A 144179-nucleotide genomic window follows, 5' to 3' on the forward strand; every position below is an offset into this window, starting at 1 on the left:
ACTGAGAGTTTTAACTGCACTACGTGTCGTTTTACGAGGCGGCGTAGCTAAAGCTCTCTTTTGGCAATCTGGAAAGTCCTCTGAAAGTAAGCCCTGACCCGGGCCCTCACGCCCATAGAGTCATCTCGCAACGCTTGTAGATAATTACCCGTGTCGAATGACTGCATGCTGCCCCCGCTTCTTTGACTCTGTACTATATAAGGTATCTGTCGTGAGGACAAGCCTGTTTCATGTATCGCTTGCACACAGAGCTGCATGCCGGCATGGTTACACATGATACCACGCCCGATGACTCGCGTACACGAATTGCGAAATGGTTAGGCGTGCAGAGTTTCCTGCCAGTGTGCACATTCGTGAAGAGTGCCCAACCATGCAGCGCAAAGGTAGTCTGGACAGCGTCGCTGGCGTTGATCTACATCACAGGTCACGAACTGAGAGCTTTTTTTTGTGGGCCTTCTGGGCAGTGATAGGAGAATAAGAATAATTTCATGCACTGCGAGACACTGATAAAACAAATGACGACAATATATGGGGACACTTAAGATCCGCTGTAAGGGCACCACGCTTTAAAAAAAAGGTAGTAGAAGGGTAGTAAGTCACAGCAGTTACTAACTCCTACTTCGTTTTACTATTTTTTACTAACTATTTACTATCCTTTTCAATTAAGGTATAGTTAATAAAAGTATAGCCTTTGCTATCTTTTCATTATGGTCGCTAGTTAGTACCTGGTTAGTAACAGTTGCTTTAACCCTAAAATAAAGTCAGAACGTAACTGACACAGACCGTTGTGTGAAGAAATTGGTTCTGTAATTTCGAACCCGACCGTGGCGGCTGCGTATTTATGGAGGCAAAACGCTAAGGCGCCCGTGTGCACGTTAAAGATCTCCAGGTGGTCGAAATTATTCCGGAGCCCTAGTCCCCTACGGCCCCCCCTTTCTTCCTTCCTTCTTTCACTCCCACCTTTATCCCTGCCCTTACGGCGCGGTTCAGGTGTCCAACGATATATGAGATAGATACTGCGCCATTTCCTTTCCCCAAAAACCAATTATTATTATTATTAAGTAAAAATTTCTGCAGGGGCGTGCGGCTAGGTAGACTAAGCTTTTTCTACAATCGCAACTTCATAAGAACGATGATATCTTAGCTCAACAGCTAACAGCTACTGGCCCGTAACTGAGAGCTGGAGTATATAAGACAAAGATTTACCTTTGCATGTGCAGTGCGCGTGTGTGACTCTTTCGGGTTTGTGCTTTTCTTGTATTCTGGACCTTTGTGTGTGCACAGTTAGGTTGTTTAGTGCCATCACCTCGCAAAATTTGTACATGTAAAGCTCAATATGTCTAAGCGTGCTATCTACGGCCAGCACGCTCTGGTAGCTATGACTGCAATCGGGAATTGATCAAATTGACCATGTAAGTTTTCTGTTTTACATTATGTACAAATTTAACAAGCCACACCAGCACACAGTACAATGAACCTACCAACATATGCGAAAAGTTCCTACCCATTATTTTTAGTAAATACAAGCATTTCGTTTGCGACTATAGTGCTCTTCCCTATAGCTTCATGAGGTATAACTTCCACTAATTCTAATTTGACTACCTCCATTTACTAAGAAGGTAGTAATCTGTGTGACAAGTGGCCAGTAGTTAATTAGTGAATTCTCAGACCTTTTTCCTAAGAGTGATGATGCGATAGCGCTGCGGGTTAATGTCCATGTGTGTGGAATTGGTCATTCTCTGCTTTTTATACATAGTCCGCATACAATCCCATACCCAAAAATTCTGGACAAATGCATTTTTGAACCGCCGCTAGTCTATAAACGTAATTTTTTTCATTTATTTTAAAATATCACTATAACAATCAATATATCCGCAGACCTTCCGTCGGCAGCCTTAACTTTTTTTCCTATTGCCGTTTTAACGTCGTTATAAGCGTTCCCCATTGGTTTTCTATGGCAGTCTTAACTGCTCGATGCGAGTGACGGAAAACACTCTTAAAAAAAAAAAGAGTTTGCTACACATCGGAAGAATGGACCCTTACTTTCAATATTTCCGTAACAATACCTGACAATATTTAAATATTCAAAATTTTTGTCCAGGAATGCTGGACACGTGGCGAAGTAGTGCAGTGGTTAAGCGATGCGCCACTGCCACAGCAGGCGGCTGTTTAAAACACTGCCACCGGTGGGGCTTGACACCCAGGTTGCTCTTACCGAACTACGTCTCGCGACTAAACATTAATTTCACTTCCACCTGCCACAGTGGACAGGTTGTGATGACGTAACAAGGACACGTGACCCCGGTGGCAGGTGAGCCACCTGCAGAACGCGAGCCTTAACACTGTCGTGTTGTAACTATTTAATGGTGAGGTCGTCTGCATCTTATCTGTAAAAGTGACAGCACTCTAAGAGGCTGTTGTCTTCAAGTGGAAAATGGCGCATATTCACTGTTGGGGATTGGCCTTGGTACATGAGAGGGCTGCCGGGTTATTTTAAAATACTTTGTAATTAAATGGTTTGGTATGGTTTATTGGGTTTAACGTCCAAAGCGACTCAGGCTATGAGGGACGCCGTAGTGAAGGACTCCGGGAATTTCAGCCTCCTGGGGTTCTTTAACGTGCACTGACATCGCACAGTACACGGGCCTCTAGAATATCGCCTCTATCGAAACTCGACCGTCGCGACCGGGATCGAACCCGCGTCTTTCGGGTCAGCAGCAGAGCGCCATAACCCCTGAGCCACCGCGGCGGCCTTTGTAATTAAACACTCGAGAGCAAGATGATGATGATGATAGATTTTTATGGCTCAAGGGCATCTATGGCCAAAGAGCGCCATGGCACAAGGTATTTTAAAATTCTCAAGGTGGGGCCGAGGACCCATTTCCCAAGCATTTCACCCTAAATAAGCCGAGCACCAGACCATGGGAAAGCTTGTACCCATTGTATCACCGGTGAGTACCCGGCGGCACTGGGGATCGAACCCCGCACCTCCCACATGCGAGGCGGATGCTTAACCACCGCTGCGGTCGAGAGCAAGAGACTGACTCAAGTAACTAACTGGTTTCTGTGAGATCTATTCGGGATGAGCTCGACGTGCAAGAAGTAGGAATGTTTGAATAAGAATAAAATACGGGCACAGCTAAAAAAGAAATAGGTATGAAGAAAACTTTCATAAAGGGAGCCGTTTTGATTCTAAAATTTTGTTTGACGGAATACACATTCCTCTTGCTCTGTCCGAGAATAAACTGCATGCTCGAACTAAGCTTACTGTTGCCATTTATTTCTTTCTTAATCACTTATGTTCCGCACAAATTGTGGGCCGCTAGTAATCTGTTTGGAGATAAAGAAGTGAAGTTCTTTGATTACAAAAATGTTTCTTTCAAAGAAAGAAAAAGAGGCGAAACAATAATGCTCAAGGAAATTGCGTGGATACTGGATTGTATTGCAAGTGAAAGAGAAACCCTTGAACGCGTAAGTGTGACTGTATTAGCGCAGCCCTGTTTTCTTTAATGAGAATAAAAACGAGGAAGCTGCAAATAAACTACTATAGACGTTGTGTTCGTGAATGTCTGTGTTCTGAATTTCTCGCTATTGGTTTGGCCCTTCAAAAACGACCCCGATATATTGCTCATGTAATCACTCTCGGCGGAGTGCCTCTCAGTCTTGGCAGCGCTTGAAAGCTCGACGACTAGTCTCTTGCACCGATCCGTTATGTTCTTGGCGCCCCTACATGTGCTTTTTTTTAATTGGTTTTTGGAGAAAGGAAATGGCGCAGTATCTGTCTCATATATCGTTGGACACCTGAACCGCGCCGTAAGGGAAGGGATAAAGGAGGGGGTGAAAGAAGAAAGGAAGGAAGAGATGCCGTAGCGGAGGGCTCCGGAATAGTTTCGACCACCTGGGGATCTTTGACGTGCACTTACATCGCACAGCACACGGGCGCCTTAGCGTTTTGCCCCCATAAAAACGCAGCCGCCGCGGTCGGGTTCGAACCCGGGTACTCGAACCCGACCGCGGCGGCCGCGTTTTTATGGACGCAGAGATGCGTTTTCAGTGAATTTCAGGGCACTGTCGCATTACTGAAATTCTGTCGTGTCAAGGGAACGGCGCGGCTCAGGAGCAGAGACAGACAAGCCAGTTGACAGATCAGGGGCAAAGAACCGATGTCTTTACTTCCCCCTTCCTTATATATCAGCGCGTGATAAGCTTGCAACGAGCGCCGCCTTATCACGGTTGCGCATAACCTCGTGCGCACTAGTCAGTATGACACTACATCCCCGTTTTTCCCACAAAAGCAATAGCAAAAAAAGCACTACAAAGAACAGAGGAAAGAGAGAAACAGATAAAGACAATGCAAACCATACACCGCAAAGGCCAGGATAGTACAGCGCAGCTAGTCTGTCATGTTCGATAGATACACCAGCATGTGTAGAAGCAGGTTTCATTGCGGGTTATATGATGCATAACGTTGCGGCTTCTTTACTTCGCGGCCATAACGGGTGACATAAGCCCCAGACGTTCTTCTATTGTCCGGTGCAGTTGGAGCATCAGTAGAAGGGAGGGGGGGTAAAAGAGTGGGGATTGAATGTTTCGGCCCGGAAGTTTCCCCCTGACACTCGGCTTACTCCCGGGGCTCTACAGCTTGCCGCGTTCCTGGAACCTCAGGGATATCACCCTAGGGGTCGTAGCTCTCCTCTGGTTTGGACCTATACAGGATCAGTGCACGCCGGTTCCTCTCCAGTTCCAGTCCCGCGTCCGTACTGACAACCTAGGACCGCGGCAGAGAAGCCCGCCTGAAAAACAGTTGCACTATCCCTATTATCTTTGACCCACACTTGATTTCCGACTTGAAACTGTTTAAGCTGTCTAGCCGCGTGATGGCTGTCGAAGTTGCGCCGCTGCTTTTAGCTGAACGCTTCATCTCCTTACAGAATTTTAGGTTTCTCTGTTTTGAAGGCTTCAACCGGCTGGGATGCAGCGGCAACGGATGCAGCGGCAGGTGGTGGTGGTGTAAACTTTATTACATACAGGGGAGTTTAGGACGCAAATGTCCTTGGGCCCCCGCACGGCCCCACTGCACTCAAACGTTCATGTCCCGGAGGCTCATGACGCTGGCAGCCCGGCCTGTGGCGATGGCTTGCTTGGCCGGGTCCTCGGAGCGCAGTAGGGTCTCCCAAGCCTCCCAAGCGGCAGGGCTTTTGCCCAAGGGACCTGGAGTGCTCCTGTATGCGAACAGCGCCAAGAATGGATCTGCGGACCTTTGTAGCAATTGTTTTGACCCGCGCGGCTGGCAGTGAGCGTGATGCCGAAAAGGACGAAGTGTCCCCAGCACGCACTGGAGAACGCTTACTGCGGTATTTTACAAAATGAAGCAGCAGACTTTTTGGCAAAATCAGCTCTAAATGCATCTGTTGCCTGCAGCGTCCCTAATCTTGTTCACTTCGGAATGACTTGATTTCAGCGTTTTCAGTTTATAACCGCCACGTGCAACGATTCCTTACTCTCTACTGTTGACTACCAACATCTCATGTACCGATGGAAGGCTCGTGCGTGTAAAACTCGGCAGTGTGAGGTAGCGATGACACTCATGCGGTGCAGGATTCCCCGTTTAAATCTTTACTTATGTAGATGAGCGTTCAGTCCCACAAACCTTTGTGCGGCTTGTGGTGAAGTCGAGACATTGGAGCATTTCCTACTCTCTTGCCGGAGGTTTGCACATCAGAGGAGAACACACCTAGAAATTCCCATTACAAAGTTGGGACTCACTTTGTCGGTTCCCCTCCTCCTCTCTTTCGGCGCGAGCGCCAGGGGTTTCGCATTGCATCAAGTTTGCGAATACCTCCACAATTACATAACAGCTACCGGCAGATTCCCTTGCTAATTGTTTAAAAATTTCCGCATTTAAAAGAGCGTTTGGATATTTTCATCTATTCAATTCTCAGATATTCTCTCCCGACATTTTGATTTGTCTCCTTTTCTTTTAAATTACTCTGAAATTTCACCCAAAGCACAACCATTAGCTTGGCGCCAGTTCACCCTCTTCTTTGGGCTCTCCTCACTGAACCCCTGCAAATCCTCCGTCATGATATGTGCCATGTCACGAAGGCAACAACAACAACGATCGGGACCTTGGTCAGGGCCGGACGCTGCGGCCGCCGCTCCGCTGCTATCTTTTCTCCGGCAACCCTCAATAAATGCGGCCGCGGTCGCCTTCCTGGGCGACCTCCACATTGTGGTGACCCGTGGAGCCACACCTTCTGCCTCAGCTGCGTTCCTGGATGGCGGGCCGGCAGGATCCACCCTTCGACCCGCCGCATCCGGCGTTCCGGGCTCAAGGCGTCGGCGGGGGGTTCGCTCAGTTCGAGGCTGCTCTGTACCTGAACGGCATCACCATCCAGCCATTCAAACACGCAGTCCTCTGCGATATCATACCGCCCGACCTGCTGGGCCGAATCGCCTGCCCTGCCTTGGGCAGCCGGCCGTACGACAAGCTGCGCGCTGCCATTCTGGCGGACTTTGGCGTCTCCTACTGGCCTCTGCCACTACGACGCTGCAGACCCGCTTTCGCCACCGCCAGCAGCTGGCCCAGCACCAGCCTCGCTCTCGCCCTCGCAGCCTTCGTCGGAACCCTGCCCACCTCGGCAACCCCTGGCCGCCTCGGCCACTCCAGCCCAGCGTCTCCGGTCCCGCCATCCATCTCCACGACACACGCGGTAGGCTCAGCAACAGCTTTTCCGCAAATCCTGCTCCCACAACTGCCTTCTCCGCGTCTTTGGACACGCCTCATTGCAACAGTTCCCACCCAGAGACACATTCGGCCCAGTCCCCACCTCCTCGCCCACCACTGCCGTTATCGCCACAGCCTCCTGACAAGGAGGAACGCTCTGTGACCGTATGCGTGTCGCGTTTTTCGGAATTTCCGTCTGCCTCGCCACACCAGCCAAGAGCTCAACAGGCCTCTGCAGCGCTGTCGAAGCCGCGGCAAGCTGTTCCTAACACTCTCTCGGCAAAGCCACAGCCTGCCAACCCCACCCTCAGCCCCTCCAAAGGTCCGCACCGCAATAAAATTCCCACAACGCAGGTTATAGAAGCGCTACCCGGTGACAGCAGTACCAATTATCACCCGCTCTACTTTGCCTGCAACGGACCCTGAACCGGCGCCAGCGCCTGTCCTCAAGCCAACCCAGGCCACTGCTGTGGGCTCTTCTTGCTCCCCAGCCGTGTTCGCACTTTCAAAGATGCCTGACACCTCTGGCTCGGCCACCGCCAAACGCAAGTTCGACAGAAGACCACCGCCCATACCCTCTCGGCCACAGCAGATTCCGGTTCTAACCATGCTGCAGCTTCATTAGCCGCCGTCTCGCAAGCTGCCTAGGCTGACCAGGCCAGCGGACGTCCCTCTGGTTGCTATCGCGGTGCTGAGGGTGCCTCCGATTGCCGCTACTTCGCCAGCGTCCCACTTCATGATCTCCTCTGCGCCAGTTACAAGGTCGCCGCTCGTGCGTCCGCCCGCTGCGTTCATCTAAGTTCATCTAAGCCCTTCCCCTGCCTCGCACCTCGGTGAGCCTCCCGTAGCTGCCTACCTATGTACCGGGCCGCTCCGCCCGGCAGCAGTTACGGAATATCGGTACAGCAGCACGCCTAGCTGTCCTCGACAGTCACTACGCATCCCTCACGCCCTCCGAAAGCTAGGCCACAGCGCCACAGCCAGGATCACCCGCCTGAGCCGTGCCTTCGGACCCCGGACGCCCTGCACGATTATCTGACGACTTGAAAAGCACTTTGTTACCACCGCTTTGTGCATCACATACCTGCTCCTTCATGTACCGACTGATCATCTAGGGGGGGGGGGGGGGGGGAGAGCCCTGTAGTGACCCACGTGGCTGGCAGTGCGCGTGATGCCGAAAATGACAGTGTCCCCAGTACACGCTGGAGAACGCTCGGGACCTTGGCCAGGGCCGGACGCTGCCGCCGCCGCTCCGCTGCTCTTTTCTCCGGCAGCCCTCAATAAATGTGGCCGCGATCGCCTTCCTGGGCGGCCTCCACACAATCATTTGATGGTTTGGAATGTGCGCTCTGCTGCACCGTTAGATTGCGGATACCTGGGGTTTGCCGTAACATGTGTAAACCCGTATGATTTTTGAAATTTCTTGAATTCCTGTGACGATTATCAGTCATCAATTTTCCCGGTATGCCATGCCTAGCAAAAAACTTTTCAGCTTTGTTATAACAACAGTAGAATTGGACGACCGTAACAAAGCAACCTCCGGAAAGCGCGAAAAGTAGTCCACAACTGCAACATAATGCCTCTGCTTGAAATAAAACAGGTCCGCTCCTAGTTTCTGCCAGGGAAAAGGAGGCTAATTCGACGGCATTATTGGTTCTACCATTTGTACCTTAATATGGCGCACACTAAGCAGTTACTCACCGTAGAAACCAACTCTGAACTAGTCCCCGGCCACCAGACAGATTCGTGAGTTCGGGCGCAACACCTTACGATTCTTTGATGGCCTTGATGCAACGCTGCCAGGACTTCAGCTCTCATCCCCTGAGGGATGACTAGGAGGTGATCATACATTAGCACCCCGTCACCGTCACATTCTATAGGGTATGCTCGGTGGGACCAAAAAGGCCTGAACGAACTGTTGACATGTGCGAAAAGCGGAAAACCATTCCGGCAGTAGAACAAGAGCTATTGGCATGTAGCATCGCCTTGTTGACAAAGCCGCACCTTATTTAGACGGGCTGATGACGTAACTTCGCTGAAGGAGCCTTGAACAAAACTTGAGACCTCATCAGGTGATAACCGGCCTCACATGTACCGGACTGACTTCTTTACAAGGTGCCCGAGAAAGGGCATCAGCAGTGACAATTTGTCTACCAGGGACATAGATAGGGACATAGAGGGGTGAAAGAAATCCTCATAAGCCTCATACGAAATGTTTGAGTTCTCGGCGGTAACACGTCGATTGGCGATTTTCTTAGAACAGTAACGAGGGACCGGTGAGCGGTTTCAAACTGGAAGTCAAGCCCTCTTAAGTAACATTCTAGGCGTTCGGGCGTCCAGGTGAGAGCCAGTGCTTTTTCAATTTACGCGTACCTTTGGTCAGTTGGCGTCAAGGCACAGGCGATAAAAGCAACAGCCCGTTTTTGCCCATCTGCCTGAACTTGAAACAACACTGATCCGATGCCTTAACGAAGATGCGTCAGCGATGTGACCGTGGAAAGCGTCGGATCGAACTTTGCAACACAATTTGCTGACGACAACAGCTGTTTCAAAGCAGCAAATACTCTCTGCTGCGGTTGGCCCCAATTCCACTCTTTGCCCTTCAAAAGCAGTTCACAGAGCCGCGCAGATAGTTCAACTATGTTTGGAAGAAGCCTTCCCAAATAACTGACCATGCCCAGAAACCTGCGCACGTCCGGTACCGCTGCAGGCGAATCCATTTCTTTGATTGCTTGAACTTTTTCAAGGTCCGGTTTGATGCCAGTTGAATCAACAACGTACCCCAAAAAAGATACTTCGCGAACGCCAAAAGAACATTCAGCCCGATTGAGTGAGATGGCGGCTGTAACAAGCTTCCTTAGCATGCAACCTTTCATCGTGTTCGGTCATTGATTAACCAAAAACCAATATGTCGTCTATGAGGTTTATTCCCCCAGCAGACCATCAAAGATTTCGCCCATGCGAAAGATCAATGCGTACTAATGAGGCGAGACCTGAGCTTTTTTTTTTTCGCCCATGCGCTTCTGAAAATACTTCGGGGCAGAAGTTGTCCGAAATGGTAGCCGGCAGAAACAGTAGCGGCCGAAAGGCGCGATGAAAGTGACACGCCTCTGCCAGTTATTTTTAATGGAATCCCAAGTTAGCGTCCAACTTCGAAAAACATGATGCTCCCTCAAGTACGCCCAACACCTCAACTTTGGCAACACGAAACGCTCCCGCAACACACTTTGTCTAGCTGGGTTAAATCTACGCAGATGAGCACTGTGCCTGGCGCCTCGAGCACTGGCACGGTGACCGCACACCACTCGATTGGATTGTCAACCTTTCTAATTACTCCTCCTCGTTCCATTTTGAGCAGTTCGGCTTTCACAGCTTCCCTTAGTGGAATTGGAACACGACGAGGTGTGCTTATGTGCTTATGGCAAAAGGTGCAGCACTCGCCTTCAACCGAATCGTGAATGCGCCGGAAATTGTGCCAAGACCAGATAACAATTAGGGGTACATGATTTCAAATTCTTTATCCTATAGGACATCGACAAATTTCACCACACCAAGGGCCTCAATGGATGGTAGCCTCAAGAGGACAGTATGCACAGTCTATCACATACAGCGTCTGTTGTATGACTTGCTGCTTCCAGACGACTTCTGCCTCAAAAGTCCCCTTCATGGGGATGCGTTGACCTCCTGCCCCAGTTAATACCGCACGTGACGGCTGTAATCGCGAAGGCACTCCGGGGAATAGGAGCGGAACGACCGTGACTTCCGCCCCGGAATCGACCTCAGCACAAACCGGCACTCCGTTTATTGTTACCTGAACAAACCTAGCCTTTGAACCACTACGCATTCCTACAAAGTAGCTTTCTGGCTCTGACTGTAGAGCGGAAACACCTACCTCATGGTCGGAAGGGTTGCTCATGCAGACCACAGAAAAATATCAGACCTGTGGCGTATCGGCAGTCGTCGAACTCCTGAACGCATTCTGGCCACTCCGATGTCCGGTCAAAGTTGAAGTTCCCCGGCGGTAGAATTGCCAGCGTGGCGGCCGTATAACCGGGTGTTCACGTGGGGGTGTCCATTGCACAATCCGCTGTCAGTCGAGCACCGTGGCAACACCGCTACGAAATGAATCACATTTCTGACACCATGTTGTGTCAGGGGAACGGCGTGGCTTAGAAGCAGACACAGAGAAGCCATTTGACAGATGAGGGGCAAAGAACTCAGGCCTTTATTTCCCGCTTCCTAATATCGTCATTCGGTGATAAGCTTTCAACGTGCGCCGCCTTATCACGGTTGCGTATAACCATGTGCGCGCTGGTCCGGGTGACACCTCAAATTCAATGGACGATTTCCTAGCGAATTCAGCCATCAATGGGCCTCTCGCCCACGTCATTCCAAAACTTTCCCTGCTGACTGTGTCCCGTTTTGAAGGTTTCCAACTACATCACAATCTGAGCCATGAGCCCATCCTTGCTAAAGCGGACTACGAACTTGATCTTTATTTACCAGAAAGGCTGGTGGGTCACCTGGGCTAAAAGCTGTAATCAAAAAGCTTGACGAGGCCCAGGCAACCCTTACAAGGCAGCATAGACGAGGCCACTAAATAATAACAATACTAACGACGAAAAAAAGGGTTAACATGAAATATTCAGCTTTACAAAAAATAAGAAACACAAGCAAGTCAAAAGCAAATGTGTACATAAACACTGCATTTTTTTGTTACAGACTGACACAAATCGGATGAATAATGAGAAGGCATCTTCGTGAGCAATTGGAAGGAAACTGTGAAAAAATAACTAGAAAAGACTGCAGCGAAAAACTGCATTACAAATTGGAAAAAAGCTGTAGCAATTGAACAGGTGTTAAACATTTGATGTGTTGATATTTGTTTAATATGGACGGAAAATTGTGGCGCAAATACTGGAGCTTGTAATCGGTGCGGAAAAAGGGTACGAGCCGTGTGTCTTCACTGCGTGTGTTTAGGATGTTAGTGTGATGCTGCATTAGACCAGTAATTGCTAAATGTGTCCGAAAGCTGACAGGTGAAAAGTAATGTGAGCGCAAGAGTCTGTATTCATACATGTAGTTTACATTAAGAATTTTGTACTGCTGGAAAAAATGTAGGGTGGAAGATAGATAATCTAGACAAAACATATGACGAATAGCCTTTTTTTGTAGCACGAGAATTTTGTTTAGGTTTAGTTGTTGCTAGCCACACCAAGATGCAGTAATTATTTTGTGAGGCAAACAAAGCGTAATATATTTGAAGTTTTATTTTTACCGGAAGAATGGTGCGTGTACGTGATATTGCCAAAGTTGCAGAAGAAAGCTTCTTACATATTTTCTCAACATGTAAATCCCATGTTAAATATGAGGAGAATGTAACCCCAAGAATCTTGTGGTGCTCAACCAGTTCTATATCCTGTCCATCAAATTTAATTGGCTGATCTAAAACGAATACCTTATTTCGAGCCCAGAAAAGCATGACCTTGGTTTTTTTAGGATTGATTTTAAGCTTATTTTATTGTGACCAATGACCAATTTTTCCAAAGAAACGATTACATCTGATCACTAAATTATTTGCATCAGTACCTGAAATGAGAATATTGCAATCATCAGCATATATAACGAAATTAACTATCGTGTCGACACAAACTATGTGGTTAATGAATAGATTAAATAAAAGAGGACCTAACACGCTCTCTTGCGGGACGCCATTTAATATCTGTGATGGGGATGATATTCGATTGTTAATACATACGCCTTGTGATCTGTTTTCCAAATATGACTAGAATAGCTGAAGAGGTTTACCACGAACACCATTTATTAAGAGTTTTCCAGTTAAAATATCATGATGAAGAGAGTCAAAAGCCTTGCTAAAGTTTATAAACAACCAAAGGGTAATTTGTCGGTTTTCAGCATTTTGGATAATGTGTTCTTTTAGCGTCAGGAGTGCTGACTTTGTTGACCTTCCCTTTCTGAAACCATACTGCGCATCCGAAATAAGGCCTATCCTATTGAAAAAGTTATTTAATCTCATGTATAAAATTTTCTTAAAGTCCTTCGAGAACACGGGCAGGACAGATATAGGTCGATAGTTTGTGGGTTCTTTCGTACCACCGCCTTTATACAGCACCAACACTCAAGATCTTTTCATGGCACTGGGAAATTCGCCAACGTCAATGAAAAGGTTAAATATATAACTAAGTACTGGAGCAATGATCTGAATGACTTCTTTTATTGGCTTGATTTGCAAATTGTCTATATCCAATGATCTACTGTGTTTTAGTGACATGAATGCTATATATACTTCTAGCTCATCTGTGGGAGTAAGAAATAGGCTATCAACGGAATTTGAAGCCGACTTATTATGCAGTGAAAGCGAGGAATTGTTTGGCTTAGCTGTATTAACAAAATATTTGTTCAAAAAATCCGCCAGCTCTACACTGGAAAGTACTCGTTCATTGTGTTTAATGTAATCAGGTAGAGCGTCTTTCCCTTTATCCCGGCACAGTAGATATTTTACAAATTTCCAGGCAGCTTCACGGTGTTTTATATGCACATTAAAAATAATTTCTCCAGGCAATTTTTCTTAGAGCTCCGTAGTTCGAAATTTAGCTTATTTCGGAAAGCCTTAAATTCCCTTAATGCTGCTTCGGTTCCAGTGCTAAGAAAAATATGAAAAAGTCTGTTTTTTGTTTCAATCATCTCAGCGTGAGCAAGTGTTACCCAGGGTTTCCGGACTTTTTTTGATGGTCTCATTGTATTTATGGGAAAATCTTTTTTATAAAGTTGCAAAAATACTTGCATAAATTTCTGATATGCGGCATTAACATTGCATGCATCCCGAACAAATGACCAGTAACATGCCTCGATGTCATGCCTGAAGGCAGATATTGCCACATCTGAAACACACTGCACTGTAACCATTTTATCTGCACAAGTATTAGTGTGGTCAAGAGGATAATAAAGCATGAATATAAAGTAGTGGTCACTGATATCACATGCGATTGAACCGACATCGGAGATTACAGTTTCAGCGTTAGTTATCAGGAGATCTAAAGCAGATGATGTTGACTGTGTGACACGAGTGGGTGTTGTGATTATATTACTGAAACCTGATGAATAGAGCCTTGAGGTGAAGTCACGTGTGATCGATGTATCTTGTAGAACGTTAATGTTTAAATCACCTCCGCATAATAAACGAAAGTTATTGGTGCGTACATAATCTAAAAACATTTAAAAAAAAAGTCAAGGAAAGACGACAAGTTTACACTTGGAGGTCGGTATACAACCGAAGCTATTTTGTTTCTATATTTAAGTGTCAAAATTTCACATTCATCATTTGATATAGAAAAATTGGAAAGTAATTCGCAATCATGACCAGTTTCGACATAGAAAGCGACGCCACCTCCTCGGCGGCCCGCACGATTTACAAAGAATTTCCTATATCCTTGTGGGCTAAAAATATCTGAGTTATCGCAATAAGAAGTCTCGGTTAACATTATTAGGCCTGGTTTAAAAGAAAGTTGGCCAAAAAAACACTCCAGATCTTCTGTTTTGCCTACCGCAGAACGAACATTAAGATGCAAAACAGAATGCACTGCGGGCGACGGAAGGAAGATATTCTGGGCTACAACGAAGTTATGATAGTTCATGACTATCGACGGAAAACAAGTACGGATAACAGTACCGTTCATTGTATTTTCTGAAGGTCTTGCTCACGAGTTATCTCTACCGAGCATGAATCGTCACTTTGCTTAGCGAAGACTCTGCAGTTGTAGATCCAGACCGACTTCCACTTATACAAATATTTTCGTTTTACAACCATGTCGATCAATTTATTCAAAGCAGGGCAGAGGTGCTCGTTTACGTAGAACGCTACTGAACTGTCAATTCCAATGTCTTGGTTTGTGAGTGGCAACTTTTTTGTCTTTCTCAGCACTGTGTCACGCTTTGCTCTGGACCTGAACCGAACAATAATGTTAAATTTCTCAGAGTCCCGAGGGGGGACACGATGACAAGACTTGATCTCGCCTTCGGCGATTGGCTCATGTATGGCTATCCCGATTTCCGACAAAACTTTACCAACATCTTCACCTTCTTCCTTAACGCCTTGTATCTCCATGTTTGTATTCCTTGAGTATAGCTAACGTTGGACTACTCGCTTTTCAAGATCTGCATTTTCTGCAGCCAAGGCCACACATTTAGCCTCCACCGGTGCCTTTTCATCTGTCAATTTTGCATTTTTTGCAATCTCTGCACCCAGGTATTTTTTGCAGTTCTTCAATAGTTTCATGTGCGTTTTCAAGGCTCTTAATGAGTTCTATCTGTTCGCCTTTAAGGTCTCGAACCTCGTTTCGCAGTTCTCTTTCAAGTGATTCACGCGTGACCTTAATTTCTTGCCTAAGCTCCTCTTTAAGTTTCGATAAATCATTTCTTATCTCTTCTCTAACTTTTGCCACGTCTTTAGCCATGAAGGAAAAAATCACTAGGCTGTTTTATCAAAAATACAAACAAGTGCACAGAAACAGCTCTGCAGAAAGAAAAATCGGCGGATCAATTGGCAGAACAAATGGCAGCGAACAATTAAAATTTCCATGCAGCGTCCGTTCATGTGCTTGAAAGCAGTGTGAGGTTTCCATGATGCTATTGCGCTGCAGGAGTCCTCGTGTCTGTGTTTGTTTATGTCGTTCTGGGTTCACGCCCTCGAATCTTTGTGTGTCATGCGGGGACCTTAAATCCTTAGATCATTACATCCGCTCCTGCCGGCGGCTTGCACGGCAGAAAATTAAGTATTTGCAAATTCCCCTCGCTCAATTGGGGCTGCCGTTTACTATTCCCGCCCTCCTCGCCTTCAGTGAAACTGTCGAAGCGCATGCCCTCATCATTTTTACTTTTAAATCATATATTTTAACACCCACCTCTTTGTTTCCTCGATATTAATTCATATCTCATCAAAATCTCTCTAAATTCACTATTCGCTTTCCCAGATTTCTCAGTTTTTATATATGAACCATTTGAGATGAGTCTGGATGAACTTTTGTCCTGTTTGGACCTGCACCAAACTCTGTCCAATCCCGCTATACCATTGCTTCAGAGCCAACGACGACGCTGTGTTAGAGTGCTGCGGATTAATTTGTCTAGATCACACAGGGCTCTTGCACTGAGACCACACTAAATATTCTCACACAAAAGTGATTACAGACGGGGTCAACATACCGCAGCGCCGAAGCAGAAGCTGAAAGTCTGTGGCAACGACTTCTGTAAACTGGGGATTTTCACCCGCTTACGAAGCGACCATGCAAAACTGACGGCTTGTTCAGAAGGATAGCGGATCGGGCAAGTTTGTGCATGTACGTCATTTTCGGAAGCTCTGCAAATCAACACGGACACAGAGCGCGTGTTGTACTGCAGAGCCACGAATCTGTCTGAGCCAGACGCTCGGCTACTGATCCGGAGTTCCCGGGTTCGACCGCGACCGCGGCGGCTGCGTTTTTATGGAGGAAAAACGCTAAGGCGCCCGTGTGCTGTGCTATGTCAGTGCACGTTCAAGATCCCCAGGTGGTCGAAATTATTCCGGAGCCTTCCACTACGGCACATCTCTTTTCCTTTCTCCTTTCACTCCCTCCTTTATCCCTTCCCTTACGGCGCGGTTCAGGTGTCCAACGATACATGAGACAGATACTGCGCCATTTCCCTTCCCCAAACCAATTATTATTATTATTATTATTATTATTATTATTATTATTATTATTATTATTATTATTATTATTTCTCTGAGCATGCCTGCTCTTCGTTAGGTCTTCTAACAAAAAGAACAATTCGGGCTAGCGTTGAAGATTGGTGTTGGTTTCTTGAATTTAATATCCCAAAGCGCCACATGGGCTATGGGGATTCCGTAGTGGGGAGCTTCGGATTAATTTCGACCGCTTGAGGTCCTTTACACTGCCCTGATCAGATCGCAGAGTAAACGGGCGCTTTGCATTTCGCTTCCATCGAAATGCGGCCGCAGTGGCCAGGAATCAGTCCCGCGCCCCACTGAAGAAGATAAGGCTGAATTTATACTTTTGGCGCATCTCACAGGTACTTGAATTTTTTTCGCTTTTGTTTTGTCTTGCAGTGAAACATTTGAAACATACTTTTGGCGCTTCTCCAACGGCAGTAGCATTCCGAACTGAACAGTTATAGAATCAACAAAATAGGGTAAGACGTGGTTCTCGGTGTTTACACAAATACATTATTTACTGCTGTACTCGAGCATCGAGGCGCTAAGAGCACTAGGTCTACACACAGCCGTAGGGTTAGAGAGACAACGCCGTTGTTATTGGTGTCCTGTCAGCAATGGTGGACGCAGGCGCTGCTCACAAAGACACAAGTCTGGCTCAGCATGTGACCTCCAGGAAATGAAAGGCTTTCGAGTGATAATCTGTTTGTGAGCTAACAGGTCACACCACATACGCGTGGCGATAAAAGGTTATCAGTGGCGTGTCAATAAAGAGGAAGTAGTGGACGCTACCACATGACAAGGTCACCCATATGACAGTTCAACCCCCTCTTTCACAACACATGTGCGCAAAAACATCACGTGAACTGGACACTATGCATATTGTTCGAAGATTGAGCCTTTTTGCGAGATCTGTACCACGCTGGAAATTAGTTGGCAGCCATCCTCAACCTAAACATAATAAGACAATAAATATGTAGGCCGGAAGATTTCAGTAAGCTACTCAAAATAGGTAATCGTAATTGATACTGGGAACTCGCTGGGTTGGTATCTGTAGACTGTGTTGCCCGATGCGGCCACATGTGTCGAGCCGACAATGTAATTGATTTTGGATTCGTGAGGCTGGAAGGTTTCAAGGTCTCTTCAAGTATCCGTAAGCCATTACAGACAGGTATCCGTAATTGTTATTGTGAGCTCACTGGGCTGGTATGTGCAGACAGTGCCATAGGTGCGGTTACATATGTATCGAGCCGCCATTGTAATTGGAAATAAATTCATCATGCAATGTCAAAGGACGAAGCAAAGGAGAAGTACGTATATAAATTCGGCAGGTTGCATCCGCCGGTACGAACAAATAGAACCATGTAATGAGTCTGCTTTCTATATCGCTAGGGTATTTTAAATCGCGACGATACGTCGCGTTTGAGTATTTGACAGTGCGTCGATGACGTTACTCGTGCGCGACAAAATACAACCCGAAGACCCAAATATGGCGGAATTCTAGCTGTGCGGTGCCCAGACTCATGCTTCATTTATTTTCACTTGCGCATCACGGAGTGTATACGCCTGCTTCAAAGTACCTGCGCGTTGGCATAACGTTAAACCGAGTTCGTTCACAAGCTTGCCAGCGTACCGAAGGAGGCGGGGGAAACAGGTACAGCACGGACACGCATAATATACACAGAGCACCTGAGTCGCCAGTAAGAGTAAGACGAAGGATATCTCGAGGATCTTGGGAACGGCAGTCACATGGCGTCACAAATCTCGCGCGAGACACTAACAATTAACTACGTAAGGAACAGTTGTGTCCTAATCCCAGTGCGGTATCAAAGGAATAGTGCAGGCGACCTCCATTGGATTGGAAGGCACTTGTTGACGCGTCTTCGGGAAGGGCGCCTCAGAAGTCCCGGAACACGAACGCGATGAGCAGTGCCTTGGCTGGCTCGACGACGAAGCACGTGAGCGCGCCGGCGGCGGCCAGCGTGAGCAGCCAGCTAAGGCAGGTGCCGACGTCGTAGCAGGCCGCGCAGACGCACACGAGTGGCGTGGAGACGAGCATGCTGGTGCCGACCAGCGTCCAGGGCAGCAGGCACGCGGGCCACGAAGGTGGGTAGCACCGCCTCAGCCGCAGGCCGTCGGCGTGCGCCATAAAGGCGGCCGCGTCGATGGTCGGCTGCGGCGACAGGTTAGTGGTCCTCGAACAGAGGGACGCCGCGTCCGAGTGGACCTGTTGGTAGGGACGAGCACCCACATCAGGACTAGGCCGCCGCGGTGGTTCAGTGGTTATGGCGCTCGCCTGCTGGCCCGAAACACGTGGGGCCGCGGCGGTCGAATTTCGATGAAGACGAAATTCCAGAGGCCCGTGTACTGTGCGAATGTCAGTGCACGTTAAAGAACCCCAGGTGGTCGAAATTTCCGGAGCCCTTAACTACGGCGTCCCTCATAGCCCGAGTCGCTTTGGGACGTTAAACCCCCATAAACCAAACAAACCATCCGAGGACTTGAACGCGCGCGGGTTCGGACAACCAAGTACACTTGGATATGCTGGAGTTTTGAAAACCTGTTAACGTAAAGAAGCAACTAAGCCAGTTGGACTGGATGGGTATACACTCGAGTGAAGAGTTAAGATAAGCTGTCCGGATATCTCTGCGAGGAAGCTCTAGTTAAAGTGCAATCAACTTTTTCTAATCGCACATGATAAAGGTGCAGCAAACAGAAGCTAGAGAAGTGGCTGAGGAATGTAGTGGTCATATAGGCCAGCTGTGGCCGCTAGTGCGAAAAGAACGCCCGCCCAGCGTTAGAGAACACCCGCCCAGGGCATTGTCTAAGGCAGCCGCTGAGGTACATAAGAACGCTGAAGCGGCTGGAGTTGGCCGGTCTGGAGTACGTCTTGGTAGAAATTATATGGATCATAATGAAATGCAGCAGTTAGGGCAGGGCTCCAGTAAACCAGGTGTAGGAAAACTGCTATGACACAAAAGAAAAAAAAACATGCAAGGAGGCGGCTAAGGCAGGTCGAATCTAGCATCGCAAGTGCCTGGAATTTTGCGCTTTCTGTAAGAATGAGTCACCCGTCCTCGTGCGATGTGCGACGCCAAGAGACAGCCAAGAGGCTGCGGCGAACATTTCTTACCGTCTTGCCATCTACTCGCCCTACGCCTACACGGACCGGACAAGATCTAGCAGCACAAAACTCGCAGCACAGGCCACTTTACTGTTAGGCACAGCACACTGGGGGGCACACTGGCATCCAGGGTCTCGACTACGTACCACGGTCCGCAATGCGGTGCAAGTTGCCTTGTGAAGGTTATGCAGTTAAGTGGATCAGTTCACGCAAGGGCGTGCACGTACCCCGATGTCCTGGTTGCGGACGTAGCGGAATGAGGGGTCCCTTGTGGAATCGGCGCGCGGTGTGCCGCCGCGAGTGCTCTTGGATGTCTTGCAGAAGCGGTCAATGTCCGCGGGCCGAGTCCACTGGTCCCGGTCGACATCCTGGTAGCAGAACCTGAGGGTACGGGTCGACCTTACCGCAGAGAACGACCGACTTTCGAAGTCCTTTATTTTGGAATGCTGCCATTACCAATGAAGATGTTTGCAGCAAGGTGGCAGCCCGCTACTATACACGGGACACTTTCAGCAAAAGGGGAAGAAGTTTCAAGGAAAATAAATTGCGAAAAGTGATGTCTTATCTTGATACGGGAATAGATTTGGCTGCGTTCACTGACTGAAGCTGTATTCCTCAAACAACACATCTTGAGGAGCGGCATGTATTTCAACTTCTTATGCACCTGATGCGAAAGAATAACCGGCATAGTCTTCGGTGATTTGTGTCACCACTGAACTATCACAATTCGTTTTTTCATTTCCCTGCGCCGTGACCTTTCAGCTGGCCTGGCACTGTGGCTTAGTATCTATCACGTTCGGCTACTGAGCACGACGCAGCAATGAACGCCCATTGGGACGGAGTCTATATACACGTAAAAGCACTGGGGTACTGAGATTTCTTTAAAGGACCCCAGATGGCCTGAATTCATCCGAAGTTTTTTTCTACGACGTATTTCATATTCCATTAACCCGCACAATTTTCCTCCAGGTATAGTGTAGTCTAACACCCTTAAAACCATGCTGTAAGCTTTAGCTGTGCGACAGAAAGGTAATCGGTCCTGCGTTGGCGCACTGTACGGTGCTACCAAATGGGAGTGGCGGTGAAAAGGGTCACTGCTTTGTACTGAAAAAAAAAAGCGATTTCTTCTTTGTTTAAATGGCCTTGTTTAAATGTAGAAATGGTCTCATGCGCCGTCGCAAACAAAAGAGTTCTTGGCGGCCACGCATGGTAAAGCCATGGGAATCTTCTCAGGATTGAGGAAGGTGGCCTACCAGCTCGCCGGTGGTGTATCAAAGCGCATGAACGATGCGATGGCGATTGGCTGATTGTGGAAATGGGCATGCGTGTATTGACGAAGATGCAGCTAAATGTAGGTGCCATTGTTCAGCCGCCTCTTTGCTAGAGGTCAGCACAAGGACAGATATTTTCGTAATAAGCATAGCGTGTGCTTTCACTGGCGCCTGATAACTTATGCTCTTATATATTTGTTATCACGCAGGGTGTTAGCACCACGCTATGTCTACAGCGAATTGTGTAACGATGGTGGCGCATCATCCTGTTAACGGCGATAACTCTGCTTTGCACGCACTAATTGTGTGTAGACGCAGCATTCGGGTGTAATATAGCTGCGCGCCCATGCCAAGCAACATTTTTTTTAAAGGGTGTTTTCGGTTGTTGAAACATGGCATAGTGTTACCTTTCTAATGCGCATATGTTGTTGGGCTCGTATCGTTTGGAACGTAACGCCAACCTTGTACAACTACAGCAGTACATTCTGGCCTTTTGAATAGATCATGACTATAGTGCCACATTAGTGCGCCGTGCTTTAGACACTGACCGCTGACAATTACAGAGCTCGTTTCGTTAATGACAATGCATGTGTCGTAACGAAATAATTTCTTGTAGGTCTGCATTATCAAAACTAAACACAAAACAACGTTATGAATGACGCCATAAAATTTTTTCCCGAAGGCATGATCGTTTATTTTATAACGTTATTTGTTGCCTCAGGGCATAAATGCAGTTTGGAAGGTAGAAAGAAAAAAAGGGGGTGTTCCATTCTGCAGTGATGGCCAATTCCTACTCATGGCACTAGCTGCTATATCTCTAAAAGTGTTGTCATGCTTTTCAGAGCTTTTTCTGCAAAAAAAAAAAAAAACGTGGTGAAAGTTTTTGTACCATGGCGAACAAAAGTCTGCCGAGGACACCTGAGCGAAAAACGATGTTCTGTTGTTCTGTTCCTAGTAGGTGGCTCAAGGCCCTTCTTGTGACAATACAAATCGGACTGATTTGCGATAAGGTGTGCTAGTGTAATGAGGTGATTGTTCGTAGAAATGGCACCTGCTCGCCTAAATCGCAATTCGCGCGTTCCTGAGATTTTATTCTTCGATAGTACAACCACATTTGCTCCTGTAGTACTCCTCAAAACGACATACTGAGCTTGCTGCGTTGGAAAGAGGACTCGGCATAGTAAGCACTACCGGAAACATCGTCAGAAGAAAATTTCCGATCAAAAGACCGGATAGCAGCCACATGGACGCTTACTCGAAGGCGAACGTGATGAGTAGCGTGCAGGCGAAGACGATGGCGGTGAGGTAGACGCTGGAGTGGAGAACAGCGACGAGATTAACGCCGGAACCGCCGTTCTCGGGACACCAGTCGTGCAGGGCGCAGTCGACCAGCATAGCGTCCACGCCGATGGCCATAACTGAGGCCAACCGCTGCACCCGACTGTACCGGGACCCGTAGGGAAAGTCCACGACACTCAGCGGCAGGTGGAACAGCCGCAGCGTCCTTTTGAACAGGCGCCGAGATTGAGAGAAGGAGAAGAGCTTCAGACAATGTATTCCGAGCTCAAGAATCGCTGGTTGTCAACCACCTCGTCCTTTATCAATCAATCAATCAACCAATCAATCAACCAACCAACCAATCAATCAATCAATCAATCAATCAATCAATCAATCAATCAATCAATCAATCAATCAATCAACCAATCGATCAATCAATCAACCAACCAATCAATCAATCAATTAATCAATGAAAAATAATTATTTGATCAATTAATCAAAACTACAGATGGACGCAAAAGCGCGTTCAACGCCTCACAGGTTCTTCAAGGCCTGTCAAGTACTTGACTGTTTTAAAGGGGTTCTCATAAGGCCTCATGAAAAGCTGAATTTGCGAGTTCTACCTTGAACGATTAATAACTGGACGCCCCACTCCAGTTGTAACCAACACAGTGCTGTGCGCGTGTGTGATTTAATTCCTCTAAAATGAACTAATCACGCGCACAACCTGGACACACTTCTTATTGGGTAAATAGTTTGTACATATTACTTCTCCCCCTATCCTCTCTTCCTGTCCCCTCACCTCTTTCATTTCATTTCTCCATTCTGCCTGCTATCCTTTATTTCCGCTACCCCAGCTCAGGTGCTTCAGTATCGATGGCAGATGCCGGGGCTAGCAAAAATCTTTTCCATACTTTTTACTATTATTTTTTTAATAAAGCCACTACCACCGCCATATTTTTTGTTAAAATTACAGAGAATCATCTTTACCTTGGGAGGTAACAAGTGCAGTCGAATCAGATCAGACTTTCCCCAAGCAAAACAGAAAACTAGCAAGGACACATGCAAGAAAAGCGCGGGACGCAACGGGTGTTGGAAAGAAAATTCGATGAGTTAGGCTGGGTTTAACCATGGTTAAGTTAGGCTGGGTTTAACCATGGTTACTCCCGAAAGTTGAGTTATAGCTCTAGCATGGCTAGACAGACGGTCCCGACTCTCTTCTGACTAATGAGGCAAGCGCGGCTATGCGGCGCTTATATACGTGCCATAAGTTGGCGTTGCGTCACATGACCTGAAAGAAACGCCCCCTAGATGAAACTCATTTAAGGTGATATGTCCAAGGTCAAAGAGCAAGCCGCAACGGTAGACATGAGGCACCATGGGGTACCTCTGATAGATAAGGTACACCATAGGGTTCTAACTTGGTTAAGCCGATTATAATGCGAAAGCATTTAAAAACCGACAAGGTCAAATTTTGCAATGGCCCGGGCCAGATTTGGAGTTCGCTGCGTGCAGTCGTACACGAGGGAAGACAGGTGGACGGCCTCTCGTTCAGGGCGCCCAGCTCAACTCATGCGGAGGAGGTAGCGATCGCCCTCGCAGCCTCCCATCCCGACTCTAAATTCATCCTCACAGACTCTCGCGGAGCCTGTCGTAACTTTGAGTTCGGTTGGATCACTCCACTTGCTCACCAAATTCTTCATCACAGTACTCGCGACTGCGATCCAACTCGCCGCTCAATCATATGGGTCCCCGGCCACCAAGGCATGCCAGGTAACGAAGCCGCCCATGAGGCAGCCCGCGCACTCACTTACCGGGCACCAGGCATTCTTTGGCAGGACCTTAACCCGGATCAAATCCCTCTTCTTTCTTTTAAAGATATCACAGAGCACTATCGTGCCGAACACTGGCGCCACCCGGTTCCTATGAAGGGACTAGGTAAAGCTGGCGAACGAACTCTCCTTAGGCTCTTTACAAACACCCTGCTGTGCCCGGCGGTTCTCAGGCACTTTGACTCTTCTTTTGACGGCCGCTGCTCATTCTGTGGGGAGATGGCAGACACCTTTCACATGGTTTGGGCATGCAGGCAAAATCCTTTTCTTCCCCCCCTTCACCACTTCCCCTACAAGAGAGGACTGGGAGGCGGCTCTGCTCGGCTGCCAGGAACTATCGGCCCAACAGGCCCTGGTTCGGCGGACCTGCGCAGCGGTCAGGACCAACGGTGTCCCGGAATGAGGGACTCCGCCTTCTATTGTAAGGGGCGATGCCCACTAGGGGCCTCTCCCCGAGCAACTCTCTGTACATATAGCCTAATAAATGCTTTTCACCACCACCACCATCGTGTCGGGCATGCTCTATTATGGTTGGACATCAATTTTTGCCCAAATCGGCCAAGGCCAAATTTCGGGAGTTGCCCTGGCCAAATTTTTGGAAATGACCCGGGCCATATTTGGAGGTTGTCATCGTGTCGGACGCGGTCGACTATGGTTGTATGTCTGACGTTTATTTCAAGGCTGCTGCTAAGCGGCTTATCAAGGTCAGTTAAGGTTAACGGTCGCATCGACACGGTGATCTACGTTTGCATCTAGTAGAGCTAGCGCTTTAAAATACCTCATGTGAGGAAAATGTATAGCCTGCTTTTTTAATAAAAAGGAAAGTAGAATGCAATGAGCAAAAGCAGAGTATTCAGAAAAATACAGCAAAAACAAGTTCACAAGGCTTTCGTAGAAAGTCTCACAAAGCACAAGGTGTCCTCGCAGAACTAATGGGCCATTCAGCGATGCACCGACAGTGGGCAAAACGGCTAGCACGCACCTGGCGAAGCGCACAGAAACCGGCACCTCGGTGAAGTTCTGGCCGTGGCTGCCAACGGGCGAGACGCGTTCGCTGAGCCTCTGGGAGAACAACACCACGCGGTCGATGACAAACACGTAGTGCCTGGCATGCACCTCGTCCCACAGGTCCACGCGGTCCACTTTCCTGGCAAAAGGTGGCGCCGCGAACGGCCTTATTTCGGGCGTTAGAAAGGGAAAAAGTGACCTACTCTGACTGAAAAACACATCTCGAGATCCTGCGAGCCCCGCCGCCGTGGCTCAGTGGTTAGGGCGCTCGACTACTGATCCGGAGTTCCCGGGTTCGAACCCGACTGCGGCGGCTGCGTTTTTATGGAGGAAAAACGCTAAGGCGCCTGTGTGCTTTGCGATGTCAGTGCACGTTAAAGATCCCCAGGTGGTCGAAATTATTCCGGAGCCCTCCACTACGGCACCTGTCTCTTCCTTTCATCTTTCACTCCCTCCTTTATCCCTTCCCTTACGGCGCGGTTCAGGTGTCCGCCGATATATGAGACAGACACTACGCCATTTCCTTTCCCCCAAAACCAATTATTATTATTATTATTATTATTATTATTATTATTATTATTATTATTATTATTATTATTATTATCCTGTGACTCTAGAGATCCTGTGACTCTAGAGACCTTGAGATCCTGTGCAAGCACGAGCAACACGAAAGGGGACTGAAAGTTCCCATTCAACAACCAATAATTTCTTTTATCGAACATTAAAAAAAATGAAAAGTCGGCAGCGACACTTAAGAATGCTTACTTGTGAGAAGGCGTAAACCCGCTCAGGATCACGCCAGCACATTAGGGCAATGTTCGCCCGCAAACTTTGCTTAGAAAACAAAAAGCAGATATATTGTTCACACTCTATAATTACTGGTTGCGTGCTAGTCAGATGTTTCCTAGGATATTTTGCTGTCACCCCTTTTATCCATGCTCAATGGTAGGAATGCGCACACAGTGCCGAGTATCGTGTCTATAAAGCGCGTGGTAACATGGTGCTCAGGCAGGACGCATTTGCCACTTCTCTATCTATTCGGCGTACTGTCGCGGTCACAGAGCCACGGGTCCCATTGAATGGGCCTGGCTACTCCGTTGTCTTGAGTACACGTCCGCGAGCAGTGCAATACCAGTTGGAGCGCGGGAAGCGCGGGTCGACCTCGAAGACGATGGCCTGCACGCGGCCGACGTCGAAGCAGGAAGTGATGCAGATGCCGATGCGCGAGCCCGTTGTCAGCAGGTACTGCTCCAGGCCGTGCCGCAGCATGTAGGTGAGCGTGGACGCCGCGTCGCCCACGATGCGCAGCGCCACCGTGGAACACGTGCCGGACTCCTGCAGTCATTGCGTGTGCCCACACGAGAGGGCGCGACAATTCAGCTTTCGCTGCGCCATGTGCTGTGGAAAGTCGGGATGCTGGTTGTGCTAAAAATTTCCTCAATGCGTATTTAGCATCAGGACGTAAACAATTCGGCGCGTTGCTTTCTTTTGTATGTATCCCTGGTACTGCCGCTCTCTTGGAAGGTTATTATAAGCCGATCGAGAGAACAAACAAACAAACAAACAAACAAACAAACAAACAAACAAACAAACAAACAAACAAACAAACAAACAAACAAACGAAAATTGGAGGGGACGGTTAACCTTCGCCTCAAGGGTATGACGCTATAGTGTTAAAGGGGCTGTGAAAATGCTCTAATAAAGTTCCGGCATGCCTGGGATATTAAAGAACGCCGCTTCACAAATAGTGTCCAGCAAGAATTTTTTAAATGCGCTTTGTAGAAGCTGAGTTATCTGCAGTCAAAATTTGAATTGCAGCGTCTTCGCGCCTTTCCTTCTCCTCTCGTCACTTTTTGCGCGCTGGAAGGTAGGCGCTCCTCCGCTGAACCCCCCCCCCCCCCCCGCCCCCCCCCCTCCCTCTGGGAGCGAAGCTTCCCGACCCGGCGGAGCTAAGCGGCTTATTGGCAGCGGCCACGGTAGCTGCCTGACGTCTGAAAGAATTTCAGCAATGGCCACCTCTCACCTTGTGTACGCAGATGCAGTGGACGGAGGAGGGTTCGAGAATGAAAAAATCGCCGGGAAGGGCACGCCAACTTTCGCGCGTGATTGCGGATCGTCTGCTGCGTGTAAAAGATCATTATTTGGCTCTGGTTTTCATGGCAGCACTGTGCAGTGAGTGATTAAGCGAGTTAATGTGCTCTCCTCAGAAGGCGTTTCAGAGCCCCTTTAAGGGTATCGCGATAGTGACGCGATAGTGCCCATATATGCGCAATTCGTCATTCTCGACTTTAGATTCATGGACCCCTGGAAGCTTTAAAGCTATAGCATAAATAAATAAATAAATAAATAAATAAATAAATAAATAAATAAATAAATAAATAAATAAATAAATAAATAAATAAATAAATAAATAAATAAATAAATAAATAAATAAATAAATATAGACCCCTGCATTGGCGCATTCAGCTGAATTTCCCGATAGAAGAAAGAAGGCGGCTAGATGGTCCTTACCGGTTCGTAGCCAGTTTGAATGATTACGTTGTAGATGAACTCGTCGCTGAGAAAGTTCTCCTCGGAGTAAAATCTCGCCCCCTGCAGTCAAAACAAAAGGCAAAAAAAAAGCAAGAAGGTAGGGTATGGTATGGTAAGGTATGAAGGTGTGGTATAGTAATGCATGGTATGGCAAGGTAAGGATGGAATGGGTTTGATATGGTACGGTACGTTAGTTGCGGAGGTATGGCATTGTATGGTAGGGTACGGTATGGGGGTTTACCGTACCGAAGCTACACGTGTGCTATGAGAGACGCCGTTGTGTAGAGCTCCGGTGCGTACCAATAACTTTGGATTGACTTGGCAGCCATTCCTAAATATACACACCGGCTGTTTGCGAACTAAAGCTAGTTTTCACTGTTCGGGGCTACTGTTAGCGAAAGCAAAACTACTGGTTGGTACGAAGGCCTTCTTAAGATTTCGCTGCTGTTTTCTCTAGAGGGCAAGAGCAAGATGTGGTTTGTTACACATCTTGTGATACAAGAAGAAAATAGAGCGAAACAAACAGGCACGAACACATCCGACAAGTCACTGTCAATTCGTTTCTCATCCTTTTTTTCGTAGCATGAACCTGCACTAGGTTTCCTAGTTGACAGCCTTGCTAAGTGTTACCTAGCAGGTGGCGAGATGACAGCACTGGAACCATATAGCTGGACGTATAGACATTAACCACGCCTAGTTTGTCCCACTTTTACAGGAAAGTAATCTGTGTGACAGGGAATCGCTGCCGGTCTGGAACTATTTAGCACCCGTTTTGCCACGAACAAGCGCCCGATGTGGCCATTTGCATGGTTGTGCACACAGATGCGAATACTCGCCTCTCTATTACCCGCTGGCACCGATTTTCAACGGAGACTTGTGTAAATGCCAATGCGCGCTCTGTGTTAATGTTATCGCATTACATAAGCGTGCTCATCGGATACACCTCGGCAAGATGAGTTACAAACTAAGCGACCGCATCTGACAGGGTGGCGGCGAAATTCTCTACAGCCAGCTGGTTACGTAATCCTGTTCGAGAAGACACATGATGCCTCTGGTTTTTGGTTTATAATTAATATATTATCGCGTACCGAAGAAATGCTATCAGGCTTAATAGGGTAGAAAGTTGGGCCAGTGGGTGTATCGACGTTATTAAAAACTTTGCGCAGAATAACACAGGACGGGAGGGAGAAACACGCACACACACACACGAGCGCAAACTTGCAACTGTATTTTCAGAAAAGATACACCGCCTTAAGAAACAGAGAGGGTGCAAGCGTACAAAATTCAGAACATCACGTGTGGGAAGAAAAGAGCACGCTCATAGATACAGTAAAAATTGCATCAAGAATAGGCACATGCAGAATCTTATCAGAACTAATCGGATTTGAACAACAAAAGCAGGCTATCCATTGCGGAGAATCTATTGCGGAAGGCTTTCCATTGCGGAGGCCCGTCATAGTGCAAGCTGTACATTAATTTTGGCCACCTGGAATTCTTCGAAGTGTTAGCACGATCACGCACTGTTCTCAATAAATACCCATGCGGCTGGTCACATTACCTTGAGCGTGTCCTCTTTATAGCAGCGCTGCGCCTTCTTGATGAAGTACAAGAACACCACCCAGGTGCAGGCGATGCCCACCGGGATGATGTAGCCGCCGACGTACGGCATCTGGGATTCGTCGTCCATTCGCCCTGACCCGATTAGGGCTTTCCCCTGAACCGTGACCGTGATTCACAAGCGAGATGGCCCGTGGCCGTGTGCTGCTTCTACCCTCTTCTTCTTCTGCACGTGCATCTGTCGCGTGCCGCACGTGCAGATCCACGCTGTTTCAAGAGAGCTCACTTCGTAGCATTATTATGAATACGTGCCATAGCCACAAAAACGAAATCAAGGAGGATATACGCGCTTGCAACTGCCGTCCGAGGACGCAGGCATTGGTATGATACGAGCGGAGGTAGAAAGGATGCCGTAAAAATTCGAAGGGAAAGAAGAAGAAAACAAAAGGCGAAAAAGAAGTAGGCACAGAAACGAATAAGGAAGCTAAAAGAGCAATACTAGGATACAATAACATAAATATCGGTGCAAAATTACCAAGGATCACGAAGTTTTACAGATCGTAAACGCTCCTGAAGATTTTTCATGTCCCAGGCTAGTTCATGTCCCAAGGATGGACGCACTTGACGGGCCTGTCACCATCATGTGATGTAGGAGCTTCTGCCGATGCATCCGACGCTCTTGAGTTTAGTAGGAATACAGAAAAGCGCTCTCTACAAGTAATCCACGCTCTGCAAACCGAACATACCAAGAGAGCGAACTTTTACTATCGCCAACGTTGATTATTGACAGGATGACTTTACATCGATAGGTATGAGGAACTTTATCCAGATAAACTGCTTCGGGGCAGTAATATGTCTTTCGGGAGTGCGCCATCTGTGGCCGTAGGTCCAAGCGGGTCATGGAAAGAGTGAACATAGCGAACTATCGTCTAGATGATATGCGTTTCGGCTTGCACTATATATCACTTCTTTTGCCAACAGCGATAACGAGAAGTGTGGGTGTACTATTATTTAAACAATGACGTTGCATGAACCCTTGAGCAATTTTTGCAGGGCAGGGGAAGAAGAGGAAGAGCTGAAGTCCGACGCACACCTGCAAGACCTGAGATGGTGCAATATTTTTAAGGCGCAGTCTAGAAAAAGCGCTCAATAGAGCGTGCCTGTAATTGTAAGATACCCACAGCGTGTCTACGAAGCTGTGTGACAGAATCGTGAGAGCAAACAGACTGCTGACATGTTCCACCTAAGGCATAGTTGTTCGTGGGTGCTACTCCCACTCATCTGTAAATTATCACAGCTGCATACTTTAATAAATGCTGGTCTGAATGTGCGATTCCACAAGCATAGAAGGAGGTAGAAGTTAGGCTCATACAGGCACGTACGTATATAAAGGAGGGGGGGCTTGAAGGGTACCCCCCCCCCCATAAAATAAATTACCTTGCCCCCCACCCCTCTTTAAAAAAGAAAATCCTGGCTACGTCCCTGGGCTCATAAAAAACCCTGGGAAGGAACCGGGAGTAGGAAACCTCACGTTGATCTAACACCTTGCATGGAAAAGTTAATGAAGCATGTAGTCCTGGAATGACAGCAAAGCAAAGTGGAGAAAGGCGGCATGCTTTCGGCCATGATGTTTGGTTTCAGACTGCACTTATCTACACAGGACGTATTAATACAAGTTAAGGAAGAAGTACTTACAAAAGTTAACAGGACAGCTACTAGGGAAATTACTATAGACTGGACTTAACGGAGCTTTGAAAAATGTCAAATACGAAGCCATACTGCAGAAATTATAAAGTACTAATTTTTGGCAGAAGAATGTATGAATACGCTACAGACTTTGTTAGCCATAGGACGGCAAATATAACCAATAAAGAAATCGTCAGAACCGTTCCGAATAGGCAGCAGGGGCACACCGCAAGGATCTGTGCTGTCACCCATCCCATTTTATATAGCGAAGAGGGACTTAACTGAAAAATTAGAAGGAATAGAGTCGTTTAGACACTGTCGACGACGTCACAATCTGGACAAGTACCGGGTCGGATGGAAAGATCCAGGTAAGTTTACAACCAGCAGAGTTTAAACTTTAATGCTTGCGACAAAGGTCCGAATTAATACTGACCAGGAAGAGAAAACGCATTAAGGAAGACTGAATAAATATTTAAGTTAAAATCAGGGGAGAAAAAGTAAGTATTGCCAATACTGTTAAAATACTAGGCACGCACATCCAAGATGATGGTGGAAACCTCATGGCACTCAAAAGGCTAAAAGACACCGTTAGTCAGGTATTACGAATGATAAAGAGACAGGGGATGAAGGAAAAGGATTCGATTAAGCTAATACAGGCATTTTTGATTAGCAGAGTCGCGTACGCAATGCCGTACGTGACTCAAAAACACTGAAAGAGAAAAAATGAGTGTCCTCATAAGGAAATCGTATTAACTAGAGCTAGGTCTAAAAGCCGGTACGCGGACTGTGAAGCTGCTAGCACCAGGAATACACAACACATTAGAGGAAATAATGAAGAAACATCATACTGAACAAATCGAGAGGATATCGGTAACACGAACCGAAAGGAAAGTTTGGTTTGGTTTGGTTTTCTGGGGCTTAACGTCCCAAAGGAACTCAGGCTATAAGGGACACCGTAGTGAAGGGCTACAGACAATTTCGGCCTCCTGGGGTTCTTTGACGCGCACTGACATCGCGCAGTACACGGGCGTCTAGCATTTCTCCTAAATCGAAATGCGACTGCCGCAGCCGAGATCGAACCCGCGTCTTTTGGGTCAGCAGTCAAGCACAATTAACCACTGAGCCATTAAGGCGGCTTAAAATGTTTTTTTTTTCTGTCCTGTTCTGGAGTTTAGGTTTAAATATCTGAAATCCTCACGGGTGCGCAATAAAAGGCTACAGTCATCAGTTGCCTTCTATAGAAATAAATGTGGGCCACAGTGCACATATCCCATGCTACTTCTTGTTTTGCACATAAGAAAAATTCAACAGTGACGGCAATTTTAAGAAGTGCTGCAGTAAGTTACGCTTCAGCCATTACCCCCCTCATATTTTTTGGAAGCAACCACACTATGCTCACAGGTTTGTGCTGCTCTGGCTCCTGTAGCATTTCGCCTCCATCGAAATGCGACCGCCGCGGCCGGGATCGAAACCGCTTTTTTCAGGTCGACAGCCAAGCACCATAACCACTGAGGCACCGTGGCAGCTCCGAAAGTATTGGAAAGGCTAGGAGTGAGGCCGGTACGCTACGCAGAGCAGAATCAGAAAGAGGACCAACCAAAGGAACATAGGAAAACGATCAAAATCTCGCACACACCGAGAACCATGCACGCCGTATACCACAAAGCATGGAGATCAGAAAGAGCAAGTCACATTCGGGATCGATACGGAAAAAAGGCAGAAGTCGTATTCACGGATGCGGCAGAATGCAAAGAAAAAGAGGTGATGACTGCGTTAGGGGTAGGTAATAAACTTGAAATAATAGCAGCAGTAACCTTTAAATGGAATAAAGCGTAGGAGGTCGAGCAGATAGCACTAGCGCTAGCCATAGCAGATCCAAACAATCAGATCGTGATTACAAATTCGCCAGCCGCCTGCAAAAACCTCATCAAAGGGAGGGTTGCTATGAAGGCGGCAACGATCTTGAAGCAAAATTCTAAAAGGAAAGGAATGATCAATGCAATATGAACACTTGCTCACCAGACTCTCTGGGGTAACAATGGCGCCCACGCCGCAGCCCGAGCATTAGATTACCAGGCGTTAACCGAGAATAGTAAGGAGAGGAACGAAAGGCTAACCGCATACTGAAAACTATTGCAGCATTACAGACTAGAAATGGAAACATGCCGACAGGCTCACAGACACAAAGAGCTTACCAAGGAGGAAGAGGTAGTGTTACGTAAACTCTAAACTAATACGTGCCCACACCTTAGCCTTCTACACAGGACACATCCTACGATATATTCAGATAAATGATCATTTCGTAAGATATACCCAAATCCCTATCATGTGGTGTGGGCATGTTAAAAGAACCAGGAGCTAGAAGTTATCAGAAATCCCACAATTCAGTAGTGAGAGGGAATGCTGATTAACTCACGCCTGGAGGATCAGACAGCATTGATCTGATGGGTGAGACAGGCAACCGACACATTAATAAATAAATATTTATTGGCGGGAGATGTGTGGGTGCCGGACGTTGAGTGGATGTTGAAATTCACGAAAAAGAACAAAGAAAAAGGTACCCCTTTTTCTAAATATTCTTCGCACAAGTGAACGTGTTTAGGTGCGAATCGCCATTTTTGTGCTGTCAAAACTTTAACAAAATCAATGCCCGAACCAAACTGCACTACAAACTCAGAAAACATTTCCATAAGAAGAAACTGGGAAAAAAAATATTTATAAGTAGTTGCTTGGTACCTCCGTACTCAACTTAGTTTAGCTTCATGAATGCACGCACATAAAGGCGTGACCGCAGAAGACGCCGCTTGATGTGAACGAACATATTTTATGAAAAGTTGTTTTACAAAAAAAATTCTACCAATTTTTGTGTGCTTGCGATATCGAGAGCCACGCTATATTTGCTGCCCGAACTCGACGTGCAGGAAGGTCGAGCATGTTCGTGCTCGAGAGACCTACATATAGTGGATCGGGGAAATAAAAAGAATAGAGCCTTAGTTTCAACTGCCACCCTATTCACTCCTTTACCTTTTTTCTTTCTTCAAGGCCCACTGATCCGTAATTATAAATTTATACATGGAATGGACACAAAACATAAACAGGGCATATAAGGGAACTGTCTTAGATGATGCTGCGCATTAATGTGCCCAAGTCAGTCGGCAAATCTGAATTACCAAGTCCCGCTGCTCTTTAAGTTAAATACTAGGATGTGTGCCTTCTGCATCCAGCTCCTCTAGATGTGATAGGAGGAGATGGGACTTCTTGTGGTGCATAGCGCATCTTCAAATTCATGACGTCTCGTCACTGAAACTTCAGTGTTCACATGCCAGAGAATAAATGCTGCCCGAGTGAGTATGGGTCGCTAGCGTTGGGTGACCCGGTGAGTGGGACGCTTCCACAATCTTTCAGTGATCATGCGATACAGATGGGGCTAGACCGCCAGGGTTATCTCGGCTTGGGAGTAGATGTTTCCAAAGGCCACCACTTCATTCTTCCCTCGGCGTACTGCACAAGTGTGGGTTTTTTTTAGAGCAGTTCCTAAGCTCCCGTTCCTGCGTTCAGCGCCGTAGTCGGTGTCGGCGTCGGCGTAGTCGTCAGTGTCGTCGGCTTAACCGGCTGTCCAAACACTAGAGAGAAACGCCACCTGCCACAGTTAGAGAAGACGAATAAACAACAGGAAGGTGGGCTGCCACCAGAAGATCCAAGAGGGTGGCTATCAGCGTAACACGTCACCCGCCAGAGGTGGCGGAGTGGCGTGTGAAGAGCGGCGCTAAAATTTTGCGTTGTCGACTATAGTAACGCATTATCAATTTTTTCGCGTCGCTGCAACACGGAGTTTATTCCCTTCTAATTGCTAAGCCATCTCACTCGGCTGCTGATTCTAGCGTAATAATGCCGACATGGTTTTACTGCGTTACGACTGTCGCGGTATTTTGTCAAGCAATCTTTGAACTATTTTGTCAGCCTTAGAAACTCTATGCACGGCTGAGGAGCAATAGCTCCTTCTATCGCCCACGTCAAACAGCAGATGAGCTCTACATCTTACACACTTCCTTCACGCAGTGCGAATGTAAGCCTTCTGTGTGGTATCCTCTTTCTTGCATAACCTCATAATTTCATATGAAGTTTAACCCAGAGCAATCTCCTGTATTTGTTGCTTTTCCTGTGAGTGCAGGGTGGTGCGCTGCTCTGCAGCTGATCATGCAGCTGATACCAATGGCTGCCTCGAAATCGTCTGTTTAGAGGCGTCATGCAAGTCTCCAAGAGCACGTGATCGGTTTCGACTTTCGTTCATGGTGCAGAAGACAGAGTGGCAGCATGAATGACGGGATGCCGATGTCGAAAGGAATAAAAATAGGTTAATGGAGAAAAACGTCCAGTTAAGCATATTTTCATTGCTTTCTTTTTTTTTTTGCCTGCAAAGCAGCGCGGAAACTAACCTTATCTTGCTTTACGTTTGCGAAGAGGAACGGCGGGTGTATTTTTCTTTTTGCTAACTGCTCTTTTCTGGAAATTCCTTTTCACACTTTGTCTGACCCTAACGGCGAGCTATCAGTCACCTTGCTGCTTTTTTTTTTTTCTGGCAGCATTAACTTCTAGCTCAGAAAACAAATTCCTTCTGCTAAGTTCCTGATCAGATGCCTGGCCTAACCTTTCTCATTTTGCAGCTTGATTCTATCATTGCGAAGCAAATCAGTCCCTTGCCACTTCATTTGACCTCTTCAGCTACCACGATTCGCATACCCTATGTCCTGGCACAAGAAGCAATACGCATTAGGAACGTTCTGAAGGTTAGGGATGGGGTTAGTGTGTTTTATTTCGGATGCACACTTAGTGAAAGGTGAGCAATAAAAGAAAAAAAAAACAATTATTAAGGCTAGTTCAGTACTTCTTCCCTCTTGTGCATTGCTATCCCTAGAAGGATCGCATGTTTCCCGAAATTTCGCACGCCTTATAGGTGCGCTCTACTGTTGTTTAGTTGGCTGTGAAGGCGACCCTTTATTGAGTGAAGCCCAGTGCGTGATTGGTTGAGAAAAGTGGCGCTAAATAATTAAGTTCACCGGGCGAAAACAACGGGAGCAACTTGTAATTAGTATGACCAGCAGCTCGACAATCCCATCGAGTCCCCTCGGTTTCAATGCCAGCCAGGAGAGCCAGTTTAGACGAAGCAAGCCCTCTTCCACTTCGCTTTTCTTACGCTCTCCCATTAGTTAGCTTTCCCGCCTGCTCCGCATGTGCGGAGAGAGAAAGAGAGAACACCCCGTCACTGCTGACACACCGCGGGAAATTGGCGAACAAATTTCTGTTCTCTTCTTCGAGATGCGGCGCTTCGTAGAGAAACATTCAGCAGCCAAGACTCTCCTTTAGTGGCGCCACATCGTGACGAGTAAACGAACAGAGGCTTCCGCACGCGTCCCGTTGCGAAGCGAGTGATGTGGCTGGCATTGAAATACAAGAGGCGTTGATCGGGCACTAACTGGGCTAGAAGGGTAAATACTAGCAGTGTCTCGTTCAGCGCGAAATAAATTATTAGTTTTCATTTTGTTTCAATTAGGTTCTGGCCACAGTATAAACCACTCAACGTTCAAGGAATGTGTACGTTTGATCAATACAAGGCGGTCTGTTAGAGCTCCTAGTCTAAATAGTTTACCTTCCTCCTTTATCCACGCTCTTTCTGCCATTGTCCTCCCGCTCGAGTCTAGTTCTGCGCTAAGGTTTCAACAGTGAGCGATCGAACGCCAGGAGCTTTGTTAGTGTTTATTGGCATTCTATCTCTATCGGATAACTGTTCGGACGAACGCTGTTATTTCAACGTGAACACGCACACAGACATGCGCACGCATGCTCACACACACAAAGGATAAAGCGAGTGAACGGGAAGGGTAGAAAGAGGCTTAGTAATTGTTTCTCGAACGTTTTATTCGCAATATTAACCGACGCTTACAAATCGTCTGCATTGTGGTGCTTCTTCCGCCCCGCTCGTTTGTGATGACAGAGTGAAAGAAGACAGAGGAAGAACAACGCTAAAGAGTAAAACCTTGACGAGAATAACAGGAGAGGAAATGAAAGAAGTGCCCTTGACTCGTATCGTGAGAGGCGGGGCCACATGGAATACTTTAAAGGTATTCGGATGACAAGGAACAACGGACACTCTATGTACAGAGGCAACGGATAAGAAGGACGAAGACAACCCCGTAATTGAAAAGAAAGAAAAAGAAAAACTCCCGATAAACATACACGGTGACAATGTGTGGTGGAAATAAATAAAAGCAACGTTAATAAGGACGAAAATAGTATTTCCGCATCTCGTCCGAAAGCTTGCAAACTTTCCAACAACTTCCAACATGTAGGCACGCAGGTTTTCTTTCTTGCCGCTCGTACACGATGTACAGTCCGAAACAGTGTAAAAGGGAACGCACTGTTAGCATGTCTTTGACGATTATTCACCAACTATGAGCGACAGCCATGTTTTATCTTCTCAAAGATTCACGATTCTTTTAATTTGCAGGTTATCATGTGGAGATAATTATAATTTTGAATGTTGAGTGCAAGGTAAGTGTTCCCTTTTACACTGCTCCTACATGTACAAACGCAAATGTGTACATACACTGGCCGCTCTCTGTTTGAACGCGGTCTTTACGCCCCGCTATACAGCGGCTGTTCCTCGCCGCAAGAGGGCGGACAGCGGCTCCGCGGGAGCTTCAAGTTGCCCTTATAGCTGAGCTTAAGGACCCAACAACTTCTTATTGCGGGTATCACCAAACATGTACGGCGGCTGGGATACGCTTCACACATTGTACAGCACGTATGCTATACACGACAATGCTACCTTACGTATTCGCACAGCATTATTAGAACCGTCTGCACACCGCACGCGAACCGAGATGGAGGGCGTTTCTTTTTGACATCCACTAGCAACACTCCTCGGTCTCTGTGCATTCACAAAACGAGGCCTTTGTTTCGATAGCTTTTCATCTAGTGCTCGACGCGTTTGTAGCGCACGTATATATAAATAACGAAAGCAACGTCCTAAGTGAGAGAAAAGTTTGAAACCATTCGCAGTGACCGTTGCCTTGCCCCGAGTGGCATAGTTTTACCGAACCCGTTTCTGCGCTCGACGAAGATTTGTCGTACAACTTCGCGCGACACGTTGCGCTCAGGAATGAAGTGAACGCATTTCTATTTGCTCTTAATCTCAAAGCTAGAAGTAGAGGAAAAAGGAAAGCGCTGCTATCTGAGTCTACAGTGCACGAATTGCAGGGAAACCATTCGGCCTGACCATCTCACCGAAGTTTAGTCTCCAACACGTGTGGGGAAAACTGATACGGCTGAGTAACGCAATTAAGCCGGAGGAAAAATTCAAGAAGGGCTCAAGCAAGAGCAGCTAACGTTTGTCTACATTTTTTTCTTCTTTCACTTAAAGCTCGTCGGTCACGTCTGAAGGCGTGAATACTCCTTGTGACGTCCGCACAATAAATCACACCCTCTGTACAATGCATTACATTTCGGAGCACTTTTTACGAGTAGTTGCTGATCGATGAAACGTGTATAAATAGTTCAATCTTGAGTTTCGGTATTGTAAAAAAGAAAGTACTGGGTCTTTCAATACTGTCGAAAGAAGACCGTTATATGAAGACCGTTAGCGGCAGTTGTATTTTCACTGGGTATATTTATTTCGGCAGTGGCGTTCAACTAAGCTCGTCGCACGAAAAGAGCGGTTCGAGCTCCCCTTTTTTCTTCAATGTACTGCCTTAATCAACCACAACAACCTATATTGATACACTTAAATGGGCCCCGCCGCCTTCTACCCTTCCGTTTTGAATAAAAAACGATTTAAATCAATGAAATCGCTTTTTATTGATTAATGCAAAATAAATGAGCTTGTTTAAAACTTTCTGACCTCCATTTTCTGAGCACTTGCGCAATTCCGAATATTAGCCACGTGTGCGCACCCATGCTTGATTGTCTGGTCGCGCCCTCTATCGAGAACTGCACCAAGTACATATTTGGTGTCACACGACTGCCATACAGCCCACCTCTAAGAAAAGTTCACCTCTGATAACAAAATAAGCTACGCGAATCAATGGCCTTTTACCTTGAAAGACGGTTTTGAGCTCTGATTACAGACAACAGTGAAGTTGGCTAGTATACAACTGGCAAGTTTTCTTTATTTTCTTTAATACTTGACCTGAATATTTGACGCTAGACGCTGCATCGCGCCTAAATGTGCCCTTCGTCAAGCCATCGCAGAGTTACTTAAAGAATAACGCTCTAGTACGCTCACTGCCAAACAGTGAACCGCATAAGACACGGTCTTCACGAGGTTGCTCTAATACTGCCCCTTATTTTGAATCCATGCTTTCATCGGTGTCGCTTCGCACCAATGTTAGAAAACAAACAGGTTGCTGCGACTGCACTGCGCATTTCGAAACGGCCTTTCGGATGCACTTGACAACGGTTGAAGAGTTTGAGAACGCGTTATTTGTCTGAATTATTCATGACTGTAGCTACACATGTGTATTATAAGACACTGCTCTTGCTTTGTGGTCCGTTAATGCGGTAACAAGCAGGCTCGTTGCTTGAAACTCTAAAGTAAATGGCTGTGATATTATGGTGGAAAGAAGCTCGCGAAGCGGGCAGTTGTGCGGCACTGCAACTGATCAAAACCGCCCTTGAACATCGTCCTTTTGGTCTTGTCAGTCAAGAGCACATAAGTCGCGCAAAAGTAACAGATGGGTCGAACGCTTGCTTGTGTAAAGTACCGTCATTTTGAGGCCCTCGGTAGAAAAAAAAAGTAATGATTTTATCACTAGCCAGTAATGTAATGTCAAAAAAATTCTCTCTCACTGGCCCTCTAAGCAAATAATTCACATGATACAGGCAGTACGAGTACCTGAATGTTAAAGCAAAGGCGAGGACATTGTCTGAGACAGCACAGTGCCCGCCGCATGCCCACAGCGCGAAAAGTGTCTATGTTGCTAGGTGCTCTGTGATACCCATGTCATGAAATGAACGAGTAAAAGCGAAAAGGAATGGAAGAGAAGATTGCACTGGACAGACATATTTATGTAAAAGGAAGACCAACCAATAGGATTAAGGATACAAAATTTGGCAATTGCAATAAACCACGTTGCTGAGTGGGCCAACTTACAGTGGCATTTTGTGTTCATGCTTTACACGTTGTGTACACGGATCGGCCAAAACCTGTGATGAGATCCAATGTTCATTTCTTGCGCGACAGCTGCTTGCTAGCGTAGTCGGTTTGGAAGTACAGGAAAACCTTTATTTATATTGGAGGACGTTTGGAAACGAAGGCCACGCGCATCAGAGTGCAGTCGCTGCAGGTATTGCCGGGCATGCTGTTTAATAAATATTTTCTCCCCAATTGCTGTTTTTCCTGCCATCAAAATAGCATTTTGGCTTTCGAACAAAACTGTAACGCTATTAACTGCAGTGGTACGAATTCAATTTGGACGCAGAAGTCTTTATAACCAGGAAAAAAATGTTGTGAATAATTTAATTGTGATTGCTTTATTTAAATCTTGATTATTTGAATTTGATAGTGGTAAAATATGCTGGATTAACTTAAGCATTATGGTCGTATTATTTGTTTTTTTTTTCATCCATAACCACAAGCATGGCGTAGCCATTCTATAGCCGAAATTCTAGATCAGGACCTACAAGTGCGAAAGTAAAGATTTCTTGTTTTGCTTTCAGCGTCTTAATCTCTTTTCAGTCGCCAAATAAACATGAGATAATATGATGTAGATCTGCATCCGGAAAAGCTGCCTGTGTACTTAGGGTACCAGAAACAACACGGACGCGACCAGCTGAGTTAGAATGATGTAGTTTCAGCTCCCAGCAAAGGGGCCTTGTTCACAATGAAGTTATCACCGAGGTGGCTCTCTTTATACCATTTTGAATAACCGCTCATTTTGAATAATCAAATATTTAGGGTATGCTGAGAGATCTAACAAAATGATCTGTGACAGAGGCTAATGAATGTGAAGCTTGCGATAGCATTGGTAACGTTAATTTTTGGTCGACTTCAGTTGAGAAATTATGTTCATAAATACATTTCGGTGTTGCTGTTGTTTAGAACTTTACATGCATAACATTCCTAATTTTAGTGCCGGAAACCCAGCTGTAACCTTTCAAAATCGGCCGCTCTAAACAGCAGCTTGTGTTGCTCACAGCAACATGTTCGACTATGAAGTGGGATCAAAAACTGTGACGCTTGACGCTTTTGCCCTTTTAGGTTACACTACGCCGTAAGAGCAGGTTATTAAAGCGCATCGATTTCTGGCAGGTTCGCAGGGGCTTTGCCTTACCGAAGCGGTTGCTTAAAACCAGGAGCCACCTGCGTCAAACGTAACGGCATGAAACAAAAGCACAAGATCAGACGTTCGTAACAGCATGTGCGTGTGAAGCACGAGGAGAGAGAGGAAAAACAAACAAACATGGTTTGCATATTACAAAATCGACGCTCGTCTGTGACCAACCCAAGTATATATTGCTGACCACCGGCATTGCTCGGCCGGCTTACCCGAGAACGCCTGACTGCTTCACCTGCGAAAGAAGACCGGGAACCTGTCGAAGCGACAGGTGCACAGGACGAAGGGAACGGAGCAGGCAAGTCCCGAAGAAGTCTTTTTCTCTCCCACGCTACCGCCTATGTACAGCAGGGCTATGCATGGAGCTGGGACTTCGCAGCAGTCTAAACGAGGTGCAAGAGGCCCACGGCTTCGAACTCGGGGCTCGTGCCGCGCGTCGCTCGAAGCACAGCGATTGGGTGCGATGCTCTACACTTGGCAACGGAAAGCAGCGAGCGCAGTGCGTAGCAGAACAAGCGTCCGAGGAGATGTGTGCGGGGTTGTCGGCCGCGCTCGAGACCCACAGAGCACGCGCGCACTGAAGTCACCGCGGGGCCTGAGAGGCCCTGCGCTCCGGTCTTGTCATCGCGATCGTGAAGCAATTGTTGATGTGAGACGAAATGAACGGGTGACGTGCCGTTAATGTTGGAGCAAGGTAAAACCTTCGAGGTTGCAAGCAGCACAAATGAAGGCGATGCATCGACGCGCAAGTTCGGTCTGTGTCAGCCGTAGCAGCAACGTAAGAGCAATAAAAAAATTAAAAGTCAAGCTTTGAAAAAGGAACGCGTTCTCTGGTGGCGTCAAAGTAATTGCAATAACGCGCGGTGGCGTTGCGTTGGTCTTGCGCGAAGCAGCTGCGGTGCCTCAGAAGATGAGCTGTTGTCTAAGTGCAGTGAGACAACGTCGCGAAAACTCCGCGATGCCTTGGAACTCGTGCGATGTCGCACTCTTGTCTTGGTGGGACTGGAGCGAAGCGCATGCCTACGCCAATCTAAGATATCCGCTTACTGAAAGATACTCGGCAGTCCACGTGGGGCTGTGGCTCCTACGCTGTGCAGCGCTGAGATCTTAGGGTGTGGTCTGTTGATTGTTTCCCCACTGAATCTCTCAAGAACTGTACAAGCCAGCCGGACTCGTTTGCGAGGGCGCCGAACAGCGGCTCCACTGAAGAGCTGGACGGGTGTCGGAGTGACCATCGGAGACACGCGCACTGGCTACAGTTCCGTCGAGAGCCGCCGGCGCAGAGATTCTTCGACGTCGATCACGTGGTCGGGTCTTCCGGGCGACGCCGGCACCTCGGAGAACTCGGTGGACACCTGCCATGAGCGCGAGGATAGCGTCGTCGACGGTACGAGGTGGTCCCTGGACACACTGAGCAGGGCACTGTCCTCGGACGACGAAGCGATGCAGCGGCGGGGAGACGGATGCCCGATGACGAACTTGACCCTCTCCTCGTTGGACGAGCCCGAGGAGTAGCCCGAGTTCGGAGGAGGCGAGCCCGAGTCGGCCATCTTGATGAGCATCTCTTCCAATAGGCTACAGTCTGTCTGCGAGCCCTGGTGCGACACGCGTAGCTGCGACTGCGGCGTCGTCGCGCTGAAGGGCGGGCTCTGCAGGCCGTTGGGCGACGCCAGCGGTTGCTGCTGCGCCGGGTGCTGAGGGGCGCCGCCCGGCGGCGGAGTGGCGGGCGACCGCGCCGCCAGCTGGACGCACCCGCTGCACAGCTGCTGCAGGAGGCGGGCGCTGGCGCGGAGCTCTTGCGTCAGGCCGCCCACGTCCTGGGAGACGCTTTTGAGCTGCGCGTCCAACCGCTCCACGCTGCCCCGGAGCTGCTCCATCTCGTCGCGAAGCTCGAATAGCTCCACGGAGCGGCCTGCGGAGGAACGTGCACGCGTCAGCGGAAGCGCGCGAGGGACCGTTGCATTAGCAGAAAGCCCATCACCGACCATAGCTCGCATTCGATTCTGTCGCGTACGTACCATTGCTCATGAGGTACACGAGAAATGAGGTATATCGCTAGAAAAGCAATGCCCATGGCCTTAAGACAGCTAGACTTGAGGACGTCACCAGGGCGCCTACTTTAGGGTGGGAGCAAAGGTTTTTAATAGTCTGTTCAGAAGTGCGCAAAAGTTTGCTTGAGTATTTATTGTGTGAGACAGGAAAAAGGGGAATTAGTCCACAAGTCCTTTCCCTAAAGGGAAGGCCTGCATACATAACCTCCATGCGGATGGGTGCGTTAAAAAAGAATGCGGAAGATTTTTAAGAGATGGAAGCTGCTCTCCCTATGGGGACATCAGCTTTAAGAAATCGCGATTCACTGACGGGTCGTCCCAGATCTGAGTAATAGACTTATGGGTGGCTGCTGAGGAAATGCGACGACGTTTAACTCTTAACTGTTTCAGTTTTATAGCCTGAAGCAGGAGTTCCCCGCAAACCTGTAGGCAAAGCAGTGTTACCACAGTATGGTAGTAAATAGCGCGTAAAGACGAAGTACAGGCGATAACCCTAGGACAAGCGCTAATATGCCACTTAACATTAATTCCCGAGGGAAACGTGTTAATGGGAAACGTAAAACCGAACAAAAAATTTCAAAAGCAACAATCGTCAAAAGATCGAATCGCCAAACCTCAGATGCCTGAAAACAAGGACCAGAAGCTCCATAGCACAGTTTGCTGTATCGTCGACGTCAAGTTAAAACTGCACTGTTTGCTGTGCCTGCTGTCTGCATTCAGCTTTCTCTGTGGGCATTACTGACAGATAGCACGCTGACCTAGATGCGGCAATGTGGCGACGGGCCGCAGCTTCTCCATGGCTACGGACGTGGGCGTGCGGAAAGGAGAGCTGAGGGCCGACGTGCGCCTCGCGAATGGCGCCGCTTCGACGCGGCTCGTCATCGGAGGTGCCGGCGCAGGCGCAGGCGTGCGGCTGGCCACTGTGGCAGCGGGTGGCTCCCACGAGTCCTCCTTGAGCTTGGCGCCACTCTCCTGGCCATTGGAGACTGGGGAGCCCGGTGCCGTCTCGTCGCTTCCAGTCTCCTCGTCGTCCTCCGATATCGACGGCAGAGTCAGCGAACACACGCCGTTCGTCTCTTCGGCCTGCGTCGAGGGAGATCAGTAAGCAGTCCGCTTATGAGTGCCAACGTGCAAACGCGGTGCCAATTCAGCACTTCGCGTTACCGCAGCAAACCGCTGCATTGTTGTGGATCAACATCATAATATGAAAGAAAAATAAATACTGCCGATTTTTGAGATCGGAGGATCCTTGTGCTATGAAGCAATTCATTACCAGCCAAAATTTTTTTCAGCTTAAAGGTACAAAAACACAGGCAGATAAAATGACAGGTAGCGCGGCGGAAAGAAAGTTACCGTGCCATTAGACCAGAATGACACGCCGCGGTCCCAGTTGTTAATCGTTCGACTGAGGCCAAAGTATTCACCTGTGCCAGCGGTTGGCATTTGCGAGTGGTGTCATCACATGATCTGTATCAACACCTTTCAGGTCAAACTTACTGCCTTTTTGGTGCTTTAAGAACTAGCTCTGCCGCCAGTATGCCCGAGTTCAGTCATCACATCTCATTTCATTCATCACCAACCAGAAAAAGAAGCCCTACGTAGGAAAGTGAGCCATGACAAATATCACTAATTACAAACGGAACAAGTTAATCATCATATTATAGAGACACTGAGGACAAACTGAAGTTGGTCTGTATGGACAAATTACCGCGTCCTATTGACAAAGACGCCACTTTCACTGAAAACAAGCTTTTATAAGCTTAAAAAGGCAACAAAAACAAACAAAACCGTAATACAGATGTTGCCACACCGGCCGTTTTCGTAAGCCAACTGCGGAGCGTGATAACATTTTTGTGCGGGTCCCTGAGGCTAGGCTACACCGCAATTCTCTTCCAAACAGTGATCATAGAGTCAGTTTCGGTCTTGATGTCACAAGCATCATCAAAACCAGAAACAGCCATAGAACACATTTTTACCAATAGTAAAAATTGGATGATATTGCCCTGAGTGTCCATTTAGGAATTTGTTTTTGTGACGTTGGTGCTGCCTCCTGCGGGAAATCTGTATGAAAATTTTAGAAAGCGATGTGTATTGCGAGCTGCACAACCTGACACTGTTCTGTAGAAGGCCGGGTGGGGGTGGCATACCTCATTCTCGTAGCCTTCCCTCAGGTTGTAGGTGAGGTCGTGCACAATGTCGTGGCAGAAGCTTTCGGCGAACTCTGGATATAGCTTGAGCACTTCGAGCAGGCCCGGGATGAAAAGGCACTTGAGGTCGCAGTAGGTCAGGGCCTTGACGTCGCTGCTTGACTTCATGACGGTCTCGGTACCGGCCGTCAATGAAATGTCGCTGCCCACAAGGTCCCCCTTGCCTGCATGGAAGCATAGAAATAGTCCATTCAAGCCCAAGAACGTTATAAAGCTTAATGAGTTTCATAGCAGAGGCACGATGGCGTATAGGCCAGCAGAATGTAATCACGCGGGAACACAGCTGGTGATACCCCATGGAAGAAACGAAGGGAACCGCATTCATAAAGTAGAAGAAAACAAAGCGAATGACATTTTCAGATTAGGACAGAAAAGAAACAAGAACTCGCACGCAACAAGTGGTGCTTTATGGTTACAAAAGGACCGAGAGGTGTATTGCTGCTTTAGCCTAGATGCTTTAGGCGTTAAAACAAGGTAAGTGAGGCAATTTTTTCTCCTTGCTATAGCTAGCTGCCAGACAGAACAACTATATAAAAGCTGGAAATTACTGCAGGCACATTTAGCTGCGTCTTCTAGATGTGCATCCTATTAATTCTCGAAGAGCCAGTTCCACCTGGGGTGATAAATTTCGCGTTGAGCCGCCGATCAATTTAGCTGTGCTCCGTTCAAGCGAATTCGAGACGTAGTATACAGTAAATGGCAATACACATTCTTTCTTCCCATGAACAGCAAGTGTGGCTCATTGTAAGAACGCATGCATCGTTAGATGATTTAGTAGACTGAATATCCAAGCCTGGGAAACGATGTGCACCTCTGTTGTAAACTGTGGGGCGGCATAGGGTACCTCCAAATTTGAATCGAGGATTCCCTTTCCGACTTTTGTGCGTTTTAGCGTGCCGACGAAACAGCGTCTCCAGTCTGCCCTTCATAAACATGCATGCGCAGTCTACGCTCAGCCTTTCGCCATGGGCATCATTGGAGCAGCCTCCATCGCACCTAGGATGGCGACGACCATGCTCTCCTGAAGCACCTCCATGGAGCCGTTGCAGACGAGGTGGATGTAGTTGAGCGCGTCGCCCTTGTGCACCAGGTACTCGCCGGGCGCGCAGAAGTTGCTGCGCACGTGGCGCGACAGGAGCTTGAGGCAGCCCTGCGGCGCCGGCTCGAAGATGGGCAGCGAGAGGATCTCCTTGTGCAAGTGCATGGACACGTCGCCCAGCAGCTCGTCGGGGAACTCGCGCAGCACGTCGCTCGGGTCGATGCCGTTGTTGAGCGACCAGGTGGTCTGGAAGAAGTCCATCATGCGCTGCCGCAGCTGCTTGGGGAGCTGATGGAGCCGGAAGAAATCCTTCAGGTCCCGCAGCTTGGTCTGGTACAGCGACCGCCGCGCGTACATGCGCTGGATGATGGCCGTCACGTTCCCAAACACCACGGCGTGCATCAGCGCTGCAAAATACCAAAGGAATATATATATCTCATTTCAACAGAAAAAAAAGGCAGACGCCGACCAAAGGCTTTTGTCAAAACCGACGTTTTGGCTGCCATACGGAAGCCTTGTTCAATAAATTTTTATTGTAGAACCGCGACGCTTAAATAGGCTTCAATAATCGTCCCAGGCATCTTTTTTTCTGTTGAAATGAGTTACTTACTACCAGACCAGACGAGATTTCGTCAGACCTTAGATTTAATGAATATATATATATATATATATATATATATATATATATATATATATATATATATATATATATATATATATATATATATATATATATATATATATATATATATATATATATATATATATATATATATACTTCACTGGACATTCAACAACAAGCGCCATCTTTTGACCGTTGGTAGCGAATACCGCGTAAATTAAAGGGGATGCTTTAAACTTATCATTTTGAGAAAACTAGAGAGTCAAGAGAGATTCTGCGCGAACGTAGTGATTATAGTGGCAGACTCTTCCTCCTCGCTGCAAAACCTGACCTAAAAAATTCTTTCAGCGCTCACAGCAACTATTTCCGATGGCCATAAAAAATCAATGGGCTGCGCCGAACATTCGAAATTCCCACTGCGGGCGGACGGACGGACGGATGGATGGATGGATGGATGGATGGATGGATGGAAGGATGGGTGGATGGGTGGATGGATGAATGGGTAGATGGGTGGATGGGTCGGTGGGTGGGTGAATGGATGGGTAGGTGGGTGGGTGGATGGGTTGGTGGATGGATGGATGGATGGATGGATGGATGAATGGATGGATGTATGGAAGGTAGGAGCGTCCCCTTTGAAACGGGGTGATGGCAGCTGCCACCATGCTCAGCTTTTTTCCCTTTTTGTTTAACGGTGTTGTAAGTTGTTAAAATTCGCCATTTTCTTTAAATACGTCTTCCTACACTTTTAACCTTATGTCACCTCTCTGCTTTTGAGCCACCAATCTTTCAATCGCTTTTTGCTAATTTCCACTGCAGGTTTATTTACATGACTATTGTTATCTCTAAACCATAGGGCCCCAGGAAGAGTGACTGTGCCAGCATCGACATCGGGATGGATACCATCACATTTTAGTAGGAGGTGTTCTATTGTTTCTACAGATTTACCACACACACTACATGTGTCATCTTCTTTGTTAAATTTCTTTTTGTAGCTGCGCGTTCTCAGACATCCTGACCTAGCTTCAAAGAGTAGGGCACTGCCTCAAGTTATGAAACGCTTCCTTCCTGATCTGCCTTTTCCAGTATCGATATAGTTCTACACTATGCTTCTTTTCCATTGAATTTATCCAACTGTTACCCTCCGCGTTATTAACCTGTCTTTTAATGCTCTATCTTTCTACGGCCTCGTGTCTGGCATACTTACTGGTTAGCTTCCCAGTTCTTTTCCGCCACTGTGAGTCAACGCTCTTTCTGTATAGGTATTTAAATACTTTAGCTGCCCACCTGTTATCATCCAATTGCCTCAGGCGTTCTATAGTATTTTACTCTGAGCCTCTCGTGCTTCGAACGATGCCCAGCCCATATCTCCCTTTACTGCCTCGTTTGTAGTTTTCCCGTGGGCACCTAGTGCTAATCTTCCAAAAGCTCTCTGATTTACTTCTAATCTCGACTGAACTTCTGCCCTTAAGCATAGAACCGCATTCCCAAAAGTAAGCGCCGACACCATTATTCCTCTCCAAATACCTCTCAGTACTTCATACCTGTTATACCCCCCCCCCCCCACCCCCCCCAAATGCCCTATGTTTCCTTACCACGGCATCTCTTCGCCCTTTTGCTATGAGAGACTGCTTGTGCTTTTCCGTGTACATCTGCCCTTCGTTTACGTATGCCCCGAGATATTTGTATTCGGCCACTCGGGGTATTTAATGGCCTTGTTTTGCAAGTTCCTGATCAGTTGTATCATTGAAAATCATCACACCTGACTTAGCTGCGTTAAAACTGAAATCTTGATTGTCTCCGTCATCTCCACAGCAATTAACCAGAGTTTGCAAATCTTCCTGGCTACCTGCTAACAGTACAATTTCGTCCGCATACATTAAGCCCGGAAGTCGTTGCTCAACAATCTTTCCGCCTAATCTGTACGACAAATTATAACCTAGATTGCTTTCTTGTAGCCTTATTTCCATACTTATCATATAAAGCATGAACAGCAGTGATGATAGAGGGCAATCTTGCCTTAATCCTTTGTATACCTCGACAGTTGTCGTACTCCTAATTCCTTCCCATGTTATTTCAACTTTATTTTCTCGATACATTTCCTGTAGAAAATCAATTACCTCATGACCGATACCTTCATATTTTAATATGTTCTACAGGAGTTCCCTGTTCACATTGTCGTATGCACCTCTTATGTCCAGGAAGGCTAAATACAGAGGTCTGTTTTCCGTCTTATCTATTTCTATGCACTTGGTAAGCACGAACAGGCTATCATCTAAGCGCCTACCACTTCTGAACCCGTTCTGAAGTTCTCCGAGCACCCTATTACTTTCTACCCTTGACTGCATATTTAATTTTACCGCCTGCATCACCAGCCTGTATATAACTGTTGTTATCGTAATCGTTTTCAACGATTATATGTTTTCAACGCCACGCTGCTCGTGGTGGCAGCCACGCAAACTAGAAGTGTTTGTCCAGATTTCGTGGGCTTGGATCCGGAGTAGGACCTAACCGCGCAAGCGACCGGCAAAATGTTAGCGTGCAAGCGTCGTGAATGCGCTCACCTCCGATGAGCATCGTGAGGATGGAGAACACCTTTTCGGCGTTGGTGTTGGCCGCCACGTTTCCGAAGCCCACGCTGGTGAGCGAGCTGGTGGTGAAGTAGAGCGCCGTGATGTACGTGGCCGCCATGTCGAGTGGCCGCAGAACGTCGTACTGCAGCTTCATGGACAGCTGGTTCAGCCAGCCTGCGTCATCCAAGCGAGAGGCAGTTAAGCTCGAGTGAAGAGCTCCACATTAATGGACGTAAACACCTTAACTTGCTGTCGCAGGAAAATGAATAGATGGAAGGGCGAGGCATGACTGCATAACTGGATGGATGCCTGCCAGACATGAGGTCGGCGTCCTTAACTTCCCTCCAGAAAGGTAAATGTTAGTGAATCTGCTTACACGTCCTTACGTCGCGGTTCTGTCTTTGTCCGGCAGCATAAAAAAATACATTTATGACCGAGAAAACAGGATTTAAAAATGTTCGACGTCCACAGCGAGAAGGTTTGGTCGCTGCCGTTTTGAAGTGAATGCAAGTGTAGCATAGCCTCCGGGATCGTGATCCGCAGTTTTTCAGTGTGGGCGCACGGATTTTGCTTGTGAAATCGGCCGGTGATGGCGACACATGTTTAAATTATTCGGTCTGTTCTAGCTTATAAAAGCTTAGTTTTTGGTGAGAGCGGTCACTTTGTCGTTAGATTTCCGTAGTCAATCGATAAAACCCACTTTAATTTGACCTCATTGTCCCTTTAATTGCAGCTTTACAAATCATGCTTCTTACGTTAGAAGCGCCGCTGTTTGCTGTCTCCTCCAAACTGCGCCTGCTCTTAGCATGACTCAAGCATTCAAACTAACTCAGATGTGGAGCTTGTTGAGGTGTGTAACTCACTGATGTTGTTGTTTGGGAAGGACTCCATCTCCTGGACGGCGATGACGAACCATATGCAGGCGAGCCAGTGCGAGACAAGCGTGAACATGAGCATGAGAAGTGTGAGGACAACCACGCTGTACTGCGAGTAGCGGTCCATCTTCTGCAGCAGCCGCGCCAGGCGCAGCAACCGCGTCAACTTCAACAGGTGCAGGTACATCTGGTTGTCCTGCGCGGGAGCCAAAACACGAGAGTTATACTTCGTCCCGTTATAGTTAGAAGGGTCCTGACTGCAGAGTCAGCCTGTGACCGCTTGGAATAAATCTTACGGCGGAATACATGCAGTGCAGCAAGAATCGCCTCTAATGGGCACCAGCGAAATGCGTATGTTGGTTTCAGTTAACTTTATCGACTCACCGTCTTCCCTCGAGCTCTACCCCTGAGGAGGTAGAGGAGACCGCCATCGCCCTAGCCCTTGCACATTCGGACGCCTAATACATCTTCAGCGACTCCAAAACGGCTCTGTCCAACTCTGCCAGGGGCAGGATTCACGCCCCTGCCTGGCAATTGTTGAACACCCCTACCCAAAATTTACTGCGCAGGGTAGAGCTTCAGTGGGTGCCGGATCACTCTGGGAACCCTGGAAACGAGGCTGCCGATAAATTGGCCCGAGGCTTGATTTGCCGGGTTCAGGACAGTCTCGATCCGGGATTCTCGAGGGAGCGGGCGCACACCTTTGCGGAGCTCACGCAAATACCCCGTTTGGACCGTCGGACTTACCGTCCTCCCCACCCCTTTCTAACGCACTCCCAGCAGATCCTCTTCAGACGCCTCCAGACCCGCTCTCTGTCATCCCCTCAGCTTTTATCCCACTATTGCGGCACATACCCTGCATGCTCCCTATGCGGTGGCCCCCACGCCACACTCTCCCATATCCTTTTCGGCTGCCCTGCTGACCCTCCCCCGCGGGGACAGCACGCCATCTCGAGCTAGGAGGACTGGGAAGTCCTGCTCATGTCTGCAGACCCGACATCGCAGCTTGCTGCGGTGACTCGGGCTGCCGACGTCATGTCCCGGCACGACCTACTTGTCCCGGCACGACTTACGGGACCGCGCAGTGGCCCAGGGACCCAGCTGGGTCTAAAACTCACTTGCTCAATAAAGTTTTTCTGTCTGTCTGTCTGTCGACAAGCCGCCGACTGTCTGAACGCAGCGTAAAAAAATTTAAGAATTGTTTTTTGAGGAAAGGAAATGGCGAAGTAACTGTCTCACGCATCTCGGTGAACACCCGAACCGCGCCGTATAAGGGAAAGGATAAAGGACGAAGTGAAAGAAGAAAGGAAGAGAGAGGTGCCGTAGTGGGGGGCTTCAGAATTATTTTGACCACCTGGGGATCTTTGACGTGCACTGACATCAAAGATCCCCAGGTGGTCGGAAATAATAATAATAATAATAATAATAATAATAATAATAATAATAATAATAATAATAATAATAATAATAATAATAATAATAATAATTGGCTTTCGGGGAAAGGAAATGGCGCAGTATCTGTCTCATATATCGTTGGACACCTGAACCGCACCGTAAGGGAAGGGATAAAGGAGGGAGTGAAAGAAGAAAGGAAGAAAGAGGTGCCGTAGTGGAGGGCTCCGGAATAATTTCGACCACCTGGGGATCTTTAACGCGCACTGACATCGCACAGCACACGGGTGCCTTAGCTGATTTCAGCACTTCGCTGAGCGACCGGGTCGAAGTAAATTCACTTCTGTCACGGTTTTGTTCGCGAACATTCCGGCCGTACAATGGGGTCAAACAAAGGCCTTCTTCAGCTATCTACTCTCAAGAACTTGCTACAGCTTCGTTTACTAGCGAAACTAACACTTTCGAATGATTCTGCTTTTATTTCGGGGAAATACTGCCTTCGTGAGTAACTCGAGCACGAACCAAACGTAATCAAAATTATCAGACATCCGGAATTCCGTTCTGAGTGACCCGCCTTAGGCATATATTTAGCAGCGGCATTAAGCCTCGGCGCGCGGCGTGACCTCGTTTAATCCTCAATATTGCGAAGTGCTCCGCCTGAGGGCGCCGCCGATTGCGACAAAGAACTAGCCGTGCAGCTGTAATCCCAGGGGGGCTCCAGATAATTAGGGAGGCACCATATACATGGGCGGCTGCTGGGACGACAGTCCCTTCCTAACGGACGGAGATTGAACCGGGTTAAACTTGCCCCATTAAGCTCCTCTTTTTTGTTACTTGCGAGCGAAACTGTGCGGACACAGGGGATGAACAGGGAGCGTTTCAATTAAAGATAACGTCTCCGTTCGACACACGCGCAATAATTGCTGATAGCTACGGGAAAGACGCTCCAAGTTTGATAGGGGAAAAGGTCATTTAGAGGAAAGAAGCTTGCGCAACACAACGAACGAGTTAACGTGTCTTTTCTTGAAATGGAATATTCGCTTTTTTTTTTGTTTAAAGTGAACATTTGGTACTCAGAGATAACGCGTACTCTATCGGAATAAAAGCCACTGCTTAGAGGTCGTGCTTGGAACAGCCTATACTTGCGATTTTTTCAGTGTCGTCTCTATCAGTGTGCGCCTTCTACAGGCGAACCGTTGTGCCGCTGTAAGGCTTGGATGATTGGAACCAGTCGTTCTACAGACTGTATGCCTGCACGACAGATTTATTTATCTCGTACATCTCATTATTCTTGATTGCTGTATTAAGCGTCGCTGTCGGTGTCAGTAAGCGAGAACTCTGACGTCACAGCATCACGCTACCATCTGCGGACAGAAGACAAGGGGTGCGCTTTAGCCAGCCAATCCGCGTGGAATGAAATAAATAAATTGGCCGATTCCCAGCGCCCACCTGAGTTACGCTGCAAGAGGCGGGACGTTCTCGATGGCGCGCCTATTCATTCATTCATTCATTCATTCATTCATTCATTCATTCATTCATTCATTCATTCATTCATTCATTCATTCATTCATTGAAAGTAAAATTAAAAGAAAATGGTAGCTTGGTCTTGGCCTTTCTTCATGGTGTGTGCCGTCTTCTTGTCTCTCAAACGCTACATATTTCGACGAACTCGCCCAAGTTATTATCCTTTACGCTGTGCGTAATTTAGATACTGCTGCTTAACTCGGGACAGGTTAAAAAGAAATTCATCTCGCATATGTGCTTAAACTTGTCTCTTTCTATTACATAGAAAAGCACCATGCGTGCATTTCGAGGCGCGCCGCAGGCAGCGAAACCTTCGTCAGGCAATGGGCCTGACCAGTGTGTTTGCCGAGCCAGTCTCATCTGGGCAGCCGCCAGCGCTGCGGGTGATGGCTTTCTTCTTTTTTTCCTTTTTCTTCGTTCCTTCCATTTCCGACACCGCACGCACTGCCAGTCGCGCCGACCGCTAAGCCGTTCTCGAGCCACCGAGTGACGGGGGCACCTCCGAGTGCGAGCGCCGAGCGAACGGGCCGGCGGACGCTCTCTTCCGCTTCCGCTCACGGCGTCCATGTTTGTACGAGTCCGGCCCAACGGGCCCAACCCTGTCGGTAGTGAGTCGCTCGTCAGGTACAGGACGAGACCGCGGCGAAGGCTGTGTCCTCAGTCGTAGGAGAAGTAAGCTGGCTCAGAAAGAGTGAAAGCGCTGACAAAGAAAAAAAAAGTCTCCGGGTCAGAAGGAAGTGAATGGCGACACCAAAGACCAACAGACAGACAAAATAAAAATGAGGCCGTCGAGACAGCTAAAAATATAAGCCAGCAGCAGACCGCCTTCATTACCGGCCCCCTTCCTCCGTTCAAGCTTGTACAAACGAATGCGGCGGTACTGGCCGGAACGACATTGCACCGGAAAGATTCACTTAGTGGACGGCGGCGCTGAGGTAGAGGAGGAGGATGAGATTTTTTTTTTGTCTAGGGAAACGTATGTATTCCCAAATAAGAAAACGACTCTGTCCACTCGCGTTTCACAAAAAGGAGACCATGAGTGGGCCAATGCGTCTTTTTTTTTCATTTTTCTTTCCCTGCTGGACTTTCCTTCTTTCCTCAGCCGAGCGTAACGGCGTTAAGTTCGATTCCACGCTCCCGCCGCAGGGGGGCGCTCGCGTTTGTGTGCGCTTTTTGCGTACGCGAGCGAAGTGGCCAGCCACGGCGGCGCTCTTCCCATAAGGGATCAGGAAGGCTGCGGCGACATCTTCCGGAGGTGCCTGACAATCGAATTACAAAGCGAAAGCCCAACTTTACGGGTGTGGATGGGAGGAACCCTCTTTGCGGTGCAGCTGTTTTTCTTTTTTTTAAAGCGCATTAATTTTGCACTACACTTTTTTTTCTTGCGTGCTTTTCTTTCATGTTTTTACACCTCTCCTCGGTGTTCCTTCTCGGAACCATCCCCTCTCTGCCACACTGTCTTGAAAGGCATGTTCTCCTTGGCTACTTCTCGCAGTTAAAGAAAACAAAAACGGGCCTGAATCTTTTTTTTTGTCTTTTCTAGATTGCGCCTTATCGCTTTCACTGCATTTATTTTGCGCAACCCTTCGTTATCGCGGGTCGTGCTCTCGAGCTTGTTTGCTCCACCGCCCGGTGCACAGAAGGGGAAAAGAAAATAAATAGAAAGCGTCGGTGGTGCCGTCTTGCGGGAACTGTTTTGTAAACGGCTTCTCTTTGTTGTCTTTTCTCTCTGAGCCTGTACCTTGAGCGCACATGCCAGCCTCATTGTGCGGATACCAGTAATGTTATTTTTGGGCACCCTGTTTGGGTTAACAATTGGGCGCGTCGCGCCTGAGATTGCGTATTGGTTTGCAGCGTTATTTTTTTTGTTTTGTCGATACCTCTTTGTAGCTTGGGTCCCAACAGCAGCCCATGTTTGACCTTAGTGCTCCCTTTCTACATCTAGTATTGTCGCACGTTGTGAGTATGGCGTTTTGTGGAATTATTTGCTCCCCTCTTCAACTGCCCTGCTCTGCCATGCACCTTTGGATTGCCTATGCGTGGAGATGCGATTGGATGGTGGGCTTTGGTTTCCCTTAATGCCGTCGCGCGCGCCCCCTTCCTCCGCAAATAATAACGGAAGACGCGCAAATACTAATTTGCAAGTCAAAATACCCCCGCGAAGTTTCTCGTTCCCGCCCGAAGCGAAGCGGGCAAAGGTTTGACGCCCCGGCGGCGCGGATTGCCCGAGGTTCCTGCGTGCAATGTGAAATCGGTACGGTGCGTGCGATACATGCCTGTCCTCCTGTTATTTTTTTTTTGTGACATTGATCCTTTTCAGTTAAAGTTTAGAAAGGCATCCGTGCGAACCGCCGAGCTTGAAACTAACTCGCTATGCGCTACTTCGCGTCACCACCGCAGCTGCTACGCCTTCGTAATGAATGCCGCACGGTTCGCTCACAAGAAAGGAGGGTGTGTATCTCACGAGTCTGGATCATGTCCTCGTATCGGCCATTTTTTTTATTCGGAAGCAAGGCGAATTTCGTAGGAATGCAGTGATCGGGTAACTGTGCCACTCCATGCTAGGGCTTTTAAACTCTGCTGTTGTGCACGAGTGAGAACGTGTGTGTGTGTGGCTCCTGGTGGAAGCATCACGCCTCACCAATCATCACCAATTATTTCCTCAATCCGGCGCCTCTTGTTAGGAGTGCGTTGCCATGCGTTATTGATGGGCAAGTGTGCCATTACACCGGTCTGAGGAGGAGACATGACCAACTCCCGCGAGTAGATTTAGGATACAGAAGCACAGATGCCGAAGCAGCACCCTTCGACGGCACGCGGTGAACAATGCTGCGTAAATGTCAATTCAATTGTCTCACCTTTCTCCGTGTACACCGTATATAGTTAACTGTAGGTGTCGGGAGAACCTGGATAGATGCACTGATTGCTGACCCTTTGATTTGGTTCTCACTGTGCATGCGGAAGAAAATTTGACTTTCTAACCAGGGGATTACGACACACACACACACACACACACACACACACACACACACACACACACACACACACACACACACACACACACACACACACACACACACACACACACACACACACACACACACACACACACACACACACACACGCACGCACGCACGCACGCACGCACACGCACGCACGCACGCACGCACACACACACACACACACACACACACACACACACACACACACACACACACACACACACACACACACACACACACACACACACACACACACACACACACACAGAGAGAGAGAGAGATAGAGAGAGAGAGAGAGAGAGAGAGAGAGAGAGAGAGAGAGAGAGAGAGAGAGACCGGCACCCAACCCTTCCGTGAGAGCGTCGGTGCCGCTCGCTCGCTCGCTCGGCTCACGTCCGTGTGAGATTGCCGGGGTCGCTGCGTCTCGACCCTGTGTGCGCCGCCTCAATTTCCGCCCGCCGCGTTTCGTAAGCGATTGGGCGCGCCGCTGCTGGGAGGCGCCTCGGCACCACTGGCCGCCGTGCCTTTTTTTCTGCACCGATGATGACAGCGTGGATGTCATTTCGCCGCAGGATTTTCTCGCCTTCCTCCCACCGGGAAGCTTTCCTCTCACCCCCGAACCAACCAGCTGTACACACACCGGCTTTCTTTCGGCTCCAGCTTTCATTTTGCCCTCTTTCGTTTTTGTACGACTGGACCTTGAGCTAACGACCTGCTGTCGTGACCCCGGCGCATGCCTGCTGCTTGACGGCTGTGTTCGTCTCTTTGGTCTTGTTTTTTTTTTGCTCTGGAAATAGGAAGCCGACAGAGATGCAGCGGGGTGTGACGAAGTCCATGGGCTGTGTGCGGCATTTTTAGCGGTTGTTCAAAAAGCGAACTTACGCGTGCACTCCGGACGTTCAGAAGCGATGGCTACACGCACCAGAGAGATAGAGAGAGAGAGCATGAAAGAAGCTAGGAGGCTCCACAAAGTGTTCTCTATTCGTTTTGTTTACTTCGGCGTGTTGGCGACAATAGGGCGACCGGACCCGATTAACGTGACTGAGCGTTTTGCCACGCGTGACATCTCTGTCGCCGAACAATGTGAAAAGTTCCATCGCGTTCGCTCTCTTCCTTTTTTGGGAGGACGTTGAGCCCAGGGAGTCATTTTTATCTGTTATCACGGAGGTACAAAGATAAGGTGGTACATGTTGTGAACCGACTTTGTTGTATTCGTGTGGGTTAAAACCTTCTCGCTAAGTACAACGGTAGCAACGAGGGGCCTTGATTTGCAGGTTGGTAGCTTAGATACGGCAGTTTATGAGCAGAGGTCCATGCCTTTAAGCAAACACTTTTTTTGGGAGTATATTTCTGTGGTGGGGTAAAGATCTAGCTAGAATTCCTTTTCTTTTGATTAAAACATCCGGTTTGTTAGTTAACACCCGGTAACAGATTCCGAACAATCGATCAGTCTAATAAGTGTTTGTTGGCCAGGAACCTAACACAAGCTCTTGCAAGGCTACCAAGAAGCCGCACAAGTCTGATATTGTTTTTGTGGATCCAATGAACAAATGGCGCGTGCTCACATTGGGGATCAGTCGGGAATCTGGAGGAGTAGAAAAGCTAATCAGCGGAAGCTCTTCGTAACGAAAAACAAAGAAAATAACGAAATAAAAAAGGTCAAAGCCAACATTTCACTTGTGCTCAAGTGCAATTCTTTTATGCAACTCTTCTAGGCGCCAGGGCGCAACGTGCTGATTGGTGGTGTGTGGCGAAGGCCGTGCTCAAGTTTTTATGTGAAACAGGCCTGGGAAGCCGTCTGTAACCGCCTGTGCACTGCCTACACGGTTTACGCAGTTTGCGCGGTTTACGGTCTGACATAATGCGTGAAAGTGCACATTCGTGTATTCATGCAGCCCCTACTCCAGTGTGTGTTAATAAAATGCGTGGCTGTGTGTTCAAGACTTGAATTTCAGGTGCGTCTACTCACCGCGATGCGAGTGCCAGCCAGTGTGTGATGTGGACATCACCCGATTAAACTCATTGTATTATGCCATCATCACTCTTCTTTCCCTCTTTCTCTTTCCTCCCCTTCCCCTTCCCCCAGTGTGGAGTAGCAGGCCAGGGTCATGTTACCACGGGCCGACCTCTCCGCCTTTCCTCTCATTAAAATTAATTTCTCTCTCTCTCTCTCTCTCTCTCTCTCTCTCTCTCTCTATGTGCAATTCTTGAGCACTGTCATCACCGTGGCCGTCTTCATTGTCATCACACTTATCGCCATCGTCATCACTATCGCCATCATCATCCGGGCACCGTTCACTGATGGAGCGATCTACTCACCCTGCTGTAAAGTCCAGCCGCGTTGAGCAGGTCGAATGGCAGCGCAGCCAGGAGGTCGACGATGAACCAGCCGCGGAGGTAGTTGAGAGCCACAGACTTTGGCTTCGCCACCACCTCGCCCTTCTTGTTGACGAAGGTCGTGCGGAAGTTGAGGCCGATGTCTGCGGCACGGTGAGTAGTGGTTAGAAAAAGGAATGATTGAGATCACATCGGTGCATAAGGTATATCAAGACAGAAGGTCACGCTAGGCAGCACGCAGACATAAAGACAACGAAAGACAGCAATAAACAGAAGGCAAGAGTAGATGCAAACTGCAGCGAGGTAAAAGTTTGCAGTTAACATGCAGTTTAGTACAGAGTTCCTTTAGTAGCCAAGGAACCACTGCCCCCTGACTCGCGTAGAAACTCATCTAACAGAATCTATTGGATAGTAAGCAGCCTTAAGGCCCTTAGAGTGCTGCGTCGAAATTAGAGCCTCAGTGAGAACGATAGCAATAAAGAGCTACGTCTCATTCGTGCCACTTAACAGACAGACCAGGTACCGTGAATATAACCGCTAGATAGACTGTACTAGTTTCGAGTGTTTTAATGCGAAAGTATTATCTGGCCCATCGTCAACGAAACCCGGAGTTGTTGTCCAGCAACAGTGTTCCGAAAATTCCAATGATGTCCCATGGTCTCACATGACGTCAGCAGTAGACCATAGATAATTTGGCGTCCCAGACACCTGGTGACATCATTATCAGAGAAAAATAAAATATCTTCTGAAGGTGCGTTGAATCGAACTGAGAACCTTCAGTCTGTGAGGCGAGCATGCAGTCCATATGTCATAAATGCCACTTTTCTCTTTTGAACATGGTATTTGGCACAGTGAAATTGTGCTCAGGTTACATGAACTGTTTACTAAACTTTTCGGAAACGGCATAAAGGCACCTAGAAAAAGGCAGAGCAACAAAGCACTAGACGGGAGGCAAGGCTGAGCAAGCCACCAAAAGGAGTGCAACTCCGGTTTAAAGTCAGTTTGTTTGTACACTCCCCTCAGACGAACAATCATGGCATAATGAAGATTTCATCGAAATTACACGATGAAAGAAACCTTTTTCGCACCCGCGCAAGTACATCATGTCCCGCCAATGCAAAGTAGATTGAGCGGTAAATAGGAGGAGGGAAAAGCATTGAAATCAAGTCTTTGTACAAACGTTTTCGCGACACTAAAATAAGACCTGTTGGAAAACGGACTGCCAGAAAGCGCACAGCAAAATATACCTCATGCATAGACCCCCATAAACAAAGACGGGCACAATCAATATGGGCAAAGCGTTAACTAAAATTGTCTGCCAAAACGCTCGAAGTGTCGTGTGTAAAACATCGTTGTTTCTTGGCGAATAACGTAGCGTATTCGTTTCCTCACGACTGTATGCTAATGAGTGGGCGTGTCATTAGATATGACTTAATGTTTAACTAACCTCGCAACAGAACTTACGATCGGAGTGTTCTTGCATTCAATGCACCTAAGTATTCTTGAGTTCCTTGCATAATTTTTTTTTATTCCTGCACTATCACACACATACATCAATTCTTGGAGTTGGAGCATGTCTCAAGTACGACAATAATCATTACTAAAAGATTAGGGGGACACTTAAGATCCACCTTAAGGGTGTGATGCGATAAAGTTATTATATATGTGCTGCTTTATTTCTTAATTAGTAGCTCTTCATCATTGCAGACACTCATTAGCATACATCAGTAGGCATACTAGACCACGTATACCCCACAAGACACACTAGGTCTCACTCTAACAAGAGCGCTACCAGGACGTTGGTGTGACTATGTATGAAGGTTTCCAGGGATGCGGCCTGGTTAAGCAAGACTAGAGGCATATCGGTGCTGTTGTACTTCCATGGAATAAATAGAAAAGGAAGTGTCTCAACGGTCTAGGAATAGCGTCTCTGACTCACAACCTAACGGTCACGGCTTCGATTCTCCAACCACCCTAATTTTCTTTTTGAGCGTAATTAATTTACTTTACACTATTATATGTCACACTGACATTTGAATTATGCTACGATCTCATTATCACAATTTAACTCAAGTTTTAATAATTTCCACTCCACAGCTCAACGTGTGACGTCACGACCCTCTCGATCAATCGGGATTTTCTAGACAGTCCAACGCCAACAACTACGGCGGTTTTTCCCCTGAGCGGAAGCCTAACGCTATTGCGTTAGGCGTCCGTCGCAGTGAAAAGCTGGATCACTTGGCGAATAAACCGTCGCACACCGCTCCCCCGCGCTAGTTTTCGTCAGTAATCTTCACGTGTGACGCTCGTTGTTGTTGTTGTCCTCAATAACTTGAACTTGAGCTTTATTTACCAGAAAGACTGGTGGGTCACCTGGGCTAAAAGCTGTAATCAAACAGCTTGACGAGGCCCGGGCAACCCTTACGAGGCAGCATAGACGAGACCACTAAATAATAACAATACTAATAATAATGAAGAAAAAAGGTTAACATGAAATATTCAGCTTTACCAAACAAATAAGAAACACTTACAAGTTGGTCAGTAGCAAATGTGTACACAAACACTGCATTTTTTTCTTACAGATTGACACAAATCGCATGAATAATGAGAAGGCATCTTCGTGAGCAATTGGAAGGAAACTGTGAAAGAATAATTAGAAAACACTGTAGCGAAAAACTGCATTACAAATAGGAAAAAAGCTGTAGCAGTTGAACAGGTGCTTAACATTTGATGTGTTGATATTTGTTTAATATGGACGGAAGATTGCGACGTAAAGAATGGAGCTTGTAATCGGTGCGGAAAAAGGGTACGAGCCGTGTGTCTTCACTGCGTGTGTTTAGGATGTTAGTGTGATGCTGCAATAGACCAGTCATTGCTAAAAGTGACCGAAAGCTGACAGGTGAAGAGTAATGTGAGCGCAAGAGTCTGTATTCATACATGTAGTTTACATTAAGAATTTTGTACTGCTGGAAAAAATGTAGGGTGGAAGATAGATAATCTAGACAAAATATATGACGAATAGCCTTTTTTTGTAGCACGAGAATTTTGTTTAGGTTCTGTTTAGTTGTTGTTAGCCACACCAAGCTGCAGTAATTAATTTGTGAGGCAAACAAAGCGTAATCTATTTGAAGTTTTATTTTTACCGGAAGAATGGTGCGTGTACGTGATATTGCCAAAGTTGCAGAAGAAAGCTTCTTACATATTTTCTCAACATGTAAATCCCATGTTAAATATGAGGAGAATGTAACCCCAAGAATCTTGTGGTGCTCAACCAGTTCTATATCCTGTCCATCAAATGTAATTGGCTGATCTAAAACGAATACTTTATTTCGAGCCCGGAAAAGCATGACCTTGGTTTCTTTAGGATTGATTTTAAGCTGATTTGATAGTGACCAATGACGAATTTTTTCAAGCAAATGATTACATTTGATCACTAAATTATTTGCATAGGTACCTGAAAGGAGAATATTGCAATCATCAGCATATATAACGAAATTAACTGTCGTGTCGACACAAACTATGTCGTTAATGAACAGATTAAATAAAAGAGGACCTAACACGCTCTCTTTCGGGACGCCATTTATTATCTGTGATGGGGATGACATTCGATTGTTAATACATACGCCTTGTGAACTGTTTTCCAAATATGACTTGATTAGCTGAAGAGGTTCACCACGAACACCATTTATTAAGAGTTTTCCAGTTAAAATATCATGATAAAGAGAGTCAAAAGCCTTGCTAAAGTCTATAAACAACCCAAGGGTAATTTGTCGGTTTTCAACATTTTGGATAATGTGTTCTTTTAGCGTCAGGAGTGCTGACTCTGGTGATCTTCCGTTTTTGAAACCATACTGCGCTTCCGAAATAAGGCCTCTCTTATTGAAAAAGTTATTTAATCTCGTGTATAAAATTTTCTCAAAGTCCTTCGAGAACACGGACAGGACAGATATAGGTCGATAGTTTGTGGGTTCTTTCTTACCACCGCCTTTATACAGCACCGACACTCAAGCTCTTTTCATGGCACTGGGAAATTCGCCAACGTCAATCTAAAGGTTAAAGATATAACTAAGTACTGGAGCAATGATCTGAATGACTTCTTTTATTGGCTTGATTTGCAAATTGTCTATATTCAATGATCTACTGTGTTTTATTGACATGAATGCTGTATATACTTCTAGCTCATCTGTGGGAGTAAGAAATAGGCTATCAACGAAATTTGAAGCCGACTTATTATGCAGTGAAAGCGAGGAATTGTTTGGCTTAGCTATATTAACAAAATATTTGTAAAAAAAATCCGCCAGCTCTACACCGGAAAGAACTCGTTCATTGTATTTAATGTAATCAGGTAGAGCGCCTTTCCTTTCATCCCGGCCTAGTAGATTATTTACCAATTTGCAGGCAGCTTCAGGGTGTTTTTTATTCACATTGGAAAACAATTTCTCCAGATAATTTTTCTTAGAGCTCCGAAGTTCGGAATTTAGCTTTTTTCGGAAAGCCTTAAAATCCCCTAACGCTCCTTCGGTTCTAGTGCTAAGAAAAATATGACAAATACTGTTTTTTGTTTTAATAATCTTAGCGTGAGCAAGGGTTACCCAGGGTTTCCGGACTTTTTTTGATGGTTTCATTGTTTTGATGGCAAAATGTTTTTATAATGTTGCAAAAATACTTGCATACATTTCTCATATGTGTCATTAACATTGCATGCATCCTGAACAAACGACCAGTCACATGACTCGATGTCATGCCTGAAGGCAGATATTGCCACATCTGAAACACACTGCACTGTAACTATTTTATCTGCACAAGTATTAGTGTGGCCAAGAGGATAATAAAACATGAATAGAGGGCAGTGGTCACTGATATCACATGCGATTGAAGCGGCATCGGAGATTACAGTTTTAGCGTTAGTTATCAGGAGATCTAAAGCAGAGTGGGTGCTGTGATTATATTATTGAAACCTGGTGAACAGAGGCTTGAGGTGAAGTCGCGTGTGATCGATGTATCGTTTAGAACGTTAATGTTGAAATCACCTCCGCATAATAAACGAAAGTTATTGGTGCGTACATAATCTAAAAATATTAAAAAAAAAACTCAAGGAAAGACAAGTTTCCACTTGGAGGTCGGTATACAACCGAAGCTATTTTGTTTCTATACTTAAGTGCAAAATTTCACAATCATCATTTGATATAGAAAAATTGGAAAGTAACTGGCAATCATGACCAGTTTCGACATAAAGAGCGACGCCACCTCCTTGGCGGCCCGCACGATTTACAAAGAATTTCCTATATCCTTGTGGGGTAAAAACATCGGAGATATCGCAATACCAAGTCTCGGTTAACATTATTAGGCCTGGTTTAAAAGAAAGTTGGCCAAAAAAAAAAAACACCCCAGATCTTCTGTTTTGCCTACCGAAGAACGAACAATAAGATGCAAAACAGATTGCACTGCGGGCGGCGGAAGGAAAATATTCTGGGATACAACGAAGTTATGATAGTTCATGACTATCGACGGAAAACAAGTACGGATAACAGTACCGTTCATTATATTTTCTGAAGGTCTTGCTCACGAGTTATCTCTACCGAGCATGAATCGTCACTTTGCTTAGCGAAGACTCTGCCGTTGTAGATCCAGACCTACTTCCACTTATACACATATTTTCGTTTTACAACCATGTCGATCAAATTTTTCAAAACAGGGCAGAGGTGCTCGTTTACGCAGAATGCTACTGAACTGTCAATTTCAATGTCTTGGTTTGTGAGTCACAACTTTTTTGCCTTTCTCAGCACTGTGTCACGCTTTACTCTGGACCTGAACCGAACAATAATGTTAAATTTCTCAGAGTCTTGAGTGGGGACACGATGACAAGACTCGATCTCGCCATCGGCAATTGGCTCATGTATTGGAATCCCGGTTTCCGAGGCAATTTTTCCAATATCCTCACCTTCTTCCTTAACAACGCCTTGTATCTCAACAGCAACTATAACAACGACGACGATGACGACGACAACAGCAACAACGATGATTATGACGACGCAGACAACAACAACAACGACGACGATGACTACGACAACAACAACAACGTGCTGCATCTATGGAACCGGCTTCGCTTTCTCCTTGCTCGACACCTTCAGAAGCCCTAAACTATGCGGGAATGTGCCCTAATCAGCTTTCATGAGGTGAAGATAGTTACAAAACGTAAACAAAACGAACTACAGGACGACGTTGAGAGCTACAGGACTTGTCGGGCTTGTTGGTTGATCATAATGCAAAAAAGACGAACTGCGCAACAAGAACACGGACGAAAGGGAGGCAGACACACACTAACGCAGACTAACGCACACTAACGCAGAAAGTTGTAAGTCTGCGTTAGTGTGTGTCTGCCTCCCTTTCGTCCGTGTTCTTGTTGCGCAGTTCGTCTTGAGAGCTAGTTGAGCAAGCAAGAGAACCGGCGTTTAATTCCGAAACGAAGAGGACGACCACTTTTAGTGACACTGCGTGCCCGTGTACTGGTGCAATAGAGGCGGCACAACAGGGGATCTGCAAGGCGTCCTTGCAAAACACGTTGGATAAACAAAACTTATTGTGGGACGATAAAAAGAACGAAGAAGAAAGTGTCCCTGCCCGTGCCATTAAGTATAACAGGCTACGTTGGGTAAACAGGTTGCGATACACATAGGCTGCAAGCGATGCGAACGCGAATATTTACGGATTCATTGCGGCCCGTATGCGTTCTCCCGGGCTCCGCGGTTGCTGCGCATTATTCACGGCAGCTGTTCAGCGATGAGCACGTCGCTTTACATTGTTAAAACGCGCCGTCCCTTATGGTAATGATAATGTAACGAGATGGAAGTGATCGTAATAATGAATGCTGTTATATGCGGGGGAGGTGCTATGTAGTCTGAATGCACCGTCGATGCAATATTGAGTTGCCCTTGTCGCTACCAAGTCTCGGGACAGAAGCACTAAGCAATTATTGAAGAAGTGAAAATGGGACGAGGCTGGGGCGAGAGGCGCCTACCAGCGGAGAAAAATCGCAAAAAAGTTCCGTCTTGTGTTTGGTGTTTGTTCTGAAAAAAAAACGCAGTTGAACCTCGTTTTAATGAAGTTGAAAGGCCCGGTGATTACTTCGTTACAACCGTAGCATTGTTATAGCCAGTGTCTACCGAGCCTCCAAGGAGAATCGCCATTCCTCCGTTATATCCATTATTTCCTTGTAAACTGTGTCGCTATAACGAGGTTCGACTGTAGTTCTCACTTGCGGCATTTTCTTCTCTTGAACGCACTATAGAAATAGGTATTGTTGGTCTGTTTGGAATACGGCTATGGGCATTACTTAGATCATAGAGAGATAGATACAGAAAGGGGGGAAAGGCAGGGATGTTAATCCGAAAGGCTTCCGGTTGCCTCCCCTGCAGGGGTCCAATAAAGCAAAATAAAGGCTGTTTTCGTTTCATTCATGTTCGTTTTTCTTTTCTGTCGTGAATGGACCATTTATTTTTCCACTAGAAATAGGCCTCTATAGAAGAATTAAATAAAGCGCAAATCTTAATGTGGACAATGCCCGAAATTACTGCAAGGCGAACAGTATTATGATCAGCGAACTTTATCGTTATGACAATCACAGCTCATGACCGAACGTCTGAACCGTTTCCAGCAACAATACATTAAGAACTGAAAAATTACTTGTCGCCTCCTCTTTAATTTTGAGGCATAGTATCCAAGTTAGTATGCATTCGAAACAAAAAAACAAAAAAAAGCCGATGGTCGGATGCAGCAAACATACATTTGAGAAAGAAGAATTAGACTTAAGTCCGGCTCTTACAAGCATGTGCCTTGTCCACACGTGAAAGCGCTGGTCGTAATTTCAACATGACAAACTCAAATTACCAATGGTTTTACGATGATATCGCCGCGTTGCCTGCACTGCATACGCTAGTGCTTTGATTCCTGCGAACTGCTGCTACTCAGCCGATGACTTTTCGGAAGTTTGTCTAGACACAGCTTTTAAAAAACTATCTTCCGCGCACGACGCTGAAGTAGTGTTACTCAGGTTCCGGTACTGGTGGATTCAGCAAAGAAAATCCAGATACGTTCATACGCTCGTTATACGCCATGTGCTCCAGCTTAATTGCTACCATAGTGACGAATGAACGACACCCCCTTATTCTTGTTAAGCCGTCGGTTTCAGAGATCGCCAAATTTACTCACCACTGGAAAAGCAGAGTGTTAGCAATATAACGACCGATAACAATTTTCTTGAGTAACGAGAACCTCCAGGAAAGCATCAGAAGAGTTCCGATGGTCACATTACACTCTGTCTGCGTCCATTAAAATCGACGATATAAGTTTTATTCGAAACTCTGTTGAGCTTAACTGCTGCGGAAAGGCTGCGATTGAAGCCACGGCCGAATGGAAGGAAAAAACAAAACAAAATACGGGCCGCTGTCTGACAGTGTTATTTGAGGAAGCAACAACAGCTGTCATCATTTTCTGTAAGCGCAGCATCATACATAAACAGCAATAACAGAGCAGATTCGGTTTGTGTAGTTAGGTAAGGTTTGTTCACGTTAACTCCCGTATTTCGCTTTCAGCAAAATCACTGCCAGATCTGAGCAAACCCTTTTAAGTTGAGCGTGATGCGGCGCCTCAACGAGCGAATGAAGATAGTGCTGCACATAATAGTTAATTCTTATTTTCCATTCAGTTCATCGTTTAACTAATGCGTCTCTGTCGGGAGGGGCGCTCCACTGACTCAAGAGATCTCCTCGTAATGCGCGCGAGCGCGTAGCGTCGCAATAGATACCACGCCCTTCACTGCAGCGTAGCCTTGATCCAACGGCCACGAGCTAGCCAGACAGTCGTTGGAGAAGACTCCACCGAGACCGAGCTCCTGTAGCGACGGGGGGTGTTTGCCTCGGCCTGGACGCACGCACTACCTCCTGGGACCCGGCTGAGGCGTGGACAACGCGGCTCGTATTATGAAGTGCATGCCACGACGGAGAACGGCTCCCCTTTCGGCGCCGCCTGGAGGATGACTCCACCGGAAGGGGAAAAAAGGGGGAAACGCGCGAGGGATGATGCGTGACCGGCTGCGCTAGGAGCGGCCGGCTAGCGACTCGACCTCGGTTCGTGTGTCTCCCCCCCACTCATTTCCCTCCTCAGGGATCCCGGTTGCTCCATCAGCCACGGCCTTGGCCGACATGATTCTCCGCAGTGGCGCGTCTCCTGTTCGTTCAGGCGATGAGTGGGCGCTGGGGAAGGGATGGGGACGGATGAAAAAGGAAGCGGTTGAAAGGCCCCGCTGCTGTTTACCTCGGCCTGGTCTTGTCGTCACGTCTCGGGTCGTCGTGTAGTGTTCGCGAAATAATGAGACACGGCAGCGTCGGTGAGTGTGCCTGCAGGGTGGGGCGTTGTGTCTTTAGGGAGCGCAGGAGGGGAGGATGCAGGGAACGGGAGAGGCCCTAAGGAAGCGGCACTCACGCGCTCTGGAAAGGGAAGGGAGAGGACGGCTGAATGGAGGAGCCACGTCAGGTACATGCACGCTGCATGGGCTATGCTAAGGAAATGAGAATCGCGATGGGTAATAGGTAAATAAAGTTTGAGCAGCTTCCTAAGTTGCCCTCTAGCGATGGAGAAGATGCAAGGAAGATCGCATAGAATGGCACCAGATAGAATGACAGCAGGCGGAGGGGGGGGGGGGGATTTCCGCTTTAAACAACGCAAAAAACCTGCACCGTCATATAGCTACTTAGTAAACGCAGAAAAACCTAAATGACTAAATGAAAAAGAAGGGTAGCACAACTCTCTAAAAACTAATTGGGAGTAAAACGCTATAGTCCCGAAGGCTTTTTTTCTAGACGTAAGAGCTGAAAATTAAAAAATTGAAAATTGGTTTCTGGGGAAAGGAAATGGCGCAGTATCTGTCTCATATCTCGGCGGACACCTGAACCGCGCCGTAAGGGAAAAGATAAAAGAAGAAAGGAAGAAAGAGGTGCCGTAGAGGAGGGCTCCGGAATAATTTCGACCACCTGGCGATCTTTAACGTGCACTGACATCGCACAGCACACGGGCGCCTTTGCGTTAAGAGCTGTCGGTGAAACCGAAAATGGCAGGACAGGTAGAAGTAGAAAGGAGGGATAAGAGAGAGGAAGTTAAAAAGAAACAAGACAGGAAAAGAGGACCGGATTAAACGGTGTCCCAAATGGCATTTATATTTCCAAGGAATAAATTATAAAAAAAACATATTTAAATTTCTGAGGAAGATCTGGAGTTCCCGGGTTCGAACCCGACCGCGGCGGCTGCGTTTTTATGGAGGCAAAACGCTAAGGCGCCCGTGTGCTGTGCGATGTCAGTGCACGTTAAAGATCCCCAGGTGGTCGAAATTATTCCGGAGCCCTCCACTACGGCACCTCTCTCTTCCTTTCCTCTTTCACTCCCTCCTTTATCCCTTCCCTTACGGCGCGGTTCAGGTGTCCAACGATATATGAGACAGATACCGCTCCACTTCCTTTCCCCCAAAACCAATTATTATTATTATTTGTGAGGAAGTAATTGGATAAAAAATTACGGAGGACAAACATTGAAAGCGCACGTGCATCTGTGGTTTCTCCCTAATAACGCCATGCGTTGCTTACTTACGAGGGCTTACATCATTTTCGTTTGCAGGAAAAAAAAAATGTACATGCCGGAATACGTTATTAGCAAAGTGGCGCAACGTTTCTTTCTCGGGCAGTATCGACGGAAAGTCTCCGAGCTATGCGTCTTCCGTAAACTCTGGGCAAAAGAAACACTATCGGATAACATAAAACATGACAAAACGACTGAACGAACCAAGAGAAACCGAAGAGTGAGGCCTGCCCTCTAGGGGAGAGCTGTGAGTACATACAGAGCGCAGAGGAACAGGGCGGCGCAAGCAGCGGCTCATCAGTATCGCTCTCGATAGAGGCGGCAGAGGGCGCCACTTATTTCTCACGTCGGTGGCACACACACACATGCGCACACAAACACACACACACACACGCATACACAGACGCCACCCTTTCTCGCTCCATTTGGCGGCGATGCCTGGTTCAGCGTTCCGCGAAACAGAAGGCACCTTGTGGCAAGAGCCAGGCGCAGTCAACCGAATCGGGCCGACCTTGTACATACAGGGTGTATGAGCGTACCTGGTATTATTTGTTCGCACATACGCGCCTTTCGGCAAACAGTGATCGCTTTACTTCGTGGATGGACAAGCGTGGCGTATTGCTCACACCACCGCAGGAGCGGTGTTTATAGCACGGCTAATCCTTCGCTATGTTTCAGTGGCGACTACTTTATTATGGCTTCATCTGGCTCTTTTTTTTTTTGAGGCGATATTTTTTTGCCAGGGCAAGTGGCGCCAGCGTTGTATTACCCAACCAAAAACGCCGTATTCAGATAGAGGCGAAAGAGGATGCCGTCTGGGTGAGCTCCCTGACAAAAAAAAATTCTTTACACAGTCTATAGACTGTCCATACAATTGTCTATAAAGTCTATAGACTTCCTATAGACCAATTCTGTAGACTAGTCTATAGGAAATAAAATTATCCAGCCAGTCTATCTACAATCTATACATGTATGACCATACACTTTTAGTAGACTTTAGAAATAGACAGTCTATAGACTACAAAGTGGCAAAAGGACATATATATAGGAAGGCAATAGAGTCCATAAGAATTCTATAGACAGCCTATAGACCATTTTCATGAGGGCTAAGTCATAAGGACCGCGCGAGTGGCAGAGGGAGCGCTGTATAGAGTGCGGCATACGTTCCCATTGCTGCCATCACTTCAGCCCCGAAGAGGCCGAGAAGTGTGGCAGTTTCCTCCACTTTCTGCTTTGTCCTCACTCGTTCCGTTTCCCTATAACATGACGTCATCATCTGAATGTGCCCAGAGTGATCAGATAACACAAAACACAGGGACAGATGGCAAGCGGCTAAGGAAGCTGATATATACACGTGTTGGCTGTCGTCATAACGAGAACACAGCCGTCAGCCCTTAAAAATCTGTTTTTAAGTACGAACAATGCAAGCTGCGCGTGTCGGCTATAGCACAAAGACCAGGTATAAATAAATTGAGTGGTTTTATGTCGTTAAACGAACACTGAGTCAGATGAATCGACAGAAAACAAAGCAGTGCAGAAAAAAAAATACACCACGGACCACTAATCACATTATGTGCTGGCAACGCGAAAGCATTAGAGGCTGTTGAAGCCTTTACATCTAGTTTTGTATCATCCGTGCAAGGTGGCGACCCCTGCACGTCGGTCTGCACACAACCAGACATCCCTTCGGGTCATCTAGCTGGGGGTTAGAGGTTTCCCCGCAGGTGTGTCGAGGCGGTGACGCGGACGCGTAGTTGTCATTTCCGGTCTGGTGGCGTCACTTCCCTCGAGCGAATGGGTTAATTGCATTATCCGACGACACTTTTTATGCGTTGCATATTGCAATCACTCAGTTCAGCCCTTGGGCGCGGCCGGGCAGCCACCATTGACCTTTAGCGCAACCACGTGACGTGACGTCACGACAGCCGGAGGAAAAGCTGGGCCCCAACTCGCGCGGTCGCGCGCGGCCGCAGCCACCACCTGACTCCCGCTCCTTCCGCTAGGGGCGCTGCGCCGGCGCGTGACGTCACGGAGGAAAAGGGCCCCAACTCGCGCGGTCGCACGCGGCCGCAGCCACCACCTGACTCCCGCTGCTCCCGCTATGGGCGCTGCGCCGGCGCGTGACGTCACGGAGGAAAAGCTGGGCTCCAACTGGTGCGGTCGCGCGCAGCCGCAGCCACCACCTGACTCCCGCTCCTCCCGCTAGGGGCGCTGAGCTGTGATTGACGTCACGGCATATGTATAAAAGAGCTGCGCTCCTTAGCCGGGACAGTCTTACAGCCAGATGCCGCCCACGGGTAAAGCAGTTCGACAGAGCGCAACTGCATTAGCTTCACCGGCAACCACGTATATAGCCGCTACAGCACTTCTCGCCTCACTTCTGGTACTTGCACACAGAATGACCAAGAATTAAAATAGCTAAACCAAGTATTACCGAGTAAATCCAAGTATAACCAAGTATTGCCGAGAAAATCGAGTGCCGCCAAGCAATACCTCGCCCTCAAAAAAAAAAAGACCGCGCAATATGCAACGCATTCTTGGCTTAACCAAGCTAAGCCTGGCCATTTTTTTCCCATGAGTGTTTTACTCTGTCGCATTAAAATATATATCAAGTGCATTTAATGGACGGCAGGGAATCAAGTGCTTATCAAGACAGTCTATCATATGCTAGAAATAATGTACAGTTTGCATATAGGTGATTACGAATTTCCTCGCCTGCCAGGTCCACCAAGATGTACTAACAGCTGCGTGAACAGTGAACAGAAAATAAAGGAACGCCAGCAACATGGCGAATGGGCATCCGATAAATGTGAAGTGAGGAGGTGGAGCATCAGCGCGTTTTGTTCAGAAGTGCAGCCTCCCTTCACTATTTGTCGAGTAGTTGGGTACTGTGTATTAGTTAGGCTTCTTTTAGTTAAACTGACCGCTTCACGAATAATAGCAGCCGGTGGACATGTCACGACGGTTGCCTTTTTCAGAGCTCCTTTCGGACTCATTTTCTCCCCGGTGAACTAAGGTGCGTGCACTTCGCTTAGTCATCTTTTTTTCTGTGCGGCGCAATACAAGCGCTACTTGTGGTTATATTCTATATTTTTATTTTTATCTATTCTTCTTCTGCTATCAGCGGCGGCGGAAGCATGTCTGCCACTTAACGAAAAATGTGTCGACTCCAGGCGGATGTGACAGCAAGGTGGGAAGCCCCGCGCCAAGTCAAGCCAAGGCTAGCATTCCTCGCCTCTGCGGAACTCTGCGGACACTGCTTTTTGTGAGCGGACAGTCTTTCCTTATCTCCTTTATTTCTTAAATATATGCATTTCTCCCTACAACAATGTTGGTGCTGTAAGTAATTAGTCGCAGGCTTTCGTTTATTTATTTACTAAATACCCACAGCTTCCGAGGGCGTTTTGTAGGAGGGAAGATTGAAATAACAGGGACCAAGAAAATTACTCACGCACTTCCCTAGTAACGGATAAAACTTATCGCACACCGCTATCACAAATAAGAGAAATGGAAGAAAAAAAAAGTGAAGTCACATATTCGCTCACATTACGGAAGTCTACACATAGCCGCTTTCAGAAACAAGAAGAAAAAACAGCACTTTGAGATGAGTGATCAACTTTTCTGGCATAATATTCCAGCGCCTGATGGTCTTTACAAAAAAGAATCAGAGAAAACACTTGTTTTGTACGACATTGATGGACCTCTTAAAGAGTTATCGAATTATAGATAAATGTGTTTAGGAGCAGAGAGGTACTCACCGTTATTATTTTGAGATTTTTTATAATCGATAGTTTCGAACGCTCCTGGCATTAGTTAAAGAGGTCTAATTTTCTGTGCCTCCCATCCTAACAAGAATTTTACATCCGAGATGCTGGTAAACCAGTTATATTTATTTGCTCGAGGATGGTGATGGTGAAGGAGATAGCGGAGAAAGCAGCATTGAGACGATGAACAAAAATGAACACCAGCAAAATACGAGAAGGAAATTATGTGGAGGACCAGAACGCAGATTGTGAACAGGCAAGATAAATATAAGACCAAGTAAGTATAAACAGTGATGGAGTTCAAAGTAAAGCTGTAAAGGAAAAGATTTGGGGCCACAGTGAAAATCCATTAAGGTGTGGAACAAAAAAAGAACAAAGGGAGAAAAACGCAAAAATAAAATATTTAAAGGAAATCGAAAGTACTTTACTTTGGTGTGCCGTTTAGTGCACTGCACTCTTGTTGAAATTTATATGTTTTAACGAAAACGAAAGTCATCTTAGCGAACGGTCCGGATATGTTCTGAATCGACGCACCGAATCGAATATTTCTGGAAAGCCTTTGTAATAAAAAGGAGCGGGCTCTTGTTTCACCGACAAAGCAGGTAAAGAAAAAAAAAGAGTAAATGGCCGTAGCTGCGGTTTTTGCTCTTCACGCGTGAACTGAAAAAAAAAATGAACCAGGGGAATTTCCTTCTTTTTTTTTTGCTTGCACTATGTATGAACGCAAAGCATTTTCATACTGGCGAGCACTTTGGCGTGCATAAAATTAAAGGGCTTGCTTTGCTGCAAGAAACATAATCCTTTTGTTTTGGGTCACGTATGACGTGATTTCCCAGACACAGGCCTTTGCAATACCTAATATTTTCTGAAATGAAGGCGGCAGTTGCAGTGCTGGTAGTGCGCAAAAAAAAAAAAAAACAGCGGCGCAACTACGACAGCACAAGAAAAAGAACATGGGTCGTTCTCGTTCTTGTGATGTGCGCAAGTGTCTTTCTCTTTCTGGTCACCCAACAATCTGTTTTTTTTTATTTTCTATGGTGGTAGCGTATTTTTCACGTCGGCACAGGTGGTACAAAAAGAGCTTTTTGGTGATCACAATATCCCGAATTGAATGCCGGCAGGAGTAGCCGCATTTCTGCGCTTCTACGGATGGAAATTGAGTAATAATACTAAACACTGCAGTCTATTACGTCATAAAGATTAGGAGTAAGCATCAAATGCACTACAGGAAAGGCGTAGCGCATTCTAGCACGGCTCATAGATGATGGTAGCCGCACACTGGCGCATGCCAGGGCTTATGACTGATAAACGCGTCCCTGTCTTCGCCTCCTCCTGTTCCTCGAGCTAGGCAGCCCGCACGGTCTCCCAGGCGGCTTTCGCGGCTTGAGGAGCCTCTGCCATTGGCCGCTTTCCTTCCTTCGCCGCTTTTCATGCATGGTTTACGTGCCGCCGAGTCCAGCCGCTTCTACTTTTCGGGACGGCCAGAGTGCTCAGCGTCCCCCGTTGCATTCGCTGTTTCGCGCGCCACAGAACTCATTCGCTCTTCATCGGCCTTAGCGACGCCTTTGGCCGCGTAGGCCGGCCTTGCACATTGATGTGCGGCAGCATAAAGTTGCCACTGGTGACGCAGTCCAGCCGTTCTATCTCTTGACTCAGCCGTGGCAGCACTACTCGTCGCATGTTAAAGAACCCCTGGGGGCCTAAATGAATCCGAAGCCCTCCACTAAACGCCGTCACTCATAGCCTGTGTCGCGTCGGGACATTAAACTCCACAATTTACGATTTACTACTGGCTGCAAGCATTTGGAAGCGCTGAACAAACGGGTGAAAAGTGAGGTAGGCGACGATTAACGACACGTAGCGCGAGAGGCTGCGGCGACGTCAGAGTCCGTGGAAGACTCCGGAAAACGAAGCTGTTCTGTTGGCGCTTGCGTTGGTTCTAAATCCACTCGGGACTGAAGTTTTTTTTTTTCTGCTGGCTACCATTCTGACGGAAAACTTCGTCTTCATAATCGCCTTCACACTCGGCCTTACGTTCGCCGCGGCTTCCAGACTGTGTTCGCCTGAATTTGCTGAGAATGGGAGCTAAAAGCACATTATGCTTAAAACCCTTTTTAGATTATGACACTAACGAAAAAAAAAACTTGAGTTGTTGAAATTAATCTGGAACATTTAGTACAGTAGGTTTTTGTGCTCTCTGGTCTAGCGTCTGCCCACAAAAGTTCATGACATATAACTGTTTGTTAAGAATGGCGATGGTAATAAAAATTAATAAAACAAACACATGCAAAGAAAAACCGCTCATTTGCGTTCATAGTTTCGTTCATAGGATGCTCTTTGTCCACCTATTCCTTCACCTAGACATTAATACTTTTGTTGATATAATATGAGAAAAAATATCACGAAATGAAGCGATAAAAAGTCATTGGGACAATGACGAAAAGAAAAAGGAAGAAGAAATAGAACCAATGTCCGCATAAGCAGCTCTGAGAGCGGCCCTGAAACCCATTCGACAGCTCGGTTGGAGCAGCCGCTCCTCAAGGCACTGCAGTTTCGCGGTAAGCGTTAGGTAAATGTTGATTGTGAACCTTACGAATGATTAACAAAACAGATTGGCTCCTGTGTCTCTCAGCTCCCAGGCTCCTATTGACTACCTCGCCCTTAAACATACACACCAAGCGTATTTGGTGTACAAAAGACGCGTCATGACAGTAGCACTTAATTACACTTAGCGCTGTATATGTGGAGTTTAGTGACAGGATTATTAGTGGCGGACTGCAATGTTAGTGCAAAAACGTGGCGCATGTCGTCTGACAACAAACCAGAAACCAGGCCTATGTTTGTGCGATGTTTGCGGAGGCCTTTCTTCCACTGTGAAGCTACGGCTCTCCATCTATACCTGTTCCTCACTGCGCCTCTAATGACACCCTTTTTTCAACCGACTGACCACCCATGTCACTTTTCCTAGTCGGTTCACGCGTTCAGAAAGACGTCATTAAAACAATGTAAAAGAGGTATTCCTGTATTACGCTTTTCTGCTTAAGAGTTTTCTGAGTAGGATTTCTTGTAGAACACTGTAAGATGCAAGAAAAAGAAAAAGAACTAAAAGGAAAGAAAGCCAGCATTGTTGCATGACTGAAAATCAGCACTTGTGCGGCGTTCTATGCAGTGTGATTTCAACATTGCTAGTACGTGTCAAAGCATCTTGAAAACGCAAATCTATGCTTAACGATTAGATCTAACTTAGAAGGGTGAGGGTTCGGGCTAGTGGGTAGTCAACATGAGGATCCATAGCGCACACAATTGAGGGGTATCTAGGTACATAAGATTAGATCTAGGTACATAATTTAAAACTTCCGATTAAAAAAAAATTCACACAGAGCTGAGACACCAGATAAATGCGAAGCCTTTTCTTTTTTCAACAGTAAGTCTTTGGAGATAAGTTTTGATAATCCAGATATAATTCTATATTTCTTCTTATATAACTCCAAGGAACAATTCTTTGTTACAAATGGCCAGCAGTGCCCATACGCAGTCCTCCAATGGCTATTAAAAAAATGCAGGGGATACTTCACCTCCAATTTTAGGGTATGATGCGATAGCATTAATGGGTTAATGCCCATGTATGCGGAATATGTCATTCTCGACTTTACATCCATAGATCGTTGGGATTCCTCATACTACTACTTTCTGGCGCAGTGTTGCAGCGGCTAAGCGATGCGCCACTGCCCTGCGGTGGCAGGTGCTGCCACGGATGGGCTTGTGCGTCCCACCAATCATTAATTTAACTGCCACCTGTCATCGTGTGCAGCTTGTTCAAAACCCGGTGGGCAGGTTGTGATGAGGCCACAAGGTCACGCGATCCAGGTGGCCCAACTAGGTTACTTCTGGGATTTCTCGCTCACAACGCCAACGACGCCGGATTTTCCGCCGAATTGGAGCCTTAACGCTATTGGCGTTAAAAATACGAGGATTGGTAGAGGAGAAAGTGAAAGAAGGCAAGCATCCGCCAAAACCCGTTACACGCCTATGACACTTAGGCATCTGGAGCCTTTCACCGAAGCTGACGGAAAGAACTAAACGCAGGAAGCACCCCTTCAGCAGATTCGAAACACAACAAGGAAACGGTACGCGGAAGTATAGGGAGAGTGCTGATACTCTCAGGTACGGCTAGCTCTTGGGCAGTTGTCACTGTCGGGCCAGGCTGAAAGCAGGCTCTCAACTACGCAAACCTGTCATCTTTGGTGCTGCGCACCCTGTCACGTTGCTAGCGCGTCGTTATTTTTTCTTTGGCCCTTTTTTTCCACCCTATACTACTTGTGCATAAGAAGCGCTTCCATTTGGGCCTCACGTCAGGCCGCGCACTTAGCCACTATTTGCTGTGCGGAGCCTTAAGCACTAAGGAACTTTTGCTAAAATGTTCGTAAGCGGCATTCCTTTATCGACTCAACGACTCTCTTGTGGGTCTACTGCAGTCATTATTTTGTGCAACGCGAGTAAATATATCTAAAGCACACAGCGCTGCTACCCCGACTGTGTTTTTGACCTCACACTTCGAAGCACCATGCAGCGTTTAGAACAATCTGAAACCACCCCTTTAAAAACCTGAAAGCATCACCACACTATGCTCTATGTGGCTACTTTTACACTGACTGCACCGACCACATATCGGGGCAGTCAGAAAGGAAACAAGTTTTTAAAGGTGCACTGACTCTTTTGGAAACAATATTTTATTTCTTACACAATAAGGGCCCTTCTGCTGTTCCTTGGCGACAAAATACTCGACCTGATCCTGCAATCAAAGTAAAGTGTAAGTGTTCGACCCGTGGCGCGTGATTTCAGCGTGTCGGCACTTTTAGCCACTGCCATCTGTAGCTATCTGTCAAGGCTTATCAGTCAGGCAAACCTCTGGAGTGGTTATCAGAGAATGCCCCTTTCTGTATTTACCTGCGATACGACGCAGTCTTGAGTATGGGAATGTAACGCAGTCAGGAAGATATAGCACTTGAACGACTGCGTGAATTCTACTGCTCTTCTAATTGCCTAGACTGCATTCCACGTGTGCCCAAAGCATTGCAGTCCTGAAAAAATCAACTAACAAACAAACTTCCGGACATTTTGCCCTATTGTGAGGCGCAGAAGACCGCATCGCGGTTGCTCATGGGCTTAAGTCAAGGTCGCGGGTTCGATAAGGCCGCGCCTACCGAATTTCGAACGAGGTGAAATACGAAAACGTCTGAGCGCTGTGTGAGTTTAAGAACTCAGAGCCGTGTGAATTAATCCAGAGACCTCCATCAGGTGCTCCCTCATAGGCTTTGTGTCGCTTAGAGACGTAAAACCCCACAAATTACAATTTACAATTTTATGGGGCGAATAATCCGCCATAACTGTACAAGAATGACTATAGCTGGGTGGGTTAGTAATGGCACATCATGGCCACATTGGCACATATGTTGAAAAAGGTTGTGTCCAGGTTTGGCGTGCAAGTGTTTTTGTCGTCACCAGAAACCTTGGCCAGATCTGCCCTTAACTAAAGAAAGCTCCTGCATCAAAGCTCACACTGGGCAGCTTCACCTGATCACATGACCTCACCTGCTACAACCTCGACAGTGCCCACTCCAGGCCAATTTGTATTACGTTATCTTCAGCGAACGAGTGAACAGCGGAGTTTTTGGTGATGAGGAACCACGAAGGTGGCCATGACACTTAAACAATAAGAAGTGTGTCTTAAGTCTGTCTCAAGTCTATATTCATAAAAAAAAATAACGAATACAGTCAGTTTTAGTGCACGTCCGAAACCAGAATAAGGAAACCATACAAACTGCATTCTTTAGTGTTCCGTCCTAGCGTGTATGCACCACAGGAAGAAAACATAAAAAGTTGAGGATTTGCTGTCCCGTACCAACGAAAGTTCCAGACTGTGTCGCTGCCTCACAAAAATAACAAAGAAATACGCAAAGACGCCTGTGCCTGTTTACAGACCATGTTCGCACCTAACCGGGATAATGAGGAATGGTAAAGAAACCATCTGTTCGCGGCCCACTACCAGCGTCGAAGGCTGCATTGAAGCTCGTAGAACGAGAACAACAACAGCGCAGCGTCGACGATGGGAAACAGGGAGGCGGGCGCATACGCACCAATGATGAACATGGCCTCGACGATGACGTCGGAGATGATTGTCCTGTTGCCGTCCAGCTGCAGCTCGGCGGCTGGCGGCGGCAGCGCACTCCCCGCCGGGACCCCACCGCCACCGGCGCCACTGCTCTCGTTGGCGGCGGCGACAGGCAGCTCCAGCAGTGAGCTCTCGTTGAGGCCCACCGCCAGGGCGTACCGCCGCTGCTGCTGCTGCTGCACGCTGTGGCTCTGCCGAGGGAACCGGACACGGGATGAAACGGGAAGAACGCGGGGAGGAAGTCTACAGTCTACAGTTTTATTAGACACCTTTAGTTGGGGCGTACGCAGTAAGCTTGCGTACGCATCTTTTACTGCGTTGCGTACGCTGTGAATAGTGTAAACACATTTAGTTGGCCGTGCCGTAGCGTCCCTCATGCGACCGCGTAAACAGTAGCTCCACCTAGTCACAAGACGTCAAAGCACATCAATGCTCTGTTGAAGAAACTTTCATTAGTGATTTCTGATAAACTAAAGTGAGTGCATGGAGAGCCTTTTTTTGTTCCAGGAAGAAAAACTATGTAAACCGAAGCAAATGTAAGGACTGACTAAAAGCTAGAAAACTGCTTCGCCAGGGTTTGTTGCTACGAGGAAAACACACCGCATTTAGTTAGGCTTAGGAGCTTGAATATCGCCAAATTATCTGAAAAACAGGCGCTAGTTATAGCTTATAGCAGTACGTGTGGGCAAGAGTAGGTGAAATAAAAGCGAACCGCTGCAATTTGAGCGAGCTATTGCCCAAGAGGATCCAGCGGCAACGTGTATTTATTCCGAAGCGGGCGAGCTGGGCGCCGCCATCTTGTCAACGCAGCACGTTGCGTACGCTACGCTATGCTTTACAGCGGGCGGTCGTCCGCAACGCTTGGCTAGATACGTTGCGTTCTGCGCATGCGCATTTGTTACCTGCAGTGTCCTTGCGTACGCAAGCTCACTGCGTACGTCCAACTAAAAGTGCCTATTAACTGAGCCTAAGAGGTTGCCTCAGCCTGCGGCAACAAGGTATGGCCGTTGGAAGACGCCAGTATTCAAAAGGGCTCCTGGTAACTGCTGTCTCAAAGAAAGCCTTGTACACAGTAATGACTAGTGCATAGTCATGCCAGCGCACTTCTACTGTCTGCATCGTCTCATTCTCACGTGAAATTGTTTTACGTAACGGGGCCATAACATGCACTAAATGGGATGTCTTTAGGACATGCTTCTCGGCTGCCGTGTTACCGCCTATGTTGCCGAGCATTTCAAGCACGGTGCCTAGAGCCGGGCTTGGCGTACTGTCCACCCACAATCTACACCATGACCTTACAAAGGAACACCATGTGCGTCGGAGTCGAGAAATGTGGATCAACTTCCGGCAGTAGCTGTGATGCTTAAACTTTAACAATTGGCAGCTGCCCCAGTTTTGTTCCTAAGGGAATTCTGCTGCTTCCCAAACCACCGACAGTCTTTAATTGACGTCGCACCGTTTCCGGCAGCAGCCAGAGTCGAGGCGTGGTCGACGTACCTGCATCTCGCCAAAGCAGGCGCTGTAAGGCACGACGACGGCGACGTAGACCGTGGCGACCAGGATGAGCCAGTCCCAGCACGTCTTGAAGGCGCCGTAGTGGGAGAGGATGAAGCGAGACTTCTTGATGGCCGCCGTCTTGTACTCGGGCAGGGCCGTCGAGTGCAGCAGGTTCTGCACGTGTTGAACGCGATCCCTCCATTGACGGTTCTATGCAACGTCAATGTACAGTGAGAGGTTCACATTGATGAGGGGGCTCAGTTCCGACATGTACAGACCACTGCGCTGATATATCGGCATGGGATATTTTAAAACCAGTTGCGAAAACCACTCTACTGTCGAAGTATCACCGTTGTGAAACAGCAAAACATCTAGAATAAAGTGAATGTGATCTGGAGCAAAAGGCTAAGAACGCAAAATTGAGGTAAAGCAAAGTGAGCGACAAAAATTTTCTTCAGCGTTCCGCACTTCCTATTGGTGGACTAGTGCTTTGGATGTGAGTTCTAAAAGCTGTAATCTTTAGTTTTTTTTTTCAAGAAGTTAGCGACATTCTTTTCTTAAAGGAAATGACGACAGTGGTATATGTAGAGAAGCTTGGATTAAGTAAGCACAAAATAGAAAACACTAGCATCGACGCTTGCGCTCTTTCGACTTCCCTTAATTAGGTTTATCGCTTAATTCGACCATGCGCCGTAGTCCTATTAGGGGGCTGAAGTTTGAAAACACAGCAAGGAAATGAAGCGAACGATCGAGAACACGTGAAGGCGCAAGCCAAAACACAAGGGTCGTCCATGGGCATGCTATTTCAATGGTTGTGTCTGCAGCCTATAATGAGCCTCCATTGGTCGGGTCTGAAATTTCGCTATGTTTTACATAGTTGATAACAAAAGCGAATCGCCGTGAATACAGCCAAGAAGACAGAAGCCCAAACTATAGTTCTATGTTTATACCATCGGGACCCGAAAGCGAGTTCTCAGTGGTCAAAAAAAAAATATTCCAACAGAAGGCGAAGTCACAGAAACGATGAAGAAAGGAGATCACCGCGGTCTCACAACGCCGACCGTAAGCGTGTTGAGCTTCCTCTCGATTACGGCTACGAGATTCTCATTTCCAGGATGAAAGACCAAGTCCGAGCCGGTCACTGAACGTCTCATCGCAAAGGTTCCTTTTGAAGGCGACTTGGGCTATTACTCTGCGCAGGGCAAATATTATGCCACGCGAAGAAAGAGGTCTCGCAAGAGGGGTTATTAAGAAGCGCTTATTGCGAGGGCGAACGTCGTAACGAGACACGGCCCTCACAAGAGCGACGGCAACGCAGTACTTGCCCTCTCCAGTCGAATCAACAAGCCGAAACGCAGGATTCCTTTTTTTTTTTAATATTCTGACGCGGTCGCTGACGGCACAGAAATTGCGCGATAGGGTTCTCGTTTGGGGGGTCACTGCTCTCTGACGTTATTAGAAGGAACGATGCCGACAGACGTGGCGTTACTTTGTTTCACTTAATGGAGAACTTTTGCCAAGCCAGAAAGGGATCAGACGCGTTCTACAACTACCGTCAAGTCGTGTGCGATGCTGCGCTCTCGAAGACCGACGGAGGTGCTTTCTCAGCGGAGCAGAAGGCTCGAGAATGAACTCAACGACGCGTGTTGTTCTCCTGTACTTCTGCGAGTGCGGTGCTATGCTAGGCATTGAGCAAATTAGGAAAGGTTTCGAAATCCTCTTTCTGTCGGTTCGTGTTACCCGCGGTACTACCGCATGTACTGTAAGGTTAGTAGATGGCCGGTGAAATAAAGATTTAGGGTACGCCAAAGGCCTGTCCTTCGCAAGGCGAAAAGGTCATTCCGGTAACACAGCTGTGACGCAGAGTCTTCTCTTCCTCTGTTACGTTAACATAACATCTTCATTTACACGACCAGCCCAATTCAGGCTGCACCGGCTACGCCACAAAAGCTGCCAACTACGAAGGCTACAGAGGTGGCTGCGAGCGGTGTACAAACTGGCGTCTACCACACAGCCATGCAGATATTGTGCGTCGCGTCAATGACATGACCTTTTATGCGCCAAACTCAGCTTTGAAGATATCCACAAGAAAACGCTAAAGAAAGGAGTCCTGGCACAGGGTTACATTGCGGCGATCGCAACATGATAAAAGAAAGCTTCGTGGAAAATAACCCATTATCTTCAGTTACAACCAGAATTCATTTCTTTGTTTATTTTACTTGCGGTCAACAACATACTGATATTTAGCTAGACGGATTAAGCGGAAAGAAACAAACTGCGGGAAATAATGAGAATGAATGATAAGAAAGCGGAACATTAAATAACCATAAAATGGTTCGCAAAAAATGTAAAAAAAAAACTGGCTGTGGTACGCGACTGGTGCAATACGAAGCCGCGAGTTGTTTTGTTCGTCGGACGGGTGAGGCATGGGTCACTGAAGAAAGCATTAACGCTGCACGTGGCGAAGCGGTCATTGCATCGATGATGTGCGCGGAAGTTGATGCGGGCGAGAGCTGATGAGAATCGGTTTCACAACCCCGTGGCGGCGTTGCCTGCTTCTCGGGCGTGCCGGGGAGCAGCAGCCCACGCGGCACGCAATTACCCTAAGCGGCTTTTCCGAGAAGGGCCTTCTACGCGAGTGGCATTGACGCCCTGGCTGGCTTACGAGGGTGTTGGCCTCGTGACAATCACGAAATAATCCCATAGACGAGACACGCGCAATATGTGCCTTTCTCCGAGGAACGCCCGCCCGCGTCGGCCCCAGCTGTGGAAGGCCAACGTTCTCGTGTTGTTCGGGGAGTCGACAAGAGGCTAGCCAGGAGCGCGCATGTCATGAGGCCACCGCAAAGCATCCTAATACCATGGTCTTTTCCTTTTCGACATCCATTTTAGGCATCCTTTTTGCTGTTTGCTCGTCAGCAATTCGCGGCTAATTGCTTTTTAGACTTTTAAATAGGTTATAACTGTAATTCACGAATGGAAGCCAGGGCACTCTATTTGCTTTATTGGTAATGAAACTTGGCGCCTAAGTTACATGCAAGTACAAAACTAACCACTATGAAAGGTACCGGCGTTGATCACAGGGCAGCTAGCCACCGTTCTGTTTGAAAAAGGATCCTTGCACGTGCTTGGAGCACTGTTGTGTTAAGAGTGCTACAAAGGTAAGGTTAGTAAAAGAAAATTAAGGTCAAAGTGGAATTAATTTAGGCATTACAACTACTGTTTTATCTTGTCGTCATAAAACGAATATTTAGGCCAAACTATTACAATATTTTCCTTACACAGCCTATTGACTCTCCATATACTTCTGTCTGTAAAGTTTATAGAGTCTCTATGAACAATCCGTAGAGAACAGTCTAAAGGAAATACAAATCTTATAGACAGTCTGTAGGCAATATATAGATTTATGGCCATATAATTTTAGCAAACTTTTGTCTATAGACCATGAATAGACGAAAAGAAATATCTATAGGAAGGCAATATAGTCTATAAGAAGTCTATGGACTGTCTACAGACCATTTTTGTAATGAAAGTCGGCACGTTCGAGTTGTTTTTCCGCATGTTCTACAGGAGAACAAATAACTTTGAGGCTTCTTGGGTGTTGAACGGTGACGATCTCTTTTAATAGAAGGTTGTGCCCTGCAATCACCACACCATGAAGCACGGTCACTCTATAGGCTGCGTAAAAAGCGCTCCTTGACGCGCCGTCGTGGCTTGATGGCTACGGCGTTCGACTGCACATAATCTGCTACTCGCATTCGAATCGAATGAAATACAATACTTTTTTCAAATTAAGAAAGCATTTTCACATAATACTGAGGTGTTATTTTTCTTTAATTACACTGTGCGGTGGGCCACGCGAAGACGGGATGAATCACTGCTTTTCAGCAAGCGACTAGTGCTGGTAGAACACATTTATTGTCGGATGGGATGTGGCTTGTTTGCTTTATACGTAACTAATAGCAGCGAGACAGACGGAGAAGAGGGAACACTCACGTTGTTGAGCTTGAGCTTTGACATCTTCTTCTCGTGGCGGTAGTGCCCCGAGAGTTGGTAGAGGACCGCTCGACTCCGTCTCCTCTGGTAATTGCTGCTCTGAACGCAGCCTTCCAGGTCCACGTTGCCGTTGGCGTCTGCACGCGTTTTTTTTATGGAACTTTGAATCATCATCATCATAATCAGCCTGACTACACCCACTGCAGGACAAAGGCCTCTCCCATGTCTTTCCAATCAACCCTGCCCTGTGCCAGCTGCGGCAACCGTATCCCCGCAAACTTCTTAATTTCATCCATTCACCTAACTTTCTGCTGCCCCTGCTAGGCTTCTTTAATTGCCTGCCTCAAATACGTCGGTCTCTTCATGTGCACCTTAATTTTTGGAGACTGTCAGTGGATGATGGAGTATAAGGGTGACATTTGTGGCTGACCGCAGCAGCAGCAGTTTGAAGGAAACTGTTTGAAGGAAACTGTTTGAAGGAGAAATAAACAAAAATAAAGGTGAAAAACAACCAGCCACTAGTGTAGACTGTACGTGTCCCCCACACCCTTCCAATGGCATCTCGAACTAGCTGGTGCTGAGTCTTTGAAGCGGTGATCCCACACTGAACATCAGCACAGATGGCACACAGTGTGTTCTTGTACAGGAGCGTCTAGGGTGGTCGTACAATCGAGCATTGCGTATAGTTAACCTCTAAGCATTATCGTACTTTTGCTTCTCACCCTCCTCTCTCTTTTGTTTTCGTGCGCCATTCATATGTACAGGGATGTGGATTTGCTGTGCATGCCAGACAGCGCCACCCCACGCAGCAAGAAAGAAGCGTCCTTACATGAGAAGAAACGCGGTGCAGCTTACGAATGGTCCCCGGTCTGCCCAAACTGAATGCAGAGCATATATGGCCCGCGGGACCGATTGACCCGTAGTGTAAAAGTCACCGGGGTGCCATACCGGAAGAAAACGTGCCATCTATTCCCAATTAGGGATGACGACACCCTGGAACACGGGTCCCTTGATGGCACTCTCTCTCAGCGACCACACGCACAGGTTGTGCCAAAGCAATGCCAACCACATCGTTTGTGCGTGACTGGACTAACATAACAGCAAGGCATTGTGGCAGCACTCCTACGCCGCTATAAATTAGGGATGGCTGGAAAAAAATTGGGGTAGCCGGGCAAGACATTCCACCAAGGGTATATCAGCAGGTAAGATCACGCGGCACCTGTAATTTCTCCTTTTTACTTATGTCAGACAAGCTGTCATCCCTTTAAGGAGATTTCGTTCCGGATAACCAATTTCGCTGACGTGAGTGCCTTAATTTTTCACGAGAAAAAATTTAATTATGTATGCCTTGCTTCAGTGATGGGTCGACTCTTTAAAGATAACTGCGCGCCCTTCGCAAAAAAAAAAAAACGAAAAATAATAAAAGTCCGCCAACCTTATTTCCCTTAAATTATCCTACCACGAGGAACACATTCTCGAAAGCTCCATTTATATCCCTCTCCACTGCTTAAACTGCCTCCAGCTTGACGTCGGAAGGAGGCGTACAGAATCTACGACTCCCGCAGTAAAAAACAGACAACCTCTGGAGCTTAGCATACTTCGGAATTATACTTTTGTGAGTCGCACAGAGCACGCTCTTTTTGCTGCCTGTTGTATAAAAAGCAGAAAAGTGCTGTTGAGGCAGATTTGTATCTCTAAACGAGATCGAGGTACCGGAACTTGGTGGTAAAATTTACCGAAACAAACAAAATCAAGAACATGAATTCTTTTGCAGCGCTGTTGCGAGCTCGTTTTCAAGCAGCAAATTGTAAATATGTGCGAAAACTACTGCCTTAAGGTCATCGAAATCTCCAAAATAAAATTTTAGGGGACAACATGCTAAGGCTGGCGAATTGATGCGAGATGCAGGCTCAGCGGACTGTGTTACTGTGCTGATGGCTGTGCGTTGCCTCTTCTACTCGAAAAGCAAGTTTCAAAGCACTCCGCATACTTTTCGTGTGTTCTCGTGGAACACACCACTGATATATTTTCTTAGCGCAGTTGTTACATTTTGTATTCACTGCAAACGAAGACGAATGAAGTTTCGACGCTCTCCAAGTTGAAGTCACCCCCCATTGAGTTTCCTGCTCCTGTGATAATGTTTGTGCGCTTTAAAGACGACAGCTGTGCTTGAACTTTCTTCCATCTCGGTTTCCTTGCAAGTTAAGATTGCAGCGAACAAAAATAAGACTATAACGTAGCGAAATCAGTCGTGACAGCTCCCAAAGTGACAAGTGCTTTTCGCTGCCGGGCCGATCTATTATGCATGGAGCACGTAACAAAATAATCAAATGAATAATGACCGGAGCTTCGGTTACAGGCTCCTAGGGCCTCACTTAAGTGCGATTTCTCCGGTTTGACGGTGGTTTTTGCGATGCTGAAGGCACAGAGAACGGGAAGAGCATTAGTCTTGAGCGTCTTTGCTTGTAGTTCCGTTGTAGCGAAAATATCTCATTTGATAACCAGAAGTAATGGTAACCAGAAGTAATGGGCGAGGAACCGCGTTAAGATTATTGTGTAGGCGTAGGGTTAGCGCATACAGGCGAGAAAGGAAGGAAGGGATGAAGGCTGGAAAGCAGGAACTGAGGAGTTGAGCCACGCATTATATCGAGAAATCCGTGCAACAACGGCGACAACTTTCTTCATGTTGCCCCCATTTTTCGAGATAGTTTTACAACCTGCACCAAATTTTGGCACTGTCACCTAATATATGTGCTTTATACTACTTATAACGTTTTAATGTATTATGGCACCACGCTTCAAAACGGAAGGTGACTTATGCTGGTGCAACATCTAGACATTGGTTGGAGATCAGAATGATGTCCAAAACCTGTCTCGACTCTTCTTTTCAGGTTCGCCCTACGCTGTAGCCGCCCATTGACATCTCACAGTGGATAACGTAAAGCGTCGGGGGTTGGAAACATGCAATGCGAGCTCAGTCGCTTAAGACTCGTTGTCCCCAGACCGGCCCCTATCGGACGGAGTAAGCAAGGAGCTGAAGGCATGCACTGGGCAGGCTCCGTACCCAGCTCGGCGGTCTCGTCCGCGTCGTCCGTCTCGATCTCGGCCATCTTGGACTTGGTGATGTCCTTGTGTGAGGCCAAGAAAAGGACCACCTCGTGCTTCTCGTTCTTGATGGGCACGATGTCCAGCAGGCACCAGAACGGGCTGCCTGCGATGGAACGAGAAACCACGGGAGACGCGAACCTCAGAAAGAAGACCATAACGTGTGTGCTCAGCTAGCTTTATTAATTCTTGTGCGCTGATTGGGGAGATAATACAGGCATTTTATTCATGCTTCAAAGAGACAACACAAGCTAATGCCGCCATCACCATCGTCATCACCATCATCATCCTACTACCATCATCCTAACTGCGTCCACTACAGGACAAAGGCGTCTCCCACATCTCTTCAATTTACTCTCTCCTGTGCCACTTGCGGCCACCTCATCACTGCACATTTCCTAATCGCATCCGCCCACCTGACACTCTGCAGCAACCTGCTACACTTGCCCTCTCTTGGAATTCGCATTACACGCTCTGCCCATGTCCATTTCTTCTCGGTTTCGACCAGGATATTACTAACTCGCTTCTGTTACCTGACCCGTTCTGCCCTGTAATCTTCCTTTCAATTGCTCGCTGCTCTGTCTTCCGCTTAAGTTCAACCCTGCTCGTTAGCCTCAAAGTTTCTGCCCCATAGGTTAGTTTCGATCAGATTCAGATGCTTTATACTTTCTTCTTGAGGAATCTTGGATAACTACCATTGATCACATGAGAGTGCCTGCCAGATGCACTGCACGCCATCCTTATTATCCCCGTTATTTCAGCCTCATGGACCCGATCTGCGGTCACTAATTGTCCATAGTAGATGTATTCGTACCACTTTCTACGCTTCGCTGCCTGTCGTAAACTCTTCTTCCTTTCCGAGACCTTTGAACATTAGTAGAGTTAGTTCTTGGGCTAGTTGGTATTGTTGATTGAAGTTCATAGTTCTTCAGCGCAACGGCACGTTTTAAGCCAAGGAAAAAAAGACAGAAGACAGAAAAGAAGAAGGACGAACAGGGACGAACACAGCGCTGACTTACAACTGTTTATTCAGAGTCACACACACAGCTTAAATACTCTCAGACCAGCGCAGGCGCACACCGTAAAAGAACCAAAAAAGGGAAAAAAATTTAGGAAAAACAATCTCATCATATCTTTATCGCAGAAACTTTGACAGGAACGCCTTTTCTGTATTATACAGAATGACTGTGGTATCGCTGACACACTCTGACCCAGCTTTTTTAATATAGTATGCCTCTATCGTTTCACGGGCTGTTTTTAATTTGCTTCTGCTTAGAATCCTCACTGCCGAAAACATCGGTGTGCAATCTTTGCAAGTTGCGCAGTGCTCAACAAGGTTAGCACCTTCCCTATTCCTTAAATCTCTTTCGTGTTCCCTGAGACGGTCGTTGACGCAGCGCCCCGTGCCGTTGCGCTGAAGAACTATGAACTTCAATCAACTTTGAACATTACTTTGGATTTCTTCATATTTAGACCCACCGTTGTGACGGCATAAGTAGTAAAAAATCTCGATTGTGCGATATGTATATTGAGGGCTAGAGAGCCATATCATTAGAACGCAATTTGGGAAAATAAATGAGGCGCTTGAAAGACGAGAGACATAAGAAAGAAGGTAAGGAAAGTATTTGTTATCTCTAGAATTGCGACTACTGTTTCCTCCGCTATACGACTTACCAACCAATCCAGCCTTTCAGTATACTCCACGGCATGTGTTATTCTTCACTTTAAACATTCGAGACTAGCCACCGTGACGTTTCAGAGCCAGTCTGCGTAAACGTATTCGTCAGAGAAATCGAAAGCATACAGATGTGCTGGAAAAAGTAAAAAGTTTCCTGCTGTCTTGGAATCATTAGCTATGTTGGTGAGAGCCGCATAACAGTTTGCAGCCATGATGCCTATTCATATCAGATGGAGTAATAACCCGGCTTTTTGATTGCTTTGTTGCCCGTGGCTTCATGCCACCTGTCGCCTATCATCGTGCACTCCAGAGAAAAGCTTGAACCCTTTAGCACCATCACACGCACTCATTCCCCTGATCGCGATACCCTCAATACTCAGGAGAGCATAGATGTAGGGTTGGTTGGTATGGCATTATCAAAGAGAAAGACCACAGCTACTGAAGACAGCAGGGGGAGGAGATATGTCAATGCGGCACTAGCTGGTATTGTATTGTTGTGTGCCCTCCATTTGCTGCACTTTGTCAGTGTGGTTCTTCTCTCTTAAAAATGCCCCAGGAACGTGGCGCTTCGTGCGCCCACTGCGTGTGACAGGGTGGTATAGATGCATGTAGACGAACCATTCTTCTTGTAGAAGATGACCTCCAGCTTGAGCTCGGTCTTGTTCTCCAAGGCGTCGTCGATCTGGCGGATGGCCTCCTCCTTGGTCTCGGGCCCGTAGAGGAAGGCGCAGGCGCATCCCTTCTGCATGATCTGCGCCCGCGGGTAGCCCGTCAGCTCGCAGAAACCGTCTGAGCAGTACACGATGGGGAACAGCGCCGGCACCTGTGCATTGCCCAGCACGAAGTTGCTGTCTGCACAGGACAAGGGAGGGCAAGAAAGGAGCAGCCAGATTAGCATCAGGCACGAGAAACTGCGAAGCTACAAAACCAAAGGTATTAAAACTAAAAAACAAAAAAAAAACACGCGAAGCTGATCTCTCAAGGCTCCGCAGCGGTGGCTCAGTGGTTAGGGCGCTCTGCTACTGATCCGGAGTTCCCGGGTTCGAACCCGACCACGGCGGCTGCGTTTTTATGGAGGAAAAACGCTTAGACGCCCGTGTGCTGTGCGATGTCAGTGCACGTTAAAGATCCCCAAGTGGTCGACATTATTTCGGAGCCCTCCACTACGGCACCTCTTCTTCCTTTCTTCTTTCACTCTCTCCTTTATCCCTTCCCTGACGGCGCGGTTCAGGTGTCCAACGATATATGAGACAGATACTGCGCCATTTCCTTTCCCCAAAAAACCAATTATTATTATTATTATTATTTTTATCTCTCAACGAAAGATGTCAAAGTTAGCAGCGTACGGTTGGCCATTCCGCTCTACAGCGGCACTTGCGTTGATGAACTCCTATTTACTTAAATATGTGAAATTAACAAAAACAAATATCCAAAATTCAGAAGGTCCCTTTTATTGTACAATAAACAGCTTCGGGAGTAGCTTCTGTTATCGGTTATTCTATAAACATGAACGTTGGGCAGTCTGTGAGGGTGGACTCCGAACGACAGGTTGGGAAGGAGCAAGCACCGAGGCTGCCGGAGTGCTGAGGTGTGGAGGTTCGATGGTAAGAAATGCAAAAGGCTGTTGTGGGTTTGAAGTAGTTGAAGAGCATCGGGAGCTAGCTTCGTGCAGCATCAACTAAAGTTTGCCCGTTTGTGATGTCATAACGTCCACCCCAGTTATATACCACTGCTTTCTTTTTCGTTAGATTAGGTGACCAACGGTGCACTGCATGATGCACCCCTTCCATGTTTCACAGCTGACAATACGATCTACACGGAGGTGAGAATTTAAAGCAATAAAGCGTGCCAAGAGTTAATTTTGTAAATAACCGTTTTGCCAAGCGCTGTATTAGAATTACACGCCTTTTATTAAACGCGTGTCCTGAGTTTATTAAGCAAAAGTCAGAGCAAAATATGTTAGGGTTTGCTGTAGATCATAGCTTCCATAGGGCAAGGACAGATATTTATTACCATGCGTCAAAGAAGTACGTGCGCTGAAGGCATTAGCCGGGTGTTTTTTCGACCCTTTCTTGCAGCTGTGCAGACTTAAGCTACCCACCACTAAAATTATTGCTTTTAAAAACAAATTACGAGCCATCTAGACTGACGGGTTCTAAAAGCTGGCTGCATTCCTTTGTTGCGTGCTTTTTTCTTTCTAAACGGCGCCACGCAATTTTTTTTCGTGAACATGTGCCGCCTCAGGAAATGCGTTTTGCGTGTTCGCCCATTGAGTCCCATAGCGTTTCTAGTCCTGGTATCTAGGTTAGGTAAAGAGAAAGAAAGCAGGGGAATCATGACCCGGAATTATGGGCACGAGTCGTTGCAACAGAGATCATGGAAAGGCTATATGTAGCCTTTAAAAGCAGCAGGCCGCAAGGAATAAATCCATTGAGTCATAAAATGAAACCGAAAAAAAACAATGAAAAAGAAAAGGAAGCGTACCCACGTTCTTCTTTGAGTCTTTTATTCCCCGCTGTAAAAGGAACACTATTTACAGAACACAAACGACATAAGCAGTACGGGTCATGTTTATATCTTGCTGCAGCTACTGCTGGTGCTTTCTTTCGCCTATCCGTGCTCGTCGAATGGTAACACCATTTCTTTTCTGTGCAAGTTAGCTGTGGCTAACTTTATTCCTATTGCTCAGTTTCGTGTTTCGGGGTTTTCAAGTCGCATGTTCTCGTATTATTCAATTATATATTTCGACCTCCATAGTGCCGCTCTTGCTAGTCGTATTAGCAGTGTTATCGGCATATCAGATTATCTTTTGCTTTTTGTTGTGCAGCTTATTGAATCGCATATTTCTATCAATTTCATATAGATGATAGCCTTTAGGCTCCGTGCAACACCTTCTGCCGCTATTTTTGGCAGTACTGGTGTAACTCAAGCCTCCCCATTCTTACAAAAAAAAATAAATAACCAAGAAAGGCTTAAAACCTTACTATAGGAAGCCTTATTTGAGAGCCCGTTTACACGAAAACTCATGGAGACATCTTCTGCGCCCCGCGCGCATTTTAGGAAGATTGGAGCAAACATTTATACAACTTAGAATGGCGAGCAAGCACACAGAAAATTGATGAAACATGGGCAACTATTGAACAACATGAGAGGTTCTATATGTGTACCTATCACGTGGGCACGAAAAGGAAACAAAAACACCTCTTTGTAATGAAGTCCATCACAAGAACACGTAAAAAAAAGTATGTTGGAGAGACTCCATTTTTAGACACCTAGCGTCTGCGAAAACAATGTCGGAACAATTTTCTTCAAGGACGTAAAAATATATGAGGATGTTCGCCTAACAGTTAAGGTACATACACTTCAAGTGCATGTTTTGTTGTTCTAAACATGGTTCTTTTAATGAAGACCGTGAAAAGTGCGTCTGCACAATAGTAGGGAAGCACAAAAATTTAAGAAAATTAAAAAAAGGCTGACATGTTATTCCCAGGGTCAAACCACCTCATATTGCCGTTTGCTTTCCTAAGTTACAGCAAAGTGGGCCACAAGCACATTGTTTATCTTGCGACTCTTTCTTGCCCATGGTCCTATTTTCTCTGATGAAAACTAATTCTTGCGACAAGTTTTTACGGCCTTTAAGACACAGTAGGGCCGACGAAAGAAAATGAACTCTCACTGTACTTTTAACACTAACTTTAGTGTTTTTATTGTTAATTTGTAGAGATCATCGCAAAATAGGAGCGTATGCTGGGAAAAAGAGCAAAATATAAAACGGTTGGCAAGTTTACAGTTATGTTTCTGGTCTGCTTTATTAAGTGAATAAGTCCGTGAGATTAAAACTTTACTCTTACGTTGGCATAGAAACTGAAATTCATATCTTTGCGCTTTGTGTTCTAAGCGTTTTTGTCATTTTCATGTTTTGCAATTCTGCAGACCGACAATCTATTACGTCTTGACATTACTTTTGGTTCTTTAAACTTTCGAGACACAATTTAGCTTTGTTCAACTTCTCTGAGTGCAGAATGAAACGAGAAAGCATATGACGTCGTTTCCAGCTTACAACAGAATTGTACCCAGCTTTATTCTCCATAAATCTTCATTCTAGCCTCAACAAAGTGAAGCGAGCAGTAGAATATTTGTAAGTCTAACCCTCTATAGTCTCTATTACTTTATATATTGTCGCAACAGAATGACGCTGCTGAGAACAAAAAGATAACCTTCATGCGACATTCTTCTTTCTAAAGCCCGCAAACGTCATTCAAGCGGCGTGATAAGTGGTATGCCAGTCTGCTACTTCTCAGTTACTTGGACGCTGCTACGATACACCTCTTGATCATCGTGCCTCAGGGAACTACATTTCATAAGCCGCCTAAAAGGGCAATGTCCAAATGCGAGGTATCTACTGTCAACAAGTCGAATACTTGGTATGATTAGTTAGCGACTTGCAACCAAGACCAAATGCCCTGTTTCTCTTTGGTTTGAGGCATAAGGCGATGAGTGTGAGATTAAGCAGCGTGCACGGGCAACGTGCCGCGCCGTATTCATACTCGTCTTCAGCTCAGCCCTTTTTTTCTTGCTTTTGTCTATCGACATACCATTATTTTTCACCCTGTGATGCATGTAACTGTAAGAAAAATTTGGTGTCAATCAATGAATGCAAGAAAACGATGCACGCGTCCCTGCGTCAGCCCTTTCTTTCTTTCTTTCTTTCCTTCCTTCTTTCCTTCCTTCTTTCCTTCCTTCCTTCTTTCCTTCCTTCCTTCCTTCTTTCTTTCTTTCTTTCTTTCTTTCTTTCTCTCTTTATTTCTTTCTTTCTTTCTTTCTTCCTTTCTTTCTTTCTTTCTTTCTTTCTTTCTTTCTTTCTTTCTTTCTTTCTTTCTTTCTTTCTTTCTTTCTTTCTATGTGATTCATTTATTGTTTCCTTTTTCCTTCGTTCTTGGTGCATGGTTCACTCACTCTGCTCTAGCTACACTCACCTCGGCAAATGAAAACATGCGCGAGTGCACGCGGTGTCCGTGCGCTGCGAAAAGGGCACGAAGTTCACGAAGCTAAGACCCGCCGCGGTGGCTCAGTGGTTAGGGCGCTCGGCTACTGATCCGGAGTTCCCGGGCTCGAACCCGACCACGGCGGCTGCGTTTTTATGGAGGAACAACGCTAAGGCACCCGTGTGCTGTGCGATGTCAGTGCACGTTAAAGACCCCCAGGTGGTCGAAATTATTCCGGATCTCTCCATTACGGCACCTCTCTCTTCCTTTCTTCTTTCACTCCCTCCTTTATCCCTTCCCTTACGGCGCGGTTCAGGTGTCCGCCGATATATGAGACAGATACTGCGCCATTTCCTTTCCCCAAAAACCAATGATTATTTTCATTATTTTTATTCACGAAGCTAAAGGAACGAGCTGCCCACAGACGGCGTTGCTGTAGCCACGCAGGCCCGGTTCACCGAAATGGCGGCACGGCTAGGGACGAGGACGAGAGTGGGAGCAACTTGGGCGGCGGCGGTGGCTGCTTGGGAAAACATTGAAGGGAAAACAAGGCGTGGGAGGAAAGCTCACCACTGAGCAAGCAACGGAATTTTTTTTAAACAAAAAAGGTAGACATGCATATACCGAAAATAGAAATAGCACGGAAAAGGCGTGCAAAGAAGAGAAGAAAGGGGCCACTTCAACGAAGCGCGCTGCTGTCGTCGCGCTTATAATGTCCCCCGAGAGCGGCAACTTCTCGAGCTCGTCTTACCACTATAAACTTTCTTTTCCTTTTCTGTAGACTAGCGCCGGTGCAGACGGACACCTGGGGTAAATATGGCAACAGCGCGTGTATAATATACAAAATGTGCCGTAAGTTGTGCGCTCGCGTGTTAATACTTGCTGCTGAATTGAACTTTCTCAACTTTGAAAATTTTGCATTTTCTGAAACTACGTGGCCGTTTCCGAGTCAACACACGGGGTATTACTGCTACGTGTACGAGGAATTTCCTGTGGCTTCCGTATGCTATGTTTGTAGACAGTTTGCCTCGTATGTGAGCGCAATTTGATGCAGGCAGCGGTACACCTTTTTGTCTTTGGATCATATCCCGTAGGAAGCCTTATCACAAGCTCCAGGCGGTTGTTTAATCGAAGCTGACTAAATAGTGCTCAGAGGGCAGTATATACTAAAGGAGAATTTAAGTTACATATGCCGTGAGACATCGGTGCTCAAAGCAGTTTCTACAACTGATAGCCTCTCTGCGCGAATCAGCATTTATTGTCTGCTGTGGCGTTAACTATCTCCTTGTAAATTTGGGCAGCAGTTAAATGTTCTGATAAGTGCCAAACACCCAGCGCGTTGGCTAAGTGGCTTTGGCGTTCGGCGGTTGATCCGAAGGTCGCGGATTCGACCCCTGTCGCGGCAACCTTCTTTTGATGGAGGCGAATACAAAAACGGGCGCTGACATCGCACAGCAGAAGTGCTGCTCCATGTCAGCGCACAATAAAGAACCCCAAATTTTGTAATTTAACCCGGAAACCTCCATTACAGCGTCCCTCATAGCCCATGTGCTGCTTCGGGACTCCATACGCCACAATTGTGATCGAAATCATTGTACTGATACTAACGTAATTCTACTGACGTGCCATAGGTGAAGCTTTCACGGGGTTGAATAGCTGCGTTGTAACGACGGGCCGCCGGCGTTGTAATAAAATGGCTACATTGTCTTTTATTAACACACAATGCTCATAGTTTCGTTACGTGTTCATTTGAGGGAATAGTTTAGATCTGCCTTAAAGGGCACTGTTAGCGAAATTGGGAAGGATTCTGCTTTTTGTGCGTGCTTGTGCGTGCGTGTGTCTGGGTAGGAGGAAATGAATAGGAAATTTTAGGAGTGGTGTGCTGTGAACGCTTCAGAAAGGGCGCTGTTACTAAATTTAAGCACGCAGTTTCAGCGGGCAGAAAGGACAGGGTGGTTCAAAGAAAGGGAAGGTACAAAGAAATGGCGAGACCAGGGGACTGTCATGTTGCGTTTGGATACAGTGACTAAAGGTGGGATGAGAAAGAAGGCGTTAATTGCAGAGAGTCATGGCACAGGGCGTATTCTAGCATCCTGCTGTTTTTGGACCGTTTCCGGGTACTCACGTCGGGCTCCTACTTAAAAACTGAGTTCCTACCTGGAAATGCAACCGTGCTTCGCTTTTTTTTTTTGCTTTAAACGTCTCTTCCATTATCTTAGCCACGAAACATGCGTGTTCTTGGGGCGAAAAACAAAAGCAAAAACAAGGCCGAGAAAATAAAGACCGCGACATTCCGTTAGTGGCACTGTTCCCCCGACCACGCGTGCATCGATCGAGCCCGACAGCTGCCACAGACCAACGCCTAGCTGAAGGCTGAGCTTCTCGCTCCTCTCCGCGGTAAAAGCGGTGCCGTGTGTTCAGATTACAGGTAAGTTGCATAACATTGTCGCAACGAATCCCGCGTTTTCGGGGTGCCTCCAAAGCAAGTAGAAGAAAGGAGTGCATGCTGGCACGCACAAAGAAAACAAGCAAAACACGGCGACAACTGCCAGGACAGTGCGCGTACAAAGCGAAGCACGTAAGACGTTGTGACAGAAAAGTGCTTATACAAAGAGCGTGCGCCCGTCTCCACGGAGAGGCGGTGGCGTAAGGTGGCCGTGGAGGGAGCGGACACTAAATGCGAGAGAGAATGCGTGACACGTCAGAAACGGTGCGGTTCTGTTCCTCTTCTCTTCTAGAAGTCCCGGCAAAAGAAGCGAGGAAACGAGACTAGCAGACGAAAGAGGCACACTGTGACGGAAAGGCACAGACACTGCGGGGCACGCAGTATAAGAGGCCGGACGTGACAGCTTTGCGTGGCACGTGGACTGCGAGAGGGACTGCGCAGAATTATTTTGCAAATTGTGAGCACCGGTGGATTGAGAAAAAGGAAGAGAAAGACGGGAAATAGGAGCGCACAAGAGGAGTAACGAACGCTTTTCGAAGCGAAGTCTTTTTTTTTTTTTTTAGTGTCGTGAGTGAAAGGAGCCGGCAGTGGCGGCAGGAACGGAAAATCAGAGTGTCTTCAAGCTGAGGCAGCGTGGAGTTATGCAGAGATGAGGACATCCGATGAAGGTGGAAGCAGTTCTGTGTGGCCAGAAAAAATAATGGCAAAAAAAAAAACACGAAGGCCAGATGAAGGGTAAAAGAGGGAACGATGATGAAAAAAGTAAATCAAAGAGCATACAGGAGGATGTATGGAACGCGGAGAACGGAGGAAATGGCTTCAGCTCCGAAGATGAAGAGCGTGTTGGAAACACAAGAAGGGCGCGGAATAAAAGATGCAGTTGGATGATAAAAGCTTTTTTCTCAGAAAGTTACGAAATATCCTTAGTATTGGTATCCTGAATACGTTGAGATGGAACGGGCCAGCGGTTGAGACACGAAAGACAGAACTGTCGGTACTGACGTATTTGAGCTCACTCGCATTAAGGAAGTGCAATTTTGTGGAAAAAAAACTATAAATTCGAGACCGATTGCGCACTCGGGGAGGTGCAGGCAGGAAATTACAAGTAGGAATAGCTTCGAAGGCAAAGATTAAAGGGAAGTGCCGGCAGTGTGGTGAAACGCCTGCGCTTGTGGATTCAGGAGCCCAACTCACTGCGGTGATGCTCAGGAAGTTTCAGGGAATGAAACCAAATTGATGACTCTTAAACTGGTCCGGTGAACCTTTGATAAGTAGTCGATGGTTACAAGACGCTGCTACCCCTAACAGTTTGTTTCTTCAAAGTTAAGGACAGAAGAATTGGAATGCTGGCCGAGACGTGGAAGCAATACTAGTCAGCATTGTATATCTGTGTAAGCATTGATACTAGAAGTTTTGATATCAATATATGTTCGTGGAAATGTGACGACTCGCCTACTTTGCCCCATGCAATGTCGTTGAGGGAGGAAAAAGATACCATAGCTACAAAATCAAAGGCCGAACAAGCGACTTTTTTTGTCTTGTGTATGTTCTTGCAGCAGCAACGCCACTGACACTGTGACTTCTCCGCGTTATGGACGCTGACGACTTGCGAGCGGCGCTTGAAAACCTAGAAACGCATGGTAACAATATTAACGCGACAGCGTTAAGGGCCCCGTGTCGACGAAAAGCCGGTGTCGTTGGCGTAGGTGGCGTTGGCCATGAGCGAAAAATCTTCTTCCTCCTCCTCCTCGCAATGTACGCCACTGCCCCAACAGATGGCGCGCGACAGCGGCGACTCCCGCTCGTCTCATTCGGGCGCAGTGGGGCCGTGCGGGGACGCAGGAATCGCGCTGTGACCGGCGAACAACGCAGCGCACATCCAAGGCGCGTCCACCACGAAGCTTGCGGCTTGCTGACCGTTTGTTCGGCGCGGAAGCTATGCTGGCGTTCGTGGCATCGGGTTTGCCGAGAACGATGTGACGACGAACTACGACTGCAACTTGAGTCCCGCGTTTCGGCAAGGCGCCTGGCAGCGCTTTTATGTGGTTTGCCGCTCCGCACGTCCGTTTCACCGTACGTAGCAGAGCGATTTGTCTAACGGGCAAGGCATCGCGCCGTACGGGCGATGGCGTTCCGTGGACTCCCTGACAGTGCTGCAACACGCTGTCGCGTTCCACTCTTAAAGGCAAAGCTTAAGCGTCCTCCAATATTTATCTTCGTGCCGGTTATAAAACAGCCAGCAGGTGCACATAACAGCAGGTTTGTATAATGTTGGCAGAGAGCCACCCAACGCTCGGTTTTCTCTTCATACATAAACCCCCCAATGCATACCGGGACTTGTGAATGCGTACGGGCTGTTGCACAATTATTTCTTCGCACAATAGTCGCCCACCAGATGTTACGTAACCATGACGTCATTTGACATTAAACACGCGTACAACCCCGAGCGCGGACGTGACAACTGCGAAGCGAGCTTCGGGTGTTGCGGTCGCTGCTATATTCGGCAACAGCTATTCTTGGCATCGAAGGAAAAGCTGCAGGGGTGGAGCGTTTGTAACAGTCATTCCACCAAATATTAGTTCGACCGCACAACGGTGCGCCTAGGTAAAAGCCTGCCCGCATGGCGCGTTGCTCTCTCCGTGGTGCGGTTCACCTCCACGCCATTGTTGGAGCCACTGGCGTCCTCTATGGAAGCTTCTTGTAACTGTACTAGCCAAGAAAAGTCATTTTAAACAACAAACTCTTCTCGAGCAACCTCTCGAGTCAGTTTTCTTAGACTGATGGAATGTTTCGTGAATAGCAGAATTGTTTACGTCACCCCATTCCTAAAACTTCACAAGGCCGAGGAGGAGAAGCTGGGCATTATTATTAGGAAAAGGGATTGAAACAGCGCTTGGCCTTCCCCCGGACACGGCCAGTAACAAGTTTCTGAGCCTCGGAGTATCGAACACTCTCGATGAGCTCATAGAAGTGGCTCGAGCATTCAAATACCGGCGGCTGCTCCACAGTCGTATGGGTAGCAGTATTCAGGAGAGGCTGGGGCACGAACCCCGAGCCAGCTCCAGGAGTACGGGCAAAATCCCCCCCCCCCCCCCTGACGCACTAATGACATAATCAATGATGCCAATCGCATGCGATGTTATCTCCGTCGTGATTTTTCAAGCGCCCCCTCCTTCACTAAGCTGATACTTTTTAAATTACATGCGCTCCCACAAATCGTGTACACGTCATCAGTATATGGGATCCTGCTCACGCCAATCCGGACAATTCTCTACAGCCGAAAAGTCAGTATATCGGTCGTGAAAAGTGACCTTGAGCTTCCGTCTTTATCGTCTCGTCGCAAAATATCGTGTTTAGCCTTATTTCATAAACTCTTCCGCCATCTTGTGCTCTACCGCAAACTGATTCTTGAACCACTTTGTCATTCACATCGGATTAATCGCATTCGCAAAGTCGATAACGATCGCTGGAACACAATTTTTTTTCTTCAGCCTTTTATTCCTCTTACATCTAATGAACAAAACCACCCTCCTGCTGAAATTGTGCCAGCTTATGATAAAAAAAACACAGACAACACTTTTTAGCTGACATTGTATGATCATGGGAAAACCCGCCTGTAGGTCGTTTTAATGCAGTTTTAATTAACGTTATTTTTCGTTCTAAACCGTCCGCTGTGTGATACGTCTTGCCCTGAAGGCCAATAAACAAATGCATAACATAAACAAAAGAAACTTCTTGGTAACAATGTGGATATTTAGAATTTAAACAACAGAATTACTGTGAGCCCCGCTTACCAGAACTCCGCAAAAGAGTTCCTTTAGTGCACCTTATTTCGTTGTTTCTCCGGCAAGTTCGTTAAGATATATCCCGTGAACGTTCCTTTAGCGATGCTGCTAAGGTTATAAACGTGGCCACGCTCAAGGCCTATTGTGATTTTACACACGGCGTATGGAAAATAGGACACATAATACGGGGACGTGGCACGCAAAGCATATTTGCAGTGGCACAGGGACTGATGTTACATTTAAAATACAACACGTCCATTAAAATTTAAAAGGAATACCTTTATGCGCAACTATCGCTATGCGCAATGCAGCTGCCACATGCGAGTCAAGTGCACTTCTGGAGCTCGACACATGTATAAACTATGAGCTCAGAGTTTTACATTCTGTCTTCGCAGCACACAGCGTGAAATAAAATTTAATGTTTTGCCCCGTCAGTATAGTTCGCAGGCAGTAAGATGGCAAAATAGGTTCCTGTTTCTGTAATGCTGGTCTCTGCTCGCGGTAAATTCCGCTTTAGCTCCAAAAGCCATAAACGCAACTCCTCGCGTCTCCTGTGCCGTCCATTTATGAACCATTCAGTCGGATTAAGCCAAAAACTATACCATGCCCTCATGTTTAAGACAGCGAGCACTTTGTTAGCAGTAGTTAGCGCAAGAGCATGTTTCCAGTGTGTGGTTGGATTTCACAAAAGTATAACAGTGAAGCGACTAGCGCATGGTGAGAATTTTATGCATTCAAGACACACTGTGAAACTGGGAAAAGAAGCAAAAAGAGTGAATAAGACTAAACATGCCACAAAAAAGAAATATACGCGCAATAAAAGCTAAGCTAACAATTTTACTTTTCGCTGCTTGTCTGAAGTGAGAAGAAAATAAATTCAGCAGAGAAGAGATCAGAAAAAAACAAAGCACCGCAAAAAACTCAGAGCTGTAGCACTTTCTTCAATAGCTTTTCTGCTCTCACCAGGTCTTGAAGTATCTTAGCAGAAAGAAAACAATAATAAGAAAAAAGCGAGGAGAAGTTCGCAGACATTTTTTGATCCGCTCAGGATGTAGCATTAGAGGCACCGAGAAATGTATTTTAAAGGCCCAAATTTTTTTGCGGGAAAAATGGAAACCTTAGTGCGCAACGCGCCCGATTTCGCAACGGATTCTTTAGAAACGCCGCAGAAGATTTTCACGGAGAGTTTTTTGATCACCGGATGCGCTCGTTTTTATGTACCTCGCTGTTCGCAAACAGCGAACGGTGAGAGCGAAGGCGATTATTCGCCGGCAAAGGAAAGGAAGCAAGAATATAAGGGTCCAACCAGACAGTAAGAGAGTAAACAGATTGTTTTTGTGTAGCGCAGAGTTAGTTTGCGTCTTCACTTGCAAACTCTTACAGCGCACTGACGTCGTCATAACAATCATAATGGGCCTGACCACGCCCACTGCAGGGCAGAGATCTCTTCCATGTTTCTCCAATTATCCCTGTCCTTTGCCAGTTGCGCCTACCCTATGCTTGCAAACTTCCAAATCTCCTCCGTCCACCTAACCTTCTGCCGCCCCCTGCTCCGTTGGCCTTCTCTTGGAATCTACTCCGTTACCCTTAAGGACCAGCGGTTGTCTTGCCTTCGCAGTACATGCCCTGCCCAAGCCCATTGCTTCCTCTTGATTTCGACGTGTACGTCTCGTTCACAACAGTTTTAGTGCACCGTGCTACCACTGCGACCGGCAGATGTAAAGCACACTGCCGCAGCCTGGTAACAACTGCTCAGAGTACTTCAGCTCGGCGAGACGAGTTTTTTCCCTATAGTTTTTGTTTTGTGCTATAATAATTAATAATAATTGGTTCTTGGGGGAAAGGAAATGGCGCAGTACCTGTCTCGCATCTCGGCCGAGAGCGGCCGCGCCGTAAGGGAAGGTATAAAGGAAGGACTGAGAGAAGAAAGGAAGAAGTGCTGTAGGGGAGGGCTCCGGAATAATTTTGACCGCGTGGGGATCTTTAACGTGCACTGACATCGCACAGCACACGGGCGCCTATTGCGTTTCGCCTCCATCGAAACGCGGCCGCCGCGGTCGGGTTCTAGCTCGGCTATACTAGACTAAACTAAAACACGTAATCCATTTAACACCACATATAAGCCATATTTCACCTAGACCTTCCGAAGTGGAGGGATACACGGATAATTAAAAGCGTTTCACTGCACAACGACCGCTTTAGCTTTATTTATGCGATTCTTGATGACAAATTAAAATTATGACTCCTCGTTTCAACGGTTTTAGTACGTCCATTTCTGCTATGTAAGGCGAGATTTTTTCCCTTCTAACCTAATCTCATAGCATGTTTTTGTCAGTTGTCGGTCCCTTCAAGAGAACTTATTGCGGTATTTGGATATGGCTCCAAAGTTGTCTCCCAGGCTAGCTGTTTGAAACAAATGGACTAAAATGTCAATCATCTTTAAATTTTGTCAGTGCACCATTCCTAACAGGGGAAAAAAAATTCCCACGAGGCGACGAAGTGGAGTCTGGCCTGGCTGTCTCCCCATTCTGTCCATTTTGTCCGTAATCTGAGACAACAAATCACTACCTGCCATTCTGGCGACGCCTCTCCTCTTTGAGGAGGCGCTTATTACAACATCCATTTTAACAGGTGGGTGTGCCTATTTCCACTGCTGTTGCTCTTTCGATTGTCACTTCTTTGCTTGGTCGAAGCAGCAGGGGTGTGCGCTGTGCTGTGCAAAATTTTCTTCTAGACACGCAGTGGCTCTTTTTCTGGTATTCTCAGGCCTTTTTTTTTCTTGTTTTCTTCAGGCTTTTTTATCTAAGGCTTTTTCTTCCAATCCAGTCAATGCGAACTCGAAACATTACATACAATATACCCGAATTCGCACATAAAGCCATCGTCCCGTATTGAGTATCGTAGTTAACAGGTCCCCTATACCTAGTTCCGCCGTCCAGTCTGTCAGACAATAACCTATTGCATTTTATTCCCTCCAGACGCTTCTGTCTGCTGCAATTCACCGCCTGTGTATGGGTCACTTTCCCGTAGTGGGTAAGCGCTATCTTTGCTTGACGCCAACAACAACAACCCACACTATCCTTCTCCAACTCAATTTCTACATCTTATACAAACTAGTGACGTCACAAACCGTGCCGAGAGCCTCGACACACTTCGTTGTAACAGCAGCTGCGCCTTAAAAAAGCAGCCACGGGGTATGCTTGCGCATGCTACTGGTATTGGGTAGACTTCAACAACACATTCTAATATCAACACCCGAAAAAAAGAAAGTCTTATACTCTTTGTTAAAAGAAAGCAAGAGACAAAAATTTGAAGACTATTTATTGTGGAGTGAATTACTAGTTTGCAAGGACAATGCTAACGCTATGCTTGCGAGGACGTTCCTACATCTGCTCGTAGTCACAACAACCACTGACCCAAAGGTCGGAGAGGAAGCGGCGTCTTCAGTTACAAAATTTGCTGATTATGCGAATAAACAGCCGTTAATTCCGCATTTTCATGGTCCTTCTTCAAACTCGACTTTGCGGGAAGTCTCCAAGAGGATTGAAATTCTGAACCTCAGCCAATGATTTTATCAGACAGCGCGTGTTGTAAGCGGTTTTGAACATACCGATAAACGGAAATGCGTCTTTCTTAATGCAACAACGCTTAACGTAGTGCCCACTACGGTGGCATATAAAATTCGAACTTACTTTACTTTCGCCTTGATTTCGATTCTCAAACATTAAGCCCACTTTATTCACCGCCCAGGCCAAAAAGCAGCATTTAATTGCACTCACTGTTCTTTAATCTTGTGGTTTTATAGCCACTGCCTAATTTCAAAAGGACAAAAGTTCTCTTTTCTATGATACATCGTTTCGTAAAGAGAAAAGAAAAAGCTATAAAATGTGAAGTGACGCATGTCAGTATTCCGGCAGACGGAAACAAATTTAATATTTCTGAAACAGAAAAAAAAAAGTGAAGAAAGTACGCACTTTCTTTCCGAGGTTCACTTTATTTGGACACTACACCTATTCACTAAATTCATTATCGCAGAGAAATCAAACACTCCTGACTATACTTTCGAGTGACACTGCCTAAGTCTTTTCGTGGGGTACACGAAATATATTGCCGGGACAACAGTTTAAAATAGCAAAGAGCCAAGAAGCATATAAAAAGACTCGCGACTTCTAACTCTTTTCGACCTTCGGTTACATTTTTACCTTCGCGTCCGACCCTCCCTGCACTCGAGACGCAGCGACCTCGGCCTCATGCGGTCGTAGAGAGAGAGACTCCTTCGGGGGATTCGACACGCCGTCTTGCGCCGGCTGTGCCAGCGTAAGCCGACACCCGCCGCAGTCGCGCTGCGCGCTTGGCCTCCGAACACGCTGCGATTTCTCGCGTCCTTGGATTCGCCCTCTCCGTTTCCCTCCGCCCTCTCCGCTTCCCTCTTTCCCCCCAGACACGGCGGCGCACAGGGCCGGAAGGAGGATCTAGCGTGGTGGAAAAGAAGCAGTGTGGGAGTAAAGAGGCCAGGACGGTGGTGGACGGCTTCGTGCCTAGTTTTGCTCTGGGTTGTTCTTGCTCTTATTTTTTTCACTCACTGCTTAGGAGACAGTTTCTCGAAGAACATGCGTGACATGCTTTTTCTTTTAATAGCTAGAGGGGAGTCCTTCGTCGTTGGACTAGGCGCCGCTCCTAACGAGAGTCAAGACTTTGAGGAAAACCAATGTACTACTGGGGACAAAAGTTTCCGGGACGCTAGTTCCGGGGAAAAACGTTTATTGTAGCTCCACCTCGCTACCCAGTCGCCTGTTATTATATAAATGCATTAAAGGTCTAAATACTCCTTCCTCTGTTCACAATATCAGGCGACTCGGTAGCGGGGTGCAGCTACAATAAACGTTTTTCCTAGAACTCCCGTCCCGGAAACTTATATCCTCAGTAGAACGTACGTTGTCAAAATTCACTCATGCAGCATTCTCAACAGACCCGTATCGCTGAGGGCAGATATGCGTAGTTATGGTTAATTATAATAATCTAGTAAAGTTACTTAACCAACGTTTAAACATTAAGGGATAAATTGTGCGCACGACTGAAAGTTCGGTGTATAACGTTAAATTACGCTTTTAAAGCGTCATAAATTTTGTGGCCGTAACGTTTTTGCGTAAGTGTATTTCGGCGCCCAGTACAAGGCACGCGAAATCCGAGGTGTTCGCGACAGGAATATATATTACGACCATCCAGCGCTTTGTAGTGCCCTCCTACTGGGCGGTAGCAAACGTGAGCCTGATACTTTCGTGGTCGCATTTGTTATCATCGTGCCATAAGTCTTGCCCGCCTTCGTCATTTTGAGTCATTCCTTCTTAAGGGAGCGGAAGTAAGCGCGCCGCATAATCTCATATTCTCACACCTGTCTTTCGCGCGCTGTTTTCGCTGCAATTTTCATCACATCATGTTACAAAGATACCGTTGTTTCAAGGGTTATTGAAAGGTAAATGACTATGCCGTGGTGTTCACTATACGCAAGTGCACTGAAAGAGGTATTAAACTTATTTGAAAGCGCGAGGACAGTGTAATTAATGCCACCAATTGTAAGACTGTCAGTGGTATTTGTTCAATTCAGGTATAAAATGTTTTAAAGCCTATTCCAAACTTTGTTTTAATCAATCAAGCCGTCGAACATGTTGAGGTGGAATTTATTTGTCAGTTACCTCAATCTTGAATTAAAATTGTTTGATTTTATTACATCCGTGGTTCTATATCAGAAATAAGAATAACCTTAAAAAACGCAGGAGAAGGGAACACCCTACTGCCATTTCCTAAGCGTCTGTGTTCCTGATGCCTTTCCTGAGAATCAAATACAGCTCAGAAAGGAAGTCAAAGAAGATGGTGAATTTTTATGGCCCATCTACGCTTTACTGCGGGTGCAAATGACCAATATATCGCGTTTAAAGCGAGTGACGTTTAAATGTCGCTTTTATGGCTCCGGTTATTCTTTTTTTAAGCTCACATTCCATAGCATTCACAGATAAAAAATAAAAACTTAAGCGAAGACCTAAGCTCCTCCTTAATGGTACGCATGTCACTATAGCGTTAAAGGGACACTGAGGAGAAATTGAAGTTGGCTTGTATCGATGGAATACCAGCTCCTGATCACAAAAACGATGACACTATTACTGAAAGAAAAGCTCTTGTAAGGTAGAAAATAGCAAGAACCAAAATACAGGTACCGCCGCCACAGGCCAATCTCGCAAGTAGAAGTGTAATGACGTCTTAGGACAAGAGACGCCACCTTGGAGAAATTATCCTTCCTACATGGATGCCGTGAATCTGAGGCTGACAAAGGAAGGTTGCGCGGTTCAATATTAAAGTAAGCATACCGATAGTGCACTTTTATCACACAAGGAAGGCAGACAAAAGACAACCTGAATGTTCGAAGCAAAGAAAACCGATGCTTTGCGGCGCCAGAGGCGGCCAGGAGAGTTTCGATTTGTTATGGCGCTTCGCGTCTATGAGCTTTGCGTGCCCCGTGGTTTTGTTTTTGACGAGCCTCGATTTACAAGCGCCGAACAGCAGAGGAACTCCAAGTGCCGCTTCAAGTGCTAGTTAACCTTTGAAGGAGCCTGTTAAGGCTGGTCACATGATCGCCACGGTCGATGAAAAACTATGATGGCACGATGGTCGGTGTTAGTACAAGGCAGCACTTGTGTATTCGCACGCTTGCCCGGCGAAACATTCCCGGCTGTGCCAGTCAACTTCAAACTACTTAACGGAAATCGTTTATTAGGGACGGAGACAAGGTACAAAGCAGTTAAGAAAAATTGCTGATGGCCTAGCTCTGTTAGGCCAGGATATACGTAGCGAAAGCGCGGAGACTTCTGCATCGGAAGAGTGCATTCACTAGGTGCGCCTTTATTCATGGTTAAATCTTGAGCCGTCGTGGCGGAGTGGTAGCGTCTCCGCCTCAAACGCGAAAGGCCCTCGATTCCGAGCCTCGGCACAGGTTTTTTTTTTATTCAGTGAGTGGGCGGGGGGTTTCAGTGGCTCCCATAGATGCCGCCACCGAATACGTTGGTTAGCGGTTAAGCGCAGGCTCTGTTAAGGTGCGTTTATACTCCGGCGTAACGCGCGCACGCGCGCTGCATGGCGACGTCACGTCGGCCAAAGCGAGACCCTCTATACTCCAACTGCGCTTGACCGCCGTCGCGTTCGTCGGCTTCGGCGCACTCTGACCGCACTGGTGGAGACTTGGAGCATGTCTCTATTTCGCGCTGAGTGCGCCAGCCGCCGCCGGCCCGGCCAGACCGATTCGGCTCCGCGGCGAGGTGCGCGTTGTGGCGTCATTCAATAGCTTTGGCAGTTGGACGGAGCTGTTCTTTTCGAGCTCTCGGCTAATTTAATCCATTCACAGCACACATCTGAATGTACATGCAAGTGGGCGAGAGAGCCCGATAAAGTGGACCCCGTACCTCTAGAAACACGCGGAAGCCGTTGAAGCGTCGTGCGTCGGCTTTACTTTCAAGCCGCCAACTATAAACGCGAGCGCCCTTGAGCACCCATCCGTTTTTTTGTGGAAAATAAATAAATAAATAACCTGGCCCTTGCAACGGTGGGAGACCTCGACGCCGCCTGCTCCGCCGTGCAACCGCACCGTTCAAAGAATCACAATCCGTTGGCACCAAAGCGCTGGCCAGCCTCCGATGGGTGCAACGCGCCGACCTTGTCCTGGCGCCTCGCGACTCCCCGCAATGGTGTTATGATATTTAGTTTGCAGCGGCTGCTCACTGAGGAAGGGGGAAACGACCCGCCGGCGCCTAACCTAACCGTGCTTCCTCAAAAGCATCGCACGCTCTGTGGGGCTGAGGTCGCTGAAATGCAGGCCTCGAGGTTTTGCGAGAACTTCGTCGTCGGGTTCGGTAACGGGATCCATCGTAACTCTGGCAGGGCGCCGGTGCAAACGTAAACGAAGCGACGGTAGCGACCCCCGATAGATGTCTTCAACGTGCGGCGGCGGTAGCTTTCATTTCGGCTGCTGCTAGACCACACCGCTAGCGACCAGAAATCACGGAGTCTGCGTTTACGTCATGTATCACGTCACTCCGTCCTATGACGTCATAAGAGTGCGCCGTGACGTCATAAGAGTTCCTGAGTTTGAATCGAAGCGGCGGGAAAAACTTTTTCAACTTGGAATCTAAATTTACTTGAAATAAATGCATCTTTCGCTCCCGGAAAAGCGGCAAAAAAGCCATGAAATGCCGATCTATCAGATTTTGCTAACAAAAAAATTTGATAGAGTTCTCCTCAGGGTCCCTTTAATGGCCTAATGCCCATATATGTCCAAATGGTCGTTCTCTATTTTACATTCATAGATCGCTGGGAATTCTCATACGACTCCTGGCGCAGGGGTTAAGCGTTGCGTCACTGCCCCGGCGACCAATAATTATTTCAACTGCCATCTGCCACGGTGAGCTGGTTCTGATAACGTCACAAGGTCACGGGAGTCAGGTGGTTCACCTTCCACCTAGGTTGCTCCTCCGGAGATTTTTCGTTCCCGTCATCGTCGGCGACGGGTTTTCTGCTGAAAGAGACAATTAACGCTATCACGTTAAGAAGTTTCAGTTAATAAAGTACTTTACCATATTTCAATATTGCCGATATTGTTTGAATGATGTATGCCGCAAACCATGTTGCAATTTGGTTGCCGTCTTTCTGGCGTCGTTTTCTTACATATTCCTTAACTTGAAGTAAAAAAACAACAACAACAGAATGATTTATAGTTGGTAACGTGAATGTTCCAGCGTTCGCTGGTTTGTGATCGCGAATAAATGGCGACATATTAGAGGTAATATTTTCGTGTGGATGCTTTAACAACTAGGCCAACACTACGGCACGCGGGAGTGGCTTGGAGGTGCTGGTTGTACAGTGTGGGAGGTGCATTTTTACTGGCGGGTGCCCGGAGGTGTGACTACGGATGCCTACGCCAGCGGCACAAAGCTGATGGAAAAGCTACCTCTGAAAAATCTTGTAAAGGAAATGAAGAAGCTGAGTGAGAGACGAAAGGGGTACTCACGAGTTCCATCAAACCTGGTCGCGATGGTGTCCAGGAAGGTGTTCTGGGGTGCGAGCAAGCCCTTTCGCGCAGGCATGGCTCCGCCAGGTCACGTGTCGGGCCGAGCGCGCACCGCCGAGGAGGGGCTGGCTGTATGAAGGGGGGAGGGGGCGACAATCTCCCCTCCCTCTCAGGTCATCTTCCCGAGGCCTCAGCCTCCGGTCACCTCGGGCTGCCGACAGGCACTGGCGATGCACACCGGGAGGGTGACACACTCTCCCACTGCTTCCCCAGGAGGACGAAGTGCGCAAAAACACAACGGGGGTATCTGATCGATGTTCTCTTCGATCAGAACGGTTGTAATGGCGAAGCCTGGCTCCTCACGTGCCTTGATATTTGCTGGATGAGTGGTGAAGGCCGTATGGGTGTCATTGAGCCAGTTTAAATTGAAGTCAAGTGCTGGAAGGCTCGATCTGGATGGGTAAGAACTTCCTTTTCACACGGTTGAAGAACCAGCAGTCGTGGTTTGATCGAAGGAACGTACAGGTCTGCACGGTGGAGAGGCGAACTTCTGGTGGGCATCGGAGCCAGTTCTACCGGTACGCTGACAAGAAGGCCTCATCATCTAGATTGCTGCTTTTTTTTAGAGGGTACAGTTAGGGGCGTCTGCAGGACAGAAGCTTCATCTTGTAGCATCAACAGACACAGAGGAGGCAGTGCGGTGGGCTGTTAAGACGACGTTCAGCGGCGTGTTCGCTTGCGATGGCTTGGGAATCTTGCATAAGTGTCGAGAGTGCGTGGAGCGGGGTAGAGAAGGCCGCTAATGCTGATATGAACGTGAGAAGGTAGCGGTGGTGGTTCTAGTCGTAGAACGAAAAGGCCACGGGACGGATAAGGCCAGTAGAGGCAAATTCTTGTGCACAGTGAAGCAGACACCAAATCTCTTGAGGGCCGGTGAGTTGGAAGTTCAGGTGAGAGGCAGCTTCTTCAGATGAGGAGAAGGGCGTTCTTTGTCGAAACAGTGGACGAGGTGGTTGAGTGTCGTCAGTGCTGCCCAGCGAGTTAAACACTGGCAGTATCGAAGTTTTATTTCTTTTTTTTCACAGGATAGGTGCAATCACTTATACTGATGGTAACGTGTCTATTTTGACATCGACGACACAGAGAAAGCGGTTGGTCCCCACCACGCTATGTCATACGAACACCTAGATAGCAATCGAGGATACGATGTCTTGCAATATTCATTTTTGCCGGCGATGCGTTGCGTAAGCGGTTCCTGCTTACTCAGCTACTACCGTGGTAGAAGTCTTGGTTCAGAGGCGTCCGTCGTCCGGTTTGTTTCGAAATCTGGAACCAGAGAGAAAAAGAGAGAGAAGAAGGCGTAGGTTAGCACGCACTTTCCACAACATTCATACAACTTGCAATGCTCAGTGAGCTGAGGGCTGAACATAACGAAACGCTGATAAGTACGCAGACAAGATCGCAATTAATCTTTACACCAAATGTTTTAACGAGCCAGCTATATTTTTCTCGTTTAGAAAATGTAAACACAAAGGTAGCTAATTTCATTACTAAACATTCTCTGCTGGTAAAGCAGTTTAAAATACATAGACATAATCACGAACAGGCTAACTTTTCATCGGCAGTGTCAAGCAACGTTGAATTTCACTTCAAAGGGTTTGGCGCCGAAGGACCCGACGAAAAGCTCACATTACAAGTCCAGTATGACGAAAACGCTCTTGGTTCCAGGAGTAAAAAAAAAAAATGCATCCACATAATGCGGCTACTTTCCGTCCGATCCATGAAGTAGACCAGGTTGTGAAATTATTCTGACTTTACTATCGTCATACATGCGCGTCTTCCTCTTACAGCATAGTGTCGACGGTCCAACTCCAGATTTCAAACTCTCGATGTACTGAGGGCGAGGCCCAACGATGTTCGCAAATCCGCCCAAGTCGCGCCACCACTCCGGCAAGAGTGACACGCCGCAGCGGGCAGTACGGCGCACTGTGGAACGGCGCACCCGCTTTTGTACTGGGAGCGAGGACGCAACGTGGCGCCACCTAGCGCAGACCTCTCCATGACGTAGCTCGTGACGTCATATGACGTATGCCACCTGGGACGCCCCCTGGGAGGCGTGTCATGCTTGGCATCACTACGCATTAGTGCGCAATGCGCATTAGCTTTTTGCAAACATTTTTATACACGTGAGATTTCTCTATGGATGCTGCGTACCGGGTCGTACAATTTAAACGCCCCTTTCAGAGCTCTTGTGTTGTGAATCCCTCCTTGTACAGCTGTTCTGTTCTTTGTCGCTCAAGTTTTCGACATTTCGCCGTCCAAGAAAGTGAAGCGGGAGTTAGATCTCGGTGGCGTAGTTGATATTAGCACTGAAGCTAACGAAGTGAGGCCGGATTTTTCTAAAAAGCTCTGCAACCGGTTATCGAAGCGAATAACGGGAAAAAAAGAAACAAGGAAGAAAAAAAACTTGCAGGCATACGCGCGAAACGTGGAGACAAATGTTTCAAAAGTGCATTCCAACCTATTGCCCTACAAGCCGGTGTATTCTTTTTTTTTATTTCGAGGATTTGTCATGTGAGATAAGATGGGGCAGTGAATATACTATAGAAGGTCGTGGAGACTATTGTCATCCAGAAACCTGAGCAGGCTCCGGCTCTTAGTGTTATACGTCAGCCACAGAGTGAAGTCTTCCTGACTAGTAGCCGTTAGAGCAAATTCCTGTAGTTGTCTTGTTCTTGATTCCCTTGTTCCGGGACACGTCCACAGCAGATGGTGAACATTCGCGTCAGCGGCGGCCGTGGAATATTTAGGGCATGTGCTTGAGACTGCATTCTATAGCGGATATCTTCTTCCTCGTTTACTATTTCTCCTACACATGCTCCCATGTATTCAGTGTACGCTATGCGCTGTCGCGAACACAGCGCAAGTTTTTGAAGACTTGCGTGGAATTTTGTATTATTTAAGTCAGCTCTACAGAGTGCACGCAAAATTGGATCCGCGAATATCTGGCGTGCTCGCTCTAGAGTCACTGCCCACCCAGGCTTGCGATGTCAGCGAAACGTCTGACCCTGCCATCTTATTTACGTTACCGCAGCCATTTCGCGCTTACACATAAAACTAATAACGCTTACAGAACACGTTAACCACGCGTAGTCCATGAGCAGTCTGTTATCGGCAAGGCAATTTCCGATGACGGCCTGCTGAACTGCAAAAACTTTAGCACTGTCACTCATGCACTTTAGGGCGATTCGTTTTTTGCAGATACTGAAGCCAACGCCCCAACTTTATGCATTTTCTCCACTCACTGGCGGCCGACAGATCTGCGATACCAGTCGGACTTCGGTACTGCAGTGAAGCATCTCCAATAAACTTTGCAAGCAGCGAATAGTCGTAGGGCAAAAGGAATAAGACAGCGTTCTGCAAGCCCTTCGAGACGGCAAAATGGCCGCAGGCGAAAGTGACCGGTGCATCGCCAATACTCCTCCTTTATATTTAGAAAGAAAAAAAAAAGCAGCCGTCACCGCTAAACGTTTTTTTTTCTTGTCATCTTATCAACGTACTCGCATTGCAGTCCTAGTGAGACAGCCTTTCTTTTTTTGAGTTTGGGGGATATACAGGGAAGAATGCTGTACCAATGGGCTGAAGGAATGACGTACGCTATCGGTGACCAGAGGGCATGGACATGCTCGGCTGCTGAAATAGCCCTTCTTCACATTTGCGTGAAGAAGCTTTCACTTTTTGTTCACATCCTTCTAGTTATTGTGGGCGATTTTCTTCTTTCGCGAAAATACTTGCACAGTCTTTCGATTCAACTGGCGCGCCCATTGGGCTTTTACAGAGATGACATCAGTTGACCCAGAGGTACTCGAGAAAGTGCTTTTCTATGTTGACGCTAGCCACTTTTTAGTGTAGTGGCTCAGTCTTGGGTTGTATGGCAGAGCTCTTTGCCACGTAAAACGATGTGCGTTGGTGCCTTTACGAGGCACTGGTCTGCAGGGAGTTATAAAACGTGGCTCTCCGCGTGGATTCTTTACTGTGCATTGCGAAACCTGGTGTGTCTTGGAAAAAGTATGAATTAAAAAGTAAAGGAATAAAAAACGAGCCACTCCGTCCTTACGTTTTTTTTTATATGAGATCCACCGAAGTAATGGTGGATATTTGGTTTATTGTCTTTTCCTTAGGAGGTAAGCAATAAATGAAGCATGAACGTCGATAAAGTAGTAGATCTGGGACCAGAAGATAATAACAAGGAATCTATACATGTCCGCATATATAATTCATAACTAGGTACTGAACGCATACACCATTTTTAAAGCACTTCGCAGATTACTTTCCTCGGGGAAAAAAAGGTAAGGTATAAAAATAGAAAGCTCTTAATGTTCGGTGAAAGAAACTCTGAACGAAAAGTAAATTATCTATCGTTTTCCTCTGCGATCCTATACTACGAAAGAAGAACTTGTTCCACTGATGAGCACTGGGTCCGTTTTGCAGTGGGCGCGCCAAGTTTTGGAGCTTGTTAACAATAACCATGAGGGCATGATACGTCTGTTTGCTGCAACGAATGCACATATACTAGATCAATTGGTCAACTCATTGTTGTTCAAGGAAGTTGAGTAGTGAGTCCGGATTTCGGAAACGCGCAGTGCCCTTTGAAAATGCACAAGCAAAAAAATCGACATAATGAAAAAAAATGAAATTTTGTGACAAGGTGATTGGAATTTGCACCACTCCATTTCTTCTCCAAAATGCTCGCAATCAGGTTTGTCCTTGGTAGCGTTTAAAATAATTTTTTCTCTGCCTTCGATAGAGCATGCCTGTTTGCGACTTGTGAAAAAAAGCAAAAAAAAAGAAAGAAAGGAGAAGGCTCTTATTTTCGCGCGCTTTTTTTCGCTGCGCAAGTGCGCCTACGCATTTGTGAACAAATTTCCTCCCTCAGTTATCGCCACCATCACTTCTACGCATTCGCGCTGAATGAATACGCCATATAACGCGTTTAACTTTCTTTCTGGACAACAGCCGACGCTTCGGTGAACACTGCTATTTTCAGGCGGGCCATTTACTATTTGTACAAGGCGTAGTTGCGCCCACTCGCCAAAAGGTCGCGTGGCACTGACGCGAAACTGATAACGGCCAGTGTTCTGACAGTTTGCCGCGACCTGCATATTTTCGCACTTGAAAAATAAGGAAAGCAGATAATACAAAACCATCGATTCGAACTTGCACTTTCGGCTGTGTCGTTATGTAAAGAACAGTCATTTTGAACCTTTTCTGACCTTGTTCAAGCGCAATACGTGATTCAAGCACCCCAAATTGAGCAAGGTGTCATGCGAAGCTCGAAAGAAAAAAGAGTGTAAATGATTGTCGAAAGTCTTCGATCACTTTTTTCCCCCCGATGAATGCGTAAACGATCAGACAGAATAAAATAGCTGCGGCGATGTCATTCCTTTGCTCTAGAAGCCAAGAACGTACGTATTTCGTGTGCGCCCAACGAAAGCTCTAAGCGCGAGGAGGACTCCTTGACATAGGCATTGATTTTGCGAGCCAAGCTCTTTCTGGAAGAATGCCCAAAGCTGTACATTTTCTTCACGAAAACAAATTGCAGTAGTAGTGGTGTGAACGTCCGAGATTTATATGACTCTTCGGGTTCGAAGCCACTGCGAAACACAAGTTAAGAAAGGTTGACCCAGAAAGATTTTATGACGCGAGAAAACGAGTTCATCATCGCGTTCTCTGCGTAAAGTCATTGCATAAGAATGAAGTGGGCGCATTTCAGGACTGAAGCTACACGAAACAGTAATAAAGTTTTGTCATCTCAGCGCTACTACATTCAAGACATTGTCGGCGGTGGTATAGATTTACCTGTGCCTCTAAAGCAACGAGACATACGATAGCTGGGTGTCGGTAAAGAGAGCTCCGCCACATAAAGAGCCGTAATGAGAGAAAGTCAGCTTTAAAATATTCTACTGCAGGAGTAAAACAACGAACAGAAAAAAAAATGCAATGCGAGAAACTGAGAGCAGAAATGTAAAGTTGAGCAGTCTAAAGAGAATTTTAAAAAAAATTGAGAGGCCAGGCCCCGTACAATTTCTTGAAATCTAACAGGCTTCTGTTTAAAAGAAAGCATAACTTAAACTTGAGTGGTGTAAAATGAATGAAAGAGAGAAAGAGAGAGAGAGAGAGAGAGAGAGAGAGAGAGAGAGAGAGAGAGAAAAGAGGCCAGTATATTTCGCGTTCTCTAAACTCTAGCAAGGTGCAGAAGTAAAACAGATCTTTTTACGACTGATTATCGCTTTCTGAGCAAAGCATCCAAGACGTTACCTTAAATGCAGTAGCCGTATCTGTAAAGCCATTCGAACAAAATGGCCCTTTCCAATGGCGGCAGCCTTCCTCCCTATGATAAGGCAGCATTCGTGCAGCCACTAAATAAAGTGGTGCTCTAACTTCAGAGAATATTTATAAATATGGCTTTGTCGACTTTACTAAAGAGGTTTCCGCGAATTCCGAGATACATCCGAGAAACAAACAAACCGACCACTTAGCTTCATTTCTGCGGGACTGATGCGAAGGTTCTTTCTCGGAAAGTAGGTAGGCTTGAGAAGACCACCACACGCCAGTCGCTCTAATGACTGTCTTTCAGGACTGTGTTTTCAGGACCCAATTCTGGCGCTTCACATGACAACTACGTGCCGCAGAGAAGCCCACAAAGGTCGGGAGTCCGGGTGTAATTAAGCGGCGGCGACAACCAGTCGACCGCATGCGTCCTCGTCCATAAACCATAAGCAGCCAACAAATCCCAGACCACGCCGGCTGGAGCGACGACACAAAACGCGCAGGCTGCCTTGAACTACTTTGCGAGACCGCCCCGTTATGGCGAGGACGAGGTCGCTTTACGGCTCCAGGAACAGAAGAAGGAAAAAAGAAAAAAAATAGGACGCGCAGTTTTGGTGAAGAGCGATTCAGAGGCTTCCCAGAGCGCATCGTCCGAATAGCTAACAGGAGGTTTCCCGCTGCCTTCGTTTTTAGAACAAAAGATGCTGCTCCCCATTTCCTAAAAGGGAGGCGGTATGAATGCGAACCAAGGCCTCGGTGCAGTTAAAGGGATTCGCGCCTTCTAATATTAAACGAGCGAGCCGTCAAACAGGCAGCCATTTAGGAGCCACGCAGAGCGCCGAAAATGGCCAGACGCCTCAAATCAAGTGATTTATTAACGATCACAAACTACGCTGGCTGGAGGTGCCGTCTTCATTCTGCTGCTGCTGCCTCGTTTATGCGGGAGCCTAATTAAAGTTCCTCGCTCGGCAAACGCCGCTTAAGAAACCGTACATGCGCTCGAGGTCATTGAATTCCGCGGTGGGCGGAAGGATCCAGGACGCTGCAGAGCTCCGAGGATTCCTTTTTGAGCACGCGCGGCCAAGTTATATGGGCGGCGAGTGGGAAAGGCTTCGAAAAAGGGAGCGCCTACCCCGCACTGTGTGTGTACGTTCTCGGAGCGAGAGAATAAACGCGCCTCGCTTACGATAACGACGCAAAGCCGGTGTTTACCTTAACTGAAATGGCCACGCGCAACTTCGCCGCCTGGACTGCTGGAGCTGGGAGAGGGTTTTTTGTGCAAATTTGTGAATCTTCGCCTCGGATTAATTGCCGTTCTCTTTCTCTATAGTTTCTTTTAGAGAGAGATAGAGAGAGAGAGAAAAAAAGCAGTCGTTTGGTGTTCACTCCAGTTAGTGGTGTGTTTTGAAGACAAATTTTAATGCGAACGTACCGCTGTTTAATTACATGTTTAATTACATGTGCGCCAGTCTTACCTGTCTTCCAGAAAGTTTTTAAACCGTTTTGTGTCACGCCAGCATCAAGACAGCGCTTCAGATATTCGTGTTACTAAATGCGTGAACACAGATTAACTGAGCAAAGGATAAAAATTGCTCAATCGTTTCTTTTTATGTTTTGGTGCGTTAAGTGTGCACACGACTGAACGAAATTTCGAAAAATTGGGGGGGGGGGACAAAAATCGATTGACGAATACGATAGCCGGCAAGGCGAAATTTGAGCGCAGCTATTCTGGCAGGTGGCTGCGCTACTAGCCACACTACGAGGTCTTCACATGGTAGCCACCTTCCGGTTGTTCATTCCTCCGCTCTCACCGTGGTAAGTGGCGTTTCACTCCTTTACTACCTGCCAACACGCCACATGACAGGTGGCGTGTTAAGGCGACTACGCCGCCGATGACGGCGATTACGACAACGGAACGCAGAATCGGGCGCCGAAAAGCAGCGCTCTAGAAACTAAATAGCGCGAGTTCACTTGTGGTGCATTTTATCTAGCGTCGAAATTTTCTCCAGTACGGCATATAACTTTGGGGCAGGCAAATTTAGAAGTGTCACGGCAAGCAGTTGTGAAACCTCAATACCTTGCACATCAAGTGGAATGAACCAAAGCCCACATATCGTCAAGTTATTACATCTTCGCGTCTTGAATCATTCCGCCAGGATGTTGAAAAACAAACATGGGATGCAGTATATGAATGCCATGAGAGCAACACAGCGTACCTTATCTTTATAAGTATCCTTAAGAAAATATACCACCAGCATTTTCCAGTAACACAAGTAAAAAAGCCAAAGAGAGCGCGAAAACCTTGGTTAACGAGAGAACACCTGAGAATGGTCCAGCATAAAAATGCGTTGTATGCCAAATTTGTAAAAACTAAAGATTTAAATATACTTGCAGAATTTAAGAGCTACCGGAATAAACTTACGTCTACGCTGAGGAAAGCTAAGGATTCATACCTAATAGATATGTTCGATGCTGAAACTACACTGCGTCCAGATGCAGCCTGGCGCAAGTTGAACTCTTTGGTGCGTCCCGGTACTCCTACGCTTACACTTGGCACCTTTAAGCATGGGGAAAAAGAGCTCTCCGGTGTTCCATTGGCAGATGCTTTCAATCACTTTTTTATTCAGCAAACGAAAGATAATGAACTCGATGGGAGTTGCAGTAGAAACTACGCTCAGTACGTGCGAGGAAACGATAGGACAGGTTCGCTGTTCTTGGCCCCGACTGAAACAGCTGAGGTTTTCTCTTCCATCAATAACTTGAAGAATAGTAAAACGCTGGACGTAAATGGCTTCCAGATATTGCCCGTAAAATATGTACTTGACATACTGTGCCCGATTATTACCTATATTTATAATTTGATTCTCTCTACTGGGGTTTTCCCTACAGGAATGCAAATTGCTCGAGTGATACCCATTTTTAAAAAAGGTGATAAGAACCTATTTACAAACTACCGACCGATTTCTATACTGCCTGTGTTTTCCAAAGGCATCGAGAAAATAATACATCACAGAGTGACTTCTTATTTTGACGAAAATCACTTATTTCTAGATTTTCAACATGGATTCAGGAAGAAAATATCTACAGAGACAGCACTTCTAACTCAAAAAGAAATTATAATTAAGGCATTCAGTGAAAACAAGCTCACCATGGGTATTTACATCGATTTTACTAAGGCCTTTGACCTCATAAATCATGATATTCTTCTTTTTAAATTGGAAAGGTATGGTGTGCGGGGCCTAGCGCTAACCCTATTACAATCTTACTTATCTCACAGAACCCAATATGTAGATATAAACACAGCATCCTCTCCTACCCTCCATATAACATGCGGAGTGCCCCAAGGAAGCATTCTTGGGCCTTTGCTATTTTTAGTTTATATAAATGACATCGTCTACAGCGCTAGTAATGTTCAGGTTGTGTCATTTGCAGATGACACAACTTTTTTTGTCACAGGTATTTCCGAGGCCGAGGTTGAAAGCAAAACAAGCGAAGCCCTTAATAAACTGCACTCATGGGCAGATGCAAACTCCTTGCGCATAAATCCGTCAAAAACACAAATTCTGTTATACCTCCCCAAGGGAAAGAAAATATCTAGGCCTCTCAAAATAGCCTTAAACTGCCAACCAATAGAGCTTGTGACTTCTGTAAAAACACTGGGCTTTATCTTTTCTCACAACCTAACTTGGAATGCGCACATAGAACACATTTATTCGAAAGTTTCCTCAGCTCTAGGTATACTTGGTCGCTTTAGACATATTTTTCCAGTAAGGGTAAAGATGTTGCTCTACAACGCGTTAGTACTAAGTCATATCCAATACTGCAGCTTGGTTTGGGGAACAACAGGGGTAACAAATCTTCATAGATTGCATTTGCTGCAGAAAAAAGCCGTCCGGTCCATAGCAAATGTGCCATTCCTTTTCCCCACAAGAAATATCTTTATAAGGTATGATATCCTTCCAATCTTCGCGTTATACTCTTACAGGCTTCTATTATGCTATAAATACTCTTCACAACAACGTGACAATCCCTTTATTGTACTTGGACAACTGAGAGAAAATAACAGCTGCCGTAACACTAGATACAAAGAAACTTGGATCACTCCAACACCAAGAACTTACTCTATGAACCAGTCCTTAAGTTACAACCTTCCCCTCTTGCTAAACAAACTAATCCATGACAATTTTGATATTACCAGAAATTCAAAACACAATATCCGTGACTACTGCCGAGACAATTTCAATCTGTGAAAGAAGCAGACATGATATATTTTAGTATATTTTAGTGATGTAAAACATTTGCTTTGAGTACATGTGTGTATTGCGACTTTTGTTTTGCATGTGTGTTCGCGCTTCGCGTAAATGTGGATTTGCATCGGATACCCATGACATTACTAATTGATGTAAATGATGTGACCCTCGCCTTCCTTCTGTACTGCCACTGTCTCAAGGAGTCGGGACCTCCAGTCAAGCTGTTACCACAGCTTTTAGTCCCGGCTCCTCCTTTGTAAGAAAGGAAAATAAACTTGAACTTGAACTTGAACTTGAGCTCATTCCTGAGCAACTGGTTTGCATTCCTATGCAACTAGCATTCCTATACAGCGAACATTTCAATGTAACTAAGCAACTGGTTTGAATTATGATGCTTCCCAGTGGTCCTAATTGAGAAATGGGAGCGGAAGAGTTTGCTCTTTGCGTAAAATATTACACAGTTTTGCGAGAATTTTGGCTTAAAAGCGCCAAATCCTGCTGGAAGTTTTCACGCGAACCTGCTGCATGCTAGGGGCAAGGCATTGTGTCGTTGCAAGCAGTAGCTTAGCGGCATTACGGCTGAGGTTTCCACAAGTCATAATTTATTTTCTTTTATCACGATGTAAAATGTTTCAAGTCAGCGACCTGAAAATGGTGGCAGCACACGCAACCAGGCGAGCGAGCGCCTGATTTATGGTCACTGCCGCAGCGTTGACAACCGGTGGCTTAGCTCGGGAACCAGTTTCGCGTGGGCGCGAAAAATTAAGAAACATAATTTAAGCCCAACCCAACATGTTTACGTGCACGTGTAAAAAAGGTCCGACGTCTGCGGCGCTGTTTTCTGACCCGTTTTTTTTTTTTGCACTTCTCGCACTAGCGTGTTAGAGCGCGTTGATGCATGAGAGCTCTCCGTTATATGTTTTGTGCCTCAGTCATCCAGTACACCCTTGCGCAAATACTAGCATACTGGCAGCTGTGGCTTTTACGTACTCGGGGCTATTAGGCTTAGTTAGGTAAGACTATTACGCAGGAGCTATTACGAAGTCCATCATTTAACAAACTTAGCAGCGAACAATCTCTAACAGCTTCTCTTGAAATCGGCCATGTAGAAACTGAAAGGAGCAACCTTCAAGCGGTGCTCTCGGAGCCAAGTGGATTTGCGTACTTCTCCGAAGGGAGCTACGTAGGTTCACTAAACTTCGAAAGATCTTCAGAGTCCTCCGCTCCTCTTAGTTCAAGTCCTTACGGACGAAAGCAGCATCGTTGGATGTTACTATATTCCCCAATGTTCATGACTTCAAGAATGTTTGCTAGAGTGCGCGCAGAGGAATGCCAGTTTGATCGAAGCTACCTCCCTTCAGAGCTGCCTGAAATACGCTGCCAGGATTTGGCCTTACTTCTAATACAAATTCATCGTTGAGGAACTACACAACCACGTTGCGTTGAGTATTGCACTTCACACACAGTGGACGGACACTTTTTTTGAAACCGCCGCCTGGGTGGCTGAGTGGTTATGGCGCTTGGCTGCTGACCCGAAAGGTGCGGGCTCGATCCAGACCGCAGCGGTCGAATTTCGATGGAGGAGACATTCTAGAGGCCCGTGTACTGTGCGATGTCAGTGCACGTTAAATTATCTCTGGTGGACGAAATTTCCGGAGCCCTTCACTACGGCGTCCCTCATAGCCTGAGTCGCTTTGGGACGTAAAACCCTCATAAACCATAAAGTATAAACGAGAAACTTTTTATGAAACCAGTCATTTGTTTCTGCTGCTGTGGTCTTTTTGTAGGCATAGCTGGAATAAATGCGTTACGTGTACCGATAGCTCTCACGTCGTAAAAAAAAAGCTGCTTCTCAGCAATTCGAATAGAACCACACACAACACAGTTAATTGACACGCTGATCATGCACACAGGCGCAGTTGTTCGTCTGAAGTGTCGCTCCCCGTGAACTGCTCCGACGAGGTATTCGTTCTGCGTCTAGTGTCTCCGGCAATTTCGCTAAGAATCGTTATCGCTATGACTTCTGTGCCCTGGAGCAGTTATCGCTGTTCTTATACCTCCCAAACGAGAACAGAAAACCGGGCTTGTACGTAGTTATTCACGTTCACGCAGTACAAAACCGAGGGGAAAAGCGCGACGAAAAGCCCGAGGTGAATAAAAGGTCAAACATTGAAATTATCGAGATTGGTCGGCGCCTTGGCCTTACAAGTGTTGGCGATAGTGATTGGCTGAGGGTGAACTGCTGCATTGAGCATTGCAGAGCATGGTGCTGAATCCTTGACTTAATTCAAACGTTATTTTTCATGGCGATCTTCAGTTTCCAACGCTGGATGAAGGAAGGGACGAAGTTCACATCCGTGAGAGAGGTATCTAGAGCAGGAATATGGCCATCGTAATCGACACCTATGTTACGTTGAACAATAAGTTTCGTCATGGACGTCCTCAGCATGCGGCCGCACTTTTATATGACCAGGCACGGACAAAGCGCCCTGAGCATGGAGTGAATGAATTCTGTGGACGTGGGCTCCTCCGTACGGGGCCGGGGGTACACACTTGAGCTGGTAATTATAATCAGGCAACAGCCCATTTCGCACTTTCGGGTGCGAATCAGACAGTTGAAGCAAATCGTAGAGACGGCAGCCGGTCTCGACATTTCTGAGGAACCGTGGGATGCTTTGAATGAAGTGAAAAAGTGCAGGCTACGTATGAGGAGATCCACAAAAAGCTTTAGTAGCAGTTTTCTGCTTGGGATAAACAAAACTTTCGTTGCCGACAAGCTCTGATAGAGCTTTACGGAGACTGTTTGGCTAGGTTGGAGCGCAGCTTTATGGAATTAGAGCAAGCGGATAGTGTCGTTGTCGTTGGCCGCAAATGTGTCCCGCAATTGTGTCCCACATGTCCTGCTTGCCCGTTTCCTTTGCAAGAACAATAAGGATGTCTTTTTTTTTACCTGCGGACGCCATTGAACAGTGTCATCAAGCTGAAGCTCATGACCTACAGCTGATATATGAAGCTCAGTGTGGCTATCATGGCTGCGCTGGACATACATCGGAATAGCTACAGCGTTGGAAAATAACGGAAGCTATGCGAGGGCGAACTCGTAAGCCTTCAGACTATTAAGTGACTGGCGCCAAATACAGCCCGCGGGATGTGATGGCCTAAGCATTGTGCCCCTTGATACATTAGCGAAGCAGGCGCACATACCAGCCTCAGCACCGACCTTCAAGGCGACTTCGGAACGCCTCAGCAGAGTCGTAAACGAGACTGTCGTAGCAAGAAAAATGCATTCCGCAGGAAACCCGTGGGCAAGTCAGCAAAGAACGGCTACTAAGTGCAAGCAGCTTCCTGAGTCCAGCCCCTATTTATCACACGGTAGCCCTACCTACCACAGCGTGGCGCGATTCTAGGTATGAAGCAGAGTCCATAAACTCGCGCTTGAAACAGATGCGTGCGAGCGTCCGGCGCCTGTGTTCAGGGAAGGGTGTTCGAATCGTGAGATTTTCGCTTAAAGTAACACGCAAGAGCTCCGCTTCGGCCTGCCGCCTTCGCCTCCCCGATCGGAAATTAGGGTTGTCCGTCGGCGCCCTTCGCTTCAGCAACCAAGAATTGCGCGCAATCGTGCCTGAAAATGCCACCTCGCGCATTTGCCCGCCGACTGTTCGTCCGCAAAAGGTCTGATTGCGCCAGCATCGCTCAGCCGTATTCTGAATTCAAACCCCGATTCGGCCCCTGAGGGACTAATTTCAGCTCAAGCGGAATTCAACCCTTAAAGTTGGCCGAGCACCCACTCAGTCGAAACAGATCTGTATTAAGGTCATAGGTTGACGTCTCTCTATCAAGCTAGCTATGGAGCTCTCCCTTACACCCTTTCTTCAACTATCCTGTCCTCCCCCGACGACGGTAATATCTCGCAGCCTCCTTATTTCAACTCTTGCCCTTCAGGCTTTGGTTAAGGCCACTTCGCTTCTCTAAAGTAGCCTTGTCCACTCCGTTTGGGTGATATGTGTCCGCACCGCTTACGCACATTTTTCATTTATCTGAGGGGGGGGGGGGGGATGCGCATTCAGCATAAAAAAGTGGGGGAAGGGGGAAGAAAGGTCGTTTTACGGGATTTTCTTTCATGCAGTCATCTGTCCGAAATTAATTCACGCTAGAAGTACGCAAGGAACCTCAACACGAAACAACATTGGCAATAAAAATGATAAAACCCAGCAAAAACTCAAATCACAACTTTTTTTTTTCAGGCGGGTTGATTAGAAGACGGGAACGCCACAAGAAAATGCGAACGCAACGGTTCTTTAATTGGACAGAAAGTGGCTAGCGGCCCACAACCGAAACGCGGGTGTGCATTCCCCTCGACCAAATGCGCGTGCCGTTAACAACACAGCGCTTAGTGTCCCCATATTCCTCTGCCCGCTTCCCGCAAGTGCTCCGCAAATATTAATAATAATAATGGCAGAAAGAACGTACTGAGCAAGAGGAAGCGTACGGAGGTACTGCCAGCGTAATGACGCTTCGCCAAAGGGATTCGGCTAGACTCGCAATTTTGACCGCGCCTCGAGGAATAAGCCGGGCCGGATTAAAACATTGTGGGGCAGAGTTCTCTCGAAATAGGTTTGCATGGAGTTTTATCTGACGGCATGTGCAGGAACCCGGCGGGGGCAATTTCGCGAAATGACGGCTACGTGCTTTCGCATACGTCGTGCAGTGTATAAGCAATGTGGTAACCCAGACCAACGTGGGAGTGGTTACTGCTATTAAAAAAAATACGAAAAGGGCTAATAGCTTACATTACCTTTACTTAAGCGTAGGTCCGCCGATAGATATCGAAAGACGTCAGAAGTGTTATTCGAGCTGTTTAACTGTAGTATATATAACAACATCTAGACTAATAAATAAAAAAAGCGTTTACTGGCCCGGAAAAGCCGAAGAGGCCAGAATTAAGCATATCTACAACTAGAATGGCTTTGGGGCGCTGTAATACTGACCTTTCTACTTCCAAGCAGCAACGTTTTCCCGGTCTACTTAATTGTCTTAGGCTTGCATCGAGGTACGCTCTTGGAACACGCGGAATTCAACTTCAACCAGGAGCTGACATGAGCCTCGGCATTGGACATCACCGCTCGCCTTCGTGCATTGTGCGGTTTTGTTAAAACGCGAACGCGAGTGGGCATATTGAGATTAAGTTCAATCCCTGTTTTCATTTCCCTACCAGTGTTTTTTCAAGTTGCATACATACAGCCTGCTGAATAAAAAAAAATGTTTCGTTGATTGAATGGTGAGTAGACATGTTGCATTGAAAATATTCAGAGCAGCAAAATTTGGCCAGCAGTAAATGAGAAGAGAGAAAGCTGCTAATTAATTATGCACGCAATATCTGTAAGAGCAAAATATCTTAAACTATTTCAACTCACTCGCCGTGCAGTCGAGCGAGTTGAAAGCCTTTTGCATTAGTTTTGTTGAAACAACGTAGTGCTAAGCAAAATACGCAGAAAGAAAACATTTAGCCGGTGTACGTTCACATGTTTCTCTGCATCCCCCCCCCCCCCCCCCCCCCCAACCCACCTAAATTTTTATCACTGCCAAAAGGATGGTGCATAAGCTACGGGATGATAACAGCGATTTGAAAGGCCCTTTAGAGAGAACACTTGAAAAAAATCATGAAAAATTCACACCCGTAACCAGCGTTTTTACTTCGCCGTATTTTTCTTCTGGGCATGGAGATAGTAGCTAAATATCCTGTGGGATGCATACTTTATCGCTTTGCCTAGTGCGAATCGCAGACAGTGAGCACAACGAATAATTAAAACGACTTTCACTATACGTGCATGGCGGAATTATCAAAAAATGGCGAAAGCGGGTCTTCATGCAGCGGCACGCTCAGACATGATTTCAATAGTAATCCCCGACCAGCCGTGTATAATAGAGAGGGGGGGGGGGGGGGGGGGCTTAAGCGTGATTAATCTATACCGACCGCAGTTTTGGTGTGATAAGTTGGAGCATGGCAAGCGCAATACCACATTGGGAATGAAATGAGGTGCAGCCATTGCTTTATCCCCTCGTATCTTTTACTATTAATTTTACCAGTTAAACAGCGTATAATTTTTTCTTCTGAATTTCAATACGACTACAAACTATGCAAAATTGCAAGCAGTGCTGCAACGGAGGCTAGTTGTTTTTCATCCTCAGGTTGGCGCGCTATACTTTGGCACAAGGACTAGTTACAAAAAAGTTTCACGCACGTACCTATCTTGTCCTGTTTTTGAAACTAGTCCTTGCGCCAAAGTACAGCGCGCCAACATGAATATGTAAATTGAGTTTCTAAATGCAGATAGACAGAAGCTGCTGTTAAAGATTAGATTTTTTTGGCGGGCGTTTGAGCGAGTGTGGCTTGCTGGAGACTTGAGAGAATGACGGGGTCTGTAACTCTATAGCTCACGTTCACACCTGGATTTTGTAAATTTGCTACAGGAGAACACTAACACGTCATCACTAAGTTGTCCGTTTGCAATCTTGCAATATTTACTTTTGGTTTTGTTTTCACGACTTAGACTGTTGTTGTAGTAGGTGAAATTAATGCGAACTAACTTGAACAGCTAGACGAAGTTCATGACTGTTCGCGATGTTTTATGCGCGCGGACTAGAAAGTTGCTCATAACAATTTTCAGTAGAGTGCACCCGGCAGCGACGGGCATAGTGATCGCGGAAACAGCTGAGTGCATTTGCGGCTTTTGCTACCACCGAGTGGTTTTCTGTTTTCAGATTACAGACAGAATTGCACCCATGTATATCATCATAATCATCATCATCAGCCTGACTGCACCCACTGCAGGGGAAAGGCCTCTCCCACATTACTCCAATTAACCCTGTCCTTGGCCAGCTGCTTCCACCGCATCCCGCAAACTTCTTTATCTCATCCGCCATCCTAACCTTCTGCCGCCCTCTGCTACGCTTGCCTTCTCTTATTTTTCACTCTGTTACTCTTGAGGACCAGTAGTTAACCTGCGTTCCGTTGCCGCACTGTGAGTGCAGTATTCGTAACGAGTCGATATCAATAGGAAACCAAAATTAAACGGCGATTCTGACCTCTACTAGAGCTCCAAGCGCAAGGCGCTAGGTTCAATAAATATTACCATTCGCGCAATTTTTCTGACGGTTCTCACTTTGCTTGTCAACAGGCCTTCATTTCTGTCACCGAACGCCACAAAACGATGAAGATGAAGGACATTTCTTCGCACAGACCTCCACTCGTCCGTCCAATCTCCTTCCACGTAGAAGCATGGCTCAGCGCAAGCGAAACATAAAAGCAGACCTCAACGACGGGGGAATAATGGAATAATGGAACGTGAATAGAAGACGGGATCGTTGGATTAGAGGCACACTCCTGCGCGGAACGGAGATGGATCCTCAAGTATCGGTCACCGCTAATAACGTAAGAGGGGGCTCTTTCTTCGCATTCATCGGATACCTAATCAGTCGGACAGCGCCGGGCTATGTCAGATAGAGATAGCGTCTCAGTGTACGTGACGACGACGTCGATGACGACGTGGACAAGGCAGTGACGTAAAGCACGGCATTCAGTGGGATAGAAAGGAGCCCAGCAACCCATTTCTTGCTCCAGCGTCTCTGAATAGAAAGAGAGATGCAGTCACCGAAAGGAAGCAAAGGAACGGTGGAGGTTAACCAGGCAGGCCAGCGTATAGAGGACAGGACTGGCTTGTGCAGTTGTTAGGATCCTTGCGACATATGTGGGCAGACACAGACACGGGCAGCAGCTGTCTTTCACTGTGAAGCACGAGTGTGTAGCAGAGAAACTTGTAGAAGGGCAGAGCTAAAGTTTCCATGCTCTGCCCGTGAGCAGCGAAAAGCAACCCCGGAGAGAGAGAGAGAGCAAGAGAGAGAGAGAGAGGGAAAGGATGGATGTGCTACTTTCTTCGCAGGTCAGTCCCAAATTGTCTACACACTGCCTCTTTTCCTTCCGCAGAGACGAGGCCTTTGCAGAGGGCTTTCGCAACGAGGTATCGAAATACGGGGCTCAAAAAAGCGCGAAACAAAGAAAGGAAGAAAGAGAGAGAGGCACGCTTTGTTGGTTGCAACACGTGTCTCTCTGCTGGGCGGTGACCCCGATGCTTTTATTGGCGCGTCGCCTTTTTTATTCTCTTGTTTTAAGCGACAGCTCTCAAATTATGCTGTTGCTGCTTAAAGCGCGACGTTCACGGTCGCGAATGAAAGCCTCTCGCGGTAGGATGGACAGTCGCTCAGCCGACTGTCCGAATCAATGCGCTATTTTTCGTGCTTCGTTCGGGTCCATTCATGGCGCCAGTGTTGCCACGATTCAGGCGTCGTCAGTGGTCGCAAAGTCACGGGCGCTTCAGGTCCGCTATATGCCGGGAATTGCTTTAGTCGAACAAATACGAAGGCGGCATTAATGAGCTACATTTTAAATTCTCATTTATAAGTTTAACGTGTTGAAACTCATTTTTATGTGCTTCAAGCGTGGGCCGCGTCGGCGAGGGCAGCGAAGTGATTAGACGATCGCAGTTTCCGTTTTATAGAAAGAAAGAACTCTGTGCACTGAACTCGTTTTCTTTCAGGAGTTACAATAGATAAAAGGCCAGTCACACAGCTTGTTTCACGTGATTAATGACAGGCTAACAAAAAATAAGACATATAAAATTATATGGGCCCTTAAGCAGTGTCTCGGATGATCGTCCTGTTGCACAAGGAGCAGATATACCGGGTGTTTTAGTGAACACTTTCAAAAATTTTCAAAAACATGCTCTTTGAGGTAAAAAGTATGGCATTTTCGATATAGTATTACCAATGCTAGCGGACACCAGAAAACCGGTGAAGTAGTAAGATAGATAACTATTTTTAATAATTAACTGTTTAGCTAGTAGAGTTAGACGAATAGTTACGTTTATAAAACACGATTACCCTCGCCGCTGTGGCTCGACAAACCTTGGCTGCGTCGTGCGAAAATCCATGCGGTTTCGAAAGTATGCAGGCAAAGCAACCCCTCCAGTGCACATATCTAGTCGAAAAAGCCAAATTTTGTCGAGCCACAGCGCCAAGGGTAATCGCGTTTTCGAAAATCTAAAACTGATATGGCTGTTACTCTAACGCCCGGATACAAACCTGTAATTGCAACTAGCCGCCTAACTATACTAGCTAGAAAGTTAATTCTTAAAAATTAGTTGACCAGCTTACTACTTAAGACGATTAACCGGTTTTCTGGTGTCCGCCAACACTGGCAATACTATGCCGCAAAAGCCATATTTTTAGCACAGAAAGCCTATTTTTGAAAATTTTTGAAAGTGTTCGTTGAAACAACCGGCATATTTGCTGGATGGCTAAGCTTCAAAATTTAACAAAAAGCAACTTCAAGAGAGGGCTCAAATCACACAATTCCGCAGCGTTTCTCCAGAACTAAACAAACGGTAAGTACAAGGAGAAAGGACGAAGATTTAGTTTAGTGTGCAGCTTTGCAAATTCTTGACATAATATAAGCACCTACGCCGAGTAGTCAAATCTTGCTCAACATTTAAAAATAGTAAACTACCGGTGAGTTTATTTCCTGCAAGGACCTCTATCGCGTGGTGAAGGCTGTCAGCACTACTTTAAACCACTGGTTCTAACGCTATATTTTTTACCCTCTTAGTATATGCGATTTCGCAAGAAAATTATATAAAAATTTTATGGGATCAAAGGCAGTGCCACCAACAAGGGTGAATTATTAGGAATTGATCATTCTGTCTGGATTATACACAAGCTGCAGCGATAGAAAATGTTCTTTTGAATCGAAGGCGAGAACTGTTCAGGCGTTTTTTTTTTTGCTTTGAAGAAAACTTTGACATGAAGTCAGCAATGCGGATTTCGCGTCAATGTTTTGTTGCCTTGGTTTGACAGTTTATGGTTTCATGCGACCGGATACGACATTATAATAACATGTATCACGTCCTACTGATCACTGCACATTTCGACATCGGAACTGCTCTCGCGTAGACTGAGGAAGAAACGCGATGTGAGCAGACTCTTCGTTTCCTTGTGTGCACTGAAGGGTACATCATGCGCTCAACTCATCGGTCTGCTGGGCCGCGCGGTAGCTCTTGGCTGTTGAAAGCGAGTTTTTTCCGATATCTTTGAGGCTTCGCTGTGACAGCTTTCGGTTAGAACGGTTTGCCTTGAAACGCCGATTTTAACGCTACACCATGTTTGTTTCATTCGGCTCCTCGTCCTTATAAATTTGCAATGCGAGAATTCTGCTTTCGTGTATTAAGTCCGCTCAGTATTGAGCAAGCGCCTCTTTCGACGCATGTAGAGATGGGAGTCATTTTTTATTCACCGCATCATTGCAACAGCTTGTTTGATGGTGGACATCGCATCAACATGAAGAGAGTTAACGCACAAGATGTCTACTCTCAAAATTGTCGATACAAAAAAAGTAGATAGAAAAGCGTGCGAGGAACTACGCAAGCATTGACTGCATCGATGCCGCAAGCTGCGTTTAAGTCGATGCTTCTTGCTGGAACGTTTCCGTTATTACTACATTGCGCAGCAGTCATCAGAGCGCTTCTTTATACGTTTGCTTGTTTCTTTATATGGCAGGCTGTTCAGCTCCTGCGCAATTTTCACTATTTTTATTTGCACTTCTCCTCTCTTTTACAGCTTGATAAGATTCGGCGCAAATTTTTCACCTAGACCTCATTTCTCAAGCTGTGCTCAATCGGTTCATCAGTAACCGTACTTTCTTGGTCTTCTTGTACAATGTCGATAAGGAAAAAAATATTGACGGTACCGAATAATCTTTCTTTTTTAGCTTCGATAAAGCCGTTTTTTTTACTAGGGAGCTTTTTTTTTGCAGCGCATCAAGTGCAATGTTTGCTGCCATCAATCTTGGACTGAAGCAAATAGTACTCCTCGCCTTGGGCCTCGCACGTACTCTATGGTGGTACGTGGCACAGCCGCTACTTTTCTGCGGTGGAGGTGCGTGTCGTCTTAGTAGAGCACAGCCAAACTGATCAGAATGCAGTTACTTCAGGCTTAACATACCCATAATGAGGTGATAACCTTCAGTTTATTTCTTCAAGACGACTGAATGCCATACATTCAGTAGCCGGGAAATTGGTTTCGCTATTCTGTACCGTGTCTTTTAGAGCGGAGCAGATGACTGTCATTGCAGAAAAAAAAAATATTATCTGCAGGGTTCGGACAGCTCAGAACTGATTACCTTCATATTAATCTTGACTGTGAGCAGTGTATGATGGTGTGTAATGTAGGCAGAATGTTTGAACTCACATTAATTGATACCCTGCTTTCATCCCCCCTCTCTCTATTCAACGAAATGCACGAATTGCCTCGAACCAGCTGGAGAACTTTGGTGAGCAAGTCCCTCAACGTAATCATCGATTATGAGTGGTGGGCTGTAAAGTTCCTGACGAGGCGAGACCCAACTCTAAGCGCAGGTATCCGTGCTGTGTCGGTTTAAGCAAAAGCAAACGACGAAGCTTACATAACGCACAGGAAGACAGTTGTTGGCGGTGCCGGAATGTCGTAGGAAGGCTGAACAGCAGAGAAAGCAAAGAAAACGAAGAGTGTAAAAAATATGATAATTCCTTATGCCCACGGAAAAACAAAAGCACAACGCTCTCTCTTTTCGGACGTACAGAACTTTGCAAGCAGGTTCACTCCCATCACGCAACCTGACATGCGCCAGCATGAAGCGAAACAGTTGTGAAAAATATCAAGATAGAAGGAAAAATTCATGCAGCCAGCCCAGGAAGAATTGTTCTCCAGCGGACAAAGTGAGATATCTGCATTTTTTTTCTAGCATTCCTTGGTTAATTGTACTTAGCAAATAAATCAACGCTGGTGATCATATCCACGAGTGTCCAATAAATATTTTATTGATGAAATATGTGTATTAATAAAAAAAACATTTTGAGGCACATTCGTGAAAAAACTGCGCATATTTGCAGTTATGGAGTACGACGAAGAGTACCAACGTGGCCACTTGACGTGAGTACGCCTCATAACTTTTTGGCACTGAACTGGAAGGTAGAGTTCCATCCAGCTAATCACGGGCCGAAAGCACAAAGCACACTGCGCTCAAGAATGATTTGTAACTGGCTCGTATATGCCACTTCATTCATTCATTCATTCATTCATTCATTCATTCATTCATTCATTCATTCATTCATTCATTCATTCATTCATTCATTCATTCATTCATTCATTCATTCATATCCTCAAAGGTCTCTTCGAGACATTACATGAGGGAGTGGGTGGTTTTGGCAAACAAAGATAGTAAATTATGATGAGAGGTTTTCGATGAGCCGCTTAAATGCTTGTGGGTTGATAATAGTGGCAACTTCGGTGGGCAGGTCATTCCAGTCTCGTGCTGTACGTAGAAAAAATGATTGCTGAAAGGTCACAGCATAGGCTTCGGCGGGATACACTCAATTTTGATGGCGCAAGCGGGTGATGCGATGGGCTCTTTTTATTTAGGGGTTATCAAAAGGCAAGAAATGGAAAAATTTATAAAAATGGTTAAAACGTGCTACTCTACTCTACGGCGCGCAGCTAGGGGCGTGGGGGGGGGGGGGGTAGCTTTATTTGCGCTTTTAGTGCGGAGATGCTAGTATTGTATGAATAATTAGACAGAATGAAGTGTGTCGCGCTATTCTGAACAGACTCTAGGGCGTTAGTAAGATTATTGTAGTGCGGGTCAAACATAGCATTACCATACTCCAGCTTGGATCGCACAAAAGTTTTAAAAGCAAACTGTTTATATAAGGCAGAGCGAGCGAAAGGTTGCGACGCAAATAGGCTAATGCACTATTAGCAGAATTTATTATGTGGTTAACATGAGAAGTCCAAGTTCGGTCGCGGGAGATATGCACACCGAGATATTTGAATGATACAGATGTTGCAATCTGCATGTTATTGATAGTATAATTGAGCTCAACGTAATTACGACGACGCTGAATATACATTAGCAAGGTTTTTAGAAACATTTAACGACATCAGCCAAGATTTACACCAGTCATGTATGTGAGTAAGGTCAGTTTGTAATGCCAAATGGTCGGCAGAGTTAGTAATTGCTCTGTAAATGCCGCAATCATCGGCGAAGAGTTGGGCATTAGAAGAAATATTACAAAAGCGATTAGCCAGTTTAATAAAGTGCCGACAAGTCACCGACCGTTTTACTGCATCCATCGCTAGAGAATTCCTGATTACCTAGATCAGTGGTGGATTCCACTTAAGTGCAAGAAAAATGTTAAAAATTTTAGGAAGAGCGGACGTTTGCTGATAGAAGTTAGTCTCCTTTTCCTTCTTATAATTTCCAGAAGACGCCACTTGGAGCATTCCATATACCAAAGAGATTAGTGTATATACGATAACACGCTGTGGTGGATAAGTGGCTATGGTGATCCGCTTGTGAGCGTAAGTTTGCAACTTCAGTCGCGACCATCGCATTTCGACAAAGGCGAAAGACATAAATGTCCGTGAGCTGAGATATAGGTGAGCTTTAAAGAACCCTACATTCGATAATAATTCTAAACCCCTTTCTAGGGCGCGCCTTATATCCCTCAGTGATGCTTTGTTACACAAAAACATCATTACTGAATTAAATTTACAATTGGAATCGATCGATCATTTAACCAAAAGCATGTGACAAAGAACTTCACGCGAGACGTAGTGCAAACTGCACTAGCAATCTCCATCTCCAAAGTAACCCCAACCGACCGGAATTAGCAAATGAAACCAAGCAGAGAAACAAGGAATAAGAGAAAGCAGAATGTGAACTCAGGAACAGGAGGATAATAAGGATACAAAAAATTGCAATCGGAGAAAAGTCTTACACGTTACCCGGCCGGATCGACCGCCGCTCACTCTCCAGTCCTGAATGGGGAAGAGAGCCCTTCTGTATTCAGGAATACAAATTGCCTCTTTGCTCCATCGGCGGTCGAGCGGACCGGGAATTCGCTATGAGCCGTAAACAAACCCTATGCTGGTCACGGCCGGCCAGTTTATGCGGACCACGAACTCAAAATGGCGTAATGCTATGCGCTGTAGACGTTTGCTTTGTTTTCGCTTCACTGCCGGGGTATTACTAAGTGTGGCCCAAGTCCGGGACACACACCCCGCTTACACCCACGTCCCGACACCGCCTTTGTTCTTGTCGCCCTACCTCTCTCTTTTAAGTTTGGGGGAGAGAAAGAGGAAGTGTGCAATTTTGGGGGTTATTTAAGGCTGCGCATAATTCAAATGAATGTCACCTTTCTTTTTCCTGGGTACAAAGTAGGATGAACGGCCAAAACACAGTGCACTATTTTAGATGATTAGTGCAGCTGTAAAAGCATGGGTTCAAATACGGGGACCGAAAAATGGTGCCTGGATCGCCGTGCGTCGAATAATCGTCTCTATTCGCACAGTCATGAGCATGGTCGATAGAGCGAGAGGGTGTCACGGGATTGGTTACGTGCGTTTCCGCATAGGGCCACTCAGTCGCGCGCTCAGGGCGGAGTCCTAATTGAGGGAAGCGCTTTCAGCGGACTCGCCTCCGCTGGGGAAGGAGGGGGGGGGGGGGGGGGCGCTTCGTCGGGTGCGGTCACCGCCAGCTGCCCGAATTTGCGGCGAACACGTGCTTCGCTCAAATTACGCGCAGCGCCGTGATAACTTAGAGCGTAGAAGCGTGACGGAGTAGAACGGGATCTCGGTACAAGCTAGCGAACAGCGGGGGCAAGGCATTGCGTTTATGGGTGTTTCTATTAAAAAGCGCGGGTTTCATAAATATCACGACAGTGTGAATATATGGAGTATAAATAAAGAGTGACGCATCTTCAGGGCAGGAACTCTTAATGAGACTGAAGAAATGCCTTTGTATTAGAGCTGTCGGTGACTGTCAATCGTATTCGTGTATGTTGTCATGGTTCTACAAGACAGTCTTCGGGCGACTCAGAAAAACGAGAACCGCATGAAAGACTCTCTTCATTTTGCCCTTTGAGACCTTCATGTTGAAAAAGAAGAAAAACGTTTTAAGCATCCTCAATTGCTGCCAGTTCATCAGTTTATTCAAACGAATCGGATGACTGAGATGATAGTGGTTTTAGGAAAGGAAATGGCGCAGTAACTGTATTGCTTCTCGGTGGACGCCTCAACCGCTCTATGAGGGTAGAGAGGAAGGTGGGAGTGAAAGAAGAAAGAGGTGCCGAGATGATGATCAAAGCGTTTAATAGCCCAGGGCAACGTTTAATATCAGTCAGAAACACAACACCCCTTTGCACGCGAGGTCAAGGCTTCGTACCAGAATTGCGCAGGGGAGTAATGTGTCTTTGTCCAGTAATATACTCCGACAGCTACTAGTACGTCTATCTAGTTCGTAGAGATTGAGGTACAGAAGAATTGATTCAGAATAAAGAATTCAGACGCCACTATTTCCTGCACCTACCTCATGAAGGTCAGCTGGAGACCAAGCTCTCTCGAAAAGGAAACGTGTCCTGAGAACTTTCATCATATTTTTTCCAGTTTTCTTACCTCTTCTGACACTTCCTCAACACTTGTCGCCTAGACCAGCTTTGCTTGTAATCTTTACACTGCACACAACTACGCAAAGATTACGCGGGTACCTGCCCTCCTCGGATCTCACGTTCCACCGAACAGTCCGCGCGCGCACACAACAAAAATACGCCCTTCTCCTACCCTCCCGTTCCAGTGCACGCATAAAACATGAGCTGGTCTGGCTATTAGAGCTATGAGCCCCGGAAAGACAGATATTTAACGAGCCCTCCGACGATGCGCGGAAGCCGACCCTCCTGCCCGCGCACGTCGATAAACAGCGTACCCGGCTTGCACGTTTCACTGGAGAACCCGGGTTTTGAATCGACCTCCCCTCACCTACACTTCCCTATCCATTACTTTCACTTCAAACACAACTATCTCATTATCTAAGCATATACTCAGGCTGAACTTGACCACTTGAGAAGCACCGGCCACGGTGGAGCTTATCTATTGCAATGATAAGATTGCCTATGCATTTTCCTTTGCCTGCCGACATTAATAACGCAAGTTCGATCGCTCATTTTCTGGGAGCTCAAAGCTCGCTGAAAAAACAGGACGATCGTTACGACCATGCATGTTTTTGCTGTTCCGAAACGTGCTTGAAAAAAAAAAAAGGATGTCCTAGGTTTATTGCTGGAGCTTGATAAATGCTTATTCCCTGTCTATATTGCTGTCACATCTGACTGTTGGGTGGAAACGAATCAAATTTCAGGTAAAAAAAGGCAGGATCGAGAAACACGTCGATGTGCACGAAATGGTTGTGAAAAAAAACAAAGGTAAGTCTCCATGATAAAGAAGCAAGCGTACACGATGCTATGTACAAGAAAAAGCGCTCAGCGAATTAACGACAGTGGGCATAGGAGAAAATGTTGCTGGGAGAGATCAATGTAGTTCATTTTAGCGTAACACCTTAACTGAAAAGGCAGATAAAAAAGAACCCTTATATGAGCAACACAGGAATATTAGCAAAATGTCATAGCATGCATCGGGTTTCTTTCACCGCTGAAGGAACACTGAGCAGTCGCTCCGCAAACAATGCAACGCCTGTCACACGTTACGAATGTGCCCTGTCAGGGCGGTGGCTTGGTGCCACCAAAATACGGAAACGCTCATTTTGTGCGAAGTTTTGCATTTTTTGGGGGGAAGTAAGGGTGCAAAACTAATTGTCTCGAGGAAGAGGAGATCGGAAAAGCAGGAAGTTTAAAGCAGCCACACATATTTCCAGCCGCTACACACTTGTAGAATAGGGATTAAGGAAGCGAAATATGGAAGGTACAGTGTGAAACATTTATACCCAACATGTCTATGGGCGGCTACTCGAAACAGACAAACGAAGTAAACCAAAGCGTGGTTAAATGCAGCCACTCAGCGTTGTTTTCGAATAGCGTAAAAAGTGCTCTTATGGTTTCCAGGGCAGCATGAAGGTGAAGGCGTCGATTTTCCCGAGAGCTTTCAATTGACTCTATGGAGTCACAATCTCTTTCCCCGTTTTTTATACATTCAGTGCTTAAGAAGGCTTTATACGTAATATTCAGTCAATAATACAAGAAACTGTCGTTTAGAAGCTCTGGAATGGTCGGTTAAATTTCACAGTACCAAGGTATGTGACCAAAGTAACTGTTTATAACTGGTCAGTATAGTCTCGTTCAAACAAAGCAAGCGAAAATAAATCACCACTTTTCGGCCTCATCAGAAAAATCTTGGTTTCTTGTTATGCAACGAGTTTAAGCTTAATCTTGCTGGAAATGCAAGCAGCTCGCGCTGTCAAAAGTTTGCCATTGGTACCGCAGAGAAAAAATATAGATAAACAGAACAAAAGCCAACACTGACACCACCGCATCATAGGAATTGACTGGTTTGGGCAGTTAAACCAGCATATTGTTTTTATTTTCAGATTATCACGTCGTATAATGATATTTTTTATTTTGTACTCTTACCTCAGCGAAATTCAAACCTCGGAGGTCACCGCAGATACACTAACGCTCGTCACTGTCAAAACATAAACGAGTGAACACCCACGTGGCAACTCGCGTAGCCATGCTCGTCAGAAAGGTTCCATTTTTTGTCGTTGTTTTCCTCCGGTCCCCGTGTCAGGATTCAGAGGACAACTGAGAAGCTCGGGTAAGTTCGCGAAGAGTGATACATAGGACACAACCGAGCCAAGAGACAGAACCGGTTACGTTTGGCACGACGTTGACGTCGGTCAAAGTGGAGGCGTGGAAAAGCACTCTTCTGTCCCTGCCCCACCGCATATATATAAGCCGACAGGAAAGAAGCGGTCGTAGATCGAGAGCGGCTGCCGTGACAACGTCCACATGCGCTCGTTTCGGCGTCGGGGCGCCAGGGTGAAAGGAAACCGAGCACTGCGCACCGGCAACGAAGGCAGCAGAACGGGATCAGTGCAAGAGGAGTTGCGACACGGGGAAGCGACGCGACAATCTACACGTCGCTCTTGATTATCTTTGCGCCGACAAGCACCGCCAGAGCACGCGCGCTCGCGCGCACGATGCCCAATCACGGCTTCTCTCCGCATTCATGGCACCGACAGCACCGCCATCGTCACCCCGGGGACGAACCAATTGGTGGCTACAGGTCGACGCGTGGTTTCTCTTCCAAAGCATGCAGCGAGTCTCTCTGCAGTCAGTCAGGGCTCGAGCACGCCGAAAATAGCGGGTCTAGAATGACTGAGAGAGGAGGCGATCAGAGAGAACAGGCACCGGCAAGAAGCTCTTTGCTTCCTTCCTTTTCCTCACTTCCACTCGCGCGAGCACCGAAGCACGAGTGCAACGCCTCTGTCTCTCTATCTACCTTGTCTCGCGAGCACTGGGCCACGGATTTGCTGTCTCTCTCTCTCTATCTGCGGGCTTGGACGTGCTGAGCGAAGGCGACACATGCGCCTAGTGACACGGAGAAGCTCGCGGCGTACAATGGACCGACAGGGGCAGCCGAGCTGTTGTGCGAATCGAAGGAGACGCCGTGAGCCACTGGCGCAGCCCGTTTGTCCTTTCTTTCTGTCTTTCTCTCTTATTCAGGGACAGAGTGGCTCTTGGAGGTGCTGCTGCCAATGCCGCGGCATTTATTGGCTCGTGTACCGAGCGGGCCGGACGAAAAGGAAGCAGAGCTGGGACACGGGAAGAGGCGGCTAGGCATCTGGGAGCAGCGGCGCACCGGCTGGCGCCTGCGTCATGTGGTAGGCAAAAAAGCACGCATAAGAAAAAATACACTACCACCACTTCCCGTCTCCACTGTCAGGCCTGGGTGGTATATCTGCCTGTATCACGACGCTTGTCCTTTATTCTGTCGTCTTTGTTAATGGCACCTAGTCAGTTTATATAATTTTTCTTTGTGTGTTCCTGTAGCTTGCTATAGGATCAGTGGTGACTTGTGCATTCTGATGAGAGAGAGTTATCCTGGCTTGCACGCGGATCTCTTTGTTGGGCCATGCGCACCAGCTGCACTGATGTATGGACCCCCGACTCGCCGGTAGAGTGGACGCATGTTTTTTTATTGCTGTTATGAATAGCTCATGAAAGAAAGACTATGGCTTTAAGTATACCCAGGTCTCATACGATATTGCGGGTGGAGCAGGAACCAGAAACGGAAGAAGGCAGCAGTCTCACAGAAAAATAGAGAATCAATCCGCCAAGTCGCTTGTGGAGATCAGTTTTTATTAGACGAGTTTCACCGAAGCGTACAGAAATCTCAGTACACAGGCTTTGCGGATTTTCGCCTCATCGAAGTGCAGTTGCAGCATGCAGTCGAACATACGGGATGGAGCCCGTCAGATGGAATTGGACGGCTTAGCTTCTGAGACTACTGAGGGAGCGTAGGCTCAATTTAAGGTACGGACGCCACACTTTGGTTGTGTCTTCTTTGTTTGCAATTATGAGCAAGACATTTTTGAGCATAAATCGCCGCGTGGAATTAGCGTGCGGTTTGTAAGCAATTTATGATTTAATTCCTTCTCTCATGTCGTTTCGGCTCGGCTCTAGCAGCCAAACCGTGGCAATGATCTCAAATTTGACTTCAGGTCACATGAGGCATCAGCAAACGCGATATTATAGTTTCTTGGTAATTCGCGGCCATTGCAGACCTTGGGACAAGCGAATATAAGAGTTATAACAGATTGAAATGACCTAGCAGTGATTATGTAGTCCTATTTCTATGCCTGACGTAACATAAAGTCACCTCTGAAGTCACAGCCACTATTCAGCTTTTCAAGCCGAAACTAAAACAATACAGGAAAAGAAATAAGTAATAAGTTGCTTTTTTGCCGGCCTTAGAAGAAAGAAAAAAACAGGCAAACAAAAGTTGGTGTCGTGACTATTCCAAATTTCATCTATGGAGTGTTCACTACTCTTAATACACTGAGAAATTGTAGCGGGTTGCTCCACTTTTGGTGGCACAAGGAATGCGTTCTTATGCATTCAGCTTTGAATGTTGCAGAATTATTATGAATTTAACACCCGGTATCGGAGAACCACCACTGAGACGGCGCTGTGGTCACGAAATACGCCCTGGGCAAAAACTATGGCCCCGGAATCTTTGTTTCGTAAAGCAATTCGCTTTTATGCGGTGCTAACGCTAACGACCGCTAAAACAGTACGATCGATTCAATCAATCAATCAATCAATCAATCAATCAATCAATCAATCAATCAATCAATCAATCAATCAATCAATCAATCAATCAATCAATCAATCAATCAATCAATCAATCAATCAATCAATCAATCAATCAATCACTCAATCAATAAGGAGGTCAGGGCTGCTATCCTCCTTAGTGGTCATTTTAAGAGGTAACTGTAATTTGAAGCCTTGAATTATTGGCGTTTTATATAATTAAGATGTATTAATATTGGATTCTTGCTTCTGATAGCTTCCTCTGCGCGTGCCTTTTGCTGTTCTTCGTTCGAAGAAAGAGGTTCACTATTCGCCGAAACGGATGTCACGTGAAAAGATCCCGCAACATCAATGAACTATCCGAGGACGAGATATCGATGATATCGATAACGACTCGTGTGATGTGCCTTGACAGAACATTCTATATAGTACATCGTCGCCTATTTTGATTGCTACTGCATCGTTTCTGTGAGCCTCTTTTGAAGCGAGAAGTGTGACACTGATTCTTTGCTAGAAGACCTGCCAAATTAACAGTTGCCGCGCACAATAAATACCTTCACCTGCAGAAACACTTGTATTTTGCTCTATAGCTCAAATCAAATCGAATCTCTATTTCCGCATTGCATCACAAAAGCTGATAATCATTATCAGCCTAACTACGCCCACAGCAGGACAAAGACATCTTCCATATTTCTCCAATTAACCTTGTCCTTAGCTAGCTGCGGCCATTTTATCGCCGCTAACTTCCGAATCTCATCCGCGTACTTGAATTCCTGCCGCACCCTACTAAGCTTACCTTATCTGGGAATCCACTACAATACCCTAAGAACCAAAGGTGATCAAGAGCCCTCGCATTGCATGCCCTGTCAATGCATATTTGTTCTTGATATTGATTTGGATGTCATTAACTCGCATTTGTTACTTGACTCACTCTCTCTTACTGTCTCTTAATGCGGTTGCGTCGATTAAATTTCAATTTTTTTTTTCTTTAGCCTCCACATTTCTGTCCCATAGGTGGCCACTGGCAAGTCAAAACAGTTTTATACCGTACTCTCGAGGGATACTGAAGAACTGGCATTCGTTATCTGAGAGTGCCTACTAAATGCCCTCGACCAAATTCTTATTATCCAAGTTGTTTCATTCCCGTGGTCGGTATCTGCGATTTCGTCAACTGAGTAACTCAGCAAAGCAATATGAGCAGCGAATGGCAGTATATTAAAATATTCTTAATTTACTTTTATCTCAAGTACTAGAACAAAAAGAAAAAAAATGACCTATTGCACAAGATAGCTAGCCTCTGCGGGCATGATATAACACAGATACTACACTTAAATGAAACATTTCTTACCTGCAGCAGAAAAAAAACATTTTGCTTTTCCGCACAATACGTGCAAGTGTGGCAGAGCACGCTTTACGGGAAAAGCGAATAAACCATTGAGGTCAACGCGATCCCATGTTTGGTTCTCGGTAAAAAACAATCCCGTGGCGCTTTATGGCCATGATTATGTTTGTGCGGAACCAAAAGATGAATTTATTGGCAAGAAAAGTAGATTCAGAAATCTTTTCGCCGCTTGATTTACATTCGTGGCGCCCACACACAAAAAGACTCCAATGTCATCGTTACGAGTGATTAGTGGTAATTTCTAGGCTCAAGGATTCGCGCGAAAAATAAATCGCGTTGACGCACCGCAGTTTGCTTGCGAAAACAGTAGGAGGTGGCCACACCGGTAAATCATTTTTTTACCTTTTTTGTAGCTTATAAACCTTCAGTTTCAAAGAAAGTAGCGTCCTATGATTAGAATTACAATATTGTATCCCTATGGGCCAACTTAAATCTGCAATCAACCTCCATTTAAGTGGATGTATAACATCGATATTTAAAGAGCAGATTTCGTCTGAACTCAGGAAATTAACATAGATATTGTTAGGTCTCCACGCCTGTCATTACAAGATAAGGTAACTGAATAGCGACGCCATAGTTTATAAGAATTGCCAGATTTAATGTTTGCGTCGGGAAACTGAGCGGCCAAAATTTGAGTGCGCGCTGCCAACCGCAAAAAAGTTTCAGTATTCTCCTACCATGATAGCGCGCGTGCAGAGTAATTTATATTTCGGCTGTCTGTAAACAGAGCTTTTATGCGGACTCTCGCGATTTTAAAAATGCCCCTTCCAGCAGTCGTACAATGTCATAAGTTTGCAGTAAGAAATAAAATGCGAACATGCCAGCGCTCATTCGGACTAAACAGAATCAGATTTAACTTTTATCTTCCTTCTTTTTACTAAGCCCAGCTTAGCAAAAGACACTATGCTCTCCAGCAATGCACAGTATTTATGGTGAAATTTTAATTTTGCGTGTGAGAAAGACGTGTGCTAATGTCGCTTGTTTTCCTGAAAAGCTCGAACGCGCATTGCCGTTCCACTGCTTCGCATCACGCATATTTGCCGAAATATTCACGAGAACCCCGCTGTTGGCTGATTTTTCAAGTCCGCATTATGACCGGGAATTCACATCGTCAGCACTAGCTAAACCGGTTTCGATTCGCCGACTTCCGATAGGGCACGGATATTTTGCAGGCATTCATTTGTTTACCTTCTTTAGAGCGAGAGAGACCGTTCACCAAAGCCACATCACTCCTACGAGAGACTTCGTCATCCTTCTTGTTGTGGCAATAGCGTAAGCCTCTTACCCCAAGCTTAGACCTCGTGGTTCAGACCTCGCACAAAGCAAGACAATGGAGGTATCAAGGATAAGGGAAATGCGATTCCGTTTGTATTTGCGTTGTCTCGATACGTGGGCTGCACAAGAATGAGACCAGGTGTACGTCGACTGCTTTATTTCCTTCGAGAAGAGCACCGAAAAAGAGCAAGAAGAGGACTCGCCAGAGGGTTTCTTCGCTGCGCAAGTTTTCTCTACATGTTTGCAACAGTGCAAGAAAGACTCTTTTGTTTCGACTGTGCGCATTATTAACGTGTTGAAAAGGAGCATATCCCCATCTCTCCTCCCCCCCCCCCCCAAAAAAAAAAGAAGCAATAATACGATAAGAAGCGATAATACGATCCTAGATAAATTCCAAGAACTGATCATATTCTTGCTTGTGAAAGAAGTAAAACTAATCGAAACATTTTATACGTCGAACTCCTACTGTGGCAGATGCTTCCAATAAGCAAATTGCTGGGGTAAGTCAAGGTATCGTGATTTGTGTTTTTTCATGCCCCTCCTGCTTGGGCCAATGCTGACCTGCATTATTTTGAAAAAACAAAAAACCACATGACGTTTAGTGGAGCGTACTGCAGTTGTGTGTGCACGTTTGGCTGTTTGTAATGACCTCTGCTGTTGTCACCACCGGTATTGGGGCTGGCCTATGCGGTAAACACATTCAGGCACAACACCATATAGCAGGAAATTGAATTTCAATCAGCAGATGCACGTCGCATTAATTACCCTAAGAGGCATGCAAAGTTCTGAAAAGAAGTGAGACTGTGCCTTCGAGACTAGATCGCAAATGAGTGCTTGCTCGCTCATGGCAGAGTGAAATCTAGCGCCGCCTGCGGTGGAGGGAGTGACGCTGAGAGGTACATGGACCACGAGAGGTTGTTGAACCGTTGCAAGCTGCGGCA

General features: G+C 46.6%; 2 protein-coding genes across 2 annotated transcripts; both read right to left on the bottom strand.

The window, feature by feature from the left end:
* Positions 1-17971: 17971 nt before the first annotated feature.
* On the bottom strand, positions 17972-29274 carry LOC144124375 (uncharacterized). Its single transcript, XM_077657003.1, has 7 exons — positions 29055-29274; positions 27476-27556; positions 26097-26299; positions 24939-25103; positions 22102-22350; positions 19803-19956; positions 17972-18678 (listed from the first exon to the last, which is right to left on the bottom strand). The coding sequence occupies exons 1-7, from the start codon at positions 29181-29183 to the stop codon at positions 18349-18351; spliced, it is 1311 nt and encodes a 436-aa protein (XP_077513129.1). The 5' UTR covers positions 29184-29274; the 3' UTR covers positions 17972-18348.
* Positions 29275-36636: 7362 nt separating this feature from the next.
* Elk (Eag-like K[+] channel) lies at positions 36637-111049 on the bottom strand. The gene is made up of 13 exons (XM_077659834.1): positions 109796-111049; positions 90146-90379; positions 87809-87955; positions 84745-84881; positions 80749-80922; positions 79217-79442; positions 58672-58832; positions 50423-50630; positions 49551-49733; positions 46325-46774; positions 45269-45492; positions 43880-44204; positions 36637-42982 (listed from the first exon to the last, which is right to left on the bottom strand). Exons 1-13 carry the CDS (start codon positions 109869-109871, stop codon positions 42324-42326), a joined length of 3204 nt encoding a protein of 1067 aa, XP_077515960.1. The 5' UTR covers positions 109872-111049; the 3' UTR covers positions 36637-42323.
* Between the last annotated feature and the right edge of the window lie 33130 nt (positions 111050-144179).

This window comes from Amblyomma americanum, chromosome 3 (genome assembly GCF_052857255.1).
Source record: "Amblyomma americanum isolate KBUSLIRL-KWMA chromosome 3, ASM5285725v1, whole genome shotgun sequence".
NCBI lineage: Eukaryota > Metazoa > Arthropoda > Arachnida > Ixodida > Ixodidae > Amblyomma > Amblyomma americanum.

Bases quoted from the DNA above. Each gene is read 5' to 3' on its own strand.
- LOC144124375 (XM_077657003.1), bottom strand. From the start codon at position 29,183: ATGGACGACGAATCCCAGATGCCGTACGTCGGCGGCTACATCATCCCG. The intron at 22,351-24,938 runs GTGCGTGCTAGC...CCTGTTCAAAAG, and splicing joins GTTTCTGTGCGCTTCGCCAG to GACGCTGCGGCTGTTCCACC. The intron at 18,679-19,802 runs GTACGTGCACGC...CCCTACCAACAG, and splicing joins TCCGCAACCAGGACATCGGG to GTCCACTCGGACGCGGCGTC.
- Elk (XM_077659834.1), bottom strand. From the start codon at position 109,871: ATGCCTGCGCGAAAGGGCTTGCTCGCACCCCAGAACACCTTCCTGGAC. The intron at 50,631-58,671 runs GTGAGTAGATCG...GCTCCCGCGCAG, and splicing joins CGGCTGGACTTTACAGCAGG to GACAACCAGATGTACCTGCA. The intron at 45,493-46,324 runs GTGCGATGGAGG...GCTTCCATGCAG, and splicing joins CATGGTCGTCGCCATCCTAG to GCAAGGGGGACCTTGTGGGC.